At 42.4% G+C, this 117,534-nt stretch overlaps 3 protein-coding genes across 5 annotated transcripts in view; 1 reads left to right on the forward strand and 2 right to left on the reverse strand.

Annotated features, from left to right (window-relative positions):
* The window catches only part of LOC128833413 (uncharacterized), a 21,962-nt gene extending 9,993 nt beyond the window's left edge, over positions 1-11,969 (forward strand). For 2 of the 3 annotated variants that reach the window (XM_054021269.1, XM_054021268.1), the window contains 14 exons: positions 75-228; positions 1,434-1,642; positions 2,955-3,072; positions 3,923-4,128; positions 4,770-4,887; positions 4,966-5,132; positions 5,218-5,318; positions 5,400-5,527; positions 5,654-5,704; positions 5,789-5,972; positions 6,062-6,185; positions 7,415-7,517; positions 7,999-8,107; positions 9,008-11,969. In XM_054021269.1, the coding sequence (XP_053877244.1) occupies positions 75-228; positions 1,434-1,642; positions 2,955-3,072; positions 3,923-4,128; positions 4,770-4,887; positions 4,966-5,132; positions 5,218-5,318; positions 5,400-5,527; positions 5,654-5,704; positions 5,789-5,972; positions 6,062-6,185; positions 7,415-7,517; positions 7,999-8,102 (1,767 nt within the window). In that variant the 3' untranslated portion in view covers positions 8,103-8,107; positions 9,008-11,969. The remainder of the gene's footprint in view (positions 1-74; positions 229-1,433; positions 1,643-2,954; positions 3,073-3,922; positions 4,129-4,769; positions 4,888-4,965; positions 5,133-5,217; positions 5,319-5,399; positions 5,528-5,653; positions 5,705-5,788; positions 5,973-6,061; positions 6,186-7,414; positions 7,518-7,998; positions 8,108-9,007) is intronic. The other variant, XR_008444230.1, reaches the window with a different exon arrangement.
* A 3,026-nt stretch (positions 11,970-14,995) lies between these two features.
* Positions 14,996-21,006, reverse strand: TTC32 (tetratricopeptide repeat domain 32). Its single transcript, XM_054022533.1, has 3 exons — positions 20,713-21,006; positions 18,158-18,324; positions 14,996-16,074 (listed from the first exon to the last, which is right to left on the reverse strand). The coding sequence occupies exons 1-3, from the start codon at positions 20,859-20,861 to the stop codon at positions 15,947-15,949; spliced, it is 444 nt and encodes a 147-aa protein (XP_053878508.1). The 5' UTR covers positions 20,862-21,006; the 3' UTR covers positions 14,996-15,946.
* An 11,129-nt stretch (positions 21,007-32,135) lies between these two features.
* WDR35 (WD repeat domain 35) lies at positions 32,136-110,545 on the reverse strand. Its single transcript, XM_054024543.1, has 27 exons — positions 110,015-110,545; positions 108,224-108,341; positions 97,712-97,783; positions 96,485-96,577; positions 94,308-94,436; positions 92,772-92,905; positions 90,567-90,732; positions 89,490-89,635; positions 87,960-88,085; positions 77,852-78,037; positions 74,076-74,136; positions 67,211-67,355; positions 65,499-65,568; positions 62,511-62,564; positions 55,974-56,083; positions 54,459-54,669; positions 51,442-51,522; positions 51,179-51,315; positions 45,529-45,732; positions 43,692-43,838; positions 42,527-42,659; positions 41,926-42,036; positions 40,654-40,818; positions 37,754-37,894; positions 37,119-37,275; positions 36,205-36,445; positions 32,136-35,530 (listed from the first exon to the last, which is right to left on the reverse strand). The coding sequence occupies exons 1-27, from the start codon at positions 110,036-110,038 to the stop codon at positions 35,380-35,382; spliced, it is 3,513 nt and encodes a 1,170-aa protein (XP_053880518.1). The 5' UTR covers positions 110,039-110,545; the 3' UTR covers positions 32,136-35,379.
* Between the last annotated feature and the right edge of the window lie 6,989 nt (positions 110,546-117,534).

Here is a 117,534-nt window from a genome sequence, read left to right on the forward strand (position 1 = left end):
TCTCCCCCCGTGACAAACCTGCAGCCATATCCATGCTCAATACTACTTGGTATGTCTAAAATCTTGTCTCCTAGAGCACTGTAGCCAATGGAGTCCATGGCGTAATCTATAGCATCGACTTATTCTTGGAGCACACTTGGACAGATATAGATTGGCATATGACTAAGTACACTGTGATCAAGCCCATCACTACACCTTTCATGCCTCGAATACCAACAGTCATCAACAGTAAGTCACTCCTCTGGCTAGCTCAATAATAAGATGGTGCTCATCTTTCTTTTGTCTCTAATGAGTTATTAGTGTTGCCTCTGCTGTGAATTTATACCAACCAAAATTCTTCACTTAACTGGGAAGTTTCATTTAGTTAGCTAGCTAGCTCGCTCTCAGGTGACGTGAATGTCTAGATCTAAATCTTGATAAAACTAAACAATTCTGTTACATGCAGATACTTCCTTATGGTTAAGATCTGCAAATAAGGGGCAAAATGGAGAATAATCACTAGGGATTTGATGCGAGTTGCTGATTAGAACACCAGATTCTGCCACTCTAAGGTCTTGTCTACACTAACGTGATAAATTGATCTAAATTACTCTATTTAAGCTATGTAAGTTACATGACTTAAGTCAATGTAGCTTAGATCCACTTACAGCTATATCTTCACCGCGCTATGTCGACCAGAGTGTGTCTCCCATCAGCATAGCTTCCGTCTCTTGTTGAGATGATGTACTGAAGTCGACGGGAGAGCACTTCATGAGACCCATTAAATTGACACCGCTGCATCAATCACAGCAGCACCGATTTAGCCTGTAGTGAAGAAAAGCCCTAATTCCACCAATGTTTTTCCATTGAGCCTTTAAGTGGGGCCCAATGGGAAAGATCATGCAAAGTGTGACTAACCAACTGTAGGGAAAGAATGTCTGCGGGATGCATCAAATGAGGAGGGATGTCTCATCCTCCCAACCTCACACCTATAATCATTACTTTTGGAGTAGAGTGCTTGCCACTCCGTTTTTCAAAAGCTCATCTCTTGTTACATCATTATGACTTGACATCTTTATAGTTACCTGGATAATTTATTTTTTAAATCAAAAAGATGCTTTAATGTAGTAGCACTACCTTATTACATTTCCAAATATCTGTTCAGTCTCGATTCCCTGCCTGTAACACAGAGATGTCATTGGACTCTTATAATAGATCTCTAGAAAGTAATTACACTTACATTCCTTCAAGTGTGTTGTGTATATTTAATCTTCTATCGCTTGGGGTAAAAATTCCTATGTAATTAGAGTATCTCAGACTAGAACATTAATAATAGAGCCATTAAGAGTTAACCTCTAGATAAGCTCCCTTGAGCTAAGCAAAATGGGAGGCTTCTAACTGTCCTACAGTAATAGATAAGCATTTGCAGTAACTATATGCTATCAACCTAACAGATACTCTTCCAGAGAAGAGAACATTTGATGTTGCATTTGGATCTTTTCTTCCTGACGTCTCTCTGGTGACAATCACAATAGGAAATGTGCCACTTTCTCCAAGAGAGGCAGAGCGTCATGGGTACAAAGTTTATGAAATTACATTCCCCAATGGAACAAAGGGATTTAACTTAGAAGTGCCTTTTGATGATCCTGCTGTTCTGAAGGAGGTAAGATAAGGTAGCTACAATGTAGCACTCAGTAGGAAACTGTTCTTCCCGTCCCACAAATTTTCAAGATATTGAAACTTTCAGGACAAAAATTAAAAATCTCAAATTTTCATGAACCCCAAATGCCTCACTTTGGTTTCAACCATTTTACATGTACTATAATTTAACATCATGCTACAGCTACACAACAAGCTAGGGGTGTGATTACCAGCTCATATACATATACTTATGCTAGCTCAATGAGAGTGGTGGCATGGCTTGGCTGTACCACTTAGGTACCCAGGGGGTTCAGGTGGGTTTGCACTCAGGATGCTGCTGCTCATCCTTCTGTGGCTTCACTACTATTTATACTCTCACTAGTGAAAGTATGTGTATGCTAACTGGGAATCACACCCCTAGGTTGTAGGGTAGACATAACCTACATTTAAAAACAAACTTTTTGACACTTCAAACAACTTTAGAGTCAAAATTAATTGAAACCAACCCTTTCCTGCAAACCATTCTGGGGTTGATGAATCATCATTTTAACTTCCAGCAAAAACCACTTTGGACAATTCCCAACCAGCTCTGCTATGATGTGGGAGATCATGACACATTATGACTGTCATGTGAACATGTTAGGGCAGCCATTGCTTAAAACATACATCTGGCACCAATAACCACCAACCATGCAATGTCAACGAAGGTATCACTAGCCTGATCTGAATTAATATTCTGTTTAGAAAGTCTTGATCATCTGTCCTGCCCGGTATAGGACTATGGCCAAAATGCAACTTCAGGTGTGACTAAATGACCTACAAACTATGGCTTCTTCCGATGCTTCTGTTAACAGGGATAGGAGTCATGCACACATTGTTCAGCAGCAGGATCTTATCCAATCTATTAAATAACTGCCTGTCGGGATAGGACTGCCTAACTTAGAAAAACAAAGTGATCTGTTCCTTGTCCAACAAACATCCAGCCATTCATGAACCTGCTTTTTACATAATGCAGTTCAAACTGTGACTTGAGCAGATACTAGACAGATTACAAGACGACGTGGAAGCCTGGAACTGGGCACGTTTGCAGCACAAGTTTGTAAAAGGGCATAAGTTTAGATGGGTGATCTAACGTCCTTGTGTTTTGAAATGTGTGGTTAAATGCAAACACTTCAACACAGTCTTGGCCCAGCTCAGACAGAGCTGTTATGTGAAGCAGTAAGATCAATGTCATTTTCTGTTGTGGGGAACAAATGTATGTGTGCCCAGCAAATACATTCTTGTCTGTGCTGGAAGCAAATGCTGCTGACACCTCACTCTCTTCTTTCTTTCAGTATGTGAATAGAAATGAAACAAAATATACCCTCCGTGTTAACTATACTTTAGATGTGGGTCCTGAAATGAAACCATATAATCATCCAGCAGAAATAGAATGTGTGGTTGCTGATATTGGTGAGCTTCCTCCTGTTCTGACTGCCTGAGACTGGTATAGTATCGGGAGGATTTTCATTGATTTCCAATGGAAACTAAATTAGGCCAATGATGAGAGCTTTTTGGAAAAATCCCACTCTATTATTGCTCATTATTGGCAATATAGCTAGCTTGCTGCTTTTCAGATGGCAGTTCTTCATTCTGTCACGTCTAATTATCTGCCCTGGAGACGCTATAAGCAATAAAAACCTAGTCATGGGTCAGGCACCACATTTAAAAGAAATGGCTAGCCAAATCCAGTGAAGATGTGAAACTAGACAAACCCAATCAACTTTAGTATCATTGCATCTACTGGTAACATTTTTCAGATATTTACATTAGGACAAGCTGAAATCACCCAGCTTTTACATCCAGGGTAAAGTTCAACTGGCCCAGACACAGCTCTGTAAACTCTAGAAATGGCAAAATTGCTTAAAGTAGATCAGATTGCCAAGTAGTAGGTCTTAGTAGTTTCTACTACTTCTTCTACTTTCTCTCCAACTTCTGCGTTTTACAATGCGCCCGGCTACACATCCTTCTGACTATAGTGCCTTCATCTTAGAAAACATGTTTTGAGTTGAGGTGAAAGGAGGCTGAGATAAAATAAAGCCCCACTAGTCTTACCAAAGTTGGAGTTTAGCCTGAAGTCAGTCAGGCAGTTGCTAATCAACTGGGACTTTTGGCCATGTCTTGGATGCAATACCTTGCAGTCTAAAATGATACTAGGTATCTAATACAATCCGTAGTATCAATACAAATGATTTCTCCATGATAAGAATTAATGCCATAACTAAAACTGTATGTCCAATCTATGTCCTGGCTTCTTTCACAGAACTACCAGAAGCAGTTGGTTACTGTGATAAAGAGAACCTGTATCTAGCAGTTCCCGTTTCCGCTCTGAATCAGTACTGGAACCTGTACGTTGGTAACAAACTTCTGAATCAGCAAACTGTGCTCTCAAATGGGTATCTCCTGACGACCAATTCTACCCATCTGGTGCTGCAAGTACCTCTGTTTACTATGGGGATTATCTATGAGGTATGTAGACTACATTATGAGGCTTTGGTATCTAAAAGATTTCTTATCAGGAAGGAAAGGCATTTCACTCCCAAGCTTGTCTTGTAATGTTACAGTAACCACTTCTAATGCAGAAAATATCAAGGGGAAATAAATGACTTTCCAATAAGTAGAGTAAACACAACCACAACAAGAGATCTGACTCCTGACCTATGATTCCACTGCATTCGTTTACCCAGTGCAATGGCTCAAGTGGTCCCCATGCATATGAAGCAAACACAAAATTGTAAGGTGTTAAGACAAATGTCCTGTCCATATTGGATCAGGCACCATGTTGAAACATGATTCTTGCTAAAGGATTCCTGCTAACAGAGTGACTAGGCTAAAGTTGCATTTAGCCCATGTAAAAATCTAGATTATAATACACATCTAGGATACTCTACAATAGCCAGTCAAAACTTATGCAGCTGGTACCAGGCCTAACAAGTCTGCACTAGTAAACTTGACTTATGACCCAGGTTGGACCAGGCTTAAGTCTTCACGCTTGTCTCAAATGTTTTTTATCTTTGCTAGTGTTTAAAGTAGCATCAAACTAAAGAGAGCAGTCTCTCTCTGATCAGTAAACTATTTTCACAGGAGAAATATTGTCACTTTCTTTACAGGAAGTGTCCTTTCAGAGACTCAAAACTAGGTTTGATCTTGCACTCAGGAAAGCAAATACTTTGGAGACCATAAAAATATTCTCTGTGAGCTGCAATTTTAATTCTTCAGAATTTATAGGTAAGTTATATAGGTCTTGAGCTACAGCATGGAACTTGATGGCTTTCCTGAATCTAACAGCCTCTCTGACTTTCTTAGTGTGCTACCCTAATGGAACTGTAACAGTATCTGCCCCAATGAAGACTATTCCTTCCATTGATATGGGCAAAATAAAACTGAAAGACAGCACCTGCAAGCCCAAAGAATTTAATGAAGAACAAGCCTTCTTCCAGTTCCATGTCTCCACTTGCGGCACTTCACTAAAGGTAAGCAACTGTGAAGAGTTGTTTTTTTTTTTTTTTTTTTTATTCTGAGTAAACTCAAATTCTAATCCATTTTTGGCTTGCACAGTTTGAAGGTGATCACATTATTTATGAAAATGAAATATCGTATGAGAAAGAGATTCTCCCAGCATGGGGACCACCTAAAATCACAAGAGATCCAGATTATAGGTAGGACTCCTCCTGCTCACTGACTCCACTCAGTATAGTGATCGTGCCTGGAAAGTGTCTACAATAATTCTCTTATTGTAGATTGACAGTCTTGTGCTATTACCCAACAAAAGAGAGACTGATGCATATTGCTATGGTTAGCGATCTACCTACAAATGGATCCCCTCGTTTTGGCTATGGTACAATGATGTTGAGATCAAGTGTTGCAGGTAGATCACTCTTATCCCCCCCTCCCCCCCCGTCCAGTTTAAAACATTTGTGTGACTCTAGTAGTTGTAAGCACTCTTATCTCAAGGCTTCTTATAAAAGCCCATCCTTAACATTATCTCCTGTAGGACACAGAAGGACCAGACAAGTTCTGAATATAATTGCAAGGGTATCCAAAGGTAAGCTTCCTTCTTTGAAAACTAGGATAGTATCAAATGAGTCTTAAATTGATTAACAAAATCCCCAAACCCATTCTTTTCAAGATGAATCTTTCATGGAACTTTATGAACCAAATTTGACAATAGTTAAATCTTCCTTGGAGACCATGTTTTTTGAGGTAGAGCTAAAAGATGAGGAACCCAATGTTGAATTACACTTGAATAACTGCTGGATGACTTGGTCTTCAGACTTCAAAAGCATCTCACAATGGAACATTACTGTGGATGGGCAAGTAGAAGTAGCTTAAATGACAAAATTGTTCATGAGAAGCATCTTGATCACTTCTAACTGTGCTGTTGCTCTAATCTCTCAAACAGCTGTGGGAACGAAAACAACAAATGTGTTACAGAGTTCTATCCAGTATCTGTTAGTAGGAGAGTGAAACATCCCACTCACTTTAAAAGACTGGCAGTAAGGATGCTGAAACCTCTGCTGGGACAGGTAAGATTAAGAAAAATTAGAGAATGTAGGCTGTGAAATGATACCTTAACACTTGTATCCTCTAAACTGAGGAAATATATTTATACTGAGGAACAAACTTTAAAGTGTTAACCTAACTTCCTCTCTGAAAAGAGGCCCAATTTAAGTGTCTTCAGGGTAACACTGAGCTTATGACTTAGCCAGCTAAGGAACTGTTGACAGACCAATAAGCCTGACTGATGTGCACTTTAGTTTGGCTGATTCCTCAAAAGCCAAAATTTGCCTTGCACAGCTTTAGTGATTTAAAGTGGCACTTGCTGGAGTAAACTAAAGGGCCTGGTATGGAAATAGAACTCATACAGTTTGACTTTTTTTTATAGGATCAGACTCCTGGTGCTTCAACTCGGGGGGAGGGATAGCTCAGTGGTTTGAGCATTGGCCTGCTAAACCCAGGGTTGTGAGTTCAATCCTTGAGGGGGCCACTTAGGGATCTGGGGCAAAATCAGTACTTGGTCCTGCTAGTGAAGGCAGGGGCTGGACTCTTTGGCCTTTCAAGGTCCCTTCCAGTTCTAGGAGATGGGATATCTCCATTTAATTAAAAAAAAACAAACCCTCAAATATCTGGCACAAAGTCAACCAGGCAAACCAGCATGTGCCATAACAGCCATATGAAATACCACTCAGCTCACTTGCATCTATCCCATCCCCTCCAACAGTTCACTTAAATGCCTGGCTAGTGGGGAGGGCAGAGGAAAAGGTGGATTGGCAGGATGCCTAAAATGCTAACCTGTGCCTCTGGCAACCCTGGTGAGGGAAGGAAACAGGTGACAGTCAAGAGCTGTTCACCTTAGGATGCCTTGCCAGTAGCTCTTCCCATTCTAAACGGAGTGGATTCTAGCACTGATAGTAGCTGCCTTAAGTAACCAGGCCAAAAACCAACCTTGCCATTTCAACCTCAGGTAACATCCCCTCAACTCACTGGAAACCAACATGAGGCAATTTTGGCATGAGCTTCTTAAAAAGCAGGCAGCCACACCTGGCACTATAGATTCAGTTTCTGTACAGCCTCTGCATGGCTAGTGGGTCCTGTCTCGACCTCTTTCATATAAAAAGATCCTTAACACAGAAGTAGAAATCCAATGCCCACTCTGATAGACGTGGCCCTTTACAAGCGTAGGTTTGGTAAGTGGTAGGTGAAAAGTAAAAGCAAATAGATCCCATACTAACAAGTAGTTCTCCTTTCTTCTCAGGTGCACTTGCACTGCACAGTCACAGTTTGCTCTCCTCCTAAAGTATCATCTGGCAACATTTGGACCTGTGGAGGCTGGTGTGACCCTAACAGGAAGAGGATGGGTAGGTTTACACTGGGGGTATTTGGCCATGCTTAAAATACTCTGGCTAGATTTTTAAAGGTAGCAAGGTGCCTAAATAGCTTTAAAACTCTGATCCTCTATAAAAAGCAACAGAGGGTCCTGTGGCACCTTTAAGACTAACAAACAGAAGTATTGGGAGCATAAGCTTTCATGGGCAAGAACCTCACTTCTTCCAAGTGTGAGGAAGAAGTGAGGTTCTTGCCCATGAAAGCTTATGCTCCCAATACTTCTGTTAGTCTTAAAGATGCCACAGGACTTCTGTTGCTTTTTACAGATTCAGACTAACACGGCTACCCCTCTGATACTTGATCCTCTATACTAACTGACTCCTGTGACCTTGAGCTGATAATGTAAAACACTAGTACTTGATAACTTCAGAATTTCAGTAGATTTAAAGCCAGTTGAACTACAGTATTTATGGTCCTTTATTCTGTCAATAACAATCTTGTAAAACTTTCTAGACCAGCACTCTGACCCATATTCTGGTCTCCACGGTTATGTACTGGCTGGGCCAGTCTGGATTGTTTATCCTCAACCAACTGAGGAGAAAAACATACACGACTAAACTAGGTGAGAACATTGGGGCTTATTGCCTGTATTCATCTATACCAGGGGTAGGCAACCTATGGCACGTGTGCCAAAGGTGGCACGCGAGCTGATTTTCAGTGGCACTCACACTGCCTGGGTCCTGGCCACCGGTCCGGGGGGCTCTGCATTTTAATTTAATTTTAAAGGAAGCTTCTTAAACATTTTTAAAACCTTATTTATTTTACATACAATAGTTTAGTTATATATTCTAGACTTAGAGAAAGAGACGTTCTAAAAACGTTAACATGTATTACTGGCATGTGAAACCTTAAAGTAGAGTGAATAAATGAAGACTTGGCACACCACTTCTGAAAGGTTGCCGACCCCTGATCTATACAATTTACAACTGGCTCGTAGCCAAACAAACATGGAACCTCAACATTTTCAGCTAAGCTTCAGGCCCAATTTACACAATATCCCCATTTAACTGGAGTAGAAAATGCCACTAAAGAAAAAGATGTGTACATTTAGACAGACCTCCCATTTTAATGGAAGAGATATCTTAATCCCCCACACTGAATTGAAAATGTCAACCTACAGTTTCTTCTGTCTCGGTGAAGGACTAGCTTAATACAATCACTCTCTCTAGCAGCCAGAATTCACTGATCAGTTGATCTACATGTGTTTACAATAGGGTTTAGAGACTCTGAATTTAGTTGGCGCTCTACTGTGCTAGGTAACGTACAAACACATAGTAAGCTAGCCCTATCTGTTCTTGAAGGTGATCAGAACTATGGCTTGCTAGAAGTGAGACCAAACTCTCGGACTCAGCACTGCAAGACTGATGAACTGCAACTTACTAGTATATCAAGTGTCATGTTTCCTCTACTGGAGAGCTCTACAAAAATCAAGCAACAAAATAACATTTTTCCTCTCTTCCAGATGCTGACACATAAACTTGCTGTCCACTGGACTCCTCCTGTGTCTGATCATAGCTGCTTTATTATTACTTCATAAACTGATTTTCATGAAGGGTAAAGTGCAAATCTGAAACATTAGCTAAAAGTATTGCTTCAGTACACACAAGCTATTGTAAATAAATAAATACACAGAACATGTGCCTAACAGGATCCCCACGTTTATGGTTTGTTCCCTGTAAAATTTAACAGGCTGTGCTCTCTTCTCTCAGTACAAACTCTCAGCCTGGATACTGATGCATCTAGTGCTGGCACAAGCTTAATATAAACTAGATACTCGAAGGAAGGGGTCTCCCTTTCCTGTACCTGTCAGTGTACAATAACAGCAACTGTGCACAAGGGAGAATGGATTCCTATCATCACTAAAACACCAACTCATCCACTGTCAAGTTCTCTAGAGTGTGTGTGCACGCATGTGCGCACACACACATACTAGCCTTGGATACACCTTTAAACTGGCTGTCCAGAAAATAAATCAGATTCGGTACAGGCTGCAACTACAATACCAGTTGATATTCCCAGCTCATGTTCACATACTCACACTAACTCTCATCAAGCGAGAGTGTAAATGGCAATGTAGTCAAGAAACATGGGCAGTGGCAAGCGGGACTGAGTACACACCCATCAGTTTCAGGCTGTTTTGTACTTGACAGGCCTTTAAGTCATGCCACTCTTGTTTATGCTATTTATACTCATGCTAGCTCAATGTGTATGCAAGCTGGGAATCATGCCCCTGGATCACAGTGTAGATGTATCATCTGACTAGTTATCCTATAGCCTTTATAGCTGACCACTCTGATGCCCTCGAGAGGCTGGGGGGAGACTATGCATTAGATGCACAGAAGCTTTTCCATGCAAATCTGCTCTTCATGAAGCAATGAATCAGACTTTGAATCATCCTAGTATAGGATCAGACTCCTTCACTCCAGTGAGAATGGGAAGTAGCCCACCTCCATATTTTGCAGAGGGGGAGCAAACTCTGCCTAAAGTCAGGCAAGGACAAAGGTCCTGTAGGGAAAACCAGCTACACAATGCCCATGCTGTAAAGAGCAATGTGAGAACTCCATCTGCCCTGCCATATTGGAGGGTTTTCCTCATATACTATAGGCCCTCTTCAATCTCCAGTAGGAGTGGGAGTCTTGGCCTAGCTCTGAGTCAAGTCTCCTTTCCCATAGTCTCACTGTAGTAAAAAGTTCTGGGCAGTATTGAGTGAAGTGTTGCTTTCCTCTGAAGGGCGGCGGCAGCTGCTGCTGCTCCAAGTAGTAGGCATCCCTCAGACGCGAGAGACCATGGGTATATGCCCCTGAGAGGTAATGAATTGGTTACTCAGTTGGTTTTATGGCAGCCGCGGCTGAAGAGACCCACTCAAGAGAGACAATCTCTGCTACATCTGTCACATTTAAAGGTGATGTTTCAACCCTTTGGGCTCTGCCTTCTGCAAGCTCTTTTCTCCTCTGCTAAGCTGACAGCTTCCTTGTGTAACTCCAGAGACCTTTGTTAAGTTCTTGTTTCCAAAGGCTGCGGTCCTGAGTGCGATCTTCCCATTGGTCCACATCCATGTCCATTTCTTTGAGGTCTCGCCTGCACACATTCTTGAAATGCAATTTTGGGTGTCCTTTGGGTCTTTTTCCAGATGCCAGTTCACCGTAGAGGATGTCCTTTGGGATGTGCCCATCATTCATTCAGGACACATGGTCAAGCCAGCAGAGGTGCCTCTGTTTGAGGAGCGTTTGCATGCTGGGTATGCTGGCCTATTTGAGCATCTCAGTGTTGGTGACTCTGTCCCTCCAGGAGATTCCAAAGATTCGACGACGGCAATGCATATGAAAGCTGTTGAGCCTCTTTTCCTGATGAGCATATAAGGTCTATGTCTCACTCACAGACAAAAGTGTGCTGATAACACATGCACGATACACACAGATTTTTGTATGTTCTGTCAGTTTGTTGTTTTGCCATACCCTCTTGTTCAGTCTAGATATTGTTGTGGGAGCATTTCCTAAGCGGATGTTGAGTTCTGAATGGTTGACCGTGATAGTGGACCCCAGCACAAGAGTGCTGCCCTAATGAAAAAACAGTGTGTGATAAAAGCAGCCATTTTTAGAAAGAGAGGAATTGCCAAACTGGGTCCACCTAGTATGATCACCAACACTGGCCAGGACTAACTTTTTCTGGGGAAGATGCAGGAAATCTCCTTGCAGGGAGATGTGGGATAAGCTGCCTTCTGTGAAGGTCTCATCCTAAGAGGTTAGACCTTTTCTGACCCTCTCCATTTTTGAGACACAGGACCAATATTGCACACACTATTCCAGAGCAGACTCAACGAGTAAGTAATGGTATTATTCTCCATCCTATTGTATATGCATCCTAACATCTGGTTTTGTATTTTTTAATTATAGCTGCACTCTGAATAGGGGTCTCTGAGGTATCCATAGTCCAGCACAGATACTGTTTATTTATCACTCTGTAAGGCTTGGGTTAAAATCTTTCCCTCCAAGGTCCACCAACTCTGAAGTTCTTTGTCACTTTCTGAGTTTAAAAAAGCAGTTGGGAGAGGAAAACATGCACCATAAAGAAGCAAAACAAAGGGCACAAGCTTAGTCATTTTTACCTTTAATGTCCCAAGACTTTCCATTTAGAATGACTGATTCTTTTCAATCCATCTACTATGATTGCAAATCTCTCTACCCTCTAGCTAGGTAAGAATAAGAGAAGTTAGGGTATCATTTCACAACTTTCAAAAGTTATTTTTCCTCCATGGGTATCCTGCTGTTAATTGAATTGTCTGACTGATCTCACACTTGGTAAGGCAACTCACAGCTGTTCATGTATTTATACCTGCTTCTGTATTTTCCACTCCATGTATCTGATGAAGTGGGTTCTAGCCCATGAAATCTTACGCCCAAATAAATGTGTTAGTCTCTAAGGTGCCACAAGGACTCCTCGTTGTTTTTGCTGATACAGACCAACATGGCTGCCACTGAAACATTTCACAGCCTAGATTCTCTAACACCTTTGGCTTGCTGAGCTGCAACAGCATCATTGTGTCTAACTTTCTTTGAATGTGGAAGTTTAGTCCCTGCACTAGAGTTGAATGTGTGAGGGCTGTACCAGTGCTCACTCCCTTCTGGGAAAAGTTAACTTCACATCAAAAACTAGTGTAGTAGGGTACTACAGAGGTCCACGATCCTCCTCTTTTCCATGTCTCTGATCCAACAAAAGATGAGAAAGAAATGATTGTTCCAGATACTAGAAGAAACAAAACATTCTGTACTGCACTGAGGGGATCAAACACTTCTATAAGTTTATAAGTAGAGAATCATTGGGTGAGAAGCTTCTTACTCATTGTTGAGATAATCCCAGTCCTGGGGAACAGATTTAAATGGAGGTCTGCTAGTACAGTACCCTAGCCAATGTGACGCCTGCCTAAGGGAAACAGGCTTTTTTGGGCCTGTAGAAAAACTTGGAGAAGAGGCTGTGAATTATTAATGTCTGAAACGTTCCTAGTCCGGAGAGACTGTACCAATCCAGGCATGTTAACAGCAACCACCTGTTGGATTTACTGGTGCAGCACCATGACCATGAAAGGCGAACGCTTAGCCAGGGCTCTAAAGGGAGCAGCCAGGATCGCTTCAGACATTCTACAATAACTTACAATTTTCAAGCAGAGACAACATCTAAATCTGGTGAAGGTGTAAACCCGACCGTACCATATACCTCTGTATAGTGTATTGTCTAAAGATTTCATTGTGTTCATTTTACAAGTTGGGAGAGATTTTCTGAGTTACATCTGGCAACATTAAAAATAAAATTTTACTGTCCTCTGCTATTTTTATGATTCTTAAAGGAATAGGAGTAGCAAATATTTCAAACCAAAGGAGAGTTATAATGTGTATCCCTCTACTTCAGTTTACTGACATGGAGAAGGGTGTCTTCCCAACACAGGCCCAAATGGCTGAAAATGCCACACAGCAAGGTTTAATAACTTCAGATTGAAAAAGAAGATGGGGTTAGATTGACTGGCAGCCAAAGACATCTGGATATCTCATAAGCTTATTGGCTAAACCCACAAATATAAAAATAGATACAAAAAAAAAAAATACATTGACCAGGGCATCTCATGTCTTTTTGAGAAAAGGAAATACTCTGAAAAAACTGCAGTGTAAGGTTGTTCCCAATTCAGTGAAACATTCCTACAATGATGACGCGGATAGCATAAAAACTGAATAGCAGCGTAAATAAAATGAAATGGTTGTGGAAGAATGAGCATGTCTATCATAAAGGTGAGGGGAGGGATAGCTCAGTGGTTTGAGCACTGGCCTGCTAAACCCAGGGTTGTGAGCTCAATCCTTGAGGGGGCCACTTAGGGATCTGGGGCAAAATCAGTACTTGGTCCTGCTAGTGAAGGCAGGGGGCTGGACTCGATAACCTTTCAAGGTCCCTTCCAGTTCTAGGAGATAGGTATATCTCCATTATTTATTTATAAAGGTCCTTGGTTTTTTTGTTTTCCAAAACATACATAAGAGGACTCTTCAATTTTTTTAAAATGCCTGTGTGTTGTATTTAGAAAGGACTGTGTTATGGTTCAGGGGTGAGCTGCACCTGTGATCTCTTCGCCTGCTCTCTCCATAGACACACTTTCCAACTGACAGAGTGTCTTTCCCACTCTACCTGCACTTCTCCCAGAGAGCAACTCTGTAGTTCACCCTATTTAGACTGGAGCACCAGCATCTGTTCTCCCACCCTACTCATGATTGCAAAGCAAGTGGTGCTTTGTACTCCTTTGCAGGCCCTCATGAGTGCAGCCTTCAGCTGACACATTTTGCTACCTTTACCTTTGAGTGGTATTCTGAACTTCTACCACTTTTAGACTGAACCCCAAGGTGGCAGCCACCCTGCTTCCAACCGCCTTAACACGAGGCACTTACAAGACCCTTCCCTGTGGGAGCCTGTAATCACCAGCTGCTTAATGTGACTCAGAACAGGTCCATCCAAACAGCCACTGTCTGTTTACCCACCGGCACACAACAAGCATTGAAAAAGGTTACAATACAAAAAGTCGGCACTCCTATCTTGCCTAAGCTTACCCCTTCTCCCTCAGACCAACTACCTCTGCTGCATTCTCTTTCCTCCACCTTCTGCAGTAGCTGCTGACCATTCACCCCTTCCTTTCTCCAGGGCATACTTCGGATTTGTAGGCTCTGGTCTTAGCAAAACAGCTGTGCAACTTTTGGCTCATGCCTGGGAAGAGCATCTTCCTTATTTACTGGCCCAGTCACTGGTTACTTGAAGTTGTTTGCCCAGAGCTGTCTTGTCTGACCACTGTTTTGTTTTCTGCTTGCTCTTCCTAATAACCCTTTTTAATTCAATTCCACTTAGACGGGGACAATAGGAAGCACCTAAATGGAGGTACATAGACTATTCATAAAAATAATATCACCCTCATTTGCCACAGTCTTTTTGTCAGTTATGAAATGTGTGCAGTAGATAGAAAGCATTCCTCCCCAACACGTTTTTTATGGGGAAATGGCTGCAGGAATCTTCATTTGAAAACCAAAACTGAGACTCTTGAAAATTTGGACCCTATTGCCACAGGATTTCTGCTTCTCCTCCTGTAAAAAAGGCTAACAATGCCACCAAACCTAACAGGTGTGTCACAAGGCTAAAACCATTGTCTGGGAAGCAGGATGGGGTTGTACAAAATTGTGTGTAGGGGGCGTTATGCTCATTAAAACAGTTGCAGTGTTTCACCCCAGAACTGTAAGCGAATTCTGTAATGAAAGTGGTAACTGTAGATAGAACACAAAGCAATTTAAGGGCTAAACCCCAGTCTCTTTACTTACCCAAATAGTGCTGTGGAACTTCCCACCGACTCTCACAAGTCATTCCAGTGACATGACCTTGTATTTGTAAGGAGCTGTGAGATCTTCCATGAAGCAATATACAGTATAAAAGGAACCTTAAAGTGGTCTTATTTATTCAGAATACATTTAAAGTTGATGCCAGGCTTGCAATTAAAAACTTTTTTTAAAACCAGAAAACTTTGTTCCTGTGCACAACATAATGGCATAATAGACCCAGTGTTCTTGACTTGAACTGCTGCTTCTCTAGTCTAATCTGAAATAAAAGATGAACCAGTTTGCACTTATCCTTATGGCTAGTTAGGTCACACTAGGTTTTATGTAATAAATTAACTGAATTTTTTCAATAAACAGAAAAAAAAGCCAAAAGGAAAATTGCTATGAACAACTCAAACAATTACAATCCCTGTGGTTTCCTGCAGATGATACAGAAATCAAAACAATATATCCATTTACTCAATCATTACAATAAAATATAAACTTTATACTATACTCCCTCTATAGCCCACTGCCTTTGTGATGGACATATTGGAAATCAATAGGCAGATGTTATATTCCAACCTACTAACATACTGTAAAACAGTTTTAACAATGTTAAAGAAATTATTTCGATTAAACACCTAATTTCAAGTATTGAAACTTGCTATAATTTGTCTATTTCCTCCACTAAAGACTTATTAAATAAATCTGTGCAAGAGTACATATAAACATTTCTTTAACAATCAGACTTTAGTAGTAGTTACTGAACTTCCACCAGCTTTGTATATATTATAAAATATTTCAACACAGAATGACCAGCATCATAGACAGGTTTAACATTGTGCTTTTGTTCAACACTGCAATTACAGAGCTGTTCAAAAACTATAGTTTACTTGGCAATTTTAGTACATACCTACTTTGATTATTTATCTAAAACTAAGAAAATTTCTTTTCCCCAGAGCAAGATAAGTTAAATGTAAACAATCTTGTGTTTTATTCATCAGAGACTAAAATCTCAAGTCAACTAAGTGTTCAAGAAAACATTTTTTATGGAGCTAGTGGGATTTTTAATATGTCCTTCTTTGTTTTTCTTCTTTGTCAATAATAGTCTGTTTTAGACTCAAGGAAGCATCTTCAAACTCAGGGTTTAATACTAAAACTTTCTTGAAATCTTTCAAAGCCTCATCATAGTATCCTGTGACAAAAAGAGAAGAAAATGTGCATTACTTGTTTCTGCATCTAAACTATTTCACAAACAAAAACTGAAGAATGATTCATGATGGTTTTACCAAACAAAACTCTCTGTTGCATATACTAGAAATTCTAAGGCATATCCTGTAATGTGTTAAGCACAATCAACTCAACTTGAAAACAATGGGAGCTGAAGGTGTTTAGTACTTCACAGGAGGCTCTCTGTCTTCTCAAGATCAGGCTCTGTACTCTAATTATTCATATTAAAGCATAATGGTTCTGCTAATGCCATTTCAATATAAAACATTCAACAGTAATACCACTATGCACATCCGCAGAATCACTGTTAGTAGTTTTGTCTCCTTTCAGGAACATACATGAGTATTTTAGATTGTTTTCAAAATCAGAAAACTTACAGAAGACATAGAACTCACGAAACTATAGAATGATGGTGAGACTTACTGGGAGATTACTGAATTTTGCAAATTGCTGAGTAAATTGAATGAAATAACAAGGATAATACATAAAAGCGTATTATGATCTTTTACATTAATGTAGTTTAATTTAAATATAATTCATATTAGCAAACATACTGTAGTAAATGGTTTCAGAGTAGCAGCCATGTTAGTCTGTATCCGCAAAAAGAACAGGAGTACAGTCTCTAAGGTGCCACAAGTACTCCTGTTCTTTTTACTGTAGTAAATGTTATAATATAATGAAGTCTTCGGCACATTGATGTTCAATATTTGCTAAGTAGGGAGTAACAATCATTTTATTCTGAAAAACGGACTGTGGGTTATCAAAGTTTCACTCTACATTTATTTCTGTATTAATTCCCAAAAGAGCACAAAACAGAGAGAAGAATTTCACATAACTGATTTCAAATTACTTTTCTGATGAATGTCCCAAATCACAGCAGCCAATTCTGTTGTGATGATTTTAGGGCCTGATCCAAAGCTTACTGAAGTGAATGTGAATGTTGTCGTAGCTACTGTTGTGCCCTGCTCAGCTATCGGGGCTCAAATAAGTGCTGTTTTCTTACATTTTATGACAAGGCTCTGGAAAAAAAAAAGTTATATCCCAAAGGACAAATTTTCAAAAAACATCACACTATGATTTAAAAGATTCACCACTCACTTGACCACCTAATACTATCTGGAATGAGACAAAATACTTATATCCAAGTCAATCTGCAAAACACAGATCACATAATGGGAAGGAAGGAGTTGTGGTTAATACACCAAACTAGGATTCCGGGGGATCTGGTTTCTCTACCTGGCATATCACTGATTTACTTGTGGCCTTAATCTCTGTAAAATGGTGATAATTATTCCCAACCTCATTAGTTGTTAGAATAAATCAATCAGCTCTTGTTTATCAGGTGTTCACCTAGTGCAATCCCTAAATAAAAGATTACAAACAAATGCTGCGACACCATCGGCTACACCATATAGTGATAATAGCCAAATGGGATGATGGAAGAGAGGACTGAAAAGCAGCCTAGTAGCCTCAATTTATGATTTCCTTGCCTTTATTGGTTTCTCACACATAATATTACTCAAGTGTGTTTTTATATCTGATAGATACCATGGTATACGATCAGGAATACCTCCACTGAAAGCAATGGATTTCCCCTGGTGCAAAAAATGTTGTTTGAGCAGAATCAGGGCCAACAACTCTATCCCCAAAACTTTACCCAGCACAAATAAAAAGCCAAATGACAGAAACAAATTAGTCTGGAGGCCTTTTTACACAGATCAAGTTACATTATGAAAGGCTGCCACTTATTTGGTGGGTCACTTGGTTTGTTCAGCATCCCAATATCATATAAACAAACCTGTTAAAAAACCCAGTTTCCTGTTTATTTTTAAAGCAATTACTTTGGACAGTGATTTAAGGGGGCTGATTTCCCACCGTTTTACAATGGTATAATTCCACTGGCATGAAATTGGAGTAATGCAGGTCCAAGTAGTATTATGTTTCTCATGGTAGTGCTTAAGGGCCAACCAAGAATGGGGCACCATTGTGCAAGGCAGTCTGCAAAGGCAACATACTAAATTAGAAAATGAACCATGCTTTTTCCATACCTAGCCTGTACAGTATTAATCCTCTGTTATAATATGGGACTTCAAAATCAGGTTGGGTTTGTATGGCTGATGTGTAGTCATCCATTGCTTCATAAAAGTCAACCCGCATGTACTTGATTTGTCCCCTGTTGTTGAATGCAGTAGCGAGATCATGGGTGAGGTATTTCCTTGATTTAAAAGAGAGAGCGGGCACTGAATACTTAAGAGTCAAAAGTCTGGTCTACATTATATACCTATATCAGTATAACTAGATCACTGAGGGGTGTGATAAATCCACACCCCGGAACAACTCAGTTAACCAACTTAACCCCTTGTGTAGACAGTTCTATGTTGGCGGGAGAGCTTCTCCCGCCAAATAACTACTGCCTCTCAGGGAAGTGGATTAACTACACTGATGGGAGAACTCTCTCTGGTGTAGATTGTGATCATCTAGTCTGGCCTCCTGTAGTGAGTCGGTGTGGCTCCCCTCCTGCCCAGAAGAGGGAGCCCACGTGCCGGCACCAGAGTGGGTGGGACCACCACCGCCTGTCCCCGCCCCCCGGAAGTCAAGGGGCGGGACAGGAAGTATAAAGGCCGGCCGCCAGAGCTCAGTTGGCGGCCAGCCACCACAGGGAGCAGACGTGCGGCCGGGAGCTCCCGGCCAGGAGACCGTCGAAGACCCTAGCTGGCCTGAGCTACCCCGGGCCCGCTACGAGGAGGAGCCGCCGGAGCCCGTTCACGCCCGCCACTGGGAGAACCCCTGGGAACCGAACCCCGCTAACCCTGAGGGTGAGACTGGACCCGAACCCCTCAGCCCCTGCTGCTATCCAGAGGAGCCGCCTGAGGACCATTGGCTGGACTTCCCGGCAGAGCTACCAGACTTGCCGCCGAGCCCGGGCAGAGAGGAGCCCATGCAGGTGGACTGGCCCGATCCCGGCGCAACGACCGAGGTAGGCTGTGAGGGGGAATCACGGAAGTAGCCCGGGGGTAGCCGACCCCGGTCCGGCTGCAACTGAGTGTGAGCCTATGTCAGTGTGTTGCGGTCTGGATACCCCACTGACCAGCAGCGGCAGCAACCGCTGTTAGGGCCCCGGGCTGGAACGCAGTGGAGTGGGTGGGCCTGCGTTCCCCCCTGCCACCCTCCGTACGGGTGGCAGGCTTCCCCCTCACCCAACGCTCGGCTACAGAAGCCTGGGCCTTGAACTATTTGCCTGCTCAGCCCCTGCAACAAGGGCCTGAGCCTAACTGTGTTTGCCCCGCCCTGATCCAGGGCCTGGGCTCTGAACTGTTTGCTCGCTCAGCTCCCTGCAACAAGGGCCTGAGCTAACTGTGTTTGCCCCGCCCTGAATCCAGGGCCTGGCCTCTGAACTATTTGCTCGCTCAGCCCCTGCAAACAAGGGCCTGAGCTTAACTGTGTTTGCCCCGCCCCGATCCAGGGCCTGGGCTTTGAACTGTTTGCTCGCTCAGCCCCTGCAACAAGGGCCTGAGCCTAACTGTGTTTGCCCCGCCCTGATCCAGGGCCTGGGCTTTGAACTATTTACCCGCTCAGCCCCTGCCATAAGGACCTGAGCTTAACTGTGTTTGCCCCGCCCTGATCCAGGGCCTGGGCTTTGAACTGTTTGCTCGCTCAGCCCCTGCAACAAGGGCCTGAGCCTAACTGTGTTTGCCCCGCCCTGATCCAGGGCCTGGGCTTTGAACTATTTACCCGCTCAGCCCCTGCCATAAGGACCTGAGCCTAACTGTGTTTGCCCCGCCCTGATCCAGGGCCTGGGCTCTGAACTATTTTCCCGCTCAGCCCCTGCCATAAGGACCTGAGCCTAACTGTGTTTGCCCCGCCCTGATCCAGGGCCTGGGCTCCTGAGCTTTAACTGTGGTTGCTCCGACTCTGCACCAAAGAGCCAGAGTTTCAGGACTAACTGACTGCTTATTCCCAGAGTAGTGAGTCGGTGTGGCTCCCCTCCTGCCCGGAAGGGTCGAGCCCCGGCTAGGACCTACTACACCTCCTGTGTAACAAGCCACAGAACTTCCTCCAAACAATCCCTTTCAGAGAAACACGCACTCTGGATTCCCACCTTCCCAGGGAAGGAGACCCCGCCCCACCCCTTGGCGTGCCTGTCCCCGGCTCAGTTCCCGCCCGGTTTGCGCTTTGTTCCCCATGTCGGGGGCCTGGGTTACAAACGCCGGGCGGAACACGACTCCCCTGCCCTGGGGGTGCCCATCGCTCTAGTAGGCGGGCTCCTGGCAGCCCCCAGTGGCTCTGCCTGCTGGGGGGGGGGGGGGGGGGGGGGACGTGCAGAGGACAGGCTGGGGACCAGCATAGCACAGGTGGGAACGGGCAGCCCGTGGGGGCGGAGCCCCAACCTGGGGGCGTTCCCGGCCCCGCCCAAGGCCCCGCCCGCCGCAGCCTCGCGGCCCATCCCATTGGCTGCTGGGCGCGCGGAGAGCTAGAGCTTCCCCCCACTCCGTCGAGTGGAGGAGCTGCCCTGCCCGCCTCCCTCCGCAGAAACGCCAGCCCCTCCCCGCCGGCAAGAGACTGAGCCCCGCCCCGCCCCGTCCCCGAGCTACTCGACACTCACCTGGTGGGGGCGGGGCCGGCAGAGGCGCCTACACACTGCGCGATGAAGCGGCTGTACAGCTCCTCCGCAGCCTCGAAGCGCTGCTCCCGGAACTGCGCGTGCGCGGCCGACAGCAGGTCCGGGGACTCGCGAGCCGGCTCCTGCTCCATGACGGGGTTACATCACCACAGCAACCGCCCCGCTCGCCCCAGGGTTCGGCGGCGGCGGCGCGTTACGGTGCCGCACTCCGGAGCCGGAGACGTGACGTCACAGCACCGCCCTCGTTGCGCTGTAGGGCGCCTGCGCAGTAAATGAACTACCCATAATGCACTGGGCTCCCGAGCCAGACTTTACCTATAGCCACGGTTGAGCCGCACGCATAATACTTCTCCCCCTTCCCTTCCCGCAGGGCGCTTCCCGGCCTGGGCCTGCCGCACAGCTCCCGCTCCCTGTAAAATGCCCTCAGTCCCGTCAGCTCCGAAATACCTGTCCTGCCTATGGGTGGGGCTGAACGTGCTGCGTCCCACAGCGCTGCCAGCACTGGGAACAGCTCTGCCAATCCCGGCATTGCCCCAGCCGTGCTCGTCCCCGACCCCGCTGGGGCAATAGCGGTGCCACTTTCTACTGCACAAAACCAAACACCTTGCCCCGCCCCCTGCCCCACAGTTTGTCTGAGGCCTCGCCCCTGTTCACGCCATCCTCCTTCCCTCTGTTGCTTGCGCTCCCTACCCCCAGGGCCGGCCCACCACATTTTGGGACCTGAGGCTGTTCATGGCATCATGGCCCCTTGCCCCCTTACTTGGGCCAAAACTTTGAAAGGTCTCAATTCCGCCTTCTTCCTGTCCTACTCCTCTCACGGTACTGCTCTGCTGCCTACCCCGATAAAGGAGAACTAACAACTTAAAATCCCTTGTTCAAAAATTTTAAGTAACACTTGACTTTCAAACGCATGAACAGCAAATGTAACTTTTCTTGTCTGCATAGTAAACACTGGCATTTTTATCTATTTGAATAGTCAAAGTGGTGCTTTCTGTGCCTTCTTGGTTGTAGAGATTTGAACTGCTTCCTGAAGGTCCACAGTCTGGGCCAGCTCATGCTCTATTGAGATGGTTGCAAGGCAGACCAGCCTCTCCTGTGTCATTGTGGAGCACAGATGTGTTTTTATTAACTTCAGCTTGGAGAAGCTGCATTCTCCACTGGCAACTTACAGGAAGTGTTATAAGTATTCATGGTGCAACAAAAGCATTTGAAAAGAGGGTGATCATCTTATTTGTGCACATATATTCCAGAACAGCCTTTGGAGTTGATCCTGCTGAAATGTATATTGAAAGGGCTTTCAGTTCATCACCTAAATCACTCACATCAATATCGTGCATGTCATCATGTGTCAACACTATCTCTAGTTCCCTGCATTGCTGGTGTAGGTCTTCTTCAGGTATAGTGAGGAGTTTTGGAATATCACACAACATCCCAAATATACTGCTGTGTTCCTTGAGCGGCATGAAACATTCTTCAACTGACTGCATTGCACAATCTAGCACCTGGTTAAAGAATTCAACTTTGAATTGTTTGGGGTCTCTTACGGGATTATCCCATGCCTCGTAATCAAAATGTCTTCTTCGGTGACTCTTGTATTCTAGAATGGGTGGGAAAATAACTTAAGAGGCAGTATGTAACTGTGATAAATGAAGGGTAGCTCCCTTTTATAGACACCAAGCCAGCCAGTAGCTATAAAATCCCTCTTAGTAGCTGTTCTCTATTTGCTCTACCTGTAAAAAGTCTCACTGCTCTGCATAGATAAAAGGAAGTGAGTGGGCACCTGGCCAAAAGAGCCAATGGGAAGGCTAAAACTTTTTAAAATTGAAAAATGACTACCCTTTTGTCTGTCTGTTGTTCTCCCGGGGAGAGGCGGAGAGGACAGCAGCTATGCTGTAAGGAGATTGGGCTAGGTATGAAAATCCCATCAGTATCATAACTAGAAACTACTCATTTTAAACCCCAGATATATAAATAGATCAGGAAATGTCTAGGAAGATGCGATTAGGTTTATCCCTTTTATTTCTTTATGGCTTGTGGATTCCTCTGTGCTACCTCCAGGTGCTTTTGTTTTGCTTGAAATCTTTAAGCTGGACCTCAAGAAAGCTATTCTTGGTGCTTAATCGTTGTAGCTGCACTTTTAAAATCTAGAAAAAGCCTGAGTTCCCAGATGCATTTTCTTTCTTTTTTTTTAAATAAAATTTACCCTTTTTAAGAACAGGATTGGATTTTTGTGTCTTAAGAGGTTTGTGCATGTGTTGTTTAATTAGCTAGTGGCAACAGCTGATTTTTTTTTTTCCCCTCTCTTTCTCAGCTCTTCCCCGGAGTGGGGGGGTGAAAGGGCTTGAAGGTACCCCACAGGAAGGAATTCCCAAGTACGCCTTCCTGAGCTCTCAAAGGGGTTCTGCACTTGAGTGGTGCCAGTATCTACCAATCCAAGGTCAGAGAAAAGCTGTAACCGTGGGAGTTTAATACAAGCCTGGAGTGGCCAGTATTAATTTTTAGAATCCTGGCGGGCCCTCACCTTCTTCACTCAAAGTGCCAGAGTGAGGAATTAGCCTTGACAGTAACTTGTTTGTATCAGGGCATGAAAAAATATTTTTGAGAGTGTCTTTATTCAACCGAGGGGGGAATGGAAAGTTCTGCCATTCACTGAGCTGTGTCCGTTGTCACAGGCATACACGTTTTAGTATTCTCATAGAGTCTGCCAGGTGCTATTACCGTGCTGTGTCAACAATAAACCTGGCCTGCTGCCTCGTACCTTAATGGATATTGTGGTCATTGGGCGGTTCGCTCAAGGTCTGCTGTGCCGGCTGTCTGCGCAGAGCTGGGGCAGCACACAGGAAGAACCCACACATGTAGCTGAACATCTAACAACACTGGTGACCTCGACTACTGATCTGGTAAGTAAGCGAGCTGTCCTCTGTAGGAATCATGATGTAACATAACAAAAAAACACAAGCTAGGGAATCCCCAAAAAGTGTAATAAGGTATGGATGTGCTGGACTGCTAGCAAAAAAGGTCCATAATGAATTTAAAAAATATAGTGAGGAAAAACCATGACATAAAATCTGTAAGGCTAGGGCAAAATCTGTAGCTTTAAAATGTAAAATAGTGCAAACTATAACCATGTTATATAACCATGTTAAATGCTTAAAACAACATGCCACAAAATTAGCGGGCCAAGTAACAAAACCAAAAAAGTTTAAAAAAGCAGAAAAAGCTACAAGGCCCTGAAATGCTCCTACTCTCCTAGCAGGGCGGCAAGCAGTCCAAAAACAGCAAACAGAAACAAATAAAAACATTGAAAACAGCTGTAAAAAAAACCCTACAAACAAGATGTGCAGTCCCCTGTTATAAATATTTGTGGTCAACAGCAGGCTTCAGGTAGCTACTCTGGAATGGGGACAGACATGAAAAAAGCTGGTCTGAGCAAAATTAAAAGATGAAATGGGATTCATGCATTGTAACCATCACTATGTGATAAATACCAGGCTCTGGTAAAACCAAAATCGGGACTAAACTGATGTCTTCGTACCTTAATGAATCTTGTGGTCATTGGGCAGTTTGCTTGAGGTCTGCTGTGCTGGCTGTCTTGCTTGAGGTCTGCCTATTGTGCTGCTCCAGAGTTGGGAATCCCATCCAACTCTGGCATTGAAATCTCCCAGGAGGATGAGTTTGTCTGCCGTAAATGTGTCTGTGAGGACTGCATCGAGAGTGCTGTAAAACTGCTCCGTGTCTTCCTCATCATCAAGTGTTGGGGTGTATGCGCCGATGATTATGGCATATTGGTTGTTGCTGAGCTTGAGCAGAAGGATCATAAGATGCTCGTTGATCCCCACGGTGTTGACTGGATTTTATATTTGGCCAGAGGACAGGTCTCAGGAACGTCTTCCTGCTCCCGCATCTATCATGGGGGTCTTATTTCCCCCAAAGGAAAACCTGACAATGGATGGGGTGCAAAACAAGAACAGGTTTATTGGACCGACAACAGTTAACAAGGGTAAGAATAACTCAGGTAAGTGACCGGTAGGTAACTACAAGAACTCCCAAACTATAACCGAGAAAACAAGGGAACCAAATATAAAAGGGCACTGGCTGTGACAAAAGGGCTTAGCTTCCTTCCCAAGGTTGACCCCGGGTAGGTTAGATGGAGGACAAATGAGTCTCTACCATATTCTGCAGCTTTATCCCTGTCACCGATACAACAGGACTGGCTCTGGACCTGATCCAGATGGTAAGGCAGGTGGAAGGCAGGACCTCAGGTACAGGAAGATGGAAGCTTGTCTTGTTCTTCTTGCAGTTCTTCTTCCCTGCCTTGTCATGGGTGGATGTCTGAGGCAGGATCAGAATGGCAGATGATGGCTCGTTTTCTCATGTAGGTAAGAAACCCTCCCTACAAGCTTATGCATGGTACTAATGTCCATCCTCCAGGGTAAGCAATAGCACACTGCAGCACTCCGCCTCTCAGATAGGCAGCAGCACATGCTACCTCCAAGATGGGCAGCCCTAGCTGATGGACGTGCTGACCCTTTTATAACATACAGTTTCTGGGCAGATTACAGGTCAGGTGACCTACCCAGATTCCTGCCTTAGGGAAAAAAGGGCGCGCCAAAGGTATAACAGTGGTTGAGGAAGAAAGGCAACCAATATGGATTCCCCGTTGTTGTTAAATGGATCCAGGATTATGTAAGGGAGATAACAGTAAAATAAAGATTTTTATCCCTACAACGGGAAGCTCCAAAAGCTGACTGGTGATCTTATTTTTGATGGCAAAGCCAATCCCGAGAATGCATCTCTCTTCAGGTGGCTTTCCTTTCCAAAGGAAGGTGTAGCTACCTCCAAACTCTTCTAATTGGCACTCATCGGCAGCGGGTCTCACTAAGAGCTGCAATGTCAATGTTGAGTCTTGCCAGTTCTCTGGCAATTAGGGCAGTTCTTCTTTCTGGTCATTCACTGTGCTGAAAGTCCATAAGGATGTGGACATTCCAGGTGGCGAAATTCATTGTCTTGTATCTCGTTTCGGCCACGGAGTTGAGTGATCCCACTGGATGCAGCCATCCTGTCGGAAGAGTGTGAGACAGCTTAAATTTGGGGCACTTTTTCTAGCCCCCTCCCTATTTGGGGTGAGCAGAGGGGATCCTAAAAAGGCCTGTTCAGTCACAGCCACTGCTGCCAAAATGCACTTCTGTCTCATCCAAGCATAAGACGACCATCACACAGCTGCCGCCTGCATGCAGATTTGTGACTAAAGATTCCCAGAAATCACTGCTCCTGTCTTCACCGCCACTCATCCGTCGCCACAGAGTTCTGAGTCTTTTGGCAGAGGCCTGCACGTGAAATCTTTTAACGTGGGGAAACCAGTGCGCAGGAGACTTGACAGGAGGAAAACCCTGACCCAGTGGCAAGGAGATCCAAGACAACCAAGGGCCTCCGTCCTGCTGCAGCCCTCAGCCACCTTCACAGCCGCAGAGTAGTAAAAGGTCCTCTACATGTGCCTAATCCACCAGTGGGGTCTTGTGAAGTTTGGACCACGGTTAGTCAGGAGCCTCGCGCCTCAGACCTGCTCACCAAGGGGGACCCTAACAGAAGTATGAAAGCTCCAGACGATATAGCTCTGAGAGTCTTTAGCCCACGCAAGGATCTCCACCATGACAAGTTGCGGTCCATCAAAGAGGAAACAAAAAACAACCAGCACATGCAGGTCCAGAAGCAGGCAAGCTCTCCTGTGGCTGCTAGATGGCAGCTTCGCACTTTCCTGCTCTCCAGAGTATCTGTTTGATTATCCAATTTGGTCTTGGTCCCCGTTAGATTGGATAAATTGGGATCTGCTGTTCTAAATTTTATTCTATAGCAGAGGTTCTCAAACTGGGGGTCGGGACCCCTCAGGTGGTTGCGAGGTTATTACATGGGGGGGTCACAAGCTGTCATCCTCCACCCCAAATCCTGCTTTGCCTCCAGCATTTATAATAGTGTTAAATATATAAAAAGGTGTTTTTAATTTATAAGGGGGGGTCGCACTCAGAGGCTTGCTATGTGAAAGGGGTCACCAGTAAAAAAAAAAGTTTGAGAGCCACTGACTAACATGAATTTAGAATTCAGCTTCTGCCTTAGGAAGACCACCCTTCACACATACCATTCAATCATTTATAAATTTGATCTACATTACCCTCCACCATTCCCTTTGAAAAATAGCTAATGAATCATGATTTAAAATACAAGTATAATTTATGCAATAAAACATAATGAACAGTAGATGGCAATGGTATGCAGAGTTCAACTGGCTATTTAAATAATCATGTGCTATGATATGAGCAAAATGCAGCTACGTAATAGGAAATTGAACTCTCTGAATGCCACCACCACCACTATGGTACCATATGCAATGGTGAGAGTGTGGGATAAGAGGTGGGAAGAGGAGTGCTTGAGTGTTAAATGCAAATCCTTGTGAATTAAAACTAGTTGAGCTGTGGTGATAGTGTAACCAAGGGAGACTACACCTCTACCTCGATATAACGCTGTCCTCGGGAGCCAAAAAATCTTACTGCGTTATAGGTGAAACTGCGTTATATCGAACTTGCTTTGATCCGCCGGAGTGCACAGCCCCGCCCCCCGAATATATATATCCGAATTCATGTTATATCGGGTCGCATTATATTGGGGTAGAGGTGTATTTATATTATTAGTATTACCGTAGTGCCTAGAGCAGTGATACTCAGCCTGAGACTCATGAGCTACAATTGCCTCTTTAATGTGTCTCCTACGACTCTTTGCAGCCAGTGACGGATTAGCCACTGGGCCAATGGAGCCCGTGCCCAGGGGCCCCGGCCAACTAAGGGACCCCAGAAAAATGGGTGCCCCCATGCCCTAACCTCGCTCCCCCTGCCTGCCCGGTGCTCCTGCCGGGGAGTGGGGTTTGGGTATGGGGACTTGCCCTGCTCTGCCTGACTGGCACTCCTGCTGGGGAGTGGGAGAAGCCCCCGCACCCCAACCCCGTTACCCAGCAGGAGTGCCGGGCAGGTGGGGAAAGCCCCCGCACCCTGATACCACTTCCCCATCAGGAGCGCTGGGTGGGGAGGCGGGGGGAACTGCAGGCAGAAAGAGGGGGGAGGGGCCCCCCGCTTGCCTTGACCCAAGGCCCCACGAACACCTAATCCACTTCTGTTTGCAGCACATAATATCAAAACACTGTGAGATTTAATTATTAACTAATCTAAGTTATTAACCAATCACGATGCTTTTATAATTTAATTGTAGTTGATAAAATAATAATACCTGGGCAGTCATTTTGATGTGAGAATTATATTAACTAAATATTTCCCCGTCATACTGTTTAAATATGAATGTATAGTACTATAGTAAATGAAATAATTAATTCACACTACTGTGGGTTTTTTTAGGTAATGGTGATCACTAATTTGGCTCCTGAACCACTGAGGTCTGAGTATCACTGGCCAAAAGGCTAGAGATTACCCCAAAATGCTCACCATCTAATTTGAAACAAGGCACAAGTAAGAATGACAAATAAAAGAAGGGAAACGGGGATGGAGTACTAAGCAAAGAGTGCTCCACTGGCAGCCCCCATATCAGTGCCTCCCTCTTCACCCAGCACCTCCTGCCCAGCAGTGGCCCGGCTAATCAGTGCCTCTCCCTGCCCCCACACCGCCTACCTCCTGCCACGATCAGTTGTTCCATGGTGTGCAGGAGGTGCTGGGGGCAAAGGGGAGGAGCGAGGCCGGGGCACGCTTGGGGGAGGGAAGAGGCGGGGCGGGAAGAGGTGGGATGGGGGCAGAGCAGGGGCACAAAGAAGAAGGGCAGGAGTGGGGCCTTGGGGGAAAAGGGTGGAGTGGGGGCAGAGCCTGGGGGAGCACCCCCCGGCACATTAGCAAGTTGCACCTATGGTACTAAGGAAATGAAAATGAGATAATGCAGTTGTTACACACATGGTAACTATTGTACATGATGATAATTCCTGAAGGAACCAAATCTTTTATTTAAAATATTTTTTTTTAGAGTCATGGAGTTTAAGGTGAGAAGGAATCACCAGATTATCTGATCTGACCTCCTGTGTGTCACAGGCCACCAGCACCACCCAGCACCTGCACACTAAACCCAACCACCAAAATTAGTTCAAAGCATTACAGCCCAAAGGAGACTAGACCAGAGATGGCCAAACTGCAGCTCTTTTAAAGCTAAAGTGGGGCTCGCAGAGCTCCCCACGCTTCCCTCCCCATTCTCCACCTACCAGACTTGGGAGGGGGAAAGCTCAGGGCTTCTGCCTTGTGGCAGGTGGGACTAGGGGCTTTTGCCTAGCAGGAAGGGGGGATCTTGGGGCTTTCATCCCCACGGGGTGTGCCTGCTGAGGTTCTGGGCGTTGGCCCTGCTCCTTCTGAAGCCCCGAGCCCTGGTAAACACCTCCTGTGGGGCTGAAACCCTGAGACCAACCTCCCCCCAGGCAGAAGCCCTTAGCCCCACCATCCCACTGTGGGGCTGAATCCCTGGCAGGTGCCTCCCACAGAGCTGAAGCCCCAACACCCTCTTCCCACAGCACTGAAGCCTCAAGCCCCAGCAGGGCAGCTGGCCGGCCCCACGAGCTCCAGGGTCCGGGGCAGCTGCGCAGCAGAGTTCCAGGGCAGCCACGCGGCTGAGGTTTGGGATGGGTGCCGCTGCCCTGCCACCTGGTCCCTGCGACCCAGGTTATACATGTGTAATGAGTTGAGAACCACTGGACTAGACTGTTATGTGCCACAAGCAGAGAATAGGAGGGACCCAGCTGCACCAGTGCCTGAGGCTTCCACAATGACAGACAAATGATTCACTGAAATACTTCCATGTAATCCTGGCAAGTGACTCTCAGCCACACGCTGCAGAGGAAGGTAGAAAAAACCTAAAGTTACTGCCAACCTGAGCTGGGCGAAAATTCTTTCCCCACCCCACATATGGTGATGAGTTAGACCCTGTGAGCAAGAACCAGTCAGCCAAGCTCACTTCAGAGCCCTGACCCTCTGTGACAGTCCATTATGTTCACTCTTTTTACAAGATTATAATACATTTTGCGAGATACCATTTGAAATGTCATAACCTGCTGAACATTACTGTCATGGTGAAATGTGTGTATTGACACTGTATATGAAGTTATAAGACTCTTAGTATCATTTCTAAGACTGCGTGTCCGTCACAGAGGTCACAGATTCTGTGACTTTCTGTGACCTCCATGACTTCTGCAGCGGCTGGTACGGCTGGCTCCAGGGCTGCCCAAGCAGCTCGGCCAGCCTCACCGGCTGCTGCTGGGGCAGTCTTGGGCCACCACGCTCCCCCCCACAGCAGCAGCAGCAGACTGTGTGTGGGAGGGGGCTCAGGGCTGTGGCAGGGGGTTGGGGTGTGGAGCAATGCTTACCTCAGGGGGGCTCCCCGGAAGCGGCTGGCATGTCCCTTCAGCTCCAAGGCAGATGGGCAGGGGGCTCTGCGCGCTGCCCCTGCCTGTGGGCACCACCCCCGCAACTCCCATTGGCTGCGGTTCCTGGCCAATGGGAGCTGTGGAACCGCTGCTAGTGGTGGGGGCAGTGTATGGAGCCCCCTTGGCCTTCCCTCCCCCTAGGAGATGTAGGGACATGCCGGCTGCTTCTGGGGAGCCACACAGAGCCGGGTAGGGAGCCTGCCAGCCCTCCTTCCCAGCACCAGTGGCGGTCCCAGGCTACGCCCCCCAGCACCCACGGCACACCCCCAGGCCACTCCCCCGTAGAGTACCCGCAGCACTCCAGCCCAAGTTTTAGTTAGGGGTATATAGTACAAGTCATAGGTCACGGGCCATGAATTTTTGTTTACTGCCCATGACCTGTCCATGACTTTTACCAAAAATACCTGTGATTAAAACACAGCCTTAATCATTACTGTAATATGTGCCAAGTTCAAGAAAAGCAGGCCCAAACTGGTTTCTTAGAAAGAAAGGACAGACCAACACCCAGACAGATGTTAAAAGAGTATCACCTGCTTAAGCAGCCATTTTCTGGCAGGGTGAAGGTGTGAATAAGAAATTTACGTACCATCACATCCCTAAGAGACTACTTGTCGCCTGCAGCCCATCTGGGGGTAATCCTCAAAGAGGGGGAGAGTAGTGTGAGAATGAGAGGCATTGGCCTCCAAATCACCTCTCTCTCCATCCATCTCTACTCCGGCAGCTACAATGCTCGAAAGACAAAGAAAGCATCATTGAACAGGGGTGGGGATGGGGGTGGGTCCTGGCTGGAAGACTTTTCAGCCAGTACAGATTGCTGTAAACAAATGGTGAGACAAAACCTTTGTGCTTTTAAGTTCACTTAGCTTATAAGTTAGGCATTAGCTTGCATTTTACTCCTTTTGTAACCAATCCTGACTTTTATGTATTATTACTTGTAATCACTTAAAATCTATCTTTTTGTAATTAATAAACGTTTCATATTGTTTTATCTTACCAGAGTGTTTGGATTAAAGTGTGTGGGAAACTCCATTTGAGATAGTAAGGCTGGTGCATATAATTTTTCATTCATGAAATGAGGGACTTTTTATGAGCCTGCATTGTTCAGTACTGTGCCTGACAGTACAAGATGCACATTTCTGGTGGAAAGTCTGGGAATAGAGAATCTGCTGGTGTTCTTCTGCAGTGTAATTCATAAGTGGCTAGCTAGTAGCACACAGTGCAGTGTAGTGGGAGCAAGTTACATGCTGGAGGCAGTGTGTTAACTGGCCAGGAGTGGCTGTTCACCAGTAAAGCAGTGTAAAAGGCATCTCAGGTTGGAGAACTGAGGAGACACAGCTATTCAGCAGTCCAGATTGTACCCTGGGTAATATCACACCCTCTGTCTCCTATGTCCCATCTCCAGTTGTGGCCATCCCTGATACTTCAGAGGAAGATTTAAAACCAAAAAATGAAAAAAAAAAAAAAAACAACAATCCCCCGAATACATGGGGATTGGGGGGAATTCCCTTTCTGAACTCTGCAGGTCTCTGGCTGAAACCCTGAAATGCTAGTGCAGAAAACACCTTTGAGCAAAGATCCAGGGGCACAAATAGTACAACTTCCCCACAATCACTGGCCAAAATTTCCTTTTCCTTCCCACAACTGAACTGAGTGCTGGCTGGCTGCTGCTCTCCTCAGAGGGGACAGCATTTCAGAGGTGCTACATGTGTATTTGGGAAGATCTGTAGGATAGCTCATTTTGACAGGCCCTCAAGAGAAACAAACCAAAAAAAAAAGCATTTGTAAATTTGTCCACTTTGATGCTACTTCTTGTGTCATTTTTGTTGTATCTTAATGCTGGCACAGAATGACATGGCCTTATATAACTCTGATTTAATTTAATTTCTTTCTTTAACAGTGTAATTCAGTATCTATAGCTAGAAAACCAAAGAAATGAGAGCTCATCCAAGGATCAGTGTAGAAAATCAGATTTTATTTAATGGTATATTTTTCACATATAAACTTTTTCCATACAGGAGGGATAAACTACTCAAAAGAACAAAAGATTTAACTTCTGGATATTACAAAGGTAATTTTTTCAGCAAGAAAGACAAACCAAGAGAAAACAAGACTCCTGACAATCTTTCCTCAAAAATATAATCCTCCTTAAAGTGAATTTAGTGCTTGTGAAAGATCCCAGACTGACGAGACTGAAAACTGAAGTGCTCTATCTATTTGCAGAACATGTACAACTGCAAGCTTCACACTCTGCCCGCAGTGGGGCTCAATTCTACAAAGTAGGAAGGATGACAGACTAATTCAGTCACCATATCCCCTCAATCGCCATTCTTACTGCCAAACAAGGATGACAACTATGATAGTGTGATATGGACACATTATCTGCCTACCAGTTGATTGAGGCTGCTAATTCGTATCATATAGTTCACTAAGAGCTGTCAGCTGGTTTCTGTTATTACTAACCTTGTGTGATTCAGCCTGGTTACCATAAAAGTGAAACAAACAGTTAACAATCAGAGAGAGAGAGAGACCAAGAATTCAGATTATAAACCCTAGTTTCTTGGCAGGTCACCTCTTATAGTTCCTTTGTCGGTACTGTACTTCTAAATAGGTGTTTAGAAAAAGACGGCAGCATAAATACTTGGTCCTAACTATAACTAGACTAGAATATTTTCATTGTAATACAAAAAAAAGTTCTAGGAAAATGTATAAAAGAATGTTATCAAGGTTATAAAGGGTGCTACTTTAAAATTGGTCCCATCTGGAAATTCTTTACTCCAAGGGTCCATCTGTGTATCTTAGGAAAACCAATATTTTTTCTACTGAATGTATATTACAAAAATGAAGACGGAAGCTCCCACAACGAAAGGCTTGTCTACATGGAGCAGTTAATGAACCGCAAGCTAGGGTGTTACAATGCATTAATTGTTCTGCAATAACTCCACATGGAGACATGCTTATTGTACACTAAAAGTGCCTTTGTGCACTTTAGCTTAATACATTTTTAAGTGCATTAAGCTTAAACACCCCATTGTGACAAGAGATTTTGCCTCAGTTCCCTGAAATGCTTTACCAAGCTCTAAATGGGAAAATCTGCAGAAAAGCATCGGAAGGGGTTTAAATTCAGAAAAATTATAAAATTGCTTAATTGAACATAAAGTGAGTGGGGGTAGGGTCAGGACCCTTTGACATGCTTAGAACAGTAATTAGTTTTAAAAATAAAGCTTTAATTAAATAAAAATTAAGAATAATTTAAATTAGAAAATAAAGTAATGGTGGCCATCGGGTACGTAATGTAGTGGGAAATCCCATAGGAAGGCATGGGAGCCCATAGAAATGAATAGGGATGATGCAATCAAGGCAAGGTATTACATCACTTCCTATGGGGAATGACTCTGCAAAACCCCATATGAATACATTGTAGCCCATAGAAACCAATGGGACTTCCAGACAACAAGTAGAGCTGGGGTTCCATCCAAAGGTCAGCTGAAAAACCCCATAGGGATGCATTGAGCCCACAGAAGTCTCTGGGACAGGGGAGGAGCTTTCTGTACATGTGAATAATTAGCATATGCTAATTAGTAATTAACATATGCTAATATATGGACACTGGCTGAGCTTGAGTGTCACATGTCAATACACATGCCATACATTAGCATATGCAAAACCATGAAAGCTGATTAGCTATTACTTTATTATCGTAATTCAGCCAATGAGCTGAAATCATATATAAAGGCAGCAGCCAGCAGGCTACAACTCTGTAGGGGACCAGGACCAGCAAGAGAGCGGAGCTCTGCCAGACACCTCCAAGGAAGAAAAGCGCTTACAGGACAGTGGCTGCAGCATCAGCAAAACCCAGCAAGGAAGAGGCTGCTTGAAAGGCAGTTATAGCAGCAACAGCAGCAGCCCACCCAGGATTCCAGGGTTGCCCCTGGCAATGGCCATTTCTGCCACCCAGCCAGCAGGAGATCTCCGCAGCAGCCCAGCAGCAGTGACCAACAGGCTTCTGTCTCTCCCGCCCGAGGAGACTCTACCTCAGGAGGAGGCAGCAGCTCACAGCCCGCTACCAGACCATGCTCCTTAGGCACCGTACCCTAGCCTCAGACCAAGCAGAAGAACCATTGTAAGACGATTCAGAGGGATTTTTAAAGAAGGCTTCCGTACATTTAATTGTCTTTTTTTTTTTTGCATCCTAGAGTGTGTGGGTTTAAAGTGTAAATAAAGCTGGATGCCTGTGGTCTGAGTGAGATCTCCCTACTCATCTAATGATTGCCTGATCAGCACTTGTTGCATGTTTAGTTTTTAAGTATTTAATGTTAATTGATATTGGTATATGTTTGTTATATTGTTATAAAATATAGAGTATTAAGTGTGTGATTATATTGTTATACTATATGTGACAGTCAATTGAAACTGTAATTGTAGTGCTGTCTTTATTTGCCACGCTGCTTCAGGTTTGTATTATAACTGTATTACCTCGATCTGTACTTTTACTGTAACTAATCAATTCTAAATAAATATTATTTTTGTTTTTGAAGAATGTATTGCTTGTTGCCTATTCTTGAGCGGAGGGCTGTATCTGTGTCCTTCAAGGGAAAATTGGCTAACTGTGGCTTTCCCTGGAAAATCCCTTAGGGCACTCCCCAATCGGTAATACCGAAATAGATACATTGGAAATAAAGGGTTTCAAATTAAAAGCAGTGATTCTAAGCAACACTGCTGGCTTAATATAATTGAATCAAAATCTTCCGGTAACACCATGGGCACTCTCAGTGCGCAATAACAATATCCACATGGGGAGTTAGTGCAGAGTAGCTACTGTATTTTAAATTTATACCCTAGCTTACTGCCTAATAACTTCCCTGAGTAGATAAGCCCCTAGAGTGTCTCAAAGGAAACACAGATAGAGATAAGCATGCATTCATTTTGTTGGTTTTTAGTCTTAGGCCCTGTTTAGACTTAGAAAAAAACCCTGTTAACCCATTTTTATAAAAGAGGGTTCACAATTACATTTTCTTCGGGACTCCTGTCATTCTAGTTTCTTTCTAAAAAAATATTTTTCTCTAATAATCTTAGTAGCATCTTGTAACAGTATAGTGCCTGTATTACATTTCATAACTCACTTTGAAATCTTGAAGTCTTTTTGATGTTTGTAATGGTACATATACAAGGACACTCTCACAATTCTTTTTCTTTTACTAGGTCACAGAACTATGGCACAAAGGACAGAAGTTGTAATTGCTTATTTCTTGGGCCTGCACACAGTGCTTGCACACATTGCACATCCAGAACTGATACTCTGTGATAGATCTTCCTGTTGCAACACAGGTTGGAAGTTTCCCTTCTCCACTAAAAAACAAAAGAGAAAAAAAAAAAAAACACGTTGCTTTAGATGAAACCTGTTTGAGTATCTTAGTGATTTGCAAAACTTTCTTTGGCCATCTGTAACAAATTTAGTTTTTCTCTACTTAGATCTGCATCATTTTATTAGTAGGGGGCATAATTAAATCATGTGTTAGTGTATATTATTAATAGGGCTAGGTATGATAATCTTCCTGATCTGACACAGTACATACATTAGTCTAGAACAGGGGTCAGCAACGTTTGGCACGCGGCTCGCCAGGGTAAGCACCCTGGCGGCCCGGGCCAGTTTATTTACCTGCTGACGTGGCAGGTTCGGCAGATTGCGGCCCCCACTCGTCGCAGTTCACCGTCCTGGGCCAATGGGGGCGGTGGGAAGCGGTGCGGGCGAGGGATGTGCTGGCTGCGGCTTCCCGCCGCCCCCATTGGCCCGGGACGGCGAACCGCAGCCAGTGGGGGCCATGATCGGCAGAACCTGCTACATCAGCAGGTAAATAAACTGGCCCAGCCCGCCAGGGTGCTTACCCTGGCGAGCCGCGTGCCAACGTTGCCGACCCCTGATCTAGCATCAGCACTGAGAGCCAGCCGCTCCCAATATCAAATGAATGGATGAAAACTTCTGTCATCATCATAATAACAAAATCAAAATGTAGTCAGCCTACCCCTCCAGAAGACCATCCAGATCAGATTTTTTGGTATGTTTAGGACAGTGTTTAGTGAATATCTCCAGTGCAAGATCTTCATATTGCTGTCTCTGTTCAGGGCTAAGGGTTTCTAAGGATTCCAGTTTAACAAAGGCTTTTGAACAAGTACCAAATGCTCTATTGGCACACGCACAGAGAGCCAAAAGGGAATAGATCTCAACTGCAGGGATAATGTCTTCATAATCTCGCAGGTGAAGGGCTAACAAATGAAAAGAATGAGAAAGTTACCACACGTTCCCTTGAACACGAATACAACTTAATTGTACGAGTAAATTGTCTTCTTCATATCAGTTACCTTATGAAATAAAACAAACAAAATAAAGCCAATGAAAATAGTAGAGAGCACAGATAGTCCTCCCTATTTTTAAAGAAGAAAATTTGTATTTAATTGTGAATTGAAAATGAGTATATGAATTAGGCCCTTCAATATGGAGAGAAGGTAGAAGGCACAACGTACCCAACTAACAGCCATCGATTCCCCTGCAGCTCCAGGGCTCTGATGTGAGCTTCATGGAAGCATCATTCAATGCACATAAATGTGTGGTCAATAACAACCCTATGGGGGTTATCAAACCTTGTCAGATAGTGACAAGTTAAACTTCAAACGTCTCCTGGTAACCAGCCCCTAGACATTTTGGTAAAATTGGTAGTTATTCTGTAGAACTACCCGATGCTCAAACTGGCAACTAACTTAGCACCTGCTGACGATTGTTCCAACACTGTTAATTATATTTCTCATGTTCTACATTACGTGGATCAGGTAATGGGTGGAACAAACATGACAAATGTAAATGGAATTAATTTGTTTTACAGGTTTGTGTGGCTTAGACTGATTTCAGTTTTCATGCCATCTATCCTGTAATAAATCCTACCTGTTTTCATTGCCATGTCTACATAACCTTCATAGAGCTGTCTTTGTGCAAGTATAAAAAAATGATAAGCCTCAGCTCCTCGCCAGGCATTATCTGTGAGGCGATTAGCTGAAGAAAGAACATCTTCCTCTAGCAAACCAGCTAAAGCTGAAGTAGCCTAAAAACAAAGGAATATCACAGGTAAAAATTTATGTTTAAAACACTCAACAGGAAGAGGGAAAAGAGATTTTCCTAGTCACTATACCTATTTTCTATGTTAACTTAGGAAAATGTATATATATATTGTCCTAAAATGAATTTCACTATTTATACTATATAGTACATGGTACAAATTTTCAGCCATGCAAAATCATTTGTATCTGTGTAAATTACAGAGTTGTGTACATGTCTGAAAAACTGGCCCAGAATTTGTCCTTGAAATAATGTTTCAGTGACAGAGTTACAGAACTCAGTTTAAATTGCTCCAGTTGCTTCAGGTCACCTGAAGAAGAGCTCTGTGTAAGCTCAAAAGCTTCTCTCTTTCACCAACAGAAGTTGGTCCAAAAAAAGATCTCCCCCTCCCCCCCACCTTGTCTCTCTAATTTCCTGGGACTGACATGGCTACAACACCATAGAAAGCATTTGAGACACTTTACCTCTGAACTCTTTCCTTTAACTTTTCCCCTCTGTGCATTTTTCACTTGTTCATGGTACTGTTCTACAAGTAAAGCGGACAATACATAAAGCTTTTTGACTCGAAAAGGTTTAGTCCTTTTCTTTGCTTCTTCATCTGCAATCTTAAAGAAATAAAGAATGTGGAAAGTTAGGTCTCTAAAAATGAAAATTCTATTTCTTTTTTTTTTTTTACAACTATATACTAAAATTATCTTAAAGATCTTTGTGAAACACAGGAAACTAGGTCAAAAGACCATTTTTTACTTGAATATTAGAATTTAATTTTCAAACAAACAGATATATCTGAATATCATTCTCAAGGTTTTAAGCGCAGAATTTATATACTCTAGGTCTGTGGCTAACAGGCGTATAAAGCCAGTCCTCAGCTGGTGTAAATCAGTGCAGCTTTATTGAAGTCCATCAAACTACATCTATATACACCAGCTGAGAAGCTTCCCCAGCACGGTAACCTGAACTCTCTATAATAATAGACTCCTTTCAGAAACAATTCAGGTATAAATTAACGACCTGACCCTGTGACTATCTCCATGCAGAAGGACCCCTGAAGTCAGTAGTATTCTACGCAGGGGCAGAAACAAGTTGTACAATTGGGGCCTTAAAAAAAAATGGAACTGAATGAACAGGTTAAGACAAAAATATTGAGTTTAGGAATCCAATAATGTTTCTAAACATGACAAGAATGTGTATTATTGTTATATTCCTTTGAAGGGGAACATTTATTTGATCAGTCATTCCTGAATTCTCTTTGCTATTATTTCTGAGTGAATGAGAGCTCACTCCCTTTAGTCTAGCTAGTCCTTTAGCTTGATCCTGTATTGAAGTCATGACTGCAGTAGATATGCTTGGCTACGGTTGAAGAGGTAATTCTATTAAACATTCCTATACTAGGGTTACCATATTTCAGCGAGCAAAAAAGAGGACGGGAGAAGCCCCGCCCTAGCCCCGCCCCTGCCCCTCCCACTTCCCGCCCCCCCAGAACCCCCAACTCTCCCCCCGTTCCTTGTCCCCTGACTGCCCCCTCCTGGGACCCCTGCCCCTAACTGCCCCCCAGGACTATCTAAGCCTCCCTGCCTCTTGTCCCCTGACTGCCCCAACCTTTATCCACACCCCCACCCCCAGACAGACCCCTGGGACTCCCACGCCCCATCCAACCACTCCCCACCCCCTCCCCAGAACTCCCAACCCATCTAAACCCCTCTGCTCCCTGTCCCGACTGCTCCGATCCCTCTCCCCACTCCTGCCCCCTGACAGCTCCCCCCCAGAACTCCCAACCCATCTAAACCCCTCTGCTCCCTGTCCCCTGACTGCTCCGATCCCTCTCCGCACTCCTGCCCCCTAACAGCCCCCCCCAGAACTCCCAACCCATCTAAACCCCTCTGCTCCCTGTCCCCTGACTGCTCCGATCCCTCTCCCCACTCCTGCCCCCTGACAGCCCCCCCCAGAACTCCCAGCTCCCTACCCCCCCGCTCCTTGTCCCCTGACTGCCCCCTCCTGGGACCCCTGCTCCTAACTTCCCTCCAGAACCCCACCCCCTACCTAAGACTCCCTGTTCCTTGTCCCCTAACTGCCCCCTCCTAAGACCCCCCCCCCCAACTGCCCACCAGGACCCTACCCCCTACCTGTACCCTGACTGCCCAAAACTTTCTCCACTCCCCCCAAAAAGCCCCCCCCCCCGTTTCTTGACTGCCCCCTCCAGAACCTCCCTGCCCCTTCTCCTGCCCCCCTTACCCTGCTGCTCAGAACAGGGTGTTGGGCTCTGTGCGAGCCGGACACGTGGCTAAGCTCCCCAGCACAACAAAACCCGGTCCCTGGCCCTGCACAACAAAACCCGGTCCCTGGCCCGGACCGGGTTGCAGGGGAGAGCTGCCCTTGTATCAGCACAAAGTGCTCTCGCTCCCGTTTTGCTACGCTGCATGGCAGTAACCGCTCCCAGTTGCAAAAGGGGAGGGCTGCACTTTGTGCTGAGACACTTGCTCAGAATGCAGGGCGGAGCTCCTCTCCAGCTGCTCCGGAGTCCAGCCCGGGACTTTCCTGCAGCCCTCCCAGCCGCTCCGGGGGAGGGGGGAAATCCCGGACATTGTGAGTGCTTTACAAATTCCCCCCGGACGCTATTTTTAGCACAAAAAGGAGGACATGTCCGGGTAAATCCGGACGAATGGTAACCCTACCTATACTAACGTACTTAGAACTTTCTAAAAAAAAATTACATTTTGAATTGAAATTTCTCATATTTGTTCTAAGTCAAGAGGTACATTTAGAAAGTTTGATAAAAAAATAATATAGCCATTTTTCTATTACCTTGCTGGAAGGAAAAAACAAAACTAAAAATATATCTGCCTTTTATAACAAATATGGTTTGTAGACTTTTTTGCATTCATGCAACTAAAAGTGGCTGGATTTTTAAAAGTCAAATTTGACAAATTGATAGCTATCAGTGAGAACTAGAGTTTTTGCCATGAGAGGAGAAACAGTTTTAGAAATAATATATTTGTCAACATTTGCTGTAACAATTATATTTATATAGTGCCTGTCAACAAATATTGTCAAAAGCACTTTATAAACTTCAACTTGGATACAAACTGATTCAAACTATACATAGGGATCATTGCACCCACCTCTGAAGCTTACCAGCACAGAGCAACAGTTTTTGACAGGAAGTGAAGAAAAAAAATCTAACTGGGATTACTTGTTAATATGATAATTCTGTAGTTACCGTGGCCTCAATATAACGATAACCATTTCCAGGGAACAAATGACTCACACTGGAAAATTTAACCACTACACAAAAGCAACTGATGCTAGCTAAATATAATTTTATTTCTGACTGGCCCATATTAGATAAAATAAAAAACCATAATACCTTGAACATGAGTTTAGCAGCATCAAAAAAATAGTTGGCTTTACGATAGAGTTCTATGGCATCAAGGATTTTATTCTTTTCCAGTAAATGAGACGCATATCTAGCTAGCAAGGATCCAATCTCTTTCATATTGTGATTTTTAGCCAACTCAACGGCTTTATTCCACTGGAAATAAGAACAGTCACAATTATTCAATTTCATGTGTTTTCAAATATACACTAAGAGCACACTTTTCATGTATATGAGCTAAAACATCATTTTAGAACATTACTACAGTAAAGTCAAAGAAACAGGTAAATACAATACAACTACAAATATTTATGCCATCAACAACCTTGTGTTCATTTTTGTAGCCATTTGGAATGAGTATTTCCTTATAGTCAAAATATCCTATCATGTTTTACACAGGAAAACAGAAGTTATGATTTTAATAAGCAAAGTATATAGCAAGCAATATTTTTTTTTATTATTATAATTGGCACTCATTGTAGGAAGCCTCTGAAAAAGCCACAACGTGTATCCATCAGGAGCACTCTTGTTTTTGTGGATGGTATTTGTAGGCATCTATCTCTCCCCATGTATTGAATAGGGAGCCTATACACTAACTCAGGCTTTGTGGTTCACAATGTTGTTCTTGTGATTTTCTGGGCACCTAAAAGTTAGTCGTGTCACAATGCCAAAGTCCCTTTCTGGATCTGGTTCTCCTTGTCTATTCAGTCCCTGGCTTCTCTCCTGAGATAGCTAATGATGATCCTAATTGGTAAACGGATAATGCAGCTGTGCCACTGTAGCATAGATACTTACAACAGTGACAGAAGGGGTTCTTCGTTGCTATAGTAAATCCCCTTCTCCAAGAGGCAGTAGCTAGGCTGATGGAGGAATTCTTCCATCGACCTAGCACTGTCTATACTGGGGCTTAGGTCAGCTTAACTTACATCTCTGAGCAACGTAGCTAGGTTAACCTAACTTTCCAGTAAAAAGAATGAGTAGTACTTGTGGCACCTTAGAGACTAACAAATTTATTTGAGCATAAGCTTTCGTGGGCTACAGTGTAGACCAGCATGTAGTATCATCTGCCTCTCACAGAAGTCTCATACCCTAATAGTTAGTGATTGGTTTAAACACTAATGCATGAAGTTTTGAAGGGTACTGAAGAGCCATCAGATGACCAATATGAAATGAAATCTCACTGGGGATCAAGAGGTAAAAATCCCATTGTTAATTCTTTTTTTCATTCCAAGACCACCTTCTGCCAGCTGCCAAATTTCTCACCTGGTTGAGATGTACACAGGTATCTACTGCATCCTTTGGTCGATTACATTTCAGAAAGGCAATCACAGCTTGTTCACACATCCCCACTCTGACAAACATATGAGCTATGTCCTGGAAGACATCACAATTTTGTTATCATTTCTTTCCAGATCTTCAGGACAGTCCTTTTTTTAATTATGGGCAGTAGGGTTCTTCCTTCTAGGATTTAGTGCATATACTGGAAAATTTAGCAGAACAGAATAGGGTTGGGAAAGAAGGGAGTTATGGCTATGTTTGTCCAAAACAGTGTAATAAGCTAAAAGGACATTCAGGTAACATGATTTGCCTTTACCATGTACTCTGGAATAATATACAAATCAACCTAATTTTAATTAGCTGTTACTCACTGGATCACTTCAGTTCATACTGATAGGGTCTTTCCCTCTTTCAGGATCAGGAATAACCCCAATCTTCACATTTCACGAACATTCCCTCTGTTGCTATTGCCAGAGGAGCTGAACCAGTGGTAGCAACCATGAGAAATTTGGGGCAAAAAAAGTCTAGTGCAGACAAGCTCACATGGTGAAAACCAAAATAACCATAATAATTTTCTTATACTTACATGAAGTAACTTGTTATTTTCTGGAAGTGAATTAGCCAGATTCTCTAGTCCTTGGTAGTCTTCTAGCATGTAGTAACATTCAGCTAAACGTTCCTGGTTTCTTCCTTGTACATAATATTGTACAGCATTTATCCTAAGGATGAAAAAAAAGCCTACTAAGATAAACAAATTTAAATGTTAATATAGTGCTATCCGACTAAACACTAAGAAATAACTTGTTTACTAAGTACAGATTTGTAAATCAGAAATGAATATTTTCACCAGTTGGCTCTGTTTTCTGGCATTATATAAACAACAGAAATACAGCTATTATAGAATGCACAAGAAATTTAGCTTCAGAATTCCATTATTTCGCGGCAGTAACAGGATCCAATGGCTAGAGCAGAGGTGGAAAGTCAGAAAGCCTGGTGTTTATTACTCCATCTACAATGAGTGGACAAATCATTTATGCCTACATTTTCAGAAGTTGGCTGTGTTTGGGTGTCTCAATTTAGTTGCCCATAGTCTGATCTTCACTCCAGGTGAAGTCAATGGGAGATGCAAGTGCTCAATATTTCTGAAAAATCAGGCCCTATGCATCTAAAGGTGGGCACCCAAAAATGTGGCCTTTAAATTCTGTGGGAGCTGACTCCTTTACAGGGGCAGAGTTAATGTAGTTTTGGTGGCCTTAAGCATGCAGTTATATACTGTGAGGAGTTTGGGTTTAAGATTAATCTTAACTCTGAAATTCCTCAGTCTTCTCTCTCTTTTTTGTCTGTTTCCCTACAACATACTTGTAAGGCATTTGGCCATTCTGTAACAAATATTTACTCATAACTTTTAACTCTAGCTTAACAAAATTGTTTGCCTAGGTTTTAAGTTGAAGAAATTTTGTAGTGATTGGATTCCTGGCAGAGCTGGGATTATTGCTTTTCTGTTCTCCCCACTCTGAATAACAGTTCTCTGTGGAATTTCAAAGCTGCAGGTAGCTGTGGTACACATGCCCTATGAAACTTACTAGCTCTTCAAGGTGACAGGGCTGGATCATTCCAGTTCATTCCACATTCACACACACTGCACTCCAGCTCCCAAATGTGCCCCCCATACTCTGCGCTGAGCTTTACGAGGAGAGTCTTAATTACGAGGCAGCTACCACCACTTCATTGTTTCCTGCTATAACACATACCACTTTTGTCTGTCTGCAAAATAGTCTCCAATCGCATTATGTGCTTGCTCAAGAAGAGTGTCATCTGCATCGCCTGAGCCTGTTTTCAATAGCTGCAATACTCGAAACCAGTCTCCCAGTTTTATCCGTAGACCAATAGCAAGATCTCTATAAATACCAGAAAATATTTGATAACAATACAAAAAGGAAAATAAAATAGCTGCAGAAATTCTTGACAAAAGTATTCAGAAATACTACCCCTGCAGGCGAACAGAAAGGAAACACGAAAGACTTATGGCCTGGAGACTAAGGGTACATCTATACTTACCCGCTGGTTCGGTGGCAAGCAATCAAACTTCTGGGTTTGATTTATCGCATCTTGTCTGGACGCGATAAATTGAACCCGGAAGTGCTCTCTGTTGACTCCGGTACTCCTGCTCGGCAAGAGGAGTACGCAGAGTCAACGGGGGAGCCTGCCTGCCGCGTCTGGACCGCGGTAAGTTTGAACTAAGGTACGTCGACTTCAGCTACGTTATTCATGTAGCTGAAGTTGCGTATCTTAGTTCAAATTGGGGGGTTAAAGTAGACCAGCCCTTAGAGTGGCATAAAACTTAAAGGAAAACTACCCTGATTAGTTATGTCTTAGACAGTTAAATAAATAGAATATATGTTTAAAAATAATTTTCAAAAGACCATTTGAAAGAAAAAATTACTTATTTTGATCTAGATTGTGATGGTCTTTATGCAGCTTTCACAGTGGTGGGGAAGGGAATAACGGACTGCCCAGAATTCCAGCCCTCTGTGTAGTGGCTGCTACTGAAATGCTCTGTACAGCCATGAGGAAGGGTATACATTGTATCCCTTAAAGGGGTGTCACATACTGTGTAACCAAAGAGCCCTGGGAAGCATTCTGCCTCACTGACACAGAATGCCCTCTACAGGCTAATCATGTATTGTGTAAAAAGTTATTTTCTTTATCAGCTTTAAATGTGTTCCCTTTCAGTTTTATTGGATGTCTCCTTGTTCTTCTAGTATGAGAAAAGCTAATGGAAGCTTCTGACTGACATACCTTACACTATTTGTTATTTTAGATACCTCTTTCATGTCCCTTTTTATCTAAGCTTGAAGTCCCAGCTTATATATGGAAGACTTTCATGCCTCCACTGATTTCTCCTCCATCTCTGGACCCCTATTTCAACTACAACTTCTTGAGATGGGATGACCAGAACTAAACACGGTATTTCAGCTCAGGGTGTTCTCCTGGTTTATAATATTTTCAATATTATTTTCTACCTCATTCCTTTGAATCCTAAAAATTTGTTAGTCAAAAACAAAAACAAACTATAAGCCTTGAGCTGAAGTTTTCCTTGAGCTGTCCAAATGTCATCCATGGTGTGCTCCCTTGTGATTACTGCTAATTTAAAAACCCAGCAATGTGTATGTATAATTCAAAGAAGGTAGGATTGAGCTAACTAACAGCAACTAGTTAACTGGCTAACTAAGTTTAAACTGTTTCTTTATATTTTGGAATCTTAACTAAAACATCTACAGACTAACATTCAAAAGTCTATGAAGATTTAAATCTGATACTGATTGCTATATAGATCAATTAGAGAAGAGTGGAAGTAAGACTGTTTGGAATGTGTTAATTTAAATAATAAAGGGATTTGTAATCTACCAGTACAGTAGTTTTCTCTATCTAACCTTGTTCTCTTTTTCAGAACTTGAAAAAGCCCTCACTGCTTAAACATTCCCACTTTTTTCAGTGCAAGCATTTATTTGATCTATTTTTTCTTTAGTTGTTGCTAAAGATTGCTAAAGTTGTTGCTATTAGTTCTTTAGTAGTTTATGCAATTACCTTCTGTCCATATCCAAATACATTCTTTCAGCTTCTTCAAATCGGCCAAAGTAAGCTGCCACTTCAGCTTGCTTCATTGACTCGCTCTGCAGATTGCCTAGGCACTTCACAAATTTAATGCCTTGATAGTCTTTGCAGCGCACAAATGCTTGTTCAGCAGTTTGTAGGTCTAGCTTCTGAAGAGCGGCTTCAGCCAGGAGACGCCTGTATGATAAGCACAGACAGAGTCACAGAGTTTAAGGAAAGAAAGGACCACCAGATTTAATCTGACGGCTGTATATCACATGCCACCAGCACCACCCGGCACCCGCAATCTAACAACCAAACTGAGTTCAAAGCATACAACCCACAGGAAACTAGACTTATGTGTCACAGGCAAAGAACAGGAATTATAGCTAGAAAAGCAGCCATACTAGGAAGTCATATTAGGAATCATTTAACTAGTCAAGTTAAAAAAAAGACACCTAAATTAGGGCTAATTCAGCACCCACTTCTAGCACCACTAATCTCAATGTGGGTGCATGCCACCTGCACTTAGGATGGAAGAATCCCATGCACTGCTACAGGCTGGTGACTGACTGGCTAAGCAGCAGTTCTGCAGAAAAGGACCTGGGGATTACAGTGGATGAGAAGCTGGATATGATCAACAGTGTGCCCTTGTTGCCAAGAAGGCTAATGGCATATTGGGCTGCATTAGTAGGAGCATTGCCAGCAGACTGAAGGAAGTGATTATTCCCCTCTATTTGTCACAGGTGAAGCCACATCTGGAGTATTGAATCCAGTTTTGGGCCCTCCACTACAGAAAGGATGTGGACAAATTGGAAAGAGTCCAGCAGAGGGCAACAAAAATGATTAGGGGGCTGGAGCACATGACTTACGAATAGAGGCTGAGGGAACTGGGATTATTTAGTCTGCAGAAGAGAAGAGTGAGGGAGGATTTGATAGCAGCCTTCAACTGGATGGAGTTAGGCTGTTCTTAGTTGTGGCAGATGACGGAACAAAGAGTAATGGTCTCAAGTTGCAGTGGGGAAGGTTTAGGTTGGATATTAGGAAACACTATTTCACTAGGAGGGAGGTGAAGCACTGGAATAGGTTACCTAGGGAGGTGGTGGAATCTCCTTCCTGAGAGGTTTTTAAGGCCTGGCTTGACAAAGCCCTGGCTGGGATGATTTAGTTGGGGATTGGTCCTGCTTTGAGCAGGGGGTTGGACTACATGACCTCCTGAGGTTTCTTCCAACCCTAATCTTCTATGAGTCTATGATTCTAACATCCAGTGGAGTGTCCAGTTCCACTGAATGTATTAACACAAGCATGCATTCATCAGAAATTAATGGTACAAATAATTCAAAGGATTTGTAATGGATTCCACTTCTAGTTCATCTGGTCAAGACTACTCCAGGTTGGTAGGGAGTCAGGAACTTTATGTCATTGTGTTTTACGACTCTTCAGTAGAGCTAGGTGAAATTTTTTATACAAATAGTTTATTAACCAAAAAAATGCAGTTTCAGGTTGACCAAAACTATTCACTACTTTGTGCTGAGTTCAATGAATGACAAAAGTCAAACTGTTTTGGTAATGTTGAAACCCAAGTTCAGATCCCTACTCCATTGGAGCAGGGACCTACACTTGAGTCTCCTACATCATACTGACATTCGCAGTGGCAATTCATAGTCATTCATATGACAAGGAATAGTCATTGGGCCAGGGAAAGAAAGTGAGAATGACTCTACAACCTGGTAGTTAGCACACTCACCTGAGAGGTGGGAGACCCAAGTTCAAGTTCCTCCTTCACATCAGGCTGAAGGGGAACTTGAACCCAGGTCTCCCATATCCCAGATGAGTGACCTAACCACTGGCTTAATGCCTATAAGGGAGACATCATCACCTTCTCCAGTTATTTTTGTAAATCCTTTCTTTTTGTCAAAACACCTGAAAATCTAAATGAAATTTTTGGGTTCAAAATGACACACAAAAATTCATTTCCATATTACCAAAATGTTTGGACTCAAAAATTTTCATTTTGATAATGTCAAAATGTTTCAGTTAGTTTTGACAGACACTAGGACTCATAGAAAATTGATAAGGAAAGCAAAGGGACCCAAGGAAAACACAGGCCAGCAGAGTTAAGGTCAATAAAAAAGAGCGTTTTTTTAGTATAGTAGGAACAAAAAGAATCCTGACAATAGTATTAGTTCATTACTAGATGGAAAATGGTAGAATTATCAATAAAAATACAGAAAAGGTAGAGGCGTTCAATCAATACTTCTGTTCTGCATTTGGGGGGAAAACATGATATATGATGATGACGACAACACACTTTCAATTCTACTAGTATATCAGGAGGATATTACACAGTGGCTTCTAAAGTTAGACGTTTTTAAAATCAGCAGGTACAGACAACTTGCATCCAAGAGTTTTAAAAGAACTGTCTGAGAGGCTGGACCATTTTTTAATATTGATTTTCAATAAATCTTGGAACACTGGGGAAGTTCCAGAAAACTGGAAAAAATCTAATGTTGTGCCAATATTTAAAAAGGATAAACAGGATGACCTGGGTAATTATAGGACTGTCAGTCTGACATCAATTGCAGGCAAGATAATGGAACAGCTGATATGGGACTCGATTAATAAATAATTCAAGGAGGGTAATATAATAATTAACGCTAATCAATGTGTATTTATGGAAAATAATTTCTGTCAAGCTAACTGATTTTTTTTGGATGAGATTACAAGTTTGGTTGATAAAGATAACAGTGTTGACGTAATGTACTTAGTCTTTTGTAAGGCATTTGATTTGGTACCGCACAACATTTTGATTCGACATTTGGAAGCTGAAGCTAGACAAGTTCAGACTGGAAAGAAAGGTGTAATTTTTTAACTGTGAGAGTAAATTAAACACTGGAACAGTTTACCAAGGATTGTGGTGGATTTGCCATCACTGATCATTTTTAAATCAAGATTGGGTGTTTTTCTAAAAGCCATGCTCTAGGAATAGTTCTCTGGGCTATTTTACCCATGAAGTCCGACTACATGATCACAATGGTCCCTTCTGGCTTTGGAATCTATGAATCTATGACACCGGGTTTTTGTTAACTTTTCAGTTTGCCTAAAAACATTAGATAAATGTCATTTTCAGTTCAACCCCAAACAATTTTTCCCCCTGGATTGTTTGAAATTGGCAGCAAACCAAAAATTCCATTATTCACCAGCTCTATTCTTCAGTGGCCTATGTAAAATACACTGATGGTCTTTGTTCAGATTCATGTTGATATGTCTTCCACACACAAATTACAGTAGACAGCCTTGATGACAGTCTCAGCCAGGGGTGACGGAAGCTCCCTAAACATGTGTGCGGGGGACCACCAGTGCCTGAACTGTGGCCCTGCTCCCTGCACCATCCCTTCCCCCGAACTCCTACCCTCATACCACCCCTTCCCCCTGAGGCCCTCGCCCTTCTGTCACCTCTAACCCCCAAGACCCTGCCCCCCACTTGCTCCTCTCTGTCCCCTCCCCCTGTCGCTTGCCCTTACGGCCGGAAAAAGTGATGGGACCAGGGCCCCTGGCCACCCCTGTTCCCGTGCCCCTGGTCTCACCTTGTAGGCCCAGAAGTAAATGCACCATGGAGGGTAAATTATCCCTCTCCATCCTTATGGATGATAGCTGCAGGTTAGCATTGAGGTACAGTGACAGGGCAGTGTGGGGAGGCTGCCACTGCACTGCCCATGCTGTTCTGAAGATAAATAAAGGATTTCTACCTCCTTGTCAATCTGGCATTTGAATGAACTCTAAACTGTATTACAAAAACAAAACTAAGTAGGGCTTAGACCCTCAACATATTGAATGAGTCAGTACAACCAGAGCACTAACTGCATAGTGCTCCAAGATTACTTGGCAAAAACAGGACCACTACTGCTCCAGTCACTGGACACCCACAACAGATACATCAAGCATGATCTACATCAGGGGTTCTCAACCTTTTTCTTTCTGAGCTTTGGCTTTCTATTCTGTGCCCCAGAAAGTCTAATTCCAGCCCTTCTTGGCAGAGCCCCAGTGGATCCCACATCCCTGGTTGAGAACCACTGATCTACATCAACCCAATATTTGCTGCATCAAATTAAGGAGAAGAGCATCAATTCAAGTCTTGTGCTAGTCCCTAGATCTTGTGACAACCAACACAGAAGGGTTACCTGGCAAGTGAAATGGATCTGCTACATACTCTTCTCATTTCTCAAGTTGCAGCAGTAGGTGCATTATCCTACTTTTATCTATAATTTATTTGCTCTATAGCCAGCATTTATAGTTTCAGATTGTAAATCTGTTCTATATAAACATGTGCTCTAACAGAAGCATGGAGCTCACACAGTCTACCCTATTGTTGTTGCAAACACAGAATGCATGATCCTCCAAATTTTGGAGAGTCACAAGAAGAACCATAACATCGGGGAACATAACGATTTTGTGGATGACAGACTGCTGTGGGACATGGCAAAAACCAATTCAAAGTTATTGGTGGCGTTCACGGAGCATCTGCACATGGTGGAGTGCTGCTTCTGGGACCGAGAAACGACCACTGACTGGTGGAATTGCATTGCAATGCAGATTTGGGATGATGAGCAGTGGCTGCAGATCTTTTGGCTATGAAAGGCCATATTCCTGGATCTGTGTGGTGAGCTCGTCCCAGCCCTCCAATACAGAGACACCAGAATGAACTGCACTGACACTTGAGAAGCGAGTGGTGATTGCACTATGGAAGCTTGAAACATCAAATTGCTACCGGCCAATGGGAAATCATTTTGGAGTTGGAAAATACACCGGAGGGGCCTTTGTCATGCAAGTGTGCAGGGTCGTTAATCGTCTTCTACTATGCAGCACTGTGACTCTCAGTAATGTGTAGGACATAGTGGATAGATTTGCAGCAATGGAGTTTCCAAACTGTGGTGGGGTGATAGATGGCATGCATATCCTTATTTTGGCACCAGTCCACCTTGCCACAGAGTACACCAACAGAAAGGGCTACTTTTTTATGGTTATGCAAGCATTGGTGGATCACTGGGACATTTCACTGATATCAATACCGGCTGGTCAGGGAAGGTGCACGACATTCGTATCTTTAAGAATACAGGACTGTTCAGACTGCAAGAAGGGGCATTCTTTCCCAACTGGTGGAACCACTGGTGATGTTGAAACGTCAATAGAGCTCCCCTGGCTCATGAAGCTCAACACCAGCCACTTTGACACCACCAAAGAAAGATTCAACTACCAGCTCAGCAGGTGCAGAACGACAGTTCACTGTGCTTTTGGTAGATTGAAAGGGAACTAGCATTGTTTACTCACAAGATTGGATCTCTGCGAGAAAAATATCCCAATGGTTATAGCTGTCTGATGGTGTCCTGCATAATATCCGTGAGGCAAAGGTGGAAAAGTTGCCACAGGAGCGGAGAGTGGAGGTGGAGCAGCTATCTGCTGAGTTGGATCAAACAGACACAAGGGCTATAAGAAGAGCTCAATATGGAGCTATGTGGCTGAGGGAGGCCCACTATGTCTTTCTACAATAAACTAGGAGACTTGTTTAAGAAGGAAAAGCAGATGAAAAGACAGGTTTGTAATCAATGGAAGCAGAAGAAGAAAGGATTTTGAAAAGGGATTTTACCAAAGTCTAGGATGTGGATTATCTTCTATGAATTGGGAAGACTCCTCAATCCCGACCTCCTCAATCAATGCTCGACTGTCTCGTAGCGATCGGATCTCAAAGTTAATGATGTATTCTTTGTTAGGATGTTCAGGATTCTAAAAGAATGAAGTAAAAGACTAAATTTTACTCAATGTCTTTACCACCCCTTAGAAACTGCCATTGTGCAAATCATGTTACATAGACACTAAGTTTTCCTAAAACAGAAATTAAATTACACTTACTTTCAATATTTCATCCAAAAGAACAGATTTAATTTCTAAATCTTCAAAGTTGCAAATATATCCAGAAGTCTGAATGGGTTCCTTAAAATAAATATGGTTAAAAGGTAATGAACAACTTTACATAAATCTGATAAAAGTTTCATATTTGTTTGTAGAGTTGTTGTAGCTGCGTTGGTTCAAGGATATTAGAGAGACAAAGTGAGTGAGATAATATCTTTTACAGGACCAACTTTTGTTGGTGAAAGAGACAAGCTTTCAGACTTACGCAGAACTCTTCTTCAGGTCTGGGAACAGTACTCAGGCTAGGTCTACTTAGTGTAGATTCTTACTACAGCAACAAAACGGGTTCTTCCAACACTATTAAATCCACCTCTTTGAGAGGCAGTAGCTAGGTTGACAGAAGAATTCTTCCGTCGACCTTGCGCTGTCTACACTGTGACTTAGGCTAGCTTAACACATCTCTCAGGGGTATGGATATTCTGCATCTGCCAGCGACATAGTGTAGACCAGCCCTAACAGTTACAGCTAAATACAAGGTGGAACCAACTGTTTAGCATAACAAGTTAACATGTTGTAAGATACCGCTCAAGGTGAAGTTAGCAGTTAACTCCTCTGCAGTCGTAGGACAAAGAAGGGCTGGTGGACTAAAATCCAGTATCTTTATTGAGTCCATGATTTTTAGTGTCTAAGGGCTGATCTACACGGAAAACGTACATCGGCATAGCTACGTCTCTCAAGGGTGTGAAAAATCCACACTCCTAAGAGACGTTGCTATGCAGACGTAACCCCCCGGTGTAGACAGCATTAGGTCAACAGATGAATTCTTGTGTTGACCTAGAGGAGTTACTACAGTGACGTAAGAACCCCTTCTGTCGCTGTAGTGTCTACACTAGAAATGCTAAAGCAGCACAGCTGTAGCGCTGAAGCTGTTCCACTGTAGCATTTCTAGTGTAAAACATAGCCTAACAAGGTCTTTTGAAGGGTTCCTTTGAGGATAAGGACTGAGACCGTGGGTGAACACTTTTCAGAAAATCACTCCATAATGACCTCTCAGTCCTCATCCTTAAAGGAAACCTACACAACGCCTTCAAAAGATGAGCCTGGCAGCTTAAATTCATAACTTTGCTACACACTAAAAATCATGGACTTGGTAAAGACACTAGATGAATGGCTCTTTACAACATTATGTAACCCACCAACCCTCCCCTTTGTCCTAGTGACACTCTGAGTACCTTGCCAGATCCGAAGAAGAGCTCTGTGTGGCTCAAAAGCTTGTCTCTTTCACCAATTGAAGTTGGTCCAATAAAAGATATTATCTCATCCACCTTGTCTCTCTCATAGTTTCATATATGTAAACAGACTTCCTTCTTCCCCAAATTAAATTTTAATGACTTTTCTTATGAGAAACAGATGCACAATACAATAACCAATCTTACATATAGATGTATAGCAGTGGTCACCAACCGGTCCATCATGACTGACTGGTCGATCCTAGAGAATTTTCCAGTCAATCGCGATCTCCAGTGGTGCAGCGGGGCTGCCGGTAAGTCAACCTCCCTGCCTGCCCCGGCCCCACGCCACTCCTGGAAGCGGCCAGCACACCCCCTCGGTTCCTGGGGGCAGGGTCTCCATGCGCTGCTCTTGCCTGAAAGCACCACTCCCACAGCTCCCACTGGCCGGGAACGGGAGCTGTGGGGGCGATGCCTGCAGAGAGGGGCAGCACGCAGACTTGGAGCCACGTGCCTTCCGCCCAGCCCCCCCAGAGGCCGCAGGGGTGCATTGGCCCCTTCCAGGAGTGACGTGGGGCAGGGGCAGGCAGGGAGCCTGCCTTAGCTTTGCTGCGCTGCCCGACGTAAGTGCCGTCCGGCGGGAGGCCACACCCCAGCCCTGAGCCCCATCCCAGAGCCAGCACCCCAAACCCCTTCCTGAACCCCATACCTCCTCCTTCACCCCAAACCCCTGCCCCAGCCCTGACCCCCTTCCACAGCCAGCACCCTGAACCCCCTCCTGCACTTCAAACCCCCTCATGCACTCGAAACCCCTACCTCAGCCCTGACCCCCTCCCAGAACTAGCTCCCCAAACCTCCTCCTGCACCCTGAACCCCCCTGCTCCAGTCTTGAGTCCCCTCCCAGAGCCAGCACTCCAAACCATCTTCTGCACCTCGAACCCCCCTACCCCAGCCCTGACCCCTCTCCCAGAGCCAGCACCCTATACCCCCTCCTGCACCTCAACACTCTTCCCCAGCCCGGAGCCCCCTTCTACTCCCAAACTCCCTCCCAGAGTTTGCACCCCTCGCCCCCTCATGCACGCCAACCCCTGCCCCAGGCTCAGCCTGGAGCCCCCTTCCACACTGTGAACTCCTTGGCCCCAACCCGCAGCCCGCACCTCTTCCCAAATCCCAACCCCTTGCCCCAGCCCGGTGAAAGTGAGTGAGGGTGGGGGAGAGTGAGCGATGGAGAGAGGGGGGATGGAGTGAGAGGGGTGGGGCTTCGGGAAGGGGCGGAGTAAATCCTGGGTTGCCCTTAAATTCAAAAAGTGATTTTGGGCATAAAAAGGTTGGAGACCACTAATGTATAGAAAATTAAAATTTGTATATTATTTAGGACAAACATGTTTTTCTATATCTAGATTATAACAAAAAGGTCAGATGTGGATTTAACTCTCCATGTTTTAACATAAATTTACAATAAAATCCTAGCCATGATGATATCTAAAATAAATATCAATAAGCACTATTTTTTGTAATCTCATAAAAGCAGAATATAAGTAAAAGCAGATGTTCCTTTTCATTTTTCTAACATATCTGGAGTTTGGCAATTTATTTTTTGTAAGCAGCACTTACACAACAGAGCTAGCTGGTTTTTGAAACTTCCAGATATAGGCCCTGAGATTCAGCAAGGTATGGAAGTACTTGCTTAACTTTAAGCTTGTAAGAAGCCCTACTAGTCACAGAATTCCAAATGTACAATATGGAATACACTGTAAATGACTCATTTACTTATGCGGATTGTTTTACCTCAGGATCCAAGTTTCTGAAAACATACATTCTTGTTTTCTCCATCATAGCAAACAAGTCTGGATTATCTTTGGCCCATTTCATATCCCAGACATCTTTGCGCTCCAACTTCAGCTGCTCGCCTACGATTTGCTGTCCTGTACTGTCTGTTACCCGCGTATCCAAGTCAAAGAAAGTTAGAACTCCAGAAAGGTCTATGATAGCAAGACGACTAACAGAAAATGGTGGGGGGGGGGGAGTGAAATGAAACAGCTGATTAGTACTATTCAAATCTGTAAATTTACAATCATTCTACAACAGACAGAATAAACTAGATGCTGGAGGCCTGATTCTGATCTCTCAGTAATTTTACACCAGTGTAATTTCACTGATTTCAATGCAGCTACACCTGATTTATACCAGTGTGAGAAAAGAGTAAGGCCACAGAGTGGAAAGAATGAAATAAAGACACACAGTTCCAAATGGCAGACATTCATCTACACATCTAAGGCCTAATCCTGCAAGGTACTGAATGTATTCAAATCCCATTCAATGTGTATTGGGGACACCCAGTACTTTACAAGGGCTCAGCAAATTGTAAAATCTGACCCTCCACAGCTGACTTCATGATTGCCATACCAGTAAGATGCACCATGTATTATGCCCAAAACCAAATGTCAGTCTTCAAAAATAATTCATTTTCAAAGGTACTTTTAAAATTTCTTGTACTAAATTATTGCCACATTTTACAGTAAGCATTGACTAGCAAATATAATGAAATATTCCATTGCAGTAAAAAAAGTTCACACATCTCTGCATAACTGGAAATCAACATTTCTTAAAGTTTTTGACAAACTTTAAGAAATTATATTTTAACAGTATTTTAAACAATTGCAGACATTAACTGGATTATCCTTCAATATATTAGCTTGACAATCCTAAAGAATTCCCTGTATAAGAAGTTTCAAACTAGAAGATTAAAACACCAGTTTTGAAAAGGAAAGCTTCCAATTATAACTTCTGCATCTTTAACATAAAAAGAATGAAATGAGAAAATCACCGCATATCATCTGTCAGTCACGTGCAAATAATTCCTATTAATCCTAATGGAGACTATGTATGTGCATCAGTGAGAGAAGAGAGCCAAATCGGGATACAAGAATAACAATGTTAATGAAAAATAACATTATTAGTGAAATAAAAAACATTTGGCACCTAAATAGCACTTTTCATCCATGTATCTTCAAGTGCTTTACAAAGGGGAGTTAGAATTATTATCCCCTTTTGCAGATGGGGAGAAGGAAATACAGAGAAATTAAGTAGTAGCACAAGGTCACACTGGAAGCCAATGGAAAGCAAGTAATAGAAGCCAGGTTTCAAATCCCAGTTCAGTGTCCTACCCACTGGACTATACTGTCTCCTACATTAAATAATATATTTTAAACCCATGAAATAAGTCCCAAGTAAACCATCCCAATCAATTAGAATATTATTTCAAAATCAAGTGGCTATGTTAGAACCAAATCTATGACTTACCTGGAGTTGCAATTCAAAGACATTTGATAGGCCCGACAGTTCAGAACATACTTCTGAAGTAAGCCAACGTTAGGAAGACTATATCTCTGAATGGTGCCAGATTCACGTCCCTAGAAAAAAGGAGATTTTGCATATTGAGGCAGCCTATATAACTTGCCTAATATTAAACTGTTTAACAAACCTTTCTTTATATGCTGTCCTAAGACTAAGATTTGTTGGATGAAGGACAAACCAGAAGAAACACAGAGAGGGAAAAGCAACACAACATTAAACAAAAAGACAGTTATCTTTTTTCGTAACTGGTATTCTTCGAGATGTGTTGCTCATGTCCATTCCATGCTAGGTGTGTGCGCCTGCCACATGCATCGGTGCTGGAAGTTTTCCCCTCAGTGGTAGTCATAAGGAAACGTCTCTGGCACCCTCTGGAGTGGTGCGCATGTGCTGCAGTATAAGGGGCGCCGCCGGCTCCCCCCACCCTCAGTTCCTTCTTGCTGGGAACTCTGACAGTGGGGAAAGAGGACGGGGCATGGAATGGACATGAGCAACACATCTCGAAGAACATCAGTTACGAAAAAAGGTAACTGTCTTTTCTTCTTCGAGTGCTTGCTCTTGTCCATTCCATTCTAGGTGACTCCCAACCAGTACCACCGGAGGCAGATAGGAGTTCCTGGACGTACAGACTGCAATACAGCCCTGCCGAACCCAGCGTTGTCTCTGGCCTGCTGGCTGATAGCATAATGCGTGGTAAATGTGTGCACCGAAGGCCACGTCGCGGCCCTGCAGATGTTCTGGATAGGGACATGGGCTAGGAAGGCCACCGAGGACACTTGTGCTCTGGTTGAGTGGCCTTCCACAATCAACGGCGGTTGGGCCTGAGTCAGCTCATAGCAGGTACGGATGCAAGAGGTGATCCAGTCTGATATCCTCTAAAAGGACACCTTTCATTCTTTCCGCTGTTGCTACGAAGAGCTGAGTCAATCTGCGGAACAGTTTGGTGCACTCCAGATAGAAAGCCAGCGCCTGTCCAACATCCATCGTGTGTAGCCACCTCTCCTCGCTAGAGTGATGCTTGGGGCAGAACACCGGGAGGAAGATGTTTTGATTGACGTGGAAGGAGAACACCACCGTGGGCAGAAAGGCTGGATGGAGCCACAGTTGTACCTTGTCTTTGTAAAAGACGATATATGGTGGCTCCAACGTGAGGGCCCGTAGTTCAGAGAGACTCTCCTCACTGAGATAATGGCCACAAGAAAAGTCACCTTCCACGAGCGATGAGAGAGGGAGCAGGAGGCCAAATGCTCAAAGGGCGGGCCAGTGAGCCTCAAGAGGACCAGGTTGAGATCCCACTGGGGAACCGGGTCTCTGATTAGTGGGAAGAGCCTTTCCAGGCCCTTCAGGAACCTGACCGTCATGTCATGAGAAAACACTGACTGACCTTATATATGCGGGTGGAATGCCGATATGGTCGCCAAGTGGACCTTGATGGAGGAGAAAGCGAGGCCCTGATTCTTCACCTGGAGCAGGATGGATTGGAGAGACGACTGGGTTGGACAGATACCCTGCTCTGCTGTCCAGCAGGAGAACCGCTTCCATTTAGCTAGCTCTAGTTGAGGGCTTCCTACTTTCCAAGAGAATCTGCTGCACCCGACTAAAGCAGGCCTACTTCTCAGGGTTTAGCCACGCAGCAGACAAGCCATGAGGTGAAGCAGGGTGAGGTTCGGGTGCAGGAGCCGACTGTGATCCTGAAAAAAGGAGATCCGGGCATTCAGGCAGTGGCCATGGCTAGTGTGGCAGATTTTTGTTACTAATTTTTTGGGGGCGTTAGGTGATTAGGCTGATGCCGCAGGATTGTTAGGGGAGGAGATGAAGGAGCACACCAAATAACTAAGTTTTAAAGCTTTATTAATGACATAAGAGTGGTGAGTGCAGTGTGCTTTTTATGTTACTTAGAGGAAGGAAAAAGTGTTAGTGCCCATGCCCTAACCCCACTTTTATACTTATACATGCATGACCCGAGGCTGGCCAAGCCTGGGTGTAACGTAAGAAGAAGGGGAAGGGTGGACGAGAGTTTTGTTCTGTGCACAGGCTGTTTAGGGTTTGATGCTGACTTTTGACGTGCTTTATTTTTTAGGAGGGTTTTAAGTTTTGGGGGTGTTATGTTTAGGGACTGTTGTTTTTTGTGCTTTTTGTACCAGTCCAAACCGGCTTTCTGTGGTGTCCTCAGCTTTCCCAAAACACACTGGCTTCAGGGACGAGAGACTCTGTTTTTCCCCTCATTGGCTTTTGCTGTTTCACTTATTTTCGCAGCCCCTGCAGGTCTGTTTAGCTGACTTCTCCTTTCTCACAGCTGGTCGGGGTTGGAATTCAGGCACCCGTCCTTCTTGGCAGGCAGCCGAGAGTCGGTTGTGTGCCGTGGCCTTGGGCTGGAGTCAGCGTCTTATTTTCAGACCTAGCTGGAGCTCGCGTTAACCTGTTCTCTTCTTTCTTTCTTCCCCCTTCGGAACTCTCGAAACCTGCAAAGACGTCTTCTTTCACTCCACACTTACACCTTTACTCTCCCCGAAATTCTTTCCAGTGCATCTCAAAGCATTAGCAATATACAATGCTGGTGCTTACCCAGGGAACCCTGGAGGGGGAGGGGGCAATTTTATTGCGACACTAGGTACCAGTGTTGGTGAGGCCACGCTGGGGCGACCATGGTGACATGAGCCTTGTCCCTCTTGATCTTTGACAGAACTCTGCTGATAAGAGGGATCGGTGGAAAAGCATACAGCAGATCCCCCGCACATGACAGGAGAAAGGCGTCTGAAAGGGTGCCCTTGCCTAGACCCTGCAGGGAGCAGAAACGCCAACATTTCTTGCTCTGTTTGGTGGCAAACAGGTCCACTTGGGGAGCTCCCCACCTGCGGAAGATCATCCAGGTGACCTCGGGATGGAACTCCCACTTGTGGTGAGAGCAAAAGGACCTGCTGAGGCGGTCGGCCAGCATGTTGTGAACACCAGGGAGATGCGCTGCCTCCATGTGGATTCTCTGCTAGATACAGAAATCCCAGACGGATGGCTTCCTGACAAAGAGCCGACAATCATGCTTCCCCTTGTCTGTTCACATAGAACATGAAGGTCACGTTGTTTGTCAGGACTCGCACCACTTGACCCGACAACTGGGGGAGGAAGACCCCGCAAGTTAGGTGGATGGCCCTGAGCTCTTTGATGTTTATGTGCAGCGAATGCTCCTCTGGGGACCAAATTCCTGGGTCTGCATTGTCCCAAGATGTGCCCCCATCCGAGGTCTGAGGCATCCGATATCAGAGAGACCTCGGGCCGAGGATTCGCAAACAGCACTCCCGTCATCACCCCTTTTGGGTCGGACCACCACTTTAGGGAGATGAGTACACTGCACGAGATCGCGACAACCTTGTCCAGGTGATCTCTGGATGGGGAGTACCAGCCACAGCTGGAGGGGCCACATTTTGAGCCTTGCGTGGCGGACCACATAGATGCATGCTGTCGTGTGGCCCAGAAGCCTGAGACGGACTCTGGATGTGGTGATCGGGTGCATGAAGAGGTCAGCAATTAGCTTTGACATTGAGTCGAACCTGTCCTGCAGTAGAAACGCCCGGGCGTCAGTAGAGTCTAGCACAGGCAGGGAACTTGACTTACCGGCAGCCCCGCTGCACCAGTCATCGAGGTACGGGTAGATCTAGATACCCCGACATCTGAGGTAAGCGGCCACCACCGACATGCATTTGGTGAACACCCTTGGTGCTGCTGCAAGGCCGAAGGGAAGCACTGTAAACTGGTAGGTAGTGGTCCCCATCAGGAAATGCAGAAACCATCTGTGCCCTTGGAATACTGATATATGAAAATAGGCATCCTTCAAATCAAGGGCGACACACCAGTTTCCCGGATCCAGGGAAGGGATGATGGAGGCCAGTGAGACCATGCGAAACTTCAACTTGTTGAGATATCTATTGCAGTCCCGCAGGTCCAGAATGGGGTGGAGACCGCCTTTGGCCTTCGGAATGAGAAAATACCTGGAATAGAAGCCCTTTCCCCTTCGATGCGCAGGGACTTCCTCCACAGCCCCAACTTGTAGAAGGGCCTGTACCTCCTGTCCGAGCAGCTGCTCATGAGTAGGGTCCCTGAAGAGGGACAGGGAAGGGAGGTGGGAGGGAGGGGTAGAAATAAACTGCAGGGTGTACTCCACTGCCACAGATCCACCAGTCCATAGTTATTGCGGCCCAAGCGGGGAGGAAAAAAGAACCACTTACGCAACTATTTACACACTATGCAGAAGAAAACTACTGGGTAACGCAATGCTTGCCGAGGCAAGGAGCAGTTCCAGCACTGTCACTGGCGGTAAGAAGGAACTGAGGATGGGAGAAGCTGGCAGCACCCCTTATACCACAGCTTATGTGTGCCATTCCAGAGGGCACCAGAGCCAGTCCCCTACAGATACCACCGAGAGGAAAACTTCCGGCACCGGTGCATGTGCGAGCACACACACCTAGAATGGAATGGACATGAGCAAGCACTCAAAGAACCACCTCTGAATTTCTGCTATATATGTCACTCCAATCACATCCAAAACATAAATCAGTCACAATTATTTTCCTCACCCAATCAGACCACATCACTCCCTTCTTTGAATTGCTCCAATGGCTTCCTCTTGCTCACAATATGAAGTTTAATTCCTCATCCTCATCTTCAAGTTGCCACACAATTCATTCTTGGCATACATACCCTCATCTTTTATCAACACCACCAACCTCAATGTCCTTTTCATTTTCTTTTCCCACTCTTGCCTTCATGCCTTCTTTATGCCTTGAACAAACTTCCAAACCCAGCATGCTGGACTCCCACACTTTCCTCATTCAAATCCCTCTTAAAGACCCACTTCTTTTGTGAGGCCAATAAAGAGAAATAATACGAAAGTCATCAGATTAAGAATATGGAAAATTATCTAGAATAATTCCTTCCTTTTTCTGCTCCACTCCCACAAGACTCATCTCTCTCTCTCTCTCTCTCTGTCTTCTGGATTATAAAACCAGTGGGCATAGACTCTCTTGAAGTTTGTCTTGTACAGTACCAAGCACATTGTTGAGACTTAAATAAAACAATAATAATCCTCATATCTATCATTTGGAAGATTAATATATATAATATATAAATGTGGTATTACCTATAGTCTTATATAAAACTACCAACATGTGTAAATAGGTGCACTTTTAACTTAAATACCCAAAGATTCAGGGTCTGGAAAAGACTTCCTGGGACATGGAGTCCATCCCTCATCCCAAGTGCACAAAAACACCACAATAAATACTAAGGCTTTCTATAGCCTATTCCCTATGCCTTTCTCTTAACCCATCTTTAGTGATTATTATGAGACAGACCCTTTGGAAAGCAATAGAATACTTCATTTTCCTTTGCCAATGCTCACGTACTACTTTTGTAAGTAGATGACAAAAGATCTAGAGCATCATATGAATAGCTCCTTATGACAAAGGCTGATTGTCCAAAGTGAAAACTATCCTAGCAAGAATGAGCCCATACTCATAGAGGTCTTGGATCCAATACAGAAGACACTAAAAAGGTCAAATCAAGACACACTAATGCACCATGAGATTTTTTCCAGCGTCCAGTGACACTTCAGTTTTGAAAAGTTTAAAGACAAAAATATAGGGCCACATCTTCAGCCAGACTCAACCCAGCCTTCAGTCTTGCACAAGCAGTGAAGTATTTGCACATACAAGTACAAAATTACAAGTACAACATGAGATGCTACTTTGTGAAAATTTGTCCGTTTTAAAAAATGTCTAGATAAAAACTGTTCAGAAACAAAATTTTCAAAAGATGACTTGAGCCTCTGCATTCCAGCATAGTTTATATATAATATTGTTTTATTTATGTTATACCTTGTGAGGCTGAACAAAATGGTAAATTTGAGCTCAGAGCCTATTTTAAAAAAAAAAGCCAAAACATCACCATTTTGCCAGTCTGTCAATGTATAAATACATCATAATATTGCATACACTATTATATTGGGGTGCATAGGCTCATTTGCCTTTGGCAATGAATTTGCATGTTTTTTCAACACTGAGCATACATGCTTGAAGCATAGCTGGTGGGCAGAGTGAGAAGACATCTGTTCTTTACACGGTATAAAGCACATGCATGTGAGAAAGTGTGTGTTCAATGTCCCTTCAAAGTCACATGTGTTTTACTTACAATGTGTCAGTGATGTCAAATTCACTCTATGGTGAAGCCGAAAGACACTTTTCATTTCTGGTTCACAAGCCAGGTTTACAAAGTTGGAGCTAAACTGGCTGTCTTTCCTCATCTGCATAGCCTCAATGTAAATCAATGCCACTACAGTATTCATGTGAGTAATGCAAGGAGGATTTGATCATGGGATAGTAACTCAGTTCAGAAAAAGTTTCAGAAGTTTGAATACTTATTCAAACCCTTGTGAAGGTTTCTTCCAACTTTACTTGTGACTGCCTAAGGTCAGCTTATTTAAACTATGCCACTTACCACAATTAGTGTCTTATCAGATGCGGTTATTGCACAGATTGGATCCCTTGTTCCCTGAAAGCATATAAATGCCACCAGAACACCAGTTTTAATCACCTCAGTAAGAATTCATTGTCAAAGAACAGTAGCAGAACAACAATACAATTAACTGCAAACTAGAAGACCAAAAGCTGGGAATGGACTTAGGTTTTTGCCACTGAGGAAAGGCAAAATGCATCAGAGATACTCCCTGGAAAGGGCTTGGTACAGATCAGTGATTTAAAATTACTTCAAACTACCAGGAAAATTTTCAGTTTACCTGGAATTAATTTACTGATTTTATGAAAGACTTCTTACTCCAAACATCCCTTAAATAGGATAATAAAAAAAATTATGTGGGAGGTTCTCCCATGTGTAGTCCTATTTGAAGGACTCATACAAAAATCTTGGTAGGAGGCAATACAGCTGGAAGTAGTATTATCTCCCTCTGATACTGACTATTTCCTGCAACATCCTGAATGAACTTTATTGAATTAAGTTTAACAGCTTTGAAGTTCACTGTATTAAAACTGCAAATATTTATGTGCTATTGTGAGACTGTATGGAACTTCTTTAGCAGGAAGACAAGATTAATCAATCTCTGGAAGGAAACTCTTGACCAAAGATCCTTGAACTGTATAAAGGGTGAACTAAACATGTTATGAGCGTGCTTGTTCTGAGCTGAAGATGTGATGAACTTCTGACCACTAAGGAATCACACTGGATGGGGGATGGAAGGACTGCAACCTGAGAGAACCATGTTAGGGTTGAGGTTAATTCTGGTAAGCTTATTAGCATGCATGTCAGTTCTTTATTGTTTTTAATATGTTTAAGCTGTAATGCTTTTTACCTTAAGAGTAAAGTAGGCTTGCAGAGGAAGTGCTGTGTGATAGCTTATATCTGTACTAATTACACTTGTTAACCACCTCTGAAGAGAAAGCAAGCAGGCGTCCATGGGCAACCCATCTGTTCTGGGAAATACACATTGACAGCAGGGAACTGTGCAGCCTGGAAATATCCCAGTCAGAGGGGAGAGAGATGTGTGTTTCCACCCAGAAAGGCAATGGCTGGGGAGATGGAAGCCGATAGTGGGTGCCCTTACTGGGTCACTTAGTGGACATACAGGTGCATTTGCACTGAACGGTGACCCACTCCCTGGGTTCCCTCCATTGCTTCTGAGCAATTGAAGGAAGACCAAGCCAATGGCAGGGAGACTCCCTTCCCCTATGTTTTGGTATGTCTAAACTGGACACACTTCTTACATTCATCAATGCTGCGTAGGTTATAGCCTATGTTTAAATATAAGTCGGGTAAGAGGGGAGGCAGGGGATAAGCAGGGCAGCATCCATCACCACAGAGGAGACCTGAGATTTACTCCATGGCCCCAAGTCCCTCCCACCAAAATCATAATTCTAGGAAGTTCTACAAGGTTTGTTTCTCTTACGTTTTCTTTACACCTTCCCCTTCTCAAGAGTTTTTCCCCATAGGAGGCAGTGACTTGGTCCTTTTAGCCTTGTTTTGGTCACAGAATGCCTAGTTATGAAACTAGTATGAGCTGTTGTTCTAGCTTAACAATTAGACTGCTCTATTTTCATGCTACACTGAGGTACAGAAAACACACTTAATTTTAATAACATAAAATGTATTGCATTACTTCAGTAGTTAGTATTTGGTTATTTCACATTACACTGTTTTGTAATATTATTTATGGAGCCCTGAAGGTGCCTTTATTTGTATTTCAGAGTGTCTCATTTACTGTTCATTCAGGATAGTAATATTGAGCTTCACTACTTACTCATCTGCTCTGGAAGCAGAGCTTTCCATTCAATGCACTACGGCAGAGAGGCTCTCAGTGTCCCATAGTCATTTAATAAATAAAACTATTTCCAAAATGCAGATTCTCCAGTCTACTTGAAATTCCCATTAGTGGCTGAACTGTACGTGACATCTCTATGAAGAGAACACTCTCACTGTTTTACAAAAGCCAGTGATTTTGCCCTATAAGAAAATAGCAGCATTTCTGTGTTTTATTTGTAAGTCAATAAATAATATTTCTCTCTTTTATTTAAAACACAGCTGCCTTCAATTTAAAATGTTTTAAAATATGTGTTGCTTTGCTTTAATAAGAGACAAATCTCAGCTATTTTATTTGTTCATGTCAATTCAAAATTTCATCTGTATTCTGTATTTGGTCTACTAAGTAACTTCACCTGTCTTCCTTTATAACTTCTTTCCTCTACAGTCTAAGAAGCCACAGGTGAACTGCTCTGGCAGTTGGGGATCAATAGTAGGAAAGTGCATCTTGCCTACTGTAAATCTACACGAAAGCAGCTCAAAGGGGGTTACCAAGCAGCCACAGGGTTCTGCTGCTCTGGGAAGAAACTATCAAGCATCACTCGTAAACAGTGATGCTTATTATGACCCTGAACTATGGGAAATGTAGTAGTAATAGTACTAATAATAGCTCCCAAATTTACTGAGCAAATAAGATGACACAGTCCCTGATTTGAACAGCCCACAACTGTTGTTTTAGACATGGTGAAACAAGTAAGGGTAATAAAAGGTGAAGGAGGGAGAACAGGGATGAGGAAGAACACAAACACTATACAAAGATGTCAAGGTTATTCAGCGTAAGCATGCGTACATCTTGATAGCGCAGTTAAAAGAGCAGCTGGCAAATTTTTGAATTATTGATGTCTCATGGGCATCATGTTTGTTTTCTTTCTTTCTAATTCTCTAGGGTAGGCACCATGCCTTTTCTATGTTGTGTCAAATTCATGGTACTGTATAAACGTATGATGATAATAAGCAGTAGAAAGAGAGGAACAACATGTGCAGGAGGTGGGAATACAAGGAAGTTTAAACAAAATGGCCACACACATTTTAAAATGTATTAATCTTAACAGAGTAATGCTCACAATTATTAAGTAAGCAATAATATAGAATATACTGGTTAAAAGGGTCACTTACTTGAATGGCCTTGCTGTAATCGAGCACTCCATCTGCAGCTCCAGAAGGGATATCATCAATGTGATAAATCCTATGCAAAAGAGTAGGGTTTCAAAGGAGAAGAGTGGGGTGAAAAACAACTATCTGCAATCTTGAAAAAAGTGCATCAATTTGGGGAAAGATTAAAAGTAAGCCAGTTTTTAAGCTCTGGCAGTGTCCCTTTAAAAGAGACAAGGTGGGTGAGGTAATATCTTTTAGCCCCTTTACGTCAATTCAAAGCAGAGTTATTACTATTGTTATACATATAGTACCAAAGATTAACATGGAAATGTGGGAATAGAGGAGTTGGTGGATTTGGAGGATGCTGTGGAGATAATAATAGTATCGTTGTGGAAGGAGGATGGAATCCAGTGAAGGGGAAAAAAAAAAATAAACAAAATAAATCACACCAAGGTTGGGAGTCTGAGAGACAGGAAGAATAGTGAAGCTACTGCCAATAATGGCGACAGGAGCAGGAAGGAAACATTTTGGAAGAAAAATGAGGAGTGTAGCTTTTGACACATTGAGTTTGAGATGACGGCAGGCCATACAGGAGTAAAGGTGAAAGATACTGTACAGTCTGAGATATGAGTTTGTTTACAGTGAGCCAGGTCAGGGAAGAGGCGACAAGTAAGTGTTGATGGGGGGGGCACAATTTAAAGGTTCGGGGGGTGGCATGTAACCACCTCATGCATCACCTCTGGATCTAGAACAGAGGTTTTCAAACTGTGAGGTGTGCTCCCCTGGGGGGGCACAGAGGAACATTTGGGGGTGGGGGGCAAACAGCAATGCCAAGCATCTTGGGCTGGGGGCGCCAGGCTGTTGCTAATGGAAGGTAGGGCAAGCCCTGCTACAGTGCGAGGGGAGCAGTTTCCCCCGGGCAGAACCCCTGCTATAGGAGTGGGAGAGCGACCTCTGCCCTGGAAACAGGCCCGTGGCGTTCGCCCTGTGGAGGTCTGCAAAGCAGGCTGCAGGAAACGCTGGGACTCCAGCAGCGAGGAAGAAGAAGCAGCCACATGTAGCAGGGCTGGGAGAGGGGGGAGAGGCTCAGCCCCCATCCAGTTGCCCCACTGCTTCCTCCCTCTCCGCGCTGCACAGACCCATGGAGAGTGCCGCTGCCAGGGAGAGCTGCTGCCTCCTCGCTGCTGGGCATCCCGAGGCCTTGCCCACCCTCACTGCTCTATGGGGCAGAGTCTGCAGTGGCCCCTCTGGATGGGTCCCATCAGGACATTTAGCTGTTGGCAGAAAATCGTGGGTGGGGGGGATGTCACGTGACCTTCCCTTATGCATTGCCTCTGGGTTAGGAGTAGAGAGGTAGCTGTGGATGTCATCAACATGGAAACAGTCATGGGAGTGGATAAGCTTGCCTAGGGATAGTGTGTGTAAAGAAGAAAAGAAGCCAAAGACGGAGCTCTGAGAGTGGGAGAGGATGAAGGAGCCACCAAAGGAGACATTGAACAGGAGGTCACAGAGGCAGGAGGAGACTGTGAAAATGCTCTAACCAAAAGCAGTTCTGGATAACGACTATGCATTAAAAACCATTCTCATTCATTTACTTAGACAGGCTTATGAGTCAGCAAACTGAAGTCATAAAAATGATGAGAGGAGAGGAGTGGATATTTCCAGGAAGGCTCTCTTAACAATCATGTTGTGGTAAAGCAAAAAAATATATACATCTAAAAACTGAGACAAACCTCTCTCTGCCTTCTTTTCTAGTCCGTGCTACCTGATTGATTTCCATTGCTGTGAGCTTCTTGGCAACACGGTATTGCCAGATATAAAATGCTTCTTTTGAAGCTGCTATCACATGGGTTTTGGTCATTGTAACAAATAATGGTCCTGTAATACAACCCAAACAGTAATAAAATTAGAATGGCAAATTAAAACATGGACCAAATTCATCAAATGGAAACAAGTGAAATTTTGCTCAAGTGGACAGAATTGCATCTCTCTAGTCCTATGGAAAAAATAACTACAGAATACTGGTATATTTCATTCATTACTGACTTACTTCACTGTAGCTGTATATACACAGGCAAAAGAAGGGTGTTTTTCAATCATGTGAGCTCAATCAAGTTAGCTTAAATCAACTGAATCGTCCCTACCACTTCTTAATACCTGTGCACACACAGTTTAACACATAAAGTCTCGCACTCAGGAAAGCTAATCCAAATGAACTTTTAAAGTGGATTAGGTAAATCTCATTAAACCCCTGTGTGGACACACTTATTGTATGTCCTTAATTCAGTTTAGTTTAGTTTAATTCACTTTGGAAATGTATTAAACTGTATTAAAGTCACGTTAATTCTGAAGAAGAGTGTCCACAGAGAGGTTTAATGTGGTTCAACAAACTGAATGGATGAACTATCAGGCTACAGATCAGTAAGAAGATTCTAGTGATATCAAGAAAAGCTCTAATGATGTGTATGCAATAAAATCAATATCCTGGTCTTGATTTAGGATTAACTATTTGTATTATATATTCAACCTATTTATATATATACACATGTCAAGAAAACATTTGAAGTGGCAAATAGCATGGCCCAAAGAAGATAAACCATTATGCAGGATTCCTTGACTGCAACTAGGTGAAAACAATTAGAATTTTGAGCAAAACACATGACTTGAAAGTGCTGTATGTATGACAGATTTGTTCAATTAATTATGAAAGGGCCAAATCCTGAAATCCTCCTTCATTAATGTGGACTTAATGATTTGGCCCGAGGAAAACATGCATTTGCCTTCTTTTAAATTTTACAACCAACAAGTCTTTTAAATGGAAATTAAAAGAACAGCCACAGGGGTGAAATGCTTGCAAACTGCATGGAGACTATTTAAAAATATCATAACAGAGACTCAAACTAAATGTATACCCCAAATTTAAAAAAAACAGTAAGAGGACCAAAATAGCCACCCTGGATAAGCAGCAGAGTAAAAGAGGTGACTAGAGGCAAAAAAGCATCCTTAGAAATTGGAAGCCAAGTCCCAATGAGGAAAATAGAAAGGAGAATAACACTGGCAAATCAAGTATAAAAATATAATAAGGCAGGCCAAGAAAGAATTTGAACAGCATCTAGCTAAATATACAACAATTAACAGCAAAATAGTTTTTAAGTAAATCATAAGCAGGAAGCCTGACAAACAGTCAGAGGGGCCATAGGACAATTGAGGTGCTAAAGGAAAACTCATGGAAGACAAGACCACTGTGAAGAAGGTACATTAATTCTTTGTATTGGTCTTCACTGCAGAGGATATAGGAGAGATCTCCATACCCAAGCCAAATGAGAAATCAAATTCAAAAAATTCCACATCTCAGGCTAGAACGAAAGGTTCATTCACACAGGTAACATAGTGAGAACTCAAAATCCAATTCTTTGGCATTAAATTATTCAAATTCTTCTATTGCATAACACTTGTGCATAGCTCTGGAGGGAGCTACAAGCCTTTCACAAGCAGAACCAACATTAAAGCAGACAGATGGATAAAAAATGTCTGAATGAGTTTTCACCTTTTTGAGTCTGAGGGGGATTATACAAGGTAGCTCCTGGCTGTATAGTACTGTAGAAGAGTAAATGTAGGCCTAGGAAGCCAGATGCTGAAACTTAGGGGTATCTGAATGATATTTTTAAAATATACTGTTTAAATATATTTTATGTAACTATTTATATTTTATATATTCATTTACATGTCTATTTCAACAATTAGCTCAGTTTCTACCTACATCTAAAGGTCCAACTTCACCAGATTCACTCATACTATTCACTGAACTCTAATCACAGGGGACTGAGTTCATTCTATTCTTCTAATTAGTGCACAGCTATAAATCTCACAACAATCAGAATGCTTTCATCCTTTACAAATAAAACAGTGACCTCATTTTTCTGACTTCTGAGAAGTAAAAGTATCTTTCATTGCAAATCAGAAGTTTTAGATTTAGGACAACACACTAAATAGTGTCAAACACATCATCCCAAGAATTCAGATAACTGCATTTGTTGCCCCATTAATTTTCAGGACCCGGCTCAAAATTGCCCTCCATGAACTTCCTCCAGTCTCTCTTCTCTCCCTCAGCATCTTAATCTCTGCACTGTCACATACTCATCTCATCACTATTCACATGAGGACATTCCCTTCCAAACATTCTGCTATCTAAAGCAGCCTTCTATTATTCATCCACCTCATTAATTCTTCCTCTCATTTCAAAACACAAGTAAAAACACAATCTTACCTACCCTTCTTAAACAACAAATAATTTCTTCCTCTGCCACTAACTCCCTAATTGTATTACTAGGCTCTGTGATAAATGTGAGAAGGGAGGAACAGGCAGTAGAAACAAAAGTGAAACTGCTTGAGCAGCATATTCCAGAAGTCTTGAGGTCTTTCTGAGTGTAGCCTTCATTGATTTGAGATCTACCATACCATTCTCTCACTAGAAGGGAAAACCTATAATGGCAGCAGGCCATAAAAGAGACCCAGTTTGGGTCTCATATCTGTGAGTTGTGAAGAATATATATTAAGGTTATAACAATCAACAAGAATGCACTTTTATGTAGAAATCCATGATTAAATCGAGTCTTCCTGACTAGTGATTTAAATCATGATTTAAATCAAATCCACCCTTATATTACAAAAATCTACATAATTTACTATGAGTGACATTGTGTTGCCACCAGCGACTGGGCTTAGCATATACAACCACTCATTCATTTCTCTACAATCAAGGAGCCAAAGCCCATGAACCTAGCATGGCATCAGAGTCCCAATGAGGCCCTCTCATTTGTTGTTTAGAAGTCAGAGAATGTTTAAATGCCGATAAAAGAAAACATCTTACCATGCAACAGACTAACGGACCATCAAGGAGAGGATAGAAAATTACAGGGATAGGAAAGGTTGCACAGAGAATGCAAAGAAGCCTTTTCCAAATTACTTGAACTCTCTTTTATAATTTAGGCCTGACTGGATCCATGGCAGTATACTCAGTTCAGTAGAGTTTCTTTCTTTTTTAATGACTGAGAATTTAAGAATGGGATTTTGTTTTTCCTTTCTTATGTGCAGTTGTAAAGAGGTCTGTAAAAGACAGACTGAGGACAGAAATACTGAAACACAATCTTCAGCTTTTGTTTATCTGGATTTTAAACTGTGACTTAAATTGAAACAGACAGTCCATACAAAACAACTTCTACATTAAACAGAAGGTTACAGTTGCATGGATAGGCACTCAAAAGTCAGAAAATGTGAACTGAAAGGTTGCAAGAAGAGTTGAAGATATACATGTAAATTTAACTTTCGCTCCTTGCGACTCAAGTGCTTAACTGCGTAACCTCCATGTCCATCAGTGTAGGTATGTGGCATGGAATTTCTTAGGCCGTTTTTAAAAAAAAGACTGAAAAGATGAAAAACACAAAAGGGGGATTCACTCTCCAGGATTCTGAAGCACTGCTGTTTGTAATAACTGTGAATAGTGCATCAAAATTACATAATCAGGAACTAATTGGCTGGACAATATCAGAATATTCTACTTCATTCACTCAGGAGTCAAACATCCTTTAAAGAGGGATGAATTTAATTTTAATTATGATCTATGGCATAAATTTAGGAATACGTTCTCAATCCACAACTGATCTCTTAGTGCCATCAATGTGAAGTTCACAAAATGGCAGAATAGGACTTTTATGTAGTAACTGAACTTTTAGGTATCAATATTATATGTTAAGTTATGTTCAGCAGCATTAAGTGAGAAAATAAGCTTGCCTTTAGGATCACAAATATTTCTGGATCGTGCTTTTCTTCCTTTCACATCTTCTTTTCCCTGTATTCCTCCTCCTTCCCTGTCTTTGTGTCACTTCAGTTCTCTTCCCTCTTCATTGCCATACCTGTAGCAACTCCCAGTTCCTCCTATGGACTTAACTACCACTCCTACCCCTATTTCGCCTGATAAAATAGTCAGCTATTAAATATTTAGTTTTGGAATTAATACCTCAAATAAGATTAATGGGGGCAACATTCATGATTCTTAGAGTCATTGTTTCAGACTCTCAGAAGACAACAATGCACTGATTTACAATCACAAAGTCCTTTTCACAACCAGGAGGGCTAAAAGTTACGTTTTCATTAAAAGATTAAGCCTATATTCTGCAGAATCTGAAGATGCAGTTTCCAAAAATACATCAAGCAGACTGGGAATCTGACATCAGGGTCTCAAGAGGTGCACAGGAAAGAGCCCCTCTTCTGAGAATTTTATGAATAAGGCTGCAAGTCTGTCACGGAGGTCACAGATTCCATCACTTTCCATGACCTCCATGACTTCTGCAGTGGCTGGTGCTGGCTCGGGCTGCCCGACCCAGGCAGCCAATGGGCCAGCAGAAGCAGTTTGGGGGGTGTGAGAGGGGGCTAGGGGCAGAGGGCTGGGAGGTGCAGGGAGATGCTTACCTCGGGATGGTGGAGCTCCCACTGGCATGGCCCTGCAGCTCCTAGGTGGAGGAGGGGCCAAGGGGCTCTGCATGTTGCCCGCACCCACAGGCCCCACCCCCGCAGCTCCCAATGGCTGCGGTTCCCGGCCAATGGGAGCTGTGCAGACGGCGCTTGTGGCGGGAGCAGCGCGTGGAGCCCCCTCGCCCCTCCACCACCTAGGAGCCAGGGACATGCGGAGTCAGGCAGGGAGCCCCTGTCAGCCCTGCCAACCCTCCTCCCCAGCACCAGTGGGGGTCCCAGGCCACATGCCATGGCCTGGCCCCACCCCCAGCACCAGCGGGAGTCCTGGACCACCTCCCCCAGAGCACCCCCCAAACAGCTTCAGGCCCCCGCCCAAGTTTTAGTTAGGGGTATATAGTAAAAGTCATGGACAGGTTATGGGCCATGAATTTTTGTTTACTGCCTGTGACCTGTCCATGACTTTTACTAAAAATGCCCGTGACTAAAACATAGCCTTACTTATGAGCAACTCAAACTCATTAACCCCTCCCAGTTTTAGGGCAATCTGTTTCAATATGCTTTCACTACCTAGCTAAATTAGCTATGTGCGCTTGAAGAGCAAATCCTTCGTTAACTCTGCACTTCATGAGCTCATAAAAAGTAAAGTGCCACACATGCTCAGTAAGCTATTTTAAAAACTTCATTACATGGTGAAATTACAACCAATGTTCTCTTGAATAAATAAGACACTTTGCCTTTTCTTTACTACTGCCAAATTTCAACTTCCAGCCATTGTGGCTGTAGAGCTGCTAAAGGGTTACAATATATATATTATATATATATATATATATATTGTAACCCTTTAGCAGCTCTATATATAATACAGAGATATATTTTGTACTCTCATATTCAAAAATTACTGAATATTTTTGCTCAAACTTTTTTTGAACAATCATTCTGGGGCAGAGAGCAAGCATGGGAAAACATCTCCTGAAATATGAAAGTTCCTCAAGATAACAACTGAAAACGGGGATTTAGAATGTCTCTGCCACATTTCAGTAACAACTATTGAATGCTGAATTGGACAACAGGGCCTTATTTACTGAAAAACTGTGAAGTTTGTCAGTTTATTTTTCTCTTTTATCTGTCCCAAAGCTTCCCTCTGATTGTTAGAGTGCAACTGACAGTCCTTACTGAGGCAAAACACCCCACTGGCTTTACTGGGAGTTGTGCCTGAGTAAAGACTGCAGGATTAATAGCATTTGCCAACCATTTGGAATATTTTTTTAATGCAATTCAACCAACTAACTAGCAGGGAAAGTTCACATCTATCAGATGAACCTGACTTTCTAATGTTTAATTATTTTTAAATACTTAATGTTACAAAGAGGCACATATATGTTTGGGGATTGGTCCTGCTTTGAGCAGGGAGTTCGACTAGATGACCTCCTGAGGTCCCTTCCAACCCTGATATTCTATGATTCTATATTATCCTTAGATGACCCTGCAGATGTAGTTGACATTAAAGTAATGAGAGAAATTGTTTTTAAAAGTAAAGGTTATTTGGGAAGCTGCAACATGTTTTAGTGAAAGGGTGAGTCAAACTATTTTAACAGATCTGAGAAAGGATTCACTCTTTATAAATGTGCATTTGTTAATAATAGAAGCATTACTGTAGCTGTAATGGAAAAAGTTTAAGTCATTAAAAATGTCTACTGAAAAACGGAGAAATGGTACCAGTTAAAAAAAGCTCCCATTGTTAATAGGTTGCATTAATCAGAGAAGTCAGGGTAGGTTCAGCCTTTTTTATGAGCAACAGAAGTGTGTTTATAGAACTAAAGTATTTACAACTACTTTATTAATAAAAAATAGTGGTTTAATACTCATTTCCTAATACATATCACAGTTTACTCCACAGTAACCTTGAATTGCTATTGATTACTCTCCGATTATATTTAAAATCTAAGAGGAAGGCATAGTGGCTGATATAATAGAATCATAGTAGATAAGACACAGGAAAGTGAAGGATTTGTAGAAACAAAACATTGTTGTCCTATTGAACAGTTTTTCACAGTAGCTTAAATGACCATTATAAGATATTTGAGAAGTGGGAAAAGCAACAGAACAACATTGTTAGTATTTGCTTACCAATGTCGATATATTTTGGATCGAGGGGTGTACCAATAGAATTGCAGAGAACCAGCACGTACTGTATAGAAATAAGAGCAAACATCAGTGCTACTATATTTGTTTAGGTCAAAAAGTTAACATACTGTGTAAGGTCATCCTTTTGTGAAATGCTGCTCATAACCTGTACATCTCACGGGATCACAATCCTGTTCAGCAACATGGAGAGCAACAGTACCAAAGGCATCATAAACACAAATGCAGTGCACAAATGAGAATAATGCTACTCTTACCTCCTACCTCTACATGAGACTCAAACTACGAAACGGGGCTTGAAAAAATGATTAACCACATACTATCAAGAATTGCATCTACTAGTCAAAAGATGGCATGAAAGAACAAAAGGCCCCACTCGCTGGATCGATCGCTGCCTGCTGATCCGGTGGGTAGTATAAACATAACCCCAGTGTCTTAAAAGGTGTACTGTGCTGAGATTCCTTATAAGGGTCCTGTCAGACATTTCTTAAGCTATCTTTACACTGCAACTAGACACCCCAGGATCGTGGGGCTCAGGCTGTGGGGCTGTTTCATTGCAGTGTAGACTTCCAGGTTTGGACTGCAGTCTGGGCTCTAGGACGCTGAGAGGTGGGAGAGTCCCAGAGCTCGGACTGCAGTCCGAGCCTGCAGGTCTACACTGAAATGAAGCAGCCACCCAACCTGAGCCCTGGCAGCCGTAGTCAGTTAGCATGGGCCAGTCGCAGGTCTTCCTTTGCAGTGTAGACATTCAAAGGATGGAATCACTGAGGGTATCAGCATCAGGTTAACAGGTATATGATAAATTTGCAATCTGACACCTCTGTAAGCTGCTAGAAGGCAGAGTTCTTGTTTTGGCCTTACCCACCTACCTTCCCAATACCACAGGATTCTCAGCAGCTACAGAAAAACTGACTAGAATCTTGCCACTTTTACTCTGCTGCTACTGCTGCTTGGAAAAGCTATGAACATTAACAGATGATCTGGATCAGTCTGCCAAGAGACTCAGGAAGATGTGACTCAAACGAAATGGCAGCTTGGACCCCATTCTCAGAGAATGCTACCTATTTGTCAGGGGTGTGTTTATTTTTCAAACCCTGGAATGGAAACATTTACATCAATGATTGAATAGGAAAGTGAGGGCCTATTAAATGAGACACATGAAAACTGACAGCAACATGTGCTGCAGGAGCTCCAGGTTTAAAAGCAGGATTTCTATGCCTGAGATCATCAAGGAGCTGCTATACTTGCTCTCAAAGATATGGAAAAGAATTAGCTCTCCACAGTTCTTTCACTTTGCTGACTGAGTCATGTAACTTGCACATAAGTAGGCAAATACAGCACTTAAAATGCATGTGGTATACGAAAAGCCTGTCGCTCAGAAAAAGATAAAATATCTGAGCATCAAAAAAGAAAAGATCTTTTCAGTTTTTCAGTAGGTGATCCACTCTCCTCATTCTCTCAGTAAGTAGAGAGCAGTAGTTAAAACTTATGATTTATTTTTCTCTGGTTTTCTCATAATTGTTCTTTGTTATTTTAAGCCAGAATTCTAGATTTCCAATTAAATACGACGATATTCCTTGAAACTTCACGATCAAAAATTGAGACACCACACCTGTTATTTGTAATTGATTTTAACCCCCCTATTTTTTTTTGGGGGGGGGGGGAATTATTCCTATATTTTATCTACTCTCAGTTTCTCTACCATGTCCTTGTTGCTGCACTTCTAAGATTCTATGTCATGAGATCAGAAGAAGGCTGATGGGACAAGAGTTTCCAAGATGCACAGTGGAGTGGAAGGCAAGGAGAGAAATGTGCTGCTGGAATTTAAGAGGTTTCATTACACTAGGTCTGAGCAAAGTAGAATGGCTGAGAGTTAGAACAGGTTGTCAAGCCACACCACTGTCTCCTCTTCAAGTCCAGCTGAGGATCCCTCCTCATCTTCCCCTGTGATACACTCTAGGCAGTGTTGCTGGAACTAGCCCTTTTGTCTCATCAGCTCCCACTACAATGTCTGTCACAAAACTCTCCTCCTGAGGTCATGATTCTAGTTAACTAAATCTACAGAGAAAGAAAATCTTAGTATATACATGATATGATATATTGCTTCACAGAGCAATTCTAATGATCCAGTAGCAGAAAGTTAAGCTTGCCCACTTCTGTCACTGAATGTTGACCAGCCCTTAGTAGTAAAGGCAGTATTGGAGATACAGACCTACCAGTAATAGGAGAAGTGGAGAAGAAACTGAAAGATAAGAGACATTTGTAATCCTGAACAGTTAAAAATAAAAGGGTTTTGCTTATTTATTTCCAAGAAAGAAGATCAAATGTCTTCACCCACACCAGTAGAGTTGCATATTTTAAAAGGTGCAGTCCAGGAAAATCTCTCAGTTAATTGGACTTCAATTTAGTTGGACGTTTCTGGCCATGTACCATAGGACCATATTTTCAGCACACACCACAGCACACTATTACCGTACAATCAGTTGAATTAGCACTAAAATGATTCTTTTACCGTTGCACCAATTGACTCCGTCTCATGCTCCTCCTTTGTAAGCAACATACAAATGATATAGAAAATAACTGAATTAATTCAGAAATGAATGCAGTAACCATTAAATGATGTAAATCTGATAGTAAAATGTACATCTATCCTAGACATTTTTACAGCATCTATCATCATAGTATCTAGGTGCTACAAAGAAAGTGGAATGTGAAATGTAAACGTACAGATAATAGGATGAGTTCATGGTACTAACCCTTTAGCAACATATACAGACCTTTTATATAGATATGAAAGATCATGCCATGAAAGAAAGAAGAAACAATACAAGCATGATTTATTTTTATAATTCTGTTTTAAAAACTTAAAAGAAGAAATGGTCCCTGCATCCCTACCTCACACTCACTTTCTCTCTTTATAGTCTTTAATTTTCCAGTGTAGACCAGTCTTTGGACTTGAAGTTGGACATTACATTTGGAAATGTACATTTTATTCCATCTTTTCCCACCTATTATTTTAATTATATTATCTCAAATTCTTTTTTTTTTTTTTTAATAATTGATAGGGACATATCTTGCGTATTTTAGTATGCTCCTGATAATGGTCTGATCCAAAGCCCATTTGAACACAATAGAAAATCTCCCATTAAGTGCCCCCAATTCAGCATGTACTTAAATCCATGCATAACTTTAGGCAACTGAGTAGCCCCATTGTATTATTATGAAAGGACTGCTGTCAGATATGTCTAGAAAGACAAGTTGGTGAGGTAACATTTTATTGGACCAACTTCTTTTGGTGACAGGGACAAGTTTTTGAACTTACACAGAACTCTTTTTTCAAGTCTGGGTTTATAATAGTTATTTCATTTCCTGCTTTCCATTGATCAAAACAATCTTTAAAGTCTTGATTTTTTTCTAAATACAGAATTTGTATTTCTTTGAAAATTGTTTTCAATGTTTCTAAAGCAGCAACAGTTAACATTGCTCCTCTTCTTACACCCCCATTAGCTGTTTGTAAGAACAATGAGAATAGAGTTTGTTAGTTAACTCCTGCTGCAATTTTTGTCTCTTTAAAGTGTGTCCCATCCAAATGGTGGCTAAATTTAATTGAAGGTGATAGAATGGTGCAGATTCAGAAACTGAAGTACATTTTCCTACCATCTGACTGTAATTTTAAGGTTGGCCACATCTGTGCCTGACAACATCCATTTAAAAACCAAAATCGTTGCAAATTAGATTAAAAAAAAAAAAAAAGATTTTACCTGAGGTTGGTTTTCATCAGCTTTAGTTGCCAAAATGCAGAAGTCTCCACAAGTGGTTATGGAAATCAGACTCTTGACATATTTCACATACTTTTCATTGTTTTTTGTATCCCAAAAAACCACACAGTATTCAGGACGATCCGGTCGGGTATATGCATAAACCACTGTGTTGGAGCAGTAACCCCACTGATGAGAAAAACATTTGTTAATTTTAACCAGAAATTACGCAAATTGAGTGACAAGTAGTACATCATTACTGCAGAAAAAGTGTGGTTCATATACACTACCAGTATCCATCAATATTTCCCCCTTCCTCTCAAGTGAAATGCTGTATCGAAAACTGTAAATTTATTCCTGTTCTAAATTGCTGGATTGACAATCCAGGAGACTGAAGCCTTTTGTTAATTAACAAAATGGGTAGGAGTTAGCTTTCCCACACTGCTACACCAACCCATTTCAATCCTGAACTGGAGTAGTCCCCCAGGGATGACAGAAGAGTTCATTTTCCACAATCTAGTCTCTTTTGAGTTTGTTACAAGTTCCAATTGCTGTGTTTATTTTTGTGATGTGAACACTTGCCCTCTGGGAATTGGACTGGGAATCTTAGAAATCACAGAAATGTAGGACTGGAAGGGACCTCAACAGATCATTTAGCCCAGTCCCCTGCACGGAGGCAGGACTAAGAGCTATCTATACCATCACTGACAGGTGTTCTTACATACCTCCAATGGCAGAGGTTCCACAACTTTCCTAGCACTTTGTTCCAGTGCTTAACTACCCTTATTAGGAAGCTTTTTCGTAATGTCTAACCTAAATCTCTCCTTCTGCAATTTAAGCCCATTACTTCTTGTCTTGTCCTCAGTGGAGAAGGAGGGTGGCCCAGCTGCTTGTGGGGGACAGTGTGCTACCTGGAACCCCTGCTGGTGCTTGCACCCTACCTGGCTCTGCACCTGGGGGGCTTCCCGGAAGCGACGACATCCCCCTCACTCAGCTGCTAGGTGGAGGCGTGACCAGGCAGCTCTGTGTGCTGCTTCCGCCTGCAGGCACCGCCCCCACAGCTCCCGTTGGCTGCGGTTCCCGGCCAATGGGAGCTGTGAAGCCAGCGCTCTGGGCGGAGGCAGCATGCAGAGCTGCCTGCCCATGCCTCCACCTAGCAGCTGAGCAAGAAGGATGTTGCCGCTTCCAGGGAACCCCCCAGGTTAGCACCACCCACAGCCCACCTCATCCCGACTGGTACCCCAACCCCATGCCCCTCCCATACCCAAACTATGCTGGTTGGAGGGGAGTAGGGGGTGCGGTGGCATGAGACTGCTTCAGCAGTTGCCGGCATGCCTTGCGCAGGAGCTGCCTGAGCTGCCATTGAGCCACGCGCACCGGCCGCTGCAGAAGTCACGGAGGTCATAGAAAGTCATGGAATCCATGACTTCCATGACCTCCGTGACAAACGTGCAGCCTTACTTGCTGAGTCGAGTGAAAGAATTACTTCTCATGTCTTGCTTACAAAACTCCTACTAATATATCCCAGAATGATGTTAGGTTTATTCTTTTGTTTTTTTGCAGCAGTACTACACTGTTGACTCATATTTAATTTGTGATTGACTATAACCCCCAGATCCTTTTTTGCAATGTTCACTCCTAAGAAGTCATTTCCCATTTTATATCTGTACAATTGATTATTCCTTCCTAGGTGTAGTAATTTGCATTTGTGCTTGTTGAATTTCATCCTACTTATTTCAGACCATTTCTACTGTTTGTCAAGATCATTTTGAACTCTAATCGTGTCCTCCAGAACACTTGCAATCCCTCCCAGCTTGGTATCGTCCACAAACTTTATAAGTGTACTCTCTTTGCCATTATCCAAATCATTTATGAAAATATTGACTAGAACCAGGCCAGATCCCTTCCAGCTTGACTGTGAGCCACTGATAACTATTCTCTGGGACTGGTTTACCAACCAGCAGTGCACCCACCTTATAGTAGATAAGTCTAGGCTATATTTCCCTAGTTTGCTTATGAGGTCATGGGACACAGTAACAGAAGCCTTATTAAAATCAAAATATACCACATCTACCCTTTCCCCCTATCCACAAGGCTTCTTAACCTGTCAAAGAAGGCTATTAGGCTGGTTTGATATGATTTATTCTTGACAAATCCACGATCACTGTTACTTATCACCTTATCTTCTAGGTGCTTACAAGCTGATTGCTTAATTATTTGCTCCATTATCTTTCTGGGTACCAAAGTTAAGATGACTGGCCTATAAGGTCATGTCTACAGTACAATCTTAAATCGACCTATATTAGGTCAACTTACAGCCACTGAATAAATGACTGCAGTAGCTGATGTCCACACTACCTTCCTTCTGTCAGTGGTGTGCGACCTCAACGGGAACGCTTCCACTGACTGAAGAGGGGCAGTGTGTGTGTGTGGCGGAGGGAGGGGAACTGAGAGCCAGGGCTCTCAGTTCTGCGCAGCTCCCCACTGGGAGCCCAGCTGCCCCTGGCGCTTCTCGCCTCCATGTTCCCAGCCAGTAGCGGGGGAGCAGCTGCCCAGGGCTTCTCGCCTCCAGCAGGTAGATCTGCGCCCTGAGTCCAGTTGGCTGCTGTGCTCCCAGCGGGGAGTGGGGAGCCAGGACCCTGGAGGAAGCCTGGGTAGCAGCCTGGCTTGGAGCAGAGACCTGGCAGCAACCCAACAGGGGAGCCTAGAACTGGCTTTCTTGTCAATTTCACAGCTCTGGCAGAGCCACGAAATGGACAAGAATGACAGCCAACAGCCAATGTAAGGAACACAGTGTCTACAAAGTCACTGTGTCACCCTGACTACACCAACATAAGCCCTATGCCTCTTGTGGAGGAGGAATTATTATGTTGCTGTAGTAGGGCACCTACATCAGCAGGCGCATGACACAGTTAGGTCGACACACTGCCTTATGTGGATCTAACTCTGTAGTGTAGACCAACCCTTAATCACAAATTAAGGCCCTTATTCTGCATTTTATAGCTAGGTACTGTATTTGCCCTTGTCCAGTCCTCTGGGATCTCTCCCATCTTCCACAAGTTCTCTTTTCATAGAATCATAGAAGATTAGGGTTGGAAGAGACCTCAGGAGGTCATCTAGTCCAACTCCCTGCTCAAAGCAGGACCAACACCAACTAAATCATCCCAGCCAAGGCTTTGTCAAGCCGGGCCTTAAAAACCTCGAAGGATGGAGATTCCACCACCTCCCTAGGTAACCCATTCCAGTGCTTCACTGGAATGTTTAAGTTCCTGAACTTGAAACCATCTAACTTGTCTAAGGGCTTGTCTACACTTAAACCACTACTGTAGTGCAGTTGCACGACTGCAGCTATGCCGCTGCAGTGCTTCAGTGAAGATGCTACCTATGTCTGTCGGCATAGGCACTCCACCTTCCTGAGAGACGATAGCTAGGTAGACGGGAAAATTCTTCCATGGACATAGCAATGTCTACACTGGAGGGTTAGGTCAGTTTAACTGTGTTGCTTAGGTGTGTGGATTTTTCACACCCCTGAACAATGTAGTTATATCAACCTAATTTCCAAGTGTAGACCAAGCCTATGTAATTCTTAACTTGTTCTTTTTCTAAAGCCTCGGATTCTACCCCATTTAAACTGATGTTCACTATGTTAGTTGTCCAATCACTGCTAACCTTTTTGGTGAAAACTGAAACAAAAAAAGGCATTTTCTGTTATTGTCTTTCCCTCCAAATTTGAGTAATGGGCCTGCCTGGCCCTTGGTCTTCATCTTGTTTCTAATGTAGTTGTAAAATGTTTTCTTGTTACTCTTTATGTCCCTATCTAGTTTAATGTTATTTTGTGCCTTAGCCTTTCTAATTTTGTTCCTACATAGTTGTGATGCTTTTTTTATATTCATCCTTTGTAATCTGAGCTAGTTTCCATTTTTGTATGACTCTTGAGTTTCAGGTCATTGAAGATCTCCTGGTTAAAACAGGGTGGTCTCTTAACATACTTCCTATTTTTCCTACGCACTGGGATAGTTTGCTCTTGTGCCTTAATAATGCCTCTTTTAAAAACTGCCAACTCTCCGGAAATCTTTTTTCCTTTAGCTTTGCTTCCCAAACACATAGGAAACATAATAAATCAAAGAAATATCCCAAATCTTGCAATCTTACAAGACTTGGACAGGCCAAAATAACCAAGTGATTATTAAAGCATTAAAAATAACTCTCCCACAATAACCCCATATTTTCTTACAAAAATAAAGAGCATCTTCTTCATCCCTCCCAAAAATAAAGAATCAGTAGAAGTCTGGGAATATGGAATCAGAGAGCAGACAAAAAGGCAAGGGCAGCAATGAAAAGGCCAACCATTGCAACTTAGGATCAACCAATGATTTTATCTTAGCTAAATGGCCACATATTTTCAATTTGTTTTAATCATTTCTTAGGGATTATCTGAAGTGAAAAGATAAGATATATCCCATCAGAGAAGGGAAAGAGTGCCCTTTAAGAGTGAGACATGATGGGAAACCTCTCTCTGATATAAAGAAAAAAGGAGCTCAGCTTGAGGAAGTTTTGATAGAGGCAGGACCCATAGGAATTGAAGATGTAGGGCCCATCTGAGAAAACAACTGGTGGTTTTTCTTCCTTTGTTAAATATTTTTTTAATTATGTGCTAAGAAATAACAACTGTTTGGAAAGTGCACTTGGTTGGTTAGTGCATTCTATGCCAAGAATTCTGAGGATCCTCTTCACAATAGATTACAAATAGCAACTGTGATATAATTAAATAATACCATCAAGGAAACTTGAATTGTTACATAAATAGTATTGTACATTTTCAAGTCTATGCAATATTCTTTTACTGTGTGTCACCATATATAGCAATGGTCTCAGTGAGTTAAGGGGTAAGTTGAAAAGTCCAGGAACCACCAAAATTGTAAATACTGCTACTTCTACTGATAACAATGGTGAGATTACCAATGACTGACAGTGCCCAATGGATTTGAGTAAAATATTCCAGAAATTTTTAAAAGGAAAATTCTACAACTATCAGTCCGATATTTAGTAGATACAATCTCCAGATTATTAATCACTATTATCCAAATAACTGACAAATCATTCTAAACAGCATCAAAAACTCTGAAACTGTAGCAATAATTCTAGGTTTTAACATTAAAAGAAATAATTAAATCTTGCTATTGTTAGAGAAACTTCCACTCAATTTATGTTATATAATAGTAGATACAAGACCTCCCACATTCATTACTTTTACTAGTGGCAAGGAATATTAACTGCTTGTCATACAATTCTCAGCCTTGTGGCCACTTGTTATTGTTGTTAATAGTACCTAAAAGGAAAGATATTGGGGACTAGATGCTTTTAGTAGACTGATAATGGGATACTAAGCCTTTCAACTCGAGGTCATTGGTTCAAATCTGGTCCAAGTCAATAATGACTTTCAATTACTACCATCTGATAGTTGTTCAGTGGCCAGTGTGAACAGCTACTTCCCATTAGGAAGGTACTGATATAATCAGAAGGGCACACCAAAGTCATGAAAAGAAGTAATAAAATGTGCTACATATTAAAGGAAGAAATTTAGCTTTGAACTAGCAATCTTTAACATTGCTACTAAATATATTGTCAATAGACTCCATATGTTTGCTGGATTAATAAAGTAGAAAATAATTATGAAAGGGTAATTAAATCCAAATGAGCAGCTAAGAATCTATATCTTTATGCAAGCACAGCTGTTCCCACAAAGACTCAGTTTTGCAAGGGAAAGAAATGCAGTTTACACACAGAGTTCTTAGAACTCAGGTTTCAAAAAATCCCTTATTCCTTCCTCTGACATCTCTAACCCAGGTCTGGAAATACGTACATCCTGGGATGCAACCCGAAAATGTTTTTTTCAGTGTCTCATACATACCAATGATAGTTCTAAGTAAAACAAATAAATATAAAAAGTCATAGTGATGTATTCCAGTTACAAATTTCCCACAGAACACACCAGGTAGCACTTCCTCTGAGGCTGGTTAGAATTTTTTTCCAATGTGGATTTCCAGAACTTCTTCCAGCAAATTTACAACGAACTATCTGGAGTCTTTTCCTAGCAGACACAGATCATTCTCCAGTGGCTTTTTACAACAGAGTGAAACACTGTCTTTAATTATAGTTGCAATATGTTCTTCTGAAGGTTTCATGTTATGCTCTTTCATCTTTTCAGCTTTATTTTACAGTCTATTTAAATGCTAGTTAACAAAAACTTGAATGGTTAACATAAACAAGCAATCTTTTCAATTCATTACTTCAGTCATCCCTCTCCACTATTATGTTACCTTTAAAATTGAATAGCAAGGAATATTCTTTGTTCAGATCACAGTTTTTTCAGCATGCTGACAGCATACATTTGCTACCAGATAACATCAGATAAAACAGGAAAACAATGCCTTGCTAAATTCTTAACCAGGAGCCCACTTTGTACTGCTGTATTTTCATCTTGAAAAGTCATATACAACAACATAGTGTAAAGATTTTATAAGTACTGTTTAACTGTATCTAAACATAAATGTCAGTCTACTTGCCTTTTAATAAGTGTATTGCTAGTTTTACAATAATATGATTTTTTAACTTTACACAGGAAAACAAATGTAATATAATTGCACCGAATAAAGTTATTCTTAATGTCAGATTTTCCCCAGAAGGTGAAATGGTTGAAGCAAATCTTTACAAATGAACCAATAGTCACATACATTATTCAAATGTGCTAGAAGTCTACACAGACTTCAGTGAGAGTGGGATCTTTCAAGTCTCCCAGACGTATCGATTTCAGCTATATAGCACTTACAGGGATAAAGCTTAGGTCCTTTTCACACTACTACTTTTAAATGCAATTTTGTGACCAGTTACAAATAGGACAGTTCAGTTTCTGTTCATTTAGCAGTATTTCTGCCATCACAACCACGTTTATACTCACTGCCCAATGGTATTTCTATAAGTGCATTCTGGGAAAATCTAGGCAGCTCTCTCATCATGTCTCCAGCACAGGACAGGAAGCCAAAGAAAACAGCTGCTGTGATGCTGGCAGACTAGGTAACAGCTCATGCCCAGGCCCCACTGAACACTGACGAACACATAACTGGAAACCAGTCTGGCTCACCTGTCTGTTAGCCTTGTTAAAATAGAGGTTAAGTTGATAAGAATGTGTTTATTGTTTAAACTTGATGAAATGCTTGTAGCATGTTGCATGTACTGATCTCACTTATAACATCTGTACCGAATGGTATAAAGTTATATTGAGCGTTTGCATTGTAACCTGCTGTAACTGTGCAACTAACCAAACAAGAAAGAAGCATTAATTAGTGTAAAGTGCTGGTCCTGCACACAAGACAACCCACTGAAACCAAATGAGCCACTAAAAGACATCAAAGGACAAAGACTTTCTTGACTGCCTCTCTCCCCCACCCAACATCCCTGAAGAGCAGACTGGTGCCGACACTTGTTCTATCAGTTTGAACACTGGGGATAGGAATAAAAATGCCTTACCAGAAGGAAATAGAAGTAGAATTTGGAGAGGGCAAAATTTCTAAGCATAAGAAAGGGATCCCCAAGCTGCTTAGCTTGGATTAGCCCTATAGGACATATAGAGCTTGCATATGACAGCAGTTTCTGTTACCTTTTGAAATCTAAAATTGTAACTCATTTGTGTTGTAAGTTTACCTGCTTTAACCTTGTAAACATTTCTTTTTCTTAGTTAATAAATCTTTAGTTAATTTATTATAGAATTGGCTACAAACGTTGTCTTTGGTGTGTGATCTGAGGTACAATTGACCTGGAGTAAGTGACTGGTCCTTTGGGAGCAACCTGAATATTGTTGTGATTATTGGTGTAAGGGACCATCTATATAATAAAGGCAAGCCTCCCTAGGTATCAAGATAGATCGGAATACCCAATGAGACTGTGATTCTACATGAAGACTGTTGTAGTGCTTGGTTGATTAAATCTACACGCAACCAGTTTGGAGGTTGTGCCCTGTTGTGAGACGCTCTCAACCAGGCGTCGGCAACCTTACAGAAGTGGTGTGCCGAGTCTTCATTTATTCACTCTAATTTAAGGTTTTGCGTGCCAGTAATACATTGTAATGTTTTTAGAAGGTCTCTTTCTAGAAGTCTATAATATAACACTAAACTATTGTTGTATGTAAAGTAAATAAGGTTATTAAAATGTTTAAGAAGCTTCATTTAAAATTAAATTAAAATGCAGAGCCCCCCGGACTGATGGCCAGGACCCGGGCAGTGAGAGTGCCACTGAAAATCAGCTCGCGTGCCACCTTTGGCATGCGTGCCATAGGTTGCCTACCCCTGCTCTAGACAGCTTTACAGACATAAAAACAGCATCATCAGCATGTGGTTTAATATTCTCTGGGATGCTCTACCACAGACAGTCGGTAAGAAGGAGAACCAACCAAACTGGTTACACAAACATGGTTGGAGAGCTCTGTCTGAGCTATAAAAAAAATATAGTATAGAACTGATTACTGGGTTCCAGCCAAAGTTTTTGATAAGGGTGAAATACTCTTAGCTGCAATGATTACTGATAGAGTTTTAACTATGTGATGGGACCCAGCCAGGGTCTCCCAGGGTCAGCCACCTGGCTAACAAAATTGCAGTGAAAGCCTAATATTGCGGGATCTGCTATTTCCACGATGTTGCAAATTAAGTAGGGCCTTAGTGATGTGCAGATACAAGCCATGTTTTCAATCAACTATCCTGGTGACTGACTGGTTACAAACTTTAGGTCAGGTCTTCACTCAGACTTATACAACTACATTACTCAAGGATGTGAAGAATCCACACCCCTAAGCTTCATAGCCAGAGCCATCCCTAGGGTATGGCAAATCAGGGCAGCTGCTCCGGGCCCCATGCTTTGGGGGGCCCCGCAGAGGCCCCCCTGAATCGCCGTACTCTAGGGATGGCTCTGTGTGCATGTTGTGCGGGGGGCGCAAGGCCGGCCCAAGGGGGTGGGGTTAGGGAGCCAGCGGGGGGGAGGGGGAACTTTGCAGTCATATGCTGCATCTACAGAAGAAAAATTCAGATCCATAATTTACCACCAGTGCTGCTTCACCAGTGGTAGCAGCAGTGGAAATGGTAGGGCAGACAAGGCTAGGGTGACTATCAATGAAAGCTAGCCCCGTCAGGTAAAGTTTAACTAAACAACAATAGACACACCTGAGCCCTGTCTCAACTGTAACTTCCACCCTTGCTACAACTAGTGGTGAAATTTTTCAGTGTAAATAAAGTCAAATATGCTAAGGATGGGTTACATTTTTAAAATAAAAGCATGGATTTTTCAGAAACTGATGGATAAGTTCCTTCCTTCCCCCACCCCCGCCTCCAAAAAAGGAAGCTTCCTGCTCCCCAGCTAGCCCTGACGGAAGTGCTAATCACAAACACTAGCAAATTCTCATCTAAGTAGTCATGAAAAATTTAACAAACTCGTTTAGAAACAGATTTATCAAAGTGTCTTAACGTGCAATAATTATTAGAAAAAGAGTGCCTGTGGAAATGACACTGCCATGGTGTGTATTTATTTCCCATTAATACCTTCTGTATTATATTTGGTTAGTTTAGAAATCAAAACATTTTGGACTGTCAGAACTCCAAGCTTAATCTGGCATGAAAAAATTAAGCTGCATTCTTTTCACTTTGCACAAAATCAGATCATCAAAACTTAGTTACACCTCTACCTCGATATAACGCTGTCCTCGGGAGCCAAAAATATCTTACCGTGTTATAGGTGAAACCACGTTATATCGAACTTGCTTTGATCCACCGGAGTGCGCAGCCAGCCCCTCCCCCGGAGCACTGCTTTACCGCATTATATCCAAATTCGTGTGTTATATTGGGTCGCATTATATCGAGGTAGAGGTGTATTTTGTTGATGACACATAACACAGAACAGAAAATAGCTTGCTCTACTAGCTGTGCATTAATGACTGTAATAAAAGGTATGTTTGGTGAGAAGGGAGTGGATATATGCAATAACAAGTTACCATTTTTACATGTATATTTTCTGATAATAACCATGTTTTAAGATTTTCCAGTAAATCAAGTGCTACATTGCTACCTACCTTGTAATCTGGCCGAATGTTTGCAAAATATATAAAAGAATCAACAGCTAACCCAATCTTCAGTCCACCTCCCTCCCAGGACAATGCTGACATCTGCTTGCCAGGAACTTTCAGTGTACGCAAATGCTAAAAAAGAGAATATTTAAAATATACCACAGAGTTACCAGCACTACCACATCATTAAAGACAAATGGTTAGACATCTGAGACTAAATCCCACTCTTACTTACACCAGCAATACTCCATAGTTACAGTGATCACAGAATTTGGCTCTTGTATTCTTAAACAGATCATAAAAAGAAATAAATTTAATTTGCATTACCATAAAGTATTATTTTGCCTTCACTGCACTGTTTTCTTGTCAGAGAGAGAAACCCACAAAATTTGCAATATATTACTCATGCATAACTTAAACTCACAAAACTAAATATTAAAGCAGGAATGAAAGCATACATGTATCTTCTGTCAGTCCACAAGTATATGCTATTTGAGACACTGTTTAAATAAATAACGTCCCATTAATAACTCAGTACTGACATTTGACATTTCTCAAGAATTTGGTTTATCCTGACATTATAATCCTGTTTATCACAGCAGCCGATTGAGATGTTACTTCCAAACACAACTGCTAGGACAAAAAGATGACAAATTTAGTAATTTGTCTTGATTTTTAGAATATCCTCATCATAGGTATACATACAATCAATTTTGTATAAAAATTCTAACATGCACACACAATTATACTGACATCAATAATAAATCCTTTCCAACCTTGTTAACTCTTTCCCTTCCTCACCCTATCCCATCTATAAAAGCCACAGGGGGGAAAAAGAAAGTTAAATGTCCAGTTATGTCTTTTAATTGTTACATAAAAACAAATCATACAATTTATAACAGATGGTAAATTAATTCCCATTTTGCAACACTGTCTGACTGGGTGGGTGGCCTGGCCTTAAGCTCTAGCTACATCAAAGGCCTTCATTGTGTGGGGGGGAAAGCAAGAGCAGGTATAAAAGACTTTTCAACCAGATTACTAAAAGTATCAGTTAAGCACCTAAATACCTTTAAAAATCTGTCTCTTTGACAAAACTATGCCCTCAACAGACATATGAGGGTTAAATACAATTTATTACTGCTTCCAGAAGCTTCTGGGCCAATGGGCTTCACAAATGTCAGGTACTACTTACTGAGTTTTACTGAATTTGGCTCATACAAATATAGTTGCAGCATAGTATATTAATACTGTGCAGTAATAAATTCACACAATGAACTTCTCGAATCATGGTGATCAATACTGTTTGATAAGTACACTACCCATGCAATTAGTAGACAAATTCCCTATAAAAATAATATTTAGAAGACCTCAATATACTCTTAATATATTCAAACTACAGTGCACTTCTGACACACTGATCATAGTTTGGGCAATCACCATCCGAACAAAATGTATACCAAGGTTGGTTGTTGGGTTTTTTTAAACAGTGTGCATTTTACATCTGAAGTAGGATGTTAAATATATTAAATATTTTACCTCACCAAATGGAGTGTAGAACTGCACAAGATTTACATCTTTATCCTGAGTAGTTGCTTTTTGGAAGCCTGCCACAGCCAACACACTTCCACAGTGGTTCCACTGGATACTCACTACATTCATACCAGTGTCAATCAAAACAGGGTCTAGTTTTTAGAAATAAAAAAGTGTAAAAAGTGTAAATACAAATTTTGGACAAGAATGGCTCAGTATTCAGTATCCCACACCTGAGCAAAAAGGCAATCAGTTCAAGTTTAAGGTACAGCTGAGTTTAAGTTATTCTAGATGTTATAACTAAAGGGTCACACACTGTTACTTCTGTAGGCCAAGTGTATTGCATACACCAACGTACTCCTTGCATTTGTCCATTCCCCCCACAAGCTCCCTGTGTGCTACCTTCCCATTCTCCTCTATTTCAGGGACTCCCTACCACACCTATCCTCATGCCAGGAGCAATGTGTGCTACTCCATTACCCCGCCCACCACATACCAGGGGTCCTGTGTACTCCCCCATTGAAGTCCCCCTGGTATATGGCAGAAGGCATATGTTCCCCCATCCCTCCACATGCCAGTTGTGCTGTGTCCCCCCACGTTCTCCTCACTGCATATAATTGTCTCCATTTCCCCCCCACAGCAAGGGCACTGTGTGCCCCTTCGTTCTCCCAATAACCCCTTCCTTACCATGGCTAGAGGTCTGTGTGCCCCTCATAGCAAGGTCTCCTATTCTCCCACTATGCCAGGAGTTCTATGGGAGCCTCCCATTCCCCCCACCATTTCTTTTCTTCCTGTCTGGGGCTATCAACTGGTTCTTTGATCTATAGAAAATCACAGAGGTGGTTGAAGCTGCTGGGTCAGCCAAGCAGATGCCAGGGTCTCCATGTGTTCCCCATTTCCCCCTTATGATTTTCACCAAAAATCAGTATGGTTCTGGCTGTTGATGCCTTGAACATTCCCTGGAATTTTGGAATTGATGAGATGCAGCATTCAAAAGTTATGGCATTACAGACAAACAGAGAAATTTCTTCAAGTTGAGAATAAGACCTCACTTTGCTCGGCTAAAAAGAAAATTGTACTTACTTTGGTCATTCTCATGTCTCATTATCTGGCATCTTCCATTGTCAAAACAGATAGCAAGACAAGGGCAATCTTGCTCAGTATAACCCTCTGTACCAGGGTACCAATGTATTCCAGCAATACTGAATGCTCCAGTTACATTCACCAAACAATTCAGTTTCATTTTCATCTAGAGATGGAATTGTTTAATCATTTAACAGATCTATCACATATTTGACTAAGCTAGCCATAAATACAACGTATATTTATACTAACATCTTACAAATTATTAGAGCTGGGTGGGAAATGGTTCTCTCATCCCAGGAAAATTTTCAAGATTTCAAAAAGATTTCCCCATTCTGATTCAGGACAAAAACTCAAAATCTGAAAAAAAGAATTGGTTCAGGTCAACTGATACTGATTTTGTTTTGATAATTTCAAAATGTTTAATTTAGATTGCAATCTTTTAAAATTATTATTAATTTTAACTATAAATTAACTTAGACTTCAAACAAAGTCATTTTGAACCAAATAAAGGAAATTTTCATTTTGAAATGTCAATAGGGGACATTTTGACAATTTCAAAAACATTCACCCCCCCCCCCCCTCAAATTTACTTCTAAATTGGAAATTTGTCAAAACCCACCCTGACTCTTTCCTGATGAAAGCTTTGGTTTAGATGAATCAGCATTTTTCAACAGAAAATTTTCCACTCAGCTCTACAAAAGGCCCCCCATTTGTTTAAAGTTTGCAGATGTTAAGTCTTATAAAATAGAAATGTACTTGCAAAGTAATTCAAGAGAGAACTGGAAAAAGCTAAGATTTTTATATATTTGTAATCTACTATTACAGTATGTTTTCAAGAGTCACCCGGGCTCACCCTTCCCCCATACTCTCAACAACATGAACTTTGGGTAATAAAGAGAAACAGTAAATGTACAAAAAAAAAAGACTCAAAACATCTGGAATTGTTTAATGCCCTTTCTATACTAGCAAAAAGCTACACTGATTTTGAAAATGGTTTAGAGCATACTCCACATTATTGCTCCATGAACAAGATGGGAGGCCTTGTTTGAGTAACAGATGCTAAACAATGCTAAACCAGAACCATGTTTGAGACTAAATCGCAGCTGGATTTGAACACGGTGCTCCAAAATGGTTATCACAGAGTTTTAAAATTGCATAGTGAGGACACAAAGAATGTTACCCACTTTTAAACACTCACAAATGGTAATAGGGCTAGAGATTGAGAAGGGGTAGTAGAAGTTTACCAATCCCTTCTTTCAAGGCTACTGCTTTTTCATCTATTTGCATCTGACCTCTTGTAGTTATATTCCTTTTATTTCATTTTTCTTTTAAAAAAATTGATTTTTTTTTTCTACAGAAGAATTATTTTAAGTCTTTTTGGACTTTTTTTTTAAATGGCCTCTTCTCTTGATTGATACACCCACTTAATTATGGCAATAGGCTGTCCATCAGGATGGACAATTAGAGGATTTTTCTGTACTGGGTTGTTGCCTAAAATGTAATGGTACACATTCCAAGCGTACCAGAAAATGAAGTCTATGTTTTTGTAAAGTTGGCGCTTTGCTACTGTTAAATATTTTCAAACAGTTATTCCTGTACTCCACATAACTGGAAGATCAAACTAAACAATGGCAAGTAAAATACACACTGACAGAAACATAAAGCAATAGTATACATATTTATTTTCCTTCAAGGACTTGCTGATGAGATATAATTCTTTTAAGAGCTCTAATTTAATATACTAAAATTCTGTCTCACTGCTAGACAGCATGGTGGAAAAATGAAGTCCTCTTTGATGCCTAAGATATGTTAATATTAGTACTAATGATGCATTAGCTTCATTTCATTTACCTAGCATGTACATAAATGTTTTCAAATTTCTCTTTTAAATAGTGGATTGCAAGGCAAAGAATGTTTTAATTGATGTTATGTTAATTTAGCTGCTCAAAATAATGGTGTATTTAAACTTTATCAGAATATTTACATTAGAAAACTTGATAATGTAAAAACCTGTATAAAATCAGAATAAGAAGTCTTCACGTAGGACCTTGTGTAATTCTGAAGATTCAAAACCATCAAATTAATAAAAAATTATGTTACTACTTGTAAAGTATGTCTGTTTTAACTTGTGATCTACAGTTTTATATTAAAAAAATTAGATAGTTGACACATATACTATACAGTACATAACTCTGAACTTACAATAAAATTCCCTTGGTTGTCATAAATATGAATTTCTCCGTTTGCCATTCCAAAGAGTAGAATTTTGCTATCTGAGGACCATGCTACATGGCACAGTTGAGAACCTTTCAAATCTTTCCCCCAAATACGATTACCTGTAAAAGAAAATTATTAAAATTAAGAAACATACTAGAGAATTGAAAAGATGATGCAAGTTACTCAGATGCAAAAAACTACATAAACAGATAAAGAAATTCAAAGTTACAGTTTCCACAGTAACTAAGTCAGTGATGTTTATACTGAGGCAGAAAGTTTTGTAGTATGTTACTGTGGGAAACATGACCTTGTATTTCTCAAGTTTTGCAAAAGTAAAATTTCAGACAGAGAGAGTTTGGCTGTGTTTTTTTTTTTTAAATAAAGAAAAATAAACAATGAGAAATATGCATGTCATGCCTTTAATTTCAATTACATGGGATTATGCATTCACATAAGCGACTTTTTGTTTATTTCAGTATATGAATATCCAGATACGATACATACATATGGAAAACTATTCACAGTACAGGTTTCAATTAGTAAGGAAAATGAAGAGTTTGGCACATGCTATTTTCACACTTTATCAATTCTTTACTTCTCAACCAACTTTTCCAGAACTTAGCAAAACATTCATTTCTCAATTACTATAACTGTGCAAAATTTGATCTTTAGAAATTAAACCATTCATGGTTATCTAGACACACACAAAAATGGGGTGTAAAAAGTATGGAAAAAACATCATTTTTCCATATTCGGATAACTTAAGCTGAATGGAATGTTATCAGACTTCAAAAAGAAAAGTCACCACTGGCTTGAGAACAAGGAACAGACATTTTTTCATCAAGGGTAATCTTTTTCTAGGAAAAAGTTACAAGTGCCTGAAAATAAGTTCTTAGAATAAATATGTTTTCAGAACCACAGCTATATCATCACTCTTGCCATACCATACATGGAAAGCCAGACATTCACTCCAATTAGAGGATCTTAATTTGGCTTATGCAAGTTTTCTAAACTGAATTACTGAGTGAAAACTACCCAAATCACCAGAACACCACATTAGTTAACAAAACTAAAGATAATCCAGCCTGTGATAAACCCATGATGACAGCCTCCATAACCTACTTCTTAAATTTTCAAACAATCATCTTAGTGCTTTCTTCTATGCTGCCCCTTAGCTTGGGAGGAGCACCACATAGACATCTGCCAAACTAATGCATTATCCTTCTTCAAATCCTTCCTTTAAAGCCTCCTTTGCTCTGATGACTACAAAAAACGTGGCAACAGTTAGGCAGCTGGTGTGCTGAGACCACTGCCTATCATGGTGATGAATACTGTCTTATCTGTCTAGAACCATCTGTTGTCTCTTGTCTTATACTTAGCTTGTAAGCTCATTGGGGCAGGGTCCACATTTTTTGATCTGTGGTTGTACAGCATGTAGCACATTGGGGTCTTGGTACACAATTAGGAATCATAGGTGCTATGGTAATACAAATAATAAATAAATAATAGTAACAACTTTACCATCCACTGAACCAACAATCACAGCCCCATCTTCGTACACAATACAAATCTTTTGTCCATCAGCATTCCAGCTCATACTTCGAACAACAGATTTATTTCTATTGTTGATCATCTCCTCATACCAAGCACCTGTTATCAGAGAATGGATTTCAGTTGTACCTTTCACTTTTCAATCCTTTAAGTGAACTGTGTTTATTAGAAGTAATCCAAGATATACTCAGATGTGGCTAATCATTAAATGTCACATTACAAAAAAATGCAAATAGCATGATAATGACATTCACAAATGATAATAACTTTGAGAAGTGTTACAAACATAAGAAAGAAGAACGAACGAATACAAAGGAATATAGAGAGGTTATAAATATAATCAGGAAATAAAATTAGATTTTGTTTATCTGAAATACAGATATTCAGCAAAAGGGAGAAACTTGTGAAACAGTAATGAAGAACAATACCTGAGGTGAGACTTGACAGAAAATTAGATACGACTTTGCTATGTGATATGGCAACAAAAAATGGCCAATGTAGCATTGGGCTGCACACACAGAGGTGATGTAAAACAGAAAAGAGAGGCTATGGTTCCCTCTCTGTAAAACACTGGTGAGGCAGCTCTTAGAAATTATATAGGCACACATAAGCCACCAATCACTGCAGTGTCCACTGTGTTGAGGCATAAGCAGCTCAGTTCCAAAAAGATATTGACACATAGAATGAAGTTCAGAGAACAGGTACTGGAGGGCTTGACTTGTTAAGATGTACAGGTCGGTCAAATGACAACAACAGGAAGTGTAAAGGCATCATTACAAAACAGCAAATATTAGAAAGTGCAGACACCAAGGACGGACAATTAGTAAGGGCGGTCCAAAGAAGTAAAGTGATCAAGTTAAGAAAAGAGAAAAATGTAGAATGTCTTTTTAAAATAACTGAATAACTAAAAATTTACCTAGAGTGAGAGCTATTAGATTATGGAATAGGTTTTCCAAGGGAAGTAGTGAAAACTCTACTCCTTAAGACATTTAATAGACAATACATAAACAACATACTATAGGAAACAATTTTCTTTGACAGGGTAATGAACTAAATGACCTAATGACTATTTTGCGGCACTGATATACATGATTCTGCTATATTACTAAAATTAATTCTAGGCAACGTAAACCACCTGATTTGACACATCCAAGATGGAGAACGGAAGTGACTCTCTACTCCTCTACTAATTTGACAAAGGACTCTGTTCTTTAACAAAGATTTTTTCTCTCTTTCTCTCCCAATATATGTGTGTTCATTGGTTTGTTTTGATCTGGTTGCTTGTGATAATTGGTGGACTCCTACAACTGATGTATTTTTAAATTGTGCTGATGCATATGGTTTTAACAACTCAAATATTAAACACAGAAGATGAATACTATAAATTATACACTACTTAGTTATGACAATGCAATAAATTCATGGAATAATTCTAGATTCTGTAGAAAAAATTACTCTAGTCTCTTGCTCTAGGCAAGGCCTAATACCTCCACTAGTGTGTATCTTTTCTGCATTTACTGTTATAGCACAAAGAATTATTCAATATTAATTTCTAAGACTAAACCTGAACCATTCTATTGTATATTCTTTGTATGGTTCAACAGGTTTTCTGCAAATATGAAAATGTCTGTTTGGCTATTGAGAAAAGTGAATAATAAGGTTTCGATTCTTTGCTCTTGAACAAAAGTATATGCTTGAAAAGTGAGATCTTTTCTTAAGGCAGTTCTGGAAAGATGACTTCATTCTTTATACGGGATTACACTATGGAAAATGTGGTACAATTAAGCCCGGCTATTAAACGCTTGTAAACTAAGAACTTGAAACACACTTTACACCTATTTTGAGCTTTGGAACCTGCAATTAAAGTCTACAGAGATCATAGATATGTTATTATTATCATAGAATATTAGGGTTGGAAGGGACCTCAGGAGGTCATCTAGTCCAACCCCTCCTGCTCAAAGCAGGACCAATCCCCAGACAGATTTTTGCCCCAAATGGCCCCCTCAAGGATTGAACTCACAACCCTGGGTTTAGCAGGCCAAGGCTCAAACCACTGAGCTATCCCTCCCCCTAATTGACACATTATTCAATCTCAAAACCACCCACTATGGTATATTACCCAATCTCAGACTTGTTCCAGACAATACCTTTATACAACATCCACACAATGATGAGCCCATTTTGATCACTGGTTGTTAGCTTTTGATACTGTTCATTCCAGGTCACCACTTGCACAGAACCTGGAAAATTATATAAAATTCACTTTTTAAACTAATCAGGAAATGGTCTAAGATTATTACATCCTTTTCAAATTTTCAACCACACTTTTATGGAATCTCCTGGCTCTGCTGATTTTGATTCTGCTTCTTCAGCCACTCTTTTTTGTGACTGGCCATTAACGCTCTTCTTTTCACAGACCTCTACTGCATCGTTCCCACCTCTTCATCTATTTTACCCTCTTCAGTCACAGTCTCTCCAAATGCAACTACTACTTCAATGAGAATAAAGCCCAAATCTGTATCCTTTCCTGATTTCTGCCCTCTTCTCTGTTTCTGCCTGCCTCATCCTCATCAACTCCTGGGTCATAATAGCTTTCTTCAGGTCAACAGATCTAATAATTAGCATTCTACTAGAGGGAGATTTTCAAAGGTATAAGTGGCAGTTAAGGTCCTAATCACTATTTGTGCATTTGAAAATCTCCCTCCTTATTACAAAGAATATCCTGCTCACCACTACTCCATCTGACACAAATCTCACAATTTCTCCTACTCTCATAAATGTAGGTGCTTGATTGACCTCAAATACCAAACATCCAACAGGCCTCACTTTCAAATATTCACAATGAGCAAAAGACTGTTCTCTGATGTTATCTTAATAACCTAAAACAGCCTCTCTCTTTTCTTAAGTGTACCTAGTAGACCCCATGACTCTCTTCAAATTCCACCTTTCATGGCCCATGACCCTTTCTAATGGAACAGTTCAAAGAGTATTCTCTTATGCTTCCAATTTTCTTATGCTCATTCTCTTGGCACTGAAATTTTGCCATTCTACCCTTCTTCACTCCTGTCCTACAACAACTATAAACCCTATTTGTATGATGTACATATATGTAAACTGAAAACTGCCATGGCGGTGATAGGAGCCCATTTAAATACTTATTTCCTTGGATTAATTAGTAATAGTAGATGGCCAAGCCATTACATGACTGATATTTATATTGGTACTCTCTATTCCAGTCTTATAATAGGAAATGGCATAACAACAAAATTATTTTATCAATTTTATAACAGACTATTAACAGCTTGTATTTTTACTCCAACCTTTAGATTTTTAAGTATTAAATAGATGACAGAGTAGCATAATGTAACTCTTACCACTGTGACCTTCAAGGGTCTGATTCATTGACAGATTGCTAGGAGCTGCAAGTCCCTTTAATTTAGCTTCATCTAAACAAAAATAAAATAAAATAATAAAAACTGTTTGTAATAAATGAAATACATTCACCAGTACATTTGGAATCAGATCTTGCAATCCTAACTCATGTGGTCAATCCCATTGACTTCAATAAAACTACTCTCAGAAGAAAGTATTGCAAGATGTGGACCATTCTCTATCTACATCTCACTGTTTGTTAGCTGCATCTGCGCTCGCCCCAACTGCTCCCCAAGCTCAGACTCTCATCAAGATCCAGAGGCTTGAAGAGAAACCAAAGCCAACTCCCTTTGTTTATTTTCCATTTGAAAAAGCACAAGAACTTGAAAAGCCTTATTATTTCCTTTTCCTAAAATTTACTTATCTTAACTTGTAAAATGCACTTAGCCTGCTCTCTAGACTCCACTGTATAACAGAAGAATGATTAACAATAATCAGAGCAACATAAATTGCATATATGACTTACAAATATATATGCATAACCTTTACTCCTCAAGCTACAGTTCTATTTAAATAGCAACATGCTGGCCAGCAGTCAATATTCATTCAGTTTAAAAAGAGTGAGCTATTTGGATTGAGTTCATATCTGAGAGAAATCTACCTAACAGTTTGATAATTCATTTCAAAATAAATGTACTAGTCAGATTATTATTTATTTGTTAAACACCAACCATGTGCTCAGAACTGCACGGGTACATAACATAAATAGACATAGGGTAGGATTTTTAAAAGTACTTAAGTGGATTAGGAACAAAATCTCATTGACAAAGATTGGGACTTGGCACTTAACAAATAAATAAAAATTTGACTAACATTTATTTTAAAATGAACTCTCAAACTGTTTAACAGATTTCTCTCACATTACTTAGGCCTGAACAGTGGTGCTGGAACAAATTTTTATAGTGGGGCTGCTGAGAGCCATTGAACCAAATTGTAAATGCTGTATATAATGGAAACTACCTCAAGAACGCTCATGGTGATTGGGGGAGGTCCTAGATGACTGGAAAAAGGCTAATGTAGTGCCCATCTTTAAAAAAGGGAAGAAGGAGGATCCGGAGAACTACAGGCCAGTCAGCCTCACCTCAGTCCCTGGAAAAATCATGGAGCAGGTCCTCAAGGAATCAATTCTGAAGCACTCAGAGGAGAGAAAACTGATCAGGAACAGTCAGCATGGATTCACCGAGGGCAAGTCATGCCTGACTAACCTAATTGCCTTCTATGACGAGATGAGTTGGATGAGGGGAAAGCAGTGGACATGTTATTCCTTGACTTTAGCAAAGCTTTTGATACGATCTTCCAAAGTATTCTTGCCAGCAAGTTAAAGAAGTATTGGCTGGATGAATGGACTATAAGGTGGATAGAAAGCTGGCTATTTTGTCGGGCTCAATGGGTAGCGATCAATGGCTCCATGTCTAGTTGGTAGCCGGTATCAAGCGGAGTGCCCCAAGGGTCGGTCCTGGGACCGGTTTTGTTCAATATCTTCATTAACGATCTGGAGGATGGCGTGGATTGCACCCTCAGCAAGTTTGCAGATGACACTAACCTGGGAGGAGTGGTAGATATGCTGGAAGGTAGGGATAGGATACAGAGGGACCTAGACAAATTAGAGGATTGGGCCAAAAGAAATCTGATGAGGTTCAACAAGGACAAATGAAGAGTCCTGCACTTAGGATAGAAGAATCCCAATCACTGTTACAGACTATGAAACCGAGTGGCTAGGCAGCCGTTCTGCAGAAAAGGACCTAGGAGTTACAGTGGACGAGAAGCTGGATATGAATCAACAGTGTGCCCTTGTTGCCAAGAAGACTAACGGCATTTTGGGCTGTATAAGTAGGAGCAATGCCAGCAGATCAAGGGACGTGATCATTCCCCTCTATTCGACATTGGTGAGGCCTCATCTGGAGTACTGTATCCAGTTTTGGGCCCCACACTACAAGAAGAATGTGGAAAATTTGGAAAGAGTCCAGTGGAGGGCAACAAAAATGATTAGGGGGCTGGAGCACATGACTTATGAGGAGAGGCTGAGGGAACTGGGATTATTTAGTCTGCAGAAGGAAGAATGGGGGGGGGGTGGGGATTTGATAGCTGCTTTCAACTACCTGAAAGGGGGTTCCAAAGAGGATGGATCTAGACTGTTCTCAGTGGTACCAGATGACAGAACGAGGAGTAATGGTCTCAAGTTGCAGTGGGTGAGGTTTAGATTGGATATTAGGAAAAACGTTTTCACTAGGAGGGTGGTGAAGCACTGGAATGGGTTATCTAGGGAGGTGGTGGAATCTCCTTCCTTAGAGGTTTTTAAGGTCAGGCTTGACAAAGCCCTGGCTGGGATGATTTAGTTGGGGATTGGTCCTGCTTTGAGCAGAGGGTTGGACTAGATGACCTCCGGAGGTCCCTTCCAACCCTGATATTCTATGAAGTCAGAGGGTGTGGTAGTACCACCATCACCCTTAGTTCCAGCATCGATGGGCCTGGATCCACAAAGGGGCTTAGACATTGCAAGGCTGAGCATCCCAATGCCTAACTTTTAGGGACCTAGAAAAATCACTGGAACAAGAATGGGATCCACAAAGCCTGAGTTAGGTGCCTAGACTCCCTATACAATGAATGGATAGAAACAGGTGCCTTAGAATACAATCCACAAAAGCCAGAACACTGGGGAGGGAGGGGCACCTAAGTTAGTCAATCATCATCATCATGATGTTCTCATTATGCCTCTGGCATTTAGGGCAGCAACGAAGCTCATCCACTCTTGTCTGTTTTTGGCAAGTCTTTCAATGGTTCCCCAGCTGTGCCCCAGGTTTTTCTGCTCGGCTTCCACAGCTCTTTGCTATGTTGTTTTCGGATGGCCTCATTTTCGCTTGCCTTCAGATGTCCATCTTATTGCTACTCTGGTGATGGAATCAGTTTCCATCCGAAGCACATGGCCAATCCATCTCCAAGGCCTCCTGGCAATGATGGTGCTCATATCTTCTTGGCTGCACTGCATCAATAGATCTTGGTTTGACATTGTTCTGGGCCAAAAGAGACTGAGGATTTTTCTGAGGCAGGCTATATGGAATGAAGACAGTTTGGACATGTCATACTTTCTCATTCCCCAGCATTCTGCACTATGAAGTAATGTTGAAAGTATGCAGCTCTGATAAATCTTGAGTTTGTTTTTGGTGTTGTATTTTGATGTATTCAGGCTGTATTTAAGCTCCTGAAGGCGTTACTGGCTTTATTGATTTTGTTCTGGATGTCCTGGCTTGTTCCACCGTCCTGGCTGATGGTGCTGCCAAAGTATGTGAATGTTTCTACATTGGTGAGAACATAATCCTCTATCTGTACTGGTGATGGTGAGACAATATTAAAGGTCATGATATATGTCTTATTGCTGCTGATTTTCAGTCCAATTTGCTGGCTGAATGCATTGAGTCGAATTGTTTTTTCTTGTACACGGTGTTGGGTATGTGATAGAAGAAAGAGACCATCTGCGAAGTCCAGGTCTTCAAGGGATGAGAAGGGTGTCTATTTAATACCTCTTGGCATGTCTTCTGTTGTACGCTGCATTACCCAGTTGATGGCAACATTGAAGAGGACTGCAGACATGACATACCCCTGATGTACTCCTGTTTTGACTTCAAAACTGAGCTCACTGTGATCAACACTGCATGTAAAGTTGAAATAAAAGCTTTTGATGATGTTGATTATATGGAGAGGGATGCCATATGCTCGCAGAATGTGCCATAGGCTGGTCTTGTGAATGCTATCAAAAGCTTTCTCAAAATCTATGAAGTTTATGTAGAGTTGCCGTTGCCATTCTAAACATTGTTCTATTATGTTTCGTAGCCTTTCCGAAAAATGGCTTGCTCTTTTCTGAGAGCGCTATTAACTCCCTCTGATATATGCTGGACTATGACCTTACACAATACTTTGCTTGGCACAGATAAAAGTGTGATACCACCCAGTTATTACAATCACTGAGAGTTCCTTTCTTTGGTATCTTCACTATAACCCCATTGGTCCACTCATCTGTCACTTTTTCCCTTTTTCCAGACTGATGTAAATAGAGGGGCCAGGTTAGATGCTGCTAACTCAGGAATTGAATTGAACAATTCTGCATTAAAATTATCCTTGCTAGGAGCTTTTCCATTTTTTTAAGGATTTGATGGCTTGAATGATCTCTTCCTTAGTTGGGGTGTCCCCGTTGATATCAAGATCTTCTTCTGCCTCCTGGATGTTTGCTTCTTCTTTAGGTGGCTCCCTGTTCAGCAATTCTTTGAAATGCTCTGTCCAGTGCATTTCTAGTTCTTTTTCTGTTGTTAGTAGGTGGCCTTGTTTGTCCCTGCTGAGAGTGTTTGTTGGTGTCTGCTGTTTACCACTGATAAGCCGCGTCATTTTGTAGCTGGTCCCTTGTTCACCACGAGCAGCTGCATCCTCTGCTTGTGTTGCCAGATTTATCAATATAATGTTGTTTGTTCGCTCTCACAAAGCGTTTGACCTCCCGGTGTGCCTTGCTATACTGCTCATGGTATCTGTCCTTTAGCTTCTGGGATTTTGTGTCAAACTTTTTTCTTCAGGGTTTGTCTGGTATCTATTGTGTTCCATGTGCTGGGTGTAATCCAATCCTTTCTTCTCTTCTGCCTGTAGCCTAGACAGGTTTCACTGCTCTGTTAATAAATTGTTGTTACTCTGTCCCACTTCTTGCGGATCTCCTCATCTGCATTCCCCTTGTCTTCATCAAGGTCTGCAAGTGCCTGAAACCTGTTCTTTAACTGCAGAACAAAGGGTTTCTGTATTTCAGGGGACTTTAGCTTGTCAATGTCATAACGTCTATGTCCCTTGTTTGGTGGACCCACACTTTTCAGTTTTAGCATGATGGAGGCTGTCACAAGGTGGCGGTTGCTGCCAACATCTGCACCCCTTCTCACTTTCACATGCGTCAGTGAGCGTCGCCATTTGCTATTGATCATCATATGGTCAATCTGGTTCTTATCTCTGCCATTTGGAGAACACGATGTCAGCTTGTGAATTTCACAATGTTGAAAAAGGGTTCCGCCAATGACTAGGTCATTCATATTGCAGAAATCAACAAGCTCTCCATTTTCATTCATGGTGCCACACCCATGTCTTCCCATTGCTCTGTCGTTGTTTGTGTTGTCCTTACCAACCGTGGCAATCAGGTTTTCCATGATGACAGTTAGAGAGAGTACCACGCCACAACCTAACTCCTCCTGCAGTGGAAGGTAGAATTTGTCCTTTACTTCTTCATCACTGTCATTTGTCACAGCGTAGCACTGAATCAGGGTGATATTATTGTGTTTCCCTTTCAGTCTGGCTCTCATAAGTCTGCTGATGATGGACTGCCATTCAAGCAGGGAATACTCCACTCCCTTCAAAAGGATGTTGTTCATCATCCCGTCCAGAATACAGCAAAATTTCTCCCGAGGCTGTTAATCTTCCTGATCCCATCCATCTGCTCTCGCTGATACCCAGGATGTGTAAGCTATAGCATCTCATCTCTGCTGTGACCTGAGCTAGCTTCCCTGTTTCGTGCATTGTTCGTATGTTCCAAAAAACAAGTTTGGTTTTTGTCTTGGTGTTCAGTACTTCAGCCTTCATGCGAGTGGCTTCCTTTCGGCTTCCACCACTGGCAGTCATACAGGTCATTGACTCCTGAAAACCATCACACAGAGTAATGGTTGATCTCTCCGTTGCTGTTTCCATAACATATTTTGTTTTTTACAGGACAGGGTTGTTAGCCCTGTGCCTAACCCCCAACCTGGAGAACCAGGGTGTCTGTTTTGTCAGACCCCTCCCCCATGGACCAATCCAGCATGGTTGAACCTACCAGGAGCAAAAAGCCCCCACAGACACAGACTCTGGGGATCGTTGGAGCATGCAAGCTGTCCCGCCACGACAAGGCACGGACACCGGAAGACAGAAGTTAGTCAATGAGAGATGCCAATGAGAGGGCTGAATTCCAAGCCCCATCCCTCTTTTGTATGTTGGTGCCTCAATCAGAGCTGAAGGAGGCACCTATCTCCTCTTGTGATTCATGACTGAGAAACCCTCTCCTAGAATCAGATAGTTTAGGCACCTAAGTCACTTCTTGCAAGACAGAGTTAGGCAGGCATTAAAATCCACAAAAACAGCTGGGGGCAGGGGCGAGAGGAGAGCCTCCTTTACAACCGTTAGCCCTAACCACTGGATTATATAGAGTGGTTGTCATCCTCTCTGGCCTAATTAGTATTTAATTATTCAATTATTTAATTAAAGTGGAACAACTTCAACTGGAGAGAGATCCACAATAGAATATCCCATAGTCCAGTGGCTAGGGCACTCATCTGAGAGGTGGGAGAACCTTGTTCAAATCTCTTCTCATCAGAGGGGTGAATTGAACTGGGGATTTCCTATATCTTGGGGAAATACAGTAACCACTGGGCTAAAGGTTATAAGGGAAGGACACCTTCTCCCAACTGGCTGCTTTGCAGAGCTAGGGAGCCTCTGAGTATACTTACTGGATCAGATCACTCCTCCGCCTACCTTCCCCCAGTTAGTAGATCATACTGGGGTCTAGGTGGGACATAGGGTGCAGACACCAAGAGTGAGGGTGCAGTACCCATGCTCAGAGGCTGAAACTTTGGGCTTGTCTTCACTACTGGGGTAAGTCAACCTTAGTTCCGCTACTACAGCTACATGAATAACGTAGCTGGAGTCAACGTAGCTTAGGTCGACTTATCACGGTGTCTTCACTGCACTGCATCAACGGGAGGCGCTCTCCGGTCGACTTCCCTTACTCTTCTCATCGTTGATTTAGCAGGTCTTCACTAGATCCACTAAATCGACCCCTGCTGCATCAATTGCAGCAGCGCTGATCTCCCTATAGTGAAGACCAGATCCTTAGGTGCTAAGGGAACTTTTACAGGAGATATTTAGGTGTGAAGTGAGATTATCCCTACAAGGTTAAGCGGTAGCCGAGTGGAGGTTGGTGGATCACAGCGATGCCTAAAAATGGGACTTAGGCACCTAATTAACTTTATGGATCTGGGACTTAAGTATTTTTGAAAATTCCACCCACAGTCTCTGTTCCAAGGAATTTTGATCTAGATAACAGATAGTGATCAGACAGAACTGCACTGAGATAGGCATATGATGGAAATAAATTAGATTGCAGTTTTTAAAGTATGATTTTAGGTGACAATGACATTAACTAATAGGACTGTAAAAACGGCATCCTTTTACTCTATAAATCTGATATGTGTGTGTATGTGTTTTCAGAGTGTTTATGGAAATCCACACTTAGGGTTGTCAATTAATCGCAGTTAACTCACACTATTAACTTAAAAAAATTAATCACGATTAATTGTAGTTTTAATTGAACTGTTAAACAATAATAGAAAACAAATTGAAATGTATTAAATATTTGTGGATGTTTTTCTATATTTTCAAATATATTGATTTCTATTACAACACAGAATACAAAGTGTACAGTGCTCACTTTATATTTTTATTACAAATATTTGCACCAGAAAAATGATAAACAAAGGAAATAGTATTTCTCAGTTCACCTCATACAAGTACTGTAGTGCAATGTCTTCCATCATGAAACTGCAACTTACAAATGTAGATTTTTTTGTTTTGTTACATAACTACACTCAAAATCAAGACAATGTAAAAATTTAGAACCAACAAGTCCATGCAGTTCTACTTTTTTTTCAGCCAATCGCTAAGACAAACAAGTTTGTTTACATTTACGGGAGATACTGCTGCCCACTTCTTATTTACAATCTCACCTGAAAGTTGGAATAGGCATTCACATAGCACTTTTGTAGCTGTCGTTGCAAGGAATTTATGTGCCAGATATGCTAAACATTCATATGTCCCTTCATGCTTCGACCACCATTCCAGAGAATATGCTTCCATGCTGATGATGCTCATTTAAAAAAAATAATGTGTTAATTAAATTTGTGACTGAACTCCTTGGGGGAGAATTGTATGTCTTCAGCTCTGTGTTTTACCCACATTCCACCATATATTTCATGTTATAGCAGACTCAGATGATGATCCAGCACATGTTGTTCATTTTAAGAACACTTTCACTGCAGAGTTGACAAAATGCAAAGAAGGTACCGATGTGAAATTTCTAAAGATAGCTACAGCACTCAACCCAAGGTTAAAGAATCTGAAGTGCCTTCCAAAAATCTGAGAGGAACAAGGTGTGGAGCATGCTTTCAGAAGTCTTAAAAGAGCAACACTCCGATGTGGAAATATGAACCACCAAAAAAGAAAATCAACCTGCTGGTGGCATCTAACTCAGATGATGAAAATGAATATTACTCCTGGGGGAATTCTGCACTACTGCATACATGCATAATTGATGACCCACACATATTTTAAACTTTTTGCGCAGAAAAAAGCTTTTGATGAAATGTTGCTGCAGTTCCATCTTTTGCCCAACAGACTGCGCTGTGGCGCAAGAACAGCAGCAGCTCCCAGACAGCATGGGGAGAGAAAGAGCCTGCCTTCTTTGCAGCACCTGTCAGGTCAGGTCAGGACACAGGGGCTATGGGGAGATAGACAGCATGGGGTGCTGGGGGGGGATCATAAGGGCTAGTGGGGGAGGACAGATTGGAGCAGCAGCTGAATGGGAGTGGAGGCACAGGGCCATGGGGCGAAAGAGGTGCAGGGCCACATAGTGATGGGGGAGGGGTGCAGCGCTACATAGGGTCAGGGGAGTGGCTAGGTGGGGGCATAGAGACACGTGGAGACGGGGAGGAGATACAGGGACACAGAGACGGGTGTGCTGGGTGGGGGCACTGAGACACATGGGGATGGGAAAGGAGGTATAGAGCCGCATGGGGACAGAAGGAGGGGTGCAGGGCCACATGGGGATAAGGGGAGTGGGTGTCTGAATGGGGGTGGGGGGACATATGGACGGGGGTGCAAGGACACAAGGGGGTGCTAGAACACACGGTGATATGGGTAGATGTGCCTGACTGAATGGGAGAGGCTAGGGGTCAGCCAGGGTCTGCATAGGGGAAGCTCCCTAACAATTCCTCTCCCCCCCCCCCCCCCAAAAAAAAATCTGTTCCATACTTTTCGCACCCATACCCAAAAACCTTCCAAGGTCACACCTAAGCTCCTTCCCAGCAATCTACTTCCCTCTCCCTCAGCTCCTCCTGCTTCTGAGGGGTGCGGGAAATACAGTTCTGTATTGTAGTTTAAATGACTTATTACTCAGAGTTCTGTATTAATATGCCTAGTAAGGAATCTATTTGTCAAAAAACATTTCCTGAATCTTTTTTGTTGTCTGTATTCTTACAGACATACTTGCTGACAGGTATTTTGAAAGAAATGACTAAAAATAATTGAAACTGGTGTGATTATATCGTGTTATTTTGACAAATAAAATATTCAGAATTTTAAAATATTGTGCACAGAATTTTTAATTTTTTGGCGCAGAAATCCCCCAGGAGTAGAAGATGTGTCGTTCCGGAATGCTTTGGATTGTTATCTAACAGAATCCATCATCAGCATGGACGCATGTCCTCTGGAATGGTGGTTGAAGCATGAAGGGACATGCGAATCTTTAGCGCATCTGGCATGTAAATATCTTGCAACGCTAGCTACAACAGTACCATGCGAATGCCTGTTCTCACTTTCAGGTGACATTATAAACAAGAAGCAAGCAACATTATCTCCCGCAAATGTAAACAAACTTGTTCGTCTGAGCAATTGGCTGAACAAGAAGTAGGACTGAGTGAACTTATAGGCACTAAAGTTTTATATTGTTTTATTTTTGAGTGCAGGTATTATTATTTTTTATGCAATTCTACATTTGTAAGTTCAACTTTCATGATAAAGAGATTGCACTACAGTAATTGTATTAGATTAATTGAAATACTATTTCTTTTGTTTCTTTTTTACATTGCAAATATTTGTAATCAAAAATAAATATAAAGTGAGCACTGTACACTTTAAAAACATAAGAACGGCCATACGGGGTCAGACCAAAGGTCCATCTAGCCCAGTAGCCTGTCTTCCGAGAGTGGCCAATGCCAGGTGCCCCATAGGGAATGAACAGAACAGGTAATCATCAAGTGATCCACCCCCTGTTGCCCATTCCCAGCTTCTAGCAAACAGGCTAGGGACACCATCCCTGCCCATCCTGGCTAATAGCCATTGATGGACCTATCCTCCATGAATTTATCTAGCTCTTTTTTGAACCCTGTTATAGTCTTGGCCTTTGTATTCTGTGCTGTAATTGAAATCAATATATTTAAAAATGTAGAAAACATCCAAAAATATTTAAATAATTGGTATTCTATTATTAACAATGGAATTAATCACAATTAATTTTTAAGCGCTTGACAGCCCTACCCACAGTATCATATTTCAAAGTCACTTTCAAAGAAGAACACCACTTTAAGTGTTCAGAGACCTGGTGGATTTTGCTCCAAAATTTCCATTACCTGTCTGTGTTTCTAATTTTAAAACTTTCAACAATCCATCTTCTCCACCACATGCTATGAAACCTTGGTCCTTGTTCCAAGATATACATCTTAGCCGAACATTACCAGGAATTGCAATCTGTAAGAAAAAAATATTTTTTCATTTGAATTGATTAATAATAACAATGTCTTATTTTGAAAACACCCCAATCACAAACACTAAGCAAATACACTTGGGATACTGTGCATCTACGGCAGAAAGGGATCTAGGGGTTATAGTGGACCACAAGCTAAATATGAGTCAACAGTGTGATGCTGTTGCAAAAAAAGCAAACATGATTCTGGGATGTATTAACAGGTGTGTTGTGAGCAAGACACGAGAAGTCATTCTTCCGCTCTACTCTGCTCTGGTTAGGCCTCAGCTGGAGTATTGTGTCCAGTTCTGGGCACCGCATTTTAAAAAAGATGTGGAGAAATTGGAAAGGGTCTAGAGAAGAGCAACAGGAATGATTAAAGGTCTTGAGAACATGACCTATGAAGGAAGGCTGAAAGAATTGGGTTTGTTTAGTTTGGAAAAGAGAAGACTGAGAGGGGACATGATAGCAGTTTTCAGGTATCTAAAAGGGTGTCGTAAGGTGGAGGGAGAAAACTTGTTCACCTTAGCCTCTAAGGATAGAACAAGAAGCAAGGGGTTTAAACTGCAGCAAGGGAGGTCTAGGTTGGACATTAGAAAAAGTTCCTAACCGTCAGGGTGGTTTAACACTGGAATAAATTGCCTAGGGAGGTTGTGGACTCTCCATCTCAAGAGATATTTAAGAGTAGGTTAGATAAATGTCTATCAGGGATGGTCTAGACAGTATTTGGTCCTGCCATGTGGGCAGGGGACTGGACTCGATGACTTCCCGAGGTCCCTTCCAGTCCTAGAATCTATGAATCATAATATAAATTGCTCCAGCAATTTATCAGAATTGTAAGCACATTACTACAATTAAAAGTTGATAGAATACAGTAAAGGCCATTCACGTAAAATTATACAAAGATAAACAAACCAAGGGAATGAAATATGGGGGAGGGGAAGTGTAACAGTAATAACTAATAAAAATAGGACATTTCTTAAAAACATCTAACATAGGGGTCCACTTATTTATCTTTCACGTCAACTGCTCTGATTGTGAGAGAAGGTGCCAAACACTGGGGGAGAAACGGATAAGGACACTGGGGATTTGCTCATGTTGGACTTACAGGGATCTCTCTAAGGTGCCTAAGGAAGGCAATTTAGGGGCTCCAATCCCCACATCTCTTCAGTGCTCAGGGCCATGCCCTAGCTCTAGACTGCAGGCTTGATGCAGAAATTACTGAGGGAAGGTCTCCGCCTTATGTCAGCCTGGAGGCCAGACTAGGCCAGTCTCATGGGCCTCCTGGCCTTAAAATCGATACGAATCTGCCCAGCAGCCTGTCCCCGCTGCTGGATAGGGTCAGCTGCGAGGGGAGGCCGCAGGGAAGAGGCTCCCCCTCCCCCGCTCCGCGCCCCGGGCAGGTCAGGAGCTTTAGCCACACTCGGCAGCTGGGGCCCGGAGGGAAGAGACCGGACCCAGGGCAGCGCTAGAGCGGATCCGATCCCAGCTCTCCCGGCCCCCTGCTGCTTTCGGGAGAGGGCGGCAGCGCTGGGGAGAGGCCCCTGCCCGCGGGTAGCGGAGAGGACCCGGCACCCCGCGGAGCAGCTCAGAGCGGAGGCTCCCGCTAGGCCCGTGACCCCGGCCGCAGGACGGGCTCGGTGCTGCCGACGCGGGGCTCTGCCGCCGGGACACTCACCTTTTTGCTCAGGTAGATGAACATCCTGCGGAGACCAGGGGCGGGAAAACGGGGGCAGCGGAAACCCGCGGGGGTGGGGGGCTCGGCCCGGGTGTGACTGGAAGGGGAGCGTGTTACCGCGGCCTCCCTAGCAACCCGGCTTCCCTGGCAACCGCCGCCGGAGTCCGCCCCGGAAGTAAACACAGTCACTTCCGGGGCGGAGGGACGAATTGCAAGTTCTGCCCCTTCGATGTGTCCCTCCCGGCCAGCCTGACCCCCCTCGTCCCGCCGGTGTGGTGAGCGGGGTCGGGGCTCCTCCAGCCCCGTCGCGTCCCGGTTTGTGGCCGGGGCCGCCCAGAGCAGCCGGCGGGGGACGCTCCCTTGGGAGCTGCTGGCCCTTCCTGTAGATCCCCGAGGGCGGTGGGATGTGGTGGGTGCGCCTCTGCGCTGAGCTGGTTCCGACTCAGGCCCCTTCCGCTCACACCCCCATCCGTGTGGCTGGGGTCAGCAGGCCCTCAGGACCCAGCTGAGGGGGTGGGTCAGAGCCTGGGCTGGGTCCAAGCGCTGCCATTTTGCGGTGGTGACGCAGGTCCAGCTGCGGATCTGAGTCAGAAGCGCTGTGTAGTGCAGCGTGGGCTTGTTAGCAGGGCTGTGAGAGTTGGGTCTGGCCCCTGGGAACTTGGGTTCACAGTGCAGTGTGGAGCCTCTAGCACAGCCTTGGATACACTAGTCCACAAGCCTGGGTCCCACAGACCCATGCTTAATGTACAGACACATGTTAGGGAAGCCCACACGGCTCTTCGTTATCACCTCTCTGTTGTTCACATCAAGGCAATAGGAAGGCAACTCCCATATGCTGCTAACACTGCACTCTCCATCTCATCCTCACCCAGGCTGTCCCTGATCTCAAGTGGCTGGTGGCCAGAGAGCCCTGTATGACAACCAGCTGCCTCAAGAGCCAGGCATGTAAACTTGAGGCAATACTGATTGGGAGGACCTGTTTTTGAGGCTCTAGTGAAGCACAGTCATGCTGTTTCCTCTCACCAGGTGATAGTGGGATTCCCTGGTTCATGCCTCCTCGCCACCTCCCTTGACCACACCCTATATTTCCCATGGGTGCTGGTGTTGTATAGGCCTAGGTTGACATTTTTGAACCCATCTGAGACTTAGGGCCAGGTCTTTATGAATCCAACCTACAGGACAAAATTTTTAAAAGTATTTAAGCATAGGTGCTGACTCTGTGGGTGCTCCAGGGCTGAAGCACCCACAGAAAAAAAATAGTGGGTGCTTAGTACCCAGCTCCCCTCAGTGCCTCCCGTCATCGACAGCCCCCATCAATCAGTGCCTCCCACCTGCTGCGGTGTGCAGGTTTTGTAGTGTGCAGGAGGTGCTGAGGGGAGAAGGGGGAGGAGTGGGGACAGGGCATGCTCCTGGGAGGGTGCAGAACTGGGTGGAGTGGAGTAGGGTCTTGGTGAAAGGGGTTTGAAGGGGGGGGGGGGGGCTTGAGCACAACCAGGGACCAGAGGAATCCCACACCTGTGTATTTAAGCATCTGAAGATGCAAATAGGTGCCTTGTAGGATTTTCAACAGTGTTTAATTCCATGGATGGGAATAAGCTAAACTATTATTTATAATTTGGTAGAAGTCGTGTAGAAAGCTAAAAATGACTGAGAATTTAAACCCTGGACAATAACAGACCACAAATCTCGGTGCATTTTTTGGATTTTTTTTAGTCAAAGAAATACAAAAATTAAAAATCACAAAAATAGGTTTAAAGTAGAGAGAGAGAGAGAGAGAATGAATAATTATATATGCTCCCTCTATAAATAAAATTATATATAATTAATTATTCATTCCATAGCAAGAGGCACCATCTTTATTCAGAATTCTAAGGTTAGGAAAGTTCAGTTAGTTACATTCTCTGGTTGAACATGCTGAAATACTCAATTTTAAATAAAACTAAGTGTTATTTCTTATATTGTAACATTGGTATATTTGGTGGTTAGAAAACAATGCCGAGGTGTTTTCCTTAAATGTAAGCATCTGTATGTTAAAAGGAAATATTAATAACTTGTTATAAGTGTATACTAAATACATTGCTATGCACAATTTAAATATACACGAATACAAGGACATACTTCTGATCCTATAAATATACAGTATGTGTAAATGGAGGCTACACAGGGATGTAAGCAAAGTTAAATATTAGATGTAAGATTCTGCACTGAGCGATAGTCTCACTTCATTTTACACCGGGGCCCAGATCCATAAAAGATACTTGTGACGGGTTGGATCACAGAAACCCCCTTGGGAGCTGCCACCCGATGTGCAAAGACTACCCCTGCTTCTGTTTTCCCTGCCAGCTCAGGACTCCAGCACCCTGTCTTGCTGAGCCAGACACTCCTGTTTGGCTCCAGACACAGATCCAGGGTCTGAATCACTTGTTCCAAAGCTGCAAGTTTACCTGAAAACAGCTCGCAGTAGCGTGCTTGTCTTTAGCACTCAGATGCCCAACTCCCAATGGGGTCTAAACCCAGATAAATCCGTTTTACCCTGTATAAAGCTTATGCAGGGCAAACTCATAAATTGTTCGCCCTCTATAACACTGATAGAGAGATATGCACAGCTGTTTGCTCCCCCAGGTATTAATACATACTCTGAGTGAATTACTAAATAAAAAGTGATTTTATTAAATACAGACAGTAGGATTTAAGTGGTTCAAAGTAGTAACAGACAGAACAAAGTAAGTCACCAAGCAAAATAAAATAAAATGCGCGAATCTATGCCTAATCAAACTGAATACAGATAATTTCCTCACCAGTTCCAGAGTGCTCCCTTTTACAGGCTAATCTCCTTTTAGCCTGGGTCCAGCAATCACTCACACCCCCTGCAGTTACTGTCCTTTGTTTCAGTCTCCTTCAAGTATCCTGGGGGGGTTGGGGGGGGTGGAGAGGCTCCTTCTTTAGCCAGCTGAAGACAAAATGGAGGGGTCTCCCCTGGGTTTAAATAGACTCTCTCTTGTGGGTGGAGACCCCCCTCCTCCCTCCTCTGCAAAGTCCAGCTCCAAGATGGAGTTTTGGAGTCACCTGGGCAAGTCACATGCCCCTGCATGACTCAGTCTTTGCAGGCCGACGCCATTGTCCACATGGCATCTTGCATGTCTCCAGGAAGACTTCTCATGTGGATTGGAGCATTCCAAGATGCATTGTTCCCCAAGTGTTTCCTGATCAGGTACTTAACTTGGTGAATTCCTTCCTAAAGAAGCTGACCAAATGCCTCACAGAGCTTACTTAGAAATCAAGCAAGCATACAGCCAGTTATATCATACATACATTTATAAACGTCCCCCCATAAAGCCTTATGGGGAACGCTGTCACATACTTAGACATCTAAACCTCATACTTAGGTGTCCAAGTCGCCATTTTGTCTCCATTGTGTTCCACAAAGCTCCTGCCAAACCCGGTAAGCACCTAAATTCACTTAGCACCTACATTTTCAAGATAAAAGCTCCCTGGGCACTTAAGTTTCTGCCTCTGGGCATGTGCACTGCTTCCTCCCTATAGACATCTGGACACCGCTCTCTTGCCTAAGCCCCAGTGATTCACAAACCAGGAGAAGATAGGCACTCGTCTGCTTGAGCAGGGGTTCTCAAGGTTATGGGGGGGTCCTGAGCTGTCAGCCTCCACCCCAAATCCTGCTTTTCCTCCAGCATTTAGAATGGTGTTAAATATATAAAGATCTGTTTTTAATTTATAAGGGGGGGGGGGTCCACACTCAGAGGCTTGCTATGTGAAAGGGGTCACTAGTACAAAAGTTTGAGAACCACTGTGCTTGAGTCTCATGCAGGACCTGATTTGGTAGGTGTACTCAGAGGCCACCTACTGGCTCCCATTCATAATCTGACCACAGGAAGAGAAAGTACCCCCTACCTACCCTGTACCTTTCAGCACAGTGGTTAGTGCACTTGTATGGGATGTGGGAGACCCAGGTTCAATTCCCCAGTTTCTGCCAGAGGAAGAGAAAGGATATGAATAAGGAAAGTAGGATAAATATGGAATTAAGAAAATAGATGTGTTGTAAAGAAAGGCCCTGATAAGGAAATAGAAGGGAAAGGTCTCTTGAAAATAGTAAGTTATATGGCCAGAAGGAATGAAGGAGGGAGGATGTCTGGTGCAAAGAATAAGAGAAGGGAAAGGTTCTAAAAAGAAGGCTTCTGACTGATAGGGGTGACTGCAGGTGGGTTTAAATAAGACACAGAATCGGTCTTAAAATGAGCCAGCATGAGGCTTCCCAACTCATGCATCAGTGTTAAAGCCTAGGTGCAATGGAAAAGACTGTTGAGCACAAAGAAAGAGGGGGGGAAAAAGGCCTTGGGGAGAAGGAGGTTATAAATCTTATCTGGATTAAGGATGAACTGTCTCAAATTGTTTTTTAGCTAAAGTTAGTAATTGGCAGAGACATTACTTTTTTATACCCTTTAACAAACAGGCAAACTCTTAAAGGGTTCATTGCTAATACCTGGCTGACCACATTGGAGCTGACCAATATGGGTCTAAGCACCCCTAGGAATAGGGCTTTGTAAGGGTCTTGATCAAATGCTGGGTTACTGTTTGGATGCAGCAAACTGCTTATTATTTCGGCATGTTTAGAGCAATTGTGAAAGTACCAGTTGGCCTTTGGATTCAATAAAGGAAGTTATGGTTAAACTAGTGTTTGGTGGTTTCCCATATTATTAATTTCAAATATTATTAAAATTCCAACAGGGGAACTCCCACGTCTCAGGAGATTGCCCTAAGCACAGAGCTCTGGGGTATTCTGCTCTGGGTACTCCCTCAATCTTCTGTTGAAGCTGTTGCCAGTATGAACCAACTAAAGAGAGTTATTGAAGCATGGGCACTGGACTCCAGGTCTCCCACGTGGATGCCCTACCACTGGCTTACAGAGTCCTATTCTCTTCCCCCCTGTCTGGTCTAATGACTATTCCACAATGGATAAATACTTAAATAGTCATTGAACCATATCAGACCTGAACAGCAGTGTAATGTTGCCACTATGGTTAATGTTTCAACAGCACTCCAATTATTAACTTTACATTTTTAGATGTATGTTTTATTGCTATAAAAAGTAGGGGAAAATCTTTAATTTTAAAACAAAAATCAACTATTCCTTTAAGACAGGCATTTTAAAAATATTTACAGATTGTGTTCTTTGAGTCAAATTCATAAATTCCATTTTAAAAGTCCTAAATCCTTAGTCCATGCATCTTATTCTGCAATCCTGACTCTCACATGTTGCCCCAATGAAGTCAGTGCTACCGCACATGTAGACTCTGAATTATTGTTTTAAATATGACAATTAAAATGGTTTGTTGATATTAAGGATCCATTCTACAAATCAATACACTGTTAAATAAGATTCATATCTTCTTCCATGACTCTGAATCAAGGAGTGTTTCACTGACTTTAATAAAAATGAGCATGAAAAAACATTTAGTCAGCCACATCAGTTCTTAATATAAATACTGTCTGAAACAGATGGAAGCTTTTTTTTTTTTCCCTCTTGCAATGGTGTGCTGATCTTAATTTTACTTTTAGATACTGTAACTTTTACTACAGTCCCATTTAATGGACTAATGCCTATGGTATTAATTTTCACTCCACATAAAACCACGAAATGGCTCAGTGATGCATTGGATATATAATATACCAAATTACAAGATGGAGGTTTGTGTTTCCTGTATTTAAATAGGGAATAAAAAGTTACTGAAAAAACAGCACATACTGTACAGCTTATAGTACATACTGAAATACAGCTGATTTTTTAAAATTATTCTTATATAGCATTGTTGCAGTGACCATATCCTAGCACCCCTGGATGGGACACTAGTTTTATTACCAAGACCAATGCATTCCTGGAGGTCTTTGACATGTGGTCAATAATACCAAAGCAACCGTTGTGTCATAAGACATGCAAATTAAAACAAGCTAAGCACAATAAAACACAATTGCTTTTAAGTTACACATAATAGTTCTAGTACAAGCTCCCAAATTGTACCAATACACTTGCAACTTTTTGGACACATCTAGTGGTTAATTAAAGACAGTTAGCAGCTAGAGTTCTATCAAGCTCAATTTACACTCAACTGCATTTTTCAAATAAAAAAGTCCTTTCTAGATCAGCTGGATAAAAGGTTTGAAGAACAACTACTGCCTATCTGGAGATCTCAAAACACTTTACAAACAATTAAGGTCTGCAACACCTCTGAGGTACCCAGTTTACCTCTGCACCTGCTTCTCTTAACAGAGGTAGAGTCTGGTCCTGTGAAGTGCTGAGTTGAGTGCTTGACTTCAATGGAAGCTACAGGTGCTGATCATCAGCACACAGTCAGGTCTATTTTAACAGGAATAGAAAGGTGCAAGCTGCAAGTCTACTAGTAACCCTGAACACCACATTAGCTATTTGCAATAAATCTTATTCATAAGCTAAAGCCATGGTTTTTGTACAATATTACCTCACAGACAGATATTGTCTGGTGTCTGAAGGACCTACTACTTGGGGTGAAGCTGTTGATTTAGTGATCTTATCCTTATAATTGAAATATCTAGATTCCCTGGAACTCCTGGTTCAAACCCCAGTACTGCATCCTGCTAAAATGGATGCATGGAGTCCCATGCACTTTCCTAGGTTGGGGAGGGATTTCAGATTAGACTTTACAAAAAGCAGTTGTGAATTCTGTTGAACTGTGAATGTCCACAGTAAGTGTTTTCATTTGGGTTCCATTCCAGAAACTTTGGTTAACAGAAAACTTACAAGGATAAACCAGGCTATTAGTTAACATACAAGCCTTAGATTTGTTGCTTTTGCTCTCCTGGCTGCTCCATCCTCAAAAAAACCAAAACCCACCAATCAGGATTTTGAGGATGTTTATTCAAGTAACTGTTTCTTGCTATATCCCAGAACTGGACCCTTCACTTTCCTCTCCGCCTGATTGTTAAATGTTTAGTAGATCTTTATATATAACCAACAGAAAAATACTTCCATCAGAAATCATTTGATACCCCATCACCTTCTCCAAAGGGAAAAGGTGCAAGGTGAATTGAAACAGTTGTTCATTAGTTAGCCTGGGGGATATTTATGGTCACAAAATCCAGAGGGGCACAGAAATATAACTAGGAAAAAATAGGTGTCCTGTATCTGCTACTACCTTGGCAGTTGGGACAGATGCAAGATGTTGATATGAAGGCTCAAAACTGGACATTTGCTGGCATGCTTGCTGTATCAGTTCTAATATAAACTTGGAACATGACAGTGCCCTCAGTACCACCAGTTTCCCTTTTGGAAGTTTGTATACATGATTAGTTATAATGGCCTGAGTAGGACCTAAGAGGACTAGGTGCAATTAAAATATCTAGCCATACTTGGGGGAGCACAGGTATAAATTAGGAGGAACGGGAGGCAACGAGAGCCAAGCTGGAGGCAAAGGCAAAGCTGTGCAATCTTGAATGTGACCGAGCATCTCAAACTTTGTATCCTTTGTATC

The sequence above is a fragment of the Malaclemys terrapin genome, chromosome 3 (genome assembly GCF_027887155.1).
Source record: "Malaclemys terrapin pileata isolate rMalTer1 chromosome 3, rMalTer1.hap1, whole genome shotgun sequence".
Taxonomy (NCBI): domain Eukaryota; kingdom Metazoa; phylum Chordata; order Testudines; family Emydidae; genus Malaclemys; species Malaclemys terrapin.

Bases quoted from the DNA above. Each gene is read 5' to 3' on its own strand.
- WDR35 (XM_054024543.1), bottom strand. From the start codon at position 110,038: ATGTTCATCTACCTGAGCAAAAAG. The intron at 89,636-90,566 runs GTAAGTACAATT...TCTAAAAACTAG, and splicing joins GAGACATGAGAATGACCAAA to ACCCTGTTTTGATTGACACT. The intron at 78,038-87,959 runs GTAGGTAGCAAT...TTTTCTCATCAG, and splicing joins ACATTCGGCCAGATTACAAG to TGGGGTTACTGCTCCAACAC.
- TTC32 (XM_054022533.1), bottom strand. From the start codon at position 20,861: ATGGAGCAGGAGCCGGCTCGCGAGTCCCCGGACCTGCTGTCGGCCGCG. The intron at 18,325-20,712 runs GTGAGTGTCGAG...TTTTAAATCAAG, and splicing joins GCCGGCCCCGCCCCCACCAG to GAAATACCTCACCCATGATC. The intron at 16,075-18,157 runs GTATGGAAAAAG...TTTTTGTCACAG, and splicing joins ATTAATACTGTACAGGCTAG to GATACTATGATGAGGCTTTG.